General features: G+C 45.5%; 17 protein-coding genes and 1 non-coding gene across 19 annotated transcripts; 12 read left to right on the top strand and 6 right to left on the bottom strand.

Moving 5' to 3' along the window:
- Positions 1 to 596: 596 nt before the first annotated feature.
- Positions 597 to 2,458, top strand: LOC131282305 (venom acid phosphatase Acph-1). The gene is made up of 5 exons (XM_058311722.1): positions 597 to 838; positions 1,140 to 1,238; positions 1,307 to 1,552; positions 1,622 to 1,807; positions 1,874 to 2,458. The coding sequence occupies exons 1-5, from the start codon at positions 647 to 649 to the stop codon at positions 2,390 to 2,392; spliced, it is 1,242 nt and encodes a 413-aa protein (XP_058167705.1). The 5' UTR covers positions 597 to 646; the 3' UTR covers positions 2,393 to 2,458.
- Positions 2,459 to 2,470: 12 nt separating this feature from the next.
- Positions 2,471 to 5,076, bottom strand: LOC131282303 (poly(A)-specific ribonuclease PARN-like). The gene is made up of 6 exons (XM_058311718.1): positions 4,802 to 5,076; positions 3,747 to 4,713; positions 3,400 to 3,684; positions 3,277 to 3,332; positions 2,972 to 3,207; positions 2,471 to 2,870 (listed from the first exon to the last, which is right to left on the bottom strand). The coding sequence occupies exons 1-6, from the start codon at positions 4,818 to 4,820 to the stop codon at positions 2,622 to 2,624; spliced, it is 1,812 nt and encodes a 603-aa protein (XP_058167701.1). The 5' UTR covers positions 4,821 to 5,076; the 3' UTR covers positions 2,471 to 2,621.
- Positions 5,077 to 5,201: 125 nt separating this feature from the next.
- On the top strand, positions 5,202 to 6,036 carry LOC131281339 (mitochondrial inner membrane protease subunit 2). The gene is made up of 2 exons (XM_058310665.1): positions 5,202 to 5,680; positions 5,739 to 6,036. The coding sequence occupies exons 1-2, from the start codon at positions 5,335 to 5,337 to the stop codon at positions 6,005 to 6,007; spliced, it is 615 nt and encodes a 204-aa protein (XP_058166648.1). The 5' UTR covers positions 5,202 to 5,334; the 3' UTR covers positions 6,008 to 6,036.
- Positions 6,037 to 6,245: 209 nt separating this feature from the next.
- Positions 6,246 to 6,748, top strand: LOC131288063 (DNA-directed RNA polymerase III subunit RPC10). Its single transcript, XM_058317166.1, has 2 exons — positions 6,246 to 6,440; positions 6,527 to 6,748. Exons 1-2 carry the CDS (start codon positions 6,300 to 6,302, stop codon positions 6,710 to 6,712), a joined length of 327 nt encoding a protein of 108 aa, XP_058173149.1. The 5' UTR covers positions 6,246 to 6,299; the 3' UTR covers positions 6,713 to 6,748.
- On the top strand, positions 6,748 to 7,552 carry LOC131288051 (threonylcarbamoyl-AMP synthase). The gene has a single exon (XM_058317155.1). It carries the CDS (start codon positions 6,750 to 6,752, stop codon positions 7,512 to 7,514), a length of 765 nt encoding a protein of 254 aa, XP_058173138.1. The 5' UTR covers positions 6,748 to 6,749; the 3' UTR covers positions 7,515 to 7,552.
- A 584-nt stretch (positions 7,553 to 8,136) lies between these two features.
- On the top strand, positions 8,137 to 10,700 carry LOC131282368 (protein disulfide-isomerase A3). Its single transcript, XM_058311806.1, has 3 exons — positions 8,137 to 8,239; positions 8,354 to 8,518; positions 8,780 to 10,700. Exons 2-3 carry the CDS (start codon positions 8,373 to 8,375, stop codon positions 10,095 to 10,097), a joined length of 1,464 nt encoding a protein of 487 aa, XP_058167789.1. The 5' UTR covers positions 8,137 to 8,239; positions 8,354 to 8,372; the 3' UTR covers positions 10,098 to 10,700.
- A 321-nt stretch (positions 10,701 to 11,021) lies between these two features.
- Positions 11,022 to 12,737, bottom strand: LOC131290207 (protein Aatf). The gene is made up of 2 exons (XM_058319483.1): positions 11,267 to 12,737; positions 11,022 to 11,201 (listed from the first exon to the last, which is right to left on the bottom strand). The coding sequence occupies exons 1-2, from the start codon at positions 12,667 to 12,669 to the stop codon at positions 11,072 to 11,074; spliced, it is 1,533 nt and encodes a 510-aa protein (XP_058175466.1). The 5' UTR covers positions 12,670 to 12,737; the 3' UTR covers positions 11,022 to 11,071.
- Positions 12,738 to 13,136: 399 nt separating this feature from the next.
- LOC131294741 (DIS3-like exonuclease 2) lies at positions 13,137 to 16,792 on the top strand. Its single transcript, XM_058322785.1, has 2 exons — positions 13,137 to 16,436; positions 16,517 to 16,792. Exons 1-2 carry the CDS (start codon positions 13,137 to 13,139, stop codon positions 16,790 to 16,792), a joined length of 3,576 nt encoding a protein of 1,191 aa, XP_058178768.1.
- A 6,746-nt stretch (positions 16,793 to 23,538) lies between these two features.
- LOC131292011 (DIS3-like exonuclease 2) lies at positions 23,539 to 25,828 on the top strand. Its single transcript, XM_058320766.1, has 2 exons — positions 23,539 to 25,322; positions 25,399 to 25,828. Exons 1-2 carry the CDS (start codon positions 23,637 to 23,639, stop codon positions 25,801 to 25,803), a joined length of 2,091 nt encoding a protein of 696 aa, XP_058176749.1. The 5' UTR covers positions 23,539 to 23,636; the 3' UTR covers positions 25,804 to 25,828.
- A 1,936-nt stretch (positions 25,829 to 27,764) lies between these two features.
- On the top strand, positions 27,765 to 41,291 carry LOC131282179 (epsin-1). 2 transcript variants are annotated; one of them, XM_058311584.1, is made up of 12 exons: positions 27,765 to 27,873; positions 34,752 to 34,916; positions 35,454 to 35,707; positions 35,785 to 36,075; positions 36,149 to 36,381; positions 36,453 to 36,636; positions 36,910 to 37,215; positions 37,286 to 37,474; positions 37,543 to 37,699; positions 37,788 to 38,074; positions 38,161 to 38,253; positions 40,329 to 41,291. In XM_058311584.1, coding segments are annotated over exons 2-12 (2,064 nt in total). In that variant the 5' UTR covers positions 27,765 to 27,873; positions 34,752 to 34,915; the 3' UTR covers positions 40,398 to 41,291. The 2 variants fall into 2 exon arrangements, with proteins under 2 accessions (XP_058167567.1, XP_058167568.1); XM_058311585.1 differs by lacking the exon at positions 40,329 to 41,291 and adding an exon at positions 39,450 to 39,558.
- Positions 41,292 to 42,759: 1,468 nt separating this feature from the next.
- On the top strand, positions 42,760 to 43,866 carry LOC131282315 (peptidyl-prolyl cis-trans isomerase H). Its single transcript, XM_058311734.1, has 3 exons — positions 42,760 to 43,029; positions 43,101 to 43,277; positions 43,348 to 43,866. Exons 1-3 carry the CDS (start codon positions 42,946 to 42,948, stop codon positions 43,639 to 43,641), a joined length of 555 nt encoding a protein of 184 aa, XP_058167717.1. The 5' UTR covers positions 42,760 to 42,945; the 3' UTR covers positions 43,642 to 43,866.
- A 1,949-nt stretch (positions 43,867 to 45,815) lies between these two features.
- Positions 45,816 to 47,086, bottom strand: LOC131294897 (coenzyme Q-binding protein COQ10, mitochondrial). Its single transcript, XM_058322949.1, has 3 exons — positions 46,857 to 47,086; positions 46,683 to 46,763; positions 45,816 to 46,519 (listed from the first exon to the last, which is right to left on the bottom strand). The coding sequence occupies exons 1-3, from the start codon at positions 46,934 to 46,936 to the stop codon at positions 46,066 to 46,068; spliced, it is 615 nt and encodes a 204-aa protein (XP_058178932.1). The 5' UTR covers positions 46,937 to 47,086; the 3' UTR covers positions 45,816 to 46,065.
- A 292-nt stretch (positions 47,087 to 47,378) lies between these two features.
- Positions 47,379 to 50,372, top strand: LOC131293946 (peptide-N(4)-(N-acetyl-beta-glucosaminyl)asparagine amidase). The gene is made up of 4 exons (XM_058321998.1): positions 47,379 to 49,265; positions 49,346 to 49,474; positions 49,533 to 49,670; positions 49,742 to 50,372. The coding sequence occupies exons 1-4, from the start codon at positions 47,714 to 47,716 to the stop codon at positions 49,900 to 49,902; spliced, it is 1,980 nt and encodes a 659-aa protein (XP_058177981.1). The 5' UTR covers positions 47,379 to 47,713; the 3' UTR covers positions 49,903 to 50,372.
- Positions 50,373 to 50,797: 425 nt separating this feature from the next.
- LOC131281524 (zinc finger protein ZFP2-like) lies at positions 50,798 to 53,504 on the bottom strand. The gene has a single exon (XM_058310858.1). The coding sequence runs from the start codon at positions 53,467 to 53,469 to the stop codon at positions 51,199 to 51,201; it is 2,271 nt and encodes a 756-aa protein (XP_058166841.1). The 5' UTR covers positions 53,470 to 53,504; the 3' UTR covers positions 50,798 to 51,198.
- Positions 53,495 to 55,177, bottom strand: LOC131294740 (uncharacterized). The gene is made up of 3 exons (XM_058322784.1): positions 54,988 to 55,177; positions 53,585 to 54,158; positions 53,495 to 53,540 (listed from the first exon to the last, which is right to left on the bottom strand). Exons 2-3 carry the CDS (start codon positions 54,151 to 54,153, stop codon positions 53,495 to 53,497), a joined length of 615 nt encoding a protein of 204 aa, XP_058178767.1. The 5' UTR covers positions 54,154 to 54,158; positions 54,988 to 55,177.
- An 825-nt stretch (positions 55,178 to 56,002) lies between these two features.
- On the top strand, positions 56,003 to 74,227 carry LOC131281892 (midasin). The gene is made up of 7 exons (XM_058311256.1): positions 56,003 to 56,095; positions 56,188 to 56,444; positions 56,508 to 58,935; positions 59,015 to 63,422; positions 63,490 to 72,982; positions 73,059 to 73,854; positions 73,918 to 74,227. The coding sequence occupies exons 1-7, from the start codon at positions 56,003 to 56,005 to the stop codon at positions 74,098 to 74,100; spliced, it is 17,658 nt and encodes a 5,885-aa protein (XP_058167239.1). The 3' UTR covers positions 74,101 to 74,227.
- Positions 74,228 to 80,033: 5,806 nt separating this feature from the next.
- LOC131281893 (DNA methyltransferase 1-associated protein 1) lies at positions 80,034 to 81,511 on the top strand. Its single transcript, XM_058311257.1, has 2 exons — positions 80,034 to 80,163; positions 80,233 to 81,511. Exons 1-2 carry the CDS (start codon positions 80,066 to 80,068, stop codon positions 81,476 to 81,478), a joined length of 1,344 nt encoding a protein of 447 aa, XP_058167240.1. The 5' UTR covers positions 80,034 to 80,065; the 3' UTR covers positions 81,479 to 81,511.
- Positions 81,512 to 96,660: 15,149 nt separating this feature from the next.
- Positions 96,661 to 96,742, bottom strand: Trnal-aag (transfer RNA leucine (anticodon AAG)). Its single transcript has one exon. It is a non-coding gene; the product is annotated as a tRNA-Leu (tRNA).
- Positions 96,743 to 101,252: the final 4,510 nt, after the last annotated feature.

Raw genomic sequence — 101,252 nt, 5'->3', positions numbered from 1 at the left:
TTGGAGCTTACTTTTAATTCTTGTTTCAGGAACCCAGCCTCCCGTACTACCCTACTGTCTGCCGTTACCCGATCGGTTCTCCCGCAGATGCGACTGTTTCGAGTTCAGCAGACAGACAACAACACCAGCGTGTCCCCTGCTGCTTTGTCTTCCACTGTAAACGTTGGCACAAGTCCTTCTAATACGGTCCGAAATTACTAACCCAACCATCGCCGCCCGTACCGTACCGGCCTTCTATGTACGAGTCTGCTGTTATCTCCGGTATGCATCTTTTTAAACCGGTATTCGTTATTTTTGCGCATCCCTGTCCTTCGCCTTACACGTTCATGTAAACTTAACCTGAAGCTGTGTCTATAGTATTGTCGAACTGTAGCCGGCTTATGAAAAAATAAACCCGTTGTTTTGGACAACATAACATGTGTCGGTAGTCGGTGTTGGTTTGGTTCTTTACATTATATTCTCTTCTTTTTGCACGTCCTCTCTCTTTTAAAACCTTACAGAACAAACATAAGCATAGTCGTCTAAATACAGTTCCCAGTTTTGCTTCCACTCTCCCCCTCTACCCGCGCTGAATCCTGTTGAGGGGTCTGTAATCCACCTAGCCATCCGATCGGGTATATAAGAGGACCTCAAACGCTGCTACGCCATGTACTATCTGAGCAGACGCGTGCTTATCATGTTAACGTGCAGTGTGCTGATCACGACGATTTTGTTCTTCACCGCCTACGGAGTTTACGGGGCTCCGTCGTCGGAAGAGGATCTGTCTACGGAAGACGATGGAGACTTCCTTAACCCTTCGTCCCGTCGGGTCAACTTCGAGCTGAAGCAGGTCCACGTGGTAAGTACCGATCAAACCCTATCGTGGGGAAGTTTTAAATAAAAATAGGAAGCGGAAACATATCAATCGATCGATTTGCAGAAATTACCGTTTGAATAATATAACGCGTAGATTCCTAGAAAAGCAAACAAGGTTGAGATTGTTATTGTATTATTAATCGATTAGATCATGTACAATATACACATTCAATATTATTTCATTGAATGATCGCTGGGGTCTAGGACAGACCACCATTTCCTTACCATTAAGCCTATCGTCGTTTAAACTTTAAGCAACATATTTTAATTTCTTTTGATTACAGTTCTTCCGCCATGGACAACGGACACCGGCCGATACCTACCCCAATGATCCTTATGTCAACAACACATTTGAACCATATGACTGGGGCCAGCTAACAAACGTTAGTAATGTCTGGACTGTTTCAGGCAGAATAACGTATTTAATACAAAAAACTTTCCCTCGTAACAGAAAGGCAAATTGACGATCTATGAACACATTGGTCAATGGCTGCGCAATCGCTATGGGCGCTTCGTTGGAGAAACATACCGCGCAGCAAACGTTCATGTCCAGACAACCGGAGTATCGCGGACGCAGATGTCGATGCAACTCGTACTGGCTGGACTGTTCCCACCGGAGAATACACCGCTGCAATGGAACCGGCGGCTCAACTGGCAACCGATTCCATACTTTAGTGAACCGCTAAGTCAGGACACGGTAAAATGACCAAGAAAAGCTTTTAATGTGAGCGTTTGTTTTATATTAGTTTCGGTTTTATATTCCCAGTTACTTCTAGTGCGAGTGTCTTGTCCCCGTTATACGGAAACCGTGAATGAAGTTTTTAAAACGCCCGAAATCGTTGCCCTGCTAGATGCTAACAAGCAATTGTTCACGAATCTCACCAACATCACTGGACTGAAAATTGCTACACCCGACGATGTGCAATCGCTCTTCAGCACACTTAAGGCGGAGGTAAGTCGGCGCACACACGCGGAAAGAATTGAGCGTGGTATTAATTTCGGCATTTAATTTAAACAGTCGGAGTATGGACTTCCGCTTCCTGCCTGGACGAGAAAATACTACCCCGAAAATCTGCTCCCATTGACGAAAAAAAGCTACGCCCTGAATGTCTACACGGACGAGATGAAACGTCTAAAGGGTGGTCCCTTCCTGGCCAAGACTCTCGCCGAATGGGAAGCTCTGATAGCTAAGCCAACGGGTGCCAACAAGAAGATCTTCCTTTATGCCGGGCATGATTCGACGGTTGTGAATATTCTGTCGGCATTTAAAGTGTGGAACGAAAACGAGCTGCCCGACTACGGCGTGATGGGTGTCTTGGAGCTCTACCGGGATGCCAATACTGGCAAGCACGGTGTCGTCGTAGGTGTTAAACAGCTCGGTCAGCCATTAAAACGTCGCACTATACCGGGATGCACAGAGTTCTGCCCCATCGACCAGCTGAAAACAGTTCTGCAGAGTATCATACCGACCAACTGGAAGGCAGATTGTGTGGCTAAACATCCCGATACCGTTGAACCGCCACCATCGGGTCCTTAGAATGTTATCGTGTAGTAAGAGAAAGTGTTGTTTTTAATGTACCCATCATATGATATACGAAGAAAAGACCGTAGAACCTTTGTTTTAATTAAATTTTATTCCATTTAAAATTTCAATCTTCTCAACAATCGCTTCAAAGTATCGACATCGAATTATTCCACGGCAAAGACCAGTGCGTAAAATCCTTAGTGGCGTTGGGAGCAGTCGGCAGTATGCATGTCGTCAGTCCTTACCATTCGTCGTTATCCTTGAAGGTTGTTCGGGATCTCTTTACCGTTTGCCAGCCACCGCCGGCTGGATCGTCGTCCGGTTTCTTATCGTCGGCCGTACGCTTCGCTCCGTTATCGGCTACTTTTTGCTTTTTAGCTTCTTCTTTTTCTTTTTTTTGTCCGTTTGCATCACTCTTTCCTCCAGGCTCACTTGATCCTGTTGCAACTGCACCAGTCGAACTGTTTCGTCCTCGTTTAACTCCAGTGTGCTAAAACAGGGAGCATTGCATAAAGATCAGTTGGTTTTATTCGCCGAAAACAGCGCGTTTGAATGGTTAGATAGAGAAAGAAGTAAAAAAAGTGTATATACTTGCAATTTCATCTGCGAGAACTGAGCGAAACTGTAGATCGAAAATCCGGTATGGTAGCCGATGGTTTTTAATACCAAGCTCGAGGCAGTGCGATTGTGCAACGTGACAAACGCTGACGTGTTATCCATCCAGGTTAAGTGTACAGATCCGAAGGGTTTGAACTTGGCAACCAGGTCGTTCGACCGCCAGGTCTCTGGGAAGGTTACGTAAAACACGTGATCCCGGGAGTGTGTAGCTAAAAGGGGTAGTTCACATCAGGTTAATTTCAAACGTTTAGTATTACTTCACACGTCATATTACTTACGTTCGCTCCCATTAAGATATATGTAATTAATGTCTGCAAGCCGTAAGATGAAAATTCTAAAATGAATTTTCATATTGGTTTATGATAAAATGATATAAAGAGAGATCACATGCGATTATATACCTGTTCAAATATTTTCTCAACACGGGATCTTTCGTGGGATTCTGCAGATCGACTTCGAATCGGCTTACAAGTCCCAGGAAGCACATTCCAGTCAGATACGCATCATAGCCAGCTTCATGCTGCTTACCGTTTTCCACGTTATACTCGTGGGCCGGCAGTGCAGGTTTTACATCCGGAATGGAAAACGGCGGTTGTCTAACCGCATCGTACACGTGCGCTAGCACGGACGAATTTACGTTGACTTTAATCTCTGCATTTGTGCACAGGTACTTAGTGTCCAGTATTCTAAAACAAAACATCAAATCAACCATCAGAAAATGCACTGAGAACGCTTGTAATGAACTTACATAGGGAATATTTCTTTTGTCAGCTTCTTGAACTCTTTGTAGTCAGTTGGCAGTGGTTTGAAAAACTGTCTCAGAATGTACAGCAAATCCAGCAGCATGTTATGACCAACAATGAGCTTGCGTGCCTTCGAAAGCTCCTGCAGTACCAAGGAAAGGCCAACCTTCGAATCCAACTCCTCATTCTCCTTAGCTATTCGCTCTTGTTCGAAGGCTTGTTCTGCCTCAGCAGTACGTTTCCGTTCCACCTTGATGGCTTTCTGGTTGTCCTCGAGCGTTACAGTCGAAGTGGACACTTTTCCCGTGTAACGCTGTTCAATCATCTGATATATGAGTTTTCGCTGGAATGCATTGCCATTTCCTACAATGAGTTCCTTTTCCTCCGACTGTAAAAATGCGCTGATGCGTGCATCAGTATCGTCCACTTGCTGCTGATTTTCCTCCGGCACCGGAATCATACTGATGTCCGACTCTGTTGGCTTCGAATCTGTTTCGGTAGAGTTCTCATCGGCAGCCGCCTGTAGCACGGCCGCTCGTGCTGCTTGACGCTCTTTCACTTCCGCACGGAAACGCTGCTCGTCGGCTTCGGAAGCATACGATAGGCCTTCGCGAAACAGTTTGTTGAAATCGAAACCATTGTCCGCCAAAAATCGCATACTTTCCCCCTGGCAGCTGAATACATGCGTGCGCCCTTTCGGGTAGCAGTAGAAATTGTAGCATTTGTAGGTCACTCGAGGTGGTGCCTTACTCTCATCCCCCTCTGCCGGCGGTTCGACGCGGAACGCGCACAAACCAAATTGGACTATTATGTACTGAGGGCTAGCTTCGATTGTCTTCAGATACACCTCCTCCGGAGTATCGAACGGAAAGATTAAACGATCGGATGCTAAGCCGGTAAACTCGCAGTCCATCGCAAAGAATGACGCTTCCTGGATGGCCTCCCGAATGGACGGTAATTCATCGTTGAAATCTTTGCAGGAATGAATGAAACGAATAGAAATTACAACACATTTTTCTAGTTCCGGTACACACAAAGCTAAAACAGTCGATGTTCTTACTTTTCTTGGTGATTTCCATTGGTGAATATCTTGTTGATACGACGAATAAGCTAAAATCCCGCGTTGAAAATGCTTGTTTGGTTGAATGTAAACACTTGGCTAGAGGAGGGAGGGAAGTGTTGACAGTTAAATTAATGTGCCAAAATATAACAGCGGATTTTCTTGGTTCTAGACGAACTTGAATGACAAAGAGAATTATAAAATTTCAACAAACATTTGAGCCAAATCAAATCAATGAATCAAGTTGTTTAATTTAGAAATTTTTGTAGCGATTGCAATCGTTTTTCAACGGGTGTTTAGTATGCCAAGGCCTTCGTATCGCATCACAGTTGGCCTGTCGGTATTAGTTATACAACATAAACATTCACTGCATTAAACGTCAGTCAGTTTTGAGAACGGTATCAAAACACCGAATCGCGAAAATCCTGTTTGGTTTGCAACAAAATCCACTTGAAAGTATCTTAAATTGGTTTGTGGAGGAAAATGTTCTTCACTCTAGTGCTCGTCTAAGTATCTCCGGTAAAGAATTCGCCATGCGATTTCCAACGTTCCTCAAATCGATGCTGCTTGGAGTCCCCGTTGGAGTTACGCTGCTCGACTGCATCGGCTATGTGGCCCGTGTCGAAGGTGTTTCCATGCAACCTGCGCTCAATCCGGATGCTGCTGTAACAGACTACGTATTCCTTTCGCGCTGGGCAGTGCGAAATATGGATGTGCAAAGAGGAGATATTATTTCGCTGATTTCTCCAAAGGATCCGAGTCAAAAAATCATCAAGCGTATTGTTGCTCTCCAGGGGGATGTAATCTCCACTCTAGGATATAAGGTTCAGTACGTGAAGGTGCCAGAAGGACATTGTTGGATTGAAGGCGATCACACAGGTAGTACGAAATGCCCAGAAATGTTTAAGCTGAATGCTAACACATTAATATTTTGTAGGCAACTCCTTAGATAGCAACACTTTCGGTCCAGTTTCGTTGGGGCTAATCACGGCGCGAGCGACCCAAATCGTGTGGCCACCATCACGCTGGCAGCAACTACCCTCTACTGTACCAAAAACAAGAACTCCAATCTCTTTCGGAAAGCGCGCGGCGACTGGAAGTAATGGATCACATGGAGTCAGCAATCACACGGCAACTAGCAGCCCTGGCAGCATTACAACCCCCGTAGTTAATTCCGTCGAGGAAATGCACGAACTCAATCACTAGAGAATTCAATAAAACAAATTACTTTTAGTAATAGCTATATAGTCTCGACTAAGGAATCAAAGGTAGAAAGGAGAAATATTACATACTTATGCCGAATGTTTTATTGTCAACGGTTTATTTGAATCCATCGCAGGTTTCGGTATTTCATGTTTCGCCATTCACCGACTCGTATGTCACATCAGGTGTTTTGTTTATTGTTTTGATTCGTGAAACACATGTTGTCTCGCGCGGTCTGCTATCTAGTAAACGTGTGCATTTTTGCTGCGATTTTTCAATGAAGTTATAAGAGAAAATGTTAATGTTCTGTCCTACCTGTGGCAATTTGTTGCTTGTGGAGGAAAGTACAGATTCTCTACGGTTCTCATGCAACACGTGCCCTTACATTTGCAAGATTAAGCGTAAGATTTCAAGTCGCATCTATCCAAAGTTAAAGGTAGGTTAATCAGTCCTGCATATCCGGCTTCGATAAGATAGGAACTCTTACTCATACGATAAGATTGGTGTTGTTGATTTTTACAGGAGGTGGACCATGTTATGGGAGGATCGGCCGCTTGGGAAAACGTAGATTCGACCGACGCAGTGTGTCCCGCTTGTGCTCATCATCGCGCGTATTTCATGCAAATGCAAACACGGTCTGCGGACGAACCAATGACTACTTTTTATAAATGCTGTAATCAAACGTGTGGACACAACTGGCGTGACTAAAAGGCATCATGCAAGGATAATTATTCAACGTTAAATTATGAATAAGCCTGTGGATTGCGTCAGATCGATCATCAGTTACACAGGAGTGAGGCAGTGGACCGTAAAGCGGTCTAAGAGAGACTTTACAATGAACCGCTTATCAAGGCTTCATCATGAAAAAGTAATATCAGTTCATGATGGTAATGCAGTGCGACACGCTGCTGCATTGTTAAAATCCGGCAACGTTATAGCCCTTCCGACGGATACCGTTTATGGATTAGCATGTAGTGCAAACAACCCAGAAGCAATACAAAAGCTTTACGACATCAAAGGGCGGCATGAGCTAAAACCCGTCGCTATATGTGTACCAGAAGTCGATGATTTACGTCGCTGGGGTGAGGCAAATCATCTCTGTAGTGAACTGTTACAAGAACTTTTGCCGGGCGCGGTTACCATCGTGGTAAGAAGGTCCAACAATTTAAATAATCCATACCTTAATCCAGGCACTTCTAAGATTGGGATTAGAATACCGGATTTTAAGTTCATCCGTGATGTTTCGCGGCACTTCCCCCTCCCGATAGCGTTAACAAGTGCCAACAAGAGCGCCAGCCAGAGTACTCTGAATGTGAATGAGTTTAAATGCCTCTGGCCTAGCCTTGCCGCGGTGTTTGATGGGGGCCAACTTGGACTTTCAGAACAGCAAAGAGCGGCATCTACCGTTATCGATCTATCAGACGAAGGATCGTACAGTATCATAAGATCCGGCGTGGCAGTAAAGCACACTACAAGTACTGTTGAAAAATATGGGTTCTTTCCCAAATAGTTGCAGAAGCAATAAAGTAAATAAAAAGATAGATTGTAAGCACGAAATGTCCACCGTTTAACTGTTCAGTTCAGGGTTGCAGTTATGTGATGCAATCGAATCGTAGATAATAATGAGAACAATGTGTATTTATTCATGCCAATGACTATCGTGAACGACGAGAGTAACAAAAGCAGATCGCTTCAGTTTATGTATACACCACTTTAATAAGCTTCATGAATCAGTTAAACTTTTAATAACATTAGCGGTTCAACGAATTAAAGAAAGGACATTTTAAATTTATTCCAAACTTTTGTATTTAGAAACTAATTTCAAGATAGTAGCAAGCTATCATTCTAGCTGTCATTTGCTGACACGTCAGTGTTTGGATTGCGCGGACCAATCAGCGATCGACAACGAAAAAGAGGATAATTTTTCAAATGCATCTTTCTTTGCCGGTTAAGAAACTAAAATAAATACTTTTCTAAACAGTTTCTAGTACTGCCTATAATGCAAAATGATTGTTTATGATCAAATCAGACCAGAGAAACAATGCCAGAATATAGCGATAAGCTTTATTTATAATGGTTTAATTTCTTCCTCGAAGTGGCAGTGTCGCCATCTGCTGAGCAAGATTGGAAAGAAAAGTCTAGTGCCAGTCACCATCTTTCCATCATTCATTGCTCTGAGTTGCAAGAAATCGGAAGTGTTCTGCCGTTCCGAAGAAAGGAGTTTCATTCTGTGCTGTAAGTGGCCACGTTATTTGAGATTATGATACACAGTAGATTCTAGTTCTGGGGGAAGAAATAAAAACTGGTGGTTTCATTGACTATTTGTCCATTTCGTGTTGCCTTTCCCAGAGAGCTCAGGGACGCAAAAATGAATAGCCGGTTGCTGATAGGTTTGTGTGCCATGATGGCAGTGGCACTTGCCGGCGAAGCCGACGTTCTGGAATTAACTGATAGTGATTTCTCGACGCGTGTTGCTGAAACGGAAACTACGCTGGTCATGTTTTACGCTCCATGGTATGTACTGGTTGAAATTTTCATTCGATATCCGTAGCAACGTAGTCAAACACGCAATGGTGGTTAAAAGGAAAATTCAGGTGACTCCTTATTTTTTTCCTAGCCTGTTTGGCACGTCCGATAGGCAAGTTTGACAAACGAAGTCAATAACCTTTCGGCTTGAGCACCGTCAGCAGTGTTCCGTTAGATTGAAAAAAGCTAAATCAGGGAATATTACAACAAAAATTGTGTTTTTTTTCTCCCCTCTTTTACTTCTCAAAGGTGTGGACACTGCAAAAAATTGAAACCCGAGTACGCAAAAGCCGCCGAGCTGCTACGTGGCGATGATCCGCCGATTGCCCTGGCCAAGGTCGACTGTACCGAGGGTGGCAAGGACACTTGTAACAAGTTCAGCGTCAGTGGCTACCCCACGCTGAAGGTGTTCAAGAACGGCGAAGTGTCGCAGGAGTATAACGGTCCTCGAGAGGCGAATGGCATCGCTAAGTACATGAAATCGATCGTCGGTCCAGCATCGAAGGATCTGCTGACGCTGGATGCATTCGAGGCATTCCTGAAGGTTCAGGAAACTTCCGTCGTCGGTTTCTTCGAGAAGGAGTCGGATCTGAAGGGAGTGTTCCTGAAGTACGCCGACAGTCAACGCGAACGCCTTCGTTTCGGTCACAGCAGTGCCGCACCAGTGCTGGAGAAGCAAGGTGAAACCGATGCGGTGTACCTATTCCGGGCCCGCCAGCTGGCGAACAAATTCGAGCCGGAATTTGTTAAGTTCGAGGGAACCACCAAGCAGGAGCTGGCTGACTTTGTAAAGGCAAACTTCCACGGATTGGCTGGAGTGCGTTCGCGCGACACCACTAGCGACTTCAAGAATCCTCTCGTGGTTGTATACTACGCCGTGGATTACGTGAAGAACCCGAAGGGCACAAACTACTGGCGCAACCGGGTATTGAAGGTGGCCAAGGAATTTGTGGGACGCGTCAATTTTGCCGTAAGTGCCAAGGACGATTTCCAACACGAGCTGAATGAGTACGGATACGACTACACCGGTGACAAGCCCTTGGTTCTGGCCCGCGACGCCAAGAACCAGAAGTTTATCATGAAGGATGAATTTTCCGTCGAGAACCTGCAGGCATTCGCGACCGAGCTGGAGGAAGGATCTCTGGAGCCGTACGTCAAGTCGGAGCCGGTGCCGGAGAGCAACGACGGTCCGGTAAAGGTGGCCGTGGCGAAGAACTTTGAAGACGTTGTCACGAACAACGGCGTAGATACGCTGGTCGAATTCTATGCTCCGTGGTGCGGACACTGTAAGAAGCTTACCCCGACGCTGGAAGAGCTTGGCACTAAGCTGAAGGATGAGGCCGTTTCGATTGTCAAGATGGACGCTACGGCAAACGATGTACCTCCACAATTCGAGGTGCGTGGCTTCCCGACCCTGTACTGGCTGGCGAAGGATGCCAAGAGCACCCCCGAACGCTACGAGGGTGGTCGCGAAGTGGACGACTTCGTTAAGTACATCGCCAAGCATGCGTCGAGCGAGCTGAAGGGCTTCGATCGATCGGGCAATGCTAAGAAGACCGAACTGTAATCTCTTCCTTCTTTGACTAGCTTCGTTCACGATCAACTTTAACCATCAGTTGCTTAAGGTATTCCACACATTTTCCATTCCTTTTCCTTGAAGCATTGAAATGTTATGGTTCGCACCGTGACTTACTTCGTGGCTGCAATTTTCATTCAGATCTGTCCAACAAAATATTCATATTTTCGGATGTTTTATAAAAAATCAAGCAGAAAGTGATTTCATCCGTCCGAGAAGTTTGTTCACGCGAGACAAGAACCAGCAAAGCCTTCTCATTCAAATACTTGCACCATCGAATACTAAAGCTAAGGATATGTAAGAACGCAGTACTACGAACCGAACAAACGATAATGAATGCTTGTATGCGAATGCAGGAAGGCCGGCTGCATCATTCATCGAGCAGCAGAATCTAATGTGGTTTAATACATTTTCGTATATTGCTACCGTGTGGCAAATTTCCTGCTTCGCGTGACACAAGCTTTTCGGAAACGAGCGATAGTTTCTGTGAGACGCTTTAAGACTAGAACAAAAAGGAATACCTAATCGATAGTTTTTTTGTCGACGTTATTTTTTGTAATTCCATTCTATTTTTCAAAACAATGTGGATTGTGAGAGCATTTTTTAAAATAAATGAATAAAAATGATCTAATATAATTAACTTAAATGCGTATTATTCCTTACGATGGCTAACGTATATCCGAAAGAACATCGAGTTAATTGCTTACATCTGTAAGCAAGTGTATATTAAATGTGATAAACTTTAAAAGAAAAGTTTCAAATGTCTCAACAGCGACAGTTTGCTTACATTCCAAATCATGCGACTGGACAACAAACCTATAACCAAATAACTACTTTAGTTATTCTGCCATTATTTCAATTTCTTATTTCTTTTCATTTAAAGGTGAATAATAAAACAATGGATAATACTTCAGAGTATCCGCTTTATGTATATTTTTTCTGAGAAAGAAACTCGTTCCTGCCAATTATTGATGTTCAGAGGCCAAAGGCATACGGCCAAAGAGAGATCCAAAGAGCTCATCCTTTGCGCCATCCGTCCAATCGTAATCCTGAACTGGTGCCATAAAATTAACCAGCTTATTATGTACAACATAGCTGAAATTATTCAACGAGTGTATGTTAGTCTTAGTTGCTGAAACAAACAAGGAGTGAAAACTTACCGAATCTTACGACCCTTCGACGCACGGGTATCCACCGATTTCTTCATTTTGTTACGCATCTTTTGCAGCTCGGCCAACTTGTTGGCCATCTCCTGAGGACTATCGGTAGTGTTGGTCTTATACTCGATCAGTTCCCGAAGCAGCTGATGGTAGAAGTCCGAATCATCATAGATTTCCGCATCGTAGATTGCTTGCGGGCCCTGGTCCGGAGTGTCACGAGGTTCCTCTTCAGGATGTGAAATTTTCGCTTGCGATTCATCAGCTCGGCCAAACAACGTGTATCCACCACGATATAGTTGCGTTTTTCGAACCAGTTCGTCGCGGTTTATTAGACTCTCTTCGATTTTTTTCAACACCGATAGCGTTTGTTTCTGGTTTCGTACGCTAGAAGCAACTTTTGTGCGATCGTGCCATTTCATGAGCACACTATTTCGGTAATCCACCATGTCATTGGTCCTTCCGCTCAACGACTGCTCGTACTCGTCCAGGGCAATCCGTTTTGATTTTGACGCCCTTTTCTCGGATCCTTTCCTTTTCGACCCACTCTTAAGAAGCTGTTTTGTTTCCGAAAAGCGATCGAGCAGAGTTTCCTGCAGCTCGAGGAACCGATCCATCGCTTGGGCAACGGTTTCGGTGACTTGCTCAACCTTGTCCCGAAACTCTTCGCTTTCGGCGCGTAGCTTTTCACACACATCCGCCGGTGGCAGACTGTTGGCCGTTATCAAGCAGGGCTGCAACTTGATGCGCATTTCCAACATTCGTTCCCACAGCTTCAGCTGATTCTGTACGGCCAGACCTTTGCTTACCGTTTCCTCACGATTTTCTTCCCTAATTAACGTAATCTGATCGCTTTTGGATTGGTTTTTACTTTTTTCTAAGTATTCGGTAAATGATCCATCCTGATCGTCTTCCGATTCATCATCATCCCCCAAGGATTCAACTGCACTCTCGTCCTCTGATGCTTCGCTATCTGCATCATTGTGATGCGATGGTTTCAAAAATAAGATAGATTTGGTTCTAGGAGCATCGCTTAAACTTTCATCACCGTCATCATCCTCTTCGCCACCATCATCTTCTGCATCATCGTCGAATTGCTCTGCATCATTCTCACTTTCATCGTGATCAATAGTATCCGCATCAGTTTCGCTTTCCTCGCCATCAAGCACTTCTTTTCTGGAGGAAACTGTTCCTTTGTATTTCCGATCGAAATCTTCGAGGAACTTTATGTTACGCTTCCGGAATTCACTCAATGCTGCATTTCTGAACGTCTCGTCTGGTACTTCATCGAACTCACTGAATTTCGGTGCCGTATCGTCCCCGGATTCTTCCGACTGATCCTTCGTCTTGTCCGGTTCGAAGAGCTTGTTTATCTTGTCTGATAATGTAGCCGGCTTTTTCTTCATCGTGTTTGAATTAGTGCCTAAAAATATAGTTTATTATTTGTACGATGTAGGCAGAAACGTGCACTTTGTTGTTTTTTGAGGTTTTTGACAGAACAGGCTAACGAATGTCCAGGACTACATTTAGCAACCTTGGGCCAAACTGCTAAATTTGGTAAGCGTGATAAAATAATGTTCTCGGTTAAATAATGGAGATAGTCTTTTTATTAAGCCAGCCAGCCAGTCAGGAACATTTTGTTTTTCATTTCTGTAATAAATTTGCAGAAAAAGTAGTTGGCATAGAAATACCACAGTAGACCAGCGCAAAGCTGAGTACCGATAAACCTTGTTTATGTTTACTTTTATTTTTGACCAGGTTTTTGTTTAATTTTGACACATTCCGAAAACAAAGAAAACAAGTGTGGACCGAAACGAAGCTGCTAACATTAGTTCATATTGTGTAAAGATTGCAAGCAAATTGCTGAGATATCATGTCTGACGCGGATTTCCTACGTGAATTAAGAGACGACATCGCTGACTCCACTCGCAAGATGATGGAAGAAGCACCCGCAGCAGGTGGTAAAGCAAAGGTGAAAAAGGTGGAAAAGGAACCCGCTAAAGGTACTGACCAGGGCAAAAGCTCCACATCAGCCCCACAGAGTAAGGCAGAAGGAGATGATACCGTGGCGAAAGTGGCAATGGAATTGGTCCAGCTGAGTATCGAAACCAAACTGGAGCAGAAGCTCGACATGGATGTTGCCCAGCTGGATGTTCGTAAGATGAATTCGGACGAGCCTCCGCCCGGCATACCGGAGGTAATGGTCGGACCAGAAGTAAAGAAAAGCAAGAAGGAAGCAAAACAGAAGAGTAAGAAGATTAAAGACGTTAAGCAGAAGGAGCTGAAGAAAAAAGAAAAGAAAATGAAAGAAATGCACAAGAAAGCGATGGAGAAAAAGGAGAAACGAGAGACCGGCAGCTCTGATGAAAATTCGGAAGATTCGTTCGATGAAAAGGTGGGAGTTCAGCTTAACATGAATCAACAACAATTGGTAAAACTAAAGATCCAGATCCAGAAAATCGAAGAACAGATCCATGTCATCAAAGAAGATTACCATCATCGAGAGGCAAAGCCGGTAGTGAATCGCAAGGAAGTGCCCACTGCCTCCATGGACACGTCGAAAAAGGTAGACAAATCTACGATCAAGGAGAAGAAACCGAAGAAGATTCGATCAGAATCGGAATCTAGCAGACAAGATACGAAAAGTAAACCGAAGAAGCACGAAAAGGTTGCCAAAGGTGCTCCTAAACGCAACGAACAACAAGATACCGATGGGGAAGCGTCTTCAGAGGAAAAGCTTTTGCTATTGTTATTTACGCTCAGCTCTTCCCAGCGTAGAAAGTACATTGAGAAGCGCGGAATTGAGCTCGGACTGCTTAACCCGCACCCGTTCAAACGACATGTGGTTTTGGTAAATGATGGTTTTCAACATCTATCGCAAAGTCTCTTCTCGAAGGCCAAAAACTACATTGCTCCCACGAAAACCATCGAAGAACCACCTGCCAGCAAACCAGTCGAGCAAAAAGCGAAATTCAAGCTCCAATACAAACCATTCGAGGAGCAGGTGAACTATCTGCTGAACAATGGCAAACAGGGTGCTGCTGAAAGCGACACTCCGGAGTTGACACTATCGGATGTCCGGGATGAAGCGCAGATGATCGTGCAAGATCGATTGGATGCTTTCGTCCGTCAGTTGGCGGAGAAAAACGTGGGCTACCTGATGGAAGGGTTGATCCGCATAAATGTACGTAACAATACGCAGTCTTTTGTCGATGACACATCCCGCGAGGGAAATGTTTACATCAATTCCATCATACTTCGCCGATGCGCGATGGAGGGTGATCTAGTGAGAGTTTTTGTCATGAACCAACCAGCAAGCCCGGAGAGCCCACAGGCGGCCAATCTGTCCGAGACCGACACAGATTGTCTGGACAGTACCATAGATTCAACAGCAGATGATACAATTGTTGAACAGAAGGAAACATTTTCACAGAACAACGTAGGGTTCGTGGTGAAGATACTCGAGAAACGCAACAAGCGTCAGTGCGTTGGAAAATTTTCACCCTATGGACCGGGGAAAAAGCAATACCGTACGTTTAATCCTCGGGATATGCGCATTCCTCCTGTGCGCATTTTCAAGCAAGATTGGCCCAACGCTCTTATTGAAGCGCAGCCAACATCCGCAATGGAAGGTGGCGATGGAGATGGTAAAAAGGTGCCAGCGTCGACGGATGTGACGGAGGTTCTGTATCAGGCAGAAATCATCGAATGGCACAACGACATACCGATCGGAACGATCCTCAAGTCGATAGGAAAATGTGGTGTACTGGAGGTAGAAAACGAATCCATCCTCGTTGAGTACAATCTCGATGTCACACCGTATGGAGATGATATTTTGGCACAACTGCCTTCTGTACCGTACAGTATTCCGCAGGAGGAAATCGCACGACGCGAGGATCTCCGTGGTGAATGTATTTTCACGATTGATCCTGCCACGGCTCGCGACTTGGATGATGCACTAAGCTGTAAAGTTCTGCCCAACGGCAACTTCCAGGTGGGAGTCCATATATCCGACGTTACGTACTTTTTGCGCGAACAGTCTGAGCTGGATGAGCTTGTAAAACAGCGTGCCACATCGATTTATATGGTCGATGCGGTGTATCATATGCTTCCAAAGCAGCTGTGTAACACTTGCTCACTTTTGCCAGGGCAGGATAAGCTGGCATTTTCCGTTTTCTGGGAAATGCAACCTGATGGAACGGTGCTCAGTACGCGCTTTACCCGTAGTGTTATCAATTCCTGTGCGCAGCTGTCCTATGAACATGCGCAAATGATGCTTGATAACCCGAAAGGAGATGGCTTGGTGGAAGATCTATTTCCGGAAATTATGCATGGTCACACCGTACAATCGTTGGGCATTATCGTGAACCAGCTGCAATCGATCGCAGTCAAGCTACGCCAGCGTCGATTGGACGACGGATGTTTGAAGATCAACCAGCCGAAGCTCACATTCCGCCTCGACCCCGCAACAGGGCGTCCGATCGATTACGGCGTGTATAAACTTCGGGCGAGTAATGAAATGATCGAGGATTTTATGCTTCTCGCCAACACTTCCGTTGCTCAAGCTATTCATGCTGCGTTCCCCTCGATATCACTGCTCCGCAACCACAAACCACCGGCGGAGAATATGATGAAAAATTTGGTACGAACACTGGCGAGCTTTGGGTACACGTTTTCCTACGCCACCTCAAAGGCGATCCGCGAATCGATGGATGCGATCGTTAACGGTGCCGAACACCCGGATGCGGCATGCAGCGTGCTTAATGTGTTACTCTCGAAACCGATGACGAGGGCGTTGTATTACTGCTCGGCGTTTGGCAGTGGGCCGGACCAGTTCAAACATTATGCACTAGCCATTCCGATGTACACGCACTTTACCAGCCCCATCCGACGGTACGCCGACTGCTTGGTGCATCGTGTTCTTGCGGCCTCGCTGGGCATCGATGACGAACCGAAGCGGACACCGGACGAGTTGCAGAAACTGGCTACAATTTGCAACGAAAAGAAATACAATGCGAAATTGGCCGGTGATGCTAGTTCCATGCTGTACTATCGCCACTGGTTGGAATCGGTCAAACAACACGAAACGATTGCAGCCGTGTTGGGATACGGTGCTCATCATATAGAACTAGTTCTGATCCACTCGGGCATAGTTTTGAAGGCATCGCTGAAGGTAATGTATATCTTTGAATAATTTGTTTGACACCGTTTTCTTCATTCACCAATGTTGGTTTATTGTGTTTCTACTTACAGAAAATATCTGCAGTGGCATCCGTGGTTTTCAAGCCAATTGATCCTGTTGGCAGTCTTCAGTTGATTCCAAACGATAGTTCCATTGAACCAGTTAAACTGACAATCTTCTCTAAGGTCCGCGTCACCATAAAGCTGGTTCACGGTGCCATTGCTATATGTTCGATGCTTCCCATGGCTGCCGAAGTACATCCGACGGACAAGGAAGAATCAAATCCGCCTGCCAGTCAGAAAGATTTCGACAAAAACGTCGAAATGAAGTCAGCCCGTGTATATTAATTACATCAACTATTTTCTTAAATGTGCAAGTGTGACATCACAGCGTAACACAAGCGCATATCATGTTAGAAAAGTTGTTCAAAGTTTTATTTTCTTGGTAACTCGACTTGAAAATTGTCCTGCCCAATTGAAAATGTTTATGGCACACGAGGAGCAGCTAGAGGAATTGTATAAATGCTCGTGCACGTTCGTTGAAAGTAAATTGTTTATGTAATAAAACTGGGTTGCGAAATGCTTTAGGACAAATGTTAACATGCGCTGATACACGAGGTAGACGGTTAGCGGGAAAAGACTCAGCTCAAATTTACGTATTCCTTCCAGTTAGCACCATACATCTCTTTGCTTGGAATTCTTGCCCCAGATTGAATTTTTGCTTACAATAAATGAACATTGGACAATGATAAAGAAATTATATTTTTTTTAAGTATTGTCTTTAATAAAAAAAAGCGATGAAAACAAATCAATTTTTACTATTGAATCCAATCTTTTTTAAACACAAACCGTTTAAGCCATATGGCATACATATGTTTACCACAGATGACAGCGCGCCTTTCATACGTCAAACATTCATTGTCAATCGTTACGACCTCCAAAGGAGGTTTTGTTTATTGTCTGACTCATTCTGAGCAGGCAACAGCGTATTTAATCTTATCGTCGGTATTATTCAAAAGGATTAAAGCCAGTTTCTGACCACAGTTTTGTCCAAAGCATATTTAATATTGAAAGCAAGTGACGTGCACCTCAATTTACCAGCGCAGTTCACCGAAGGTATTCGTTTTAAATCGTTAAAGTTTGTTTTGTCCATTGTGTATGTAAATGCTTGTGATGCAGTAATGGAGAAGAAGACAGTAAACAAAAAACAAACCAAAGGAAATGAAGCCTGCCAGAGCAAAAGTAAGAAGCGTAAAATTACACAAACGAATTCGTATTCCAAGCTGGGAGCAACAAGTGCGAACGGGGCGAGATCTAATGGACAAGTGCATATCGATACCGGACTAGACGATTTCGTGATGCTGAACATGATGTTGGATACGTTACAGAGGTTGAACTCCACAAGTCGAGACAAAGCGAACAAAGTCCAGATTACCCAAAAGAATGCTACAAAAAACAAGCCACAGAAGCAGCAAAAACCCACTTCTGGTTCAAGTGTGGTTAAACAGAAAGGACCGATGAAACCGTCAACATATCCGATAACTGATGTCACAGCGATCAGCATGGTTTCCACGAGTAAAAACGCAAAGATTGAAGAAACGACAATTCAGTTAGCTACAGTTAACACAGCAGTAACCACGCAAAAACAGCAGAATGAACCAAGACCGTGCTCGAGTGTAGCAGCTAAATCAAAAGCACCGTCGAAATCGGCAGCATATCCGAGTAGGGTGTACACGAACAAAAATGAAAACGGTCGTCGGAAGACTCCCACCAATAATGGAGATCAGTCAAAGATCCCAAATGAAACGAAGAACTGCAACCCATCAGGTAACAGCATAAAAACAAAGCGTAAAAAGCAGAATGAACCCGACCCTGGTAAAAGTGTTGGTAAAACAATAGGACCAATGAAACCACCCAAAGATGATATTTCGATACCGAAATCCACAAACAAACATGAAAATAGTCATCGAACGACACCTGCTAATCCAATTCCTTCGACATCGCATTTAGAATCAATTGAACATAATAAATGCAATAGTAAGCAAAAGGTGCCGCATTCCAAGCTAACAAGAGTTAGCGCCTACAAACAAAAGCAAAACATGCTGAATAAACCTGGTACAGGTTTAAAAAAAATAAAGGGGCGAAAGGAAACGGTGGCTCATCCCAAGCATGATGCTATGAAGCTGAGTAAGACGCCTACGAATAAAAATGAAAACAATCATAATAAGACACCTACCAATGCAGATCAGTCAAAAATGCATTTAGAATCGATTGAAAAAATAGAGGGCAAGGCTAATCAAATGTTACCGCTTCCCAAGCTAGTAACAGTAAACGCTACAAAAAAGTTGAATGAGTTCGAGGCTGATACAAGTTTATATAAACCCAAACCGCAACTGGAATCGGCAGCGAGTGCGATGGGCGACGTAATGATGTTGGTCGAAAAAACGGATTTCGAACCATTTGATACGTCGAACAAGGTAGAGCAGATCGAAATAGCACAGCCGAGCAAAAGTTTTATGTTGGAAGAGAACAGCCCCATCTACTCAAAAGCCTTAGAACCCATACAAGATAAGCAAGAAAACACTCCTATTGGCAATGGTTTTGAGCAACAGGTGACCTATCTGCTAAATACTGGCAAAAGACCTACAAGATACCTGCGAAAAAAGAAACAATACATCCCAGAGTTGACGTTAACGGGAATCAGGGATGAAAGACAGGCTATCATGCAAGATCGATTGGAGTCTTTTGTGGATCAGCTCGTGCAGAAAAATGTTGGGTTTTTGGCAGAAGGACGTTTAATAATAAATGTACACCACAATATGCATTCCTTCGTCTATTTCGTTCGAAGAAAAAAACGCGTCTGTTTGTGTAATATTACTTTGCGCCAGTGTGCTTTGCACGGCGATCTGGTAAAGGTATTTGTAATGAATAAACCAGAAGTTAACCCTGCAGACACTAATGCCGTTGAAAACTATTTTGGATTCGTTGTGGCGATCATCGAAAAACGTCACGATCGTACGTGCATTGGACCTTTGCTTAATCAGGAGAATCAATCCTATTACACGCTGGTTCCTCAAGATTTAACTATTCCATCGGTGCGTATTTACAAGCCATTATTAACGAAGCAACTGATTGATAACGCCAGGTCGGAAGAAAACGGAAATGGAGAACATTCAAAGGAAGTAAGCTCAATGAACACAACAGTTCTTTATCAGACAAAAATAATTGAGTGGGACGGCGAGATACCGATCGGGTCAAACCTGGACTTGGTTGATAACACAATCAACCAAAAGAAGTATATTAACGATAATAAAATTGCAACATTTGAGCAACAGGTGAATTATCTGTTGAACACTGGAAAACGGCCTTGTAAAAATGTCGCACGAAAAAGCACTAAGAAATATGATCCAGAGTTGACGCTGCCTTGTATCAGAGATGAATCACAGAATATCGTGCAATCTAAGCTAGAGTCCTTTGTGGATCAGATGGTGGAGAAAAAGGTTGGTTCTTTGGTGGAACGCTCATTAAGAGTAAATGTGTATAACAACAAGGAATCCTTCGTCGATGGCTCCAGAAGGAAGAAAGAAGGGGTGTGTATAGGCTCTATTCCCTTGCGCCAATACGCGTTGCATGGTGACCTGGTAAAAGTATTTGTAATGAATACACCAAAACTCGATGATCCCAAAGATTCAGTAAGACGAAAAACTAGAACCGAGAGGCGTGAAAGGAGAGAGCCTCCTAAAGGATTTGTGGTGGCGATTCTCGAAAAACGCCACAAAAGACAGTGCGTTGGAATGCTTCTTCCACAGCAAGATTCAAACTATCGTATATTAGATCCACTGGATGCGAAAATTCCAAGAGTACGTATTTACAAACAAAATTTACCAACAGATCTAAATAAAATGGGAACAACGGGCGTCGCAACAAAGTTCTGTCTGGCGGAAATCATCGAATGGCAGGGCGATATACCAATTGGAGCAAATCTCAAATTTCTTGATCAAACTAGCTTACTTAAAAATCAAAATGAATACATTTTGATCGAACATCATCTTGATGCATCTCCATACGCAGATCACATTCTGGCGCAACTACCTTCAGCTCTGTACAGCATTCCTCAGGAAGAAATCGATTTAAGGGAAGATCTACGAAGAGAATGTACATTTACAATAGATTCTGCTAGTGCTCGTCACTTGGATGATGCCTTGAGCTGTAAAATGTTGGAAAATGGCAATTGGGAAATTGGTGTTCATATCTCCGACGTTACCTACTTCCTGCGCGAACAATCAGAGCTGGATGAAGTGGCTAAGCTTAGAGCAACGTCAATTTATATGGTTGATACTGTATACCGCATGCTTCCGGAGCAGTTATGTGATGTATGTTCACTTCTCCCTGGCCAAGAGAAGTTGACATTTTCTGTGTTCTTCGAAATACTCCGGGATGGGACGGTAGTCAATACGCGCTTTGCTCGAAGTGTGATCAACTCATGTGCAAAGCTCTCCTACGAAAACGCACAAAAAATGATCAACAGCACAAAGGGAGAGGGTTCCAGTGAGGATGTAGTTCAGCAAATTTTCCATGGATATACGATTCAATCGTTGAGTTTGATCCTATGCCAACTGCATTCAATCGCTGTAAAACTCCGCCAACGACGCATCGAAGAAGGTTTTCTAGAGCTTGATCAATCGAGGCTTGCATTCTGGTTCGACACTGCCACTGGGTGTCCAATCGAGTATGACCAGCACAAAGATACAACGTTCGATGTATTAATGGTCCTTGCCAATACTTCAGCTGCTCAGGCAATTGAAGGTGCTTTATCGTCGAGTGCGCTAATCCGTTGTCCTCAACCACCGTCTGAGAAGATGATTGAAGATTTTGTGAAAACAATGGCAGATCATGGGTATACGATTTCATTCGCCAGCTCGCGAACGGTTCGCGAATCTATGGCTTCGATCATCGCTGCAGCAGAACATCCGGATGTCGCGAAGATTGTGCTGAATAAACTGCTTGGACGGTTTAAAAATCATCGGGCGCCAACCTTGGTCTACACAAACTTTACCAGTCCCATTCGTCGGTATACCGATTGTATGGTGCATCGCGTTCTTGCTGCTAAGATGGGTTTCGGCGAGAAGTCAAAACGAACACTGGAAGAGTTGGAGGAATTAGCTAAAACCTGCAATATGAAAAGGAACAAAGCCAAGGTAGCGGGTGATGCTAGCTTGATGCTTTGCTATCGTCAATGGTTGAAAACTGTTCAGAAGCATGAAACGATCGCCGGAGTAGTTGGATACGATGCTGAACATATCGAGTTGATTCTACTTGGTACAGGAATAACGCTCAACATAGTGACAAAGGTATGTAAGAGAGGATTTTATTTTATTGCCATTATTGTAAGCATTATATTAACATTATTTATGTTTTTCAAGAAAATTTCGTCTATTGCAAAGGTGGTTTTCAATTCATCCAAACCGATAGACGGTATTCAGTGGATTCCAGCGAATTCTTCCATGCCACCAGTAACTTTGAAAATCTTTTCCAAGGTTCGTGTTATCATCACATTGGTTGGCGATCATATAAGCGTATGTTCCATACTACCCATTGCTACCGAAAATACCTCTACAAGGGAATCATACAAAGATTTTCATAAGCATAAGAAAACAAATTTTATAAATCATAAAATATTGCTTTCTATAGTAGCTGCGATTACTGTTATAAGCTCTCTGGCTGTTGTGAAAAAGCTGTTTAAATTGAAATAATCTGCGGCGTAATTTGAAAACTTGAAACAGTGCCTGCATTAAAAAAAATGTTATAGCGTACGGGAATGGTATTATGTTATGTGCAATGTTAGTGAATAAATTTGCTGAAAATTAAAAAAAAAAGTGAATAAAAATGTTTATTACAGTTGGCTAGTCAAGGGTTTGCTCGCCTACTTATGTCAAAGTTGACAAACGGTCTCATTTTGTTTTATGTTCGGTTAGAGGTGCAAGTTTCAGCAGCGTGCAGTAGTGTTTCGTATCTAGTCTGTGTTTTAATGGAAAACTACCAAAAAGACTACATATCTCAAGTTAGCAATAGTTAACCAACAAAACAGGCAAACATCATAATGAATCCAATACCCAACGAACAAGGAAAATCCCCTATTAACAACAGTTTTGTGCAAGACGTGAACCAACTGTTGTATGCCACTAGATGGCCAGGAAAAAAGCAACGATGTTATCCAACGCTAAAATTAGCTGGAATTAAAGATAAAGCACCTTCTCTTGTCCGAGATCATTTGGAGTCTTTCGTGAAGCAACTCGTGGAGAAAAACGTTGGGTTTGTGGTAGAAGGAGTGTTAAGAATAAATATGCACTCTAATAAGCAATCTTTCCTGTGTTTCCGCGAGCCACGAGTAAAACGCGTTACTATCAAAAATTTTGCTTTACGCCAGTATGCTTTGCAGGGCGATCTAGTAAAAGTATTTGTTATTAATAAACCAGAAGTCAATGCTCCAGATGCTACTGCTATTAAAAATTACCAGGGATTCGTGTTGGCCATTCTCGAAAAACGTCACGATCGTACGTGCATTGGACCTTTGCTTCCTCAGGAGGATCCATCCTATTGCACGCTGGTTCCTCAAGATTTAACTATTCCATCGGTGCGTATTTACAAGCCATTTTTATCGATGCAACTGATTGATAACGACAGCTCAAAACAAAACGGAAATGAACATTCAAAGGAACTAAGCTCAATGAACACACCAGTTCTATATCAAACAAAAATTATCGAGTGGGACGGCGCGATACCGATCGGGTCAAACCTGAAGCCGGTTGGTACGGAAGTCAACCCAAAGAAGTATATTACCAATAATAAAATTGCAACATTTGAGCAACAGGTAAATTATGTGCTGAACACTGGCAAACTGGCCAGAATAATATTTGCACGAAATATCACCAGGACATTTAATCCAGAGTTGACGCTGCCTTGTATCAGAGATGAATCACACAATATCGTGCAATCTAAGCTAGAGTCCTTTGTGGGTCAGATAGTGGAGAAGAAGGTCGGTTATCTGGTGGAACAACCACTGAGAATAAATGCAGATAACAATATGATGGCCTACGTCGATGGTTTGAGCACTAATGAAGAATGCGTGTGTATAAGCTCTATTGTCCTGCGCCAATACGCGTTGCACAGTGACCTGGTGAAAGTGTTTGTAATGAATAAACAAGTTAGCTACACGCCAAAAGCTACATATTCGGCTAAACAAAACGATGGAATCAAAGGATGCTCTCAAGGATTCGTGGTGACGATTCTCGAGAAACGCCATAATCGCCAGTGCATTGGAAAATTTCTTCCACATCAGGAGTCAAACTATCGGGTATTAGTTCCTGTAGATAGGCGAATTCCTCCACTGCATGTTTTCAAGCATAATTTACCAGCAGAACTAAATAAAAAGGGATCAACGAGCGTCGCAACGAATTTCTATCTGGCGGAAATCGTCGAATGGCAGAACGATATACCAATTGGAGCGAATCTGATATCAATTGATAAGTATGATATAGTTAAAAATCAAAACGAACCCATTTCGATCAACAAGAATCAGGATGCAACTCGATACGCAGATCACATTCTGGCGCAACTTCCTACACAACCGTACAGTATTCCTCAGGAAGAAATCGATTTAAGGGAAGATCTACGAAGAGAATGTACATTTACAATAGATTCTGCTAGTGCTCGTCACTTGGATGATGCCTTGAGCTGTAAAATGTTGGAAAATGGCAATTGGGAAATTGGTGTTCATATCTCCGACGTTACCTACTTCCTGCGCGAACAATCAGAGCTGGATGAGTTGGCCAAGCTTAGAGCGACTACAAGTTATATGGCTGATAATGTATATCGAATGATTCCGGAGCAGTTGCGTGATGTATGTTCACTTCTCCCTGGCCAAGAGAAGTTGACATTTTCTGTGTTCTTCGAAATACTCCGGGATGGGACGGTAGTCAATACGCGCTTTGCTCGAAGTGTGATCAACTCATGTGCAAAGCTCTCCTACGAAAATGCACAAATCGTGATCAACAGCGCAAAGGGAGAAGGTTCCAGTGAGGATGTAGTACAGCAAATTTTCCATGGATATACGGTTCAATCGTTGAGTTTGATCCTGTGCCAACTGCATTCCATAGCTGTAAAACTCCGCCAACGACGCATCGAAGAAGGTTTTCTAGAGCTTGATCAATCGAGGCTTACATTCTGGATCGACACTGCCACTGGGTGTCCAATCGAGTATGACCAGCATAAACTTAAAAAGGCATTAGACGTTTTTGTGGCCCTGGCCAATACTTCAGCTGCTCAGGCAATTCAAGGTGCATTATCAGCGAAAACGCTAATACGTTATCCTCAACCGCCGTTTGAGAAGATTGAAGAATTTGTGAAAACAATGGCGGGGCATGGGTATACGATTTCATTCGCTAGCTCGCGAACGGTTCGTGAATCGATGGATGCGATCATCGCTGCAGCAGAACACCCGGATGCCGCGAAGGCTGTGCTGAATAAATTGCTCTTGCAATTCCAAAACTGCTGGATGCCAAACTTGCCATATACAAGCTTTACTCGTCCCTTTCGTCACTATACTGATTGTATGGTGCATCGCGTTCTTGCTGCCGAGTTAGGTTTCGGGGAGGAGTCAAAAAGGACATTGGAAGAATTGCAGGAGATTGGTAAAACGTGTAGCGTAAAAAGATACGGAGCCAAGGTAGCAGGAGATACCAGCTTTATGTTTTGCTATCGTCAATGGTTGAAAACTGTTCAGACGCATGAAACGATGGCCGGAGTGGTTGGATACGATGCTGAACATATCGAGTTGATTCTACTTGGTACTGGAATAACGCTCAACATAGTGACACAGGTATGTAAATGAAGATTTTATTTGTTTTTCATGGCATTATTGTAAGTTTAAATTTGTATTATTTATATTTTCCTAGACAACGTCGTCTATTGCGAAGATAGTTTTCAATTCATACAAACCGATAGACGGTATTCAGTGGATTCCAGCGGATTCTTCCATGCCAGCAGTGACATTGAAAATCTTTTCCAAGATTCATGTAACCATCACTTCGGTTGGAGATCATATAAGCGTATGTTCCATTCTGCCCATTGCTACCGAAACTACCTCCAGTGAAACGTGTGAAGAGAATATTCAAGAAATCACCTGGCGTTCCATACTTCCTATAGCAGTTGAAACTGCTGCATCGCGAAAATCGTACGAAGATTATCAAAAAAAGAAAAAATATTCATTCATGGACCATAAGATGTTCCTTCCTGCAGTATCTTTTATAGGCACTGCTATGGCTATAGGATCTTTAATTTTTTTGAAAAAGAAAATGTAAATTTAAATCATGAGCGCCGTAATTGAATATTCAATAACATATGTTACTGTAACGGCTCCTGCATTTTTTTAAACATGATGTAGCTAACGAGGAGAATGTTTTATTATGTAAGTTGCCAGAGAATAAACTTTTTTCCTTTTCCTTAAAATAATTATTTAAACTATTGACACAAATGAAAGAAATAGAATCATTCAACATGTAAGTAGTTGTGTAGATAGAGAAAGTTTTGAAAAAATGCAACAAAGGTTAACGAATTTTTTAAATCACCTCTGCTTCGATCGATAAGCCAAGACAAACTGACAACAATAAATGGCGAACCCAACCAGTCACTAAAAACGGGTTTGACTTTCCATCAGCCACGCAATACCAATACCAATACCAATCCATTTGATGCGGGATCAGTAGTAAAAAAGTTACAGCAGCGTAAAACGGTGCAACAGCGGGCGACGAAAAGGTACACATTTGGGCGAAGTTCACTCATGAGTTTTTGCTCTCAAACAGTAAAAATTTTCCCGATCTACGCAAAACGTAACCGTACAGCAAAGTTTTTAGTGCATCAGCAAGAAACGAGCTTAAAGAAAAGTGTCGCCCATATTTACATTGTTCCGTAGATGCGTGTGCGTATATGATTCGTCACGATATAGGGCGACGCGTTGTGAAAGTCCCGTGGGGAAGGGAAACGGAAAGAAAGTTAGAAACAGTTAGTCTCATCCGCTGTTGGATGGTCGCTGGCAAATTCGGCATAAAAGTGAGCATTGTACTCTTCGAACGATCTGCCAGTGTTCCAAGCGATCGCGTCTTTCGTGGTCGCCGTGCAGTTAATAGAATGATTGCATCCGAAATATGGGCACGATCCAGCAAGTTAGCAGTTTCATAAATCACTGCTACATCATCAGATGACGATAGTTCGTAGTGGGATTGTAGTAGACGTGATGGATGTAGTGGCGCTAAGGATTTATTACCCAATTCCATGGTTACTGGATTTGTACCGTTGAAAAGAAGCAGCGAACGGAATCTTCGCATTCAAGATGATGGAGTAATTCATGAGAGTGCAGTGGTCTTTTTCATAACGAAAAAAATCCAGCAGTGTACGGCATAGAGAAATTGGCAAAATATGCACGAATTGTTCATACGTACCCGTGCCTGCGTGTGCGTGGAAAGTAAGTTTCGTGTGGTTTTGTGTGTGGATAGCGATCCTTGTGAATGATCGGCTGCAAGTCATCGCAGCGAAGGGGGTGGAGAAAATGACGAGAAGGGTGTTGTGAAAACATTTGGTAATTTCCATTGAACGAGTAATTCATCAGGGAAGCCAACATTGCAATGCCATTGATAAAGAAAAACATATTGCAAGCAACAGGGATTGAAGTGGAATTATTTGGATAAATAAAATAAGAGATTTAAAAAAAAAAAATGGAAACAGGTAACACTGTACACTGTGAAGTTGTAAAAAAGTATTCAACATAAGAAATTGTTGCTTTCAAAGCAGAGTGCAAGTTGTTGGAAAGAGTTTGGTTTAGTGATGAAGATAAACCACTTTACACGTCATGGTCAGCGCGGCGGAAAGTAAACAGAATGTGTCGGATCAAGAAAAAGGTAGTGAAAATCGTTTGCCGCGAAAATGCAGTCTGGTATGCTGCCTAGAGCAGTAGTTTTTTTTTCAAACGACCCAATTGGTTAACAGCCAACGCTGATTTGGAATTTATGGAAAAGTGGTATTAGGTGCAAGACATCGCAAGATGAGTTAGGAGAAAAGAAAAGAAAACAATGAATCAAAACGGAAGGCATAGCGGACCGGTTGTAGATTGTTGTTCGGCGCTTTCTTCCTTTCAGACACGCGTCTGAACATTGGGAGAAAAGGGAGCGAAACACGGTTAAAAAACATGCATAAAAAGATAGCTTCCCTGCAAGATCTTGTGGTAATGAAAATTATGCCTTGCTCCATTTTTAGATACTGTGTGTAATGCGTGCGTGAATTTGTGTAAGCTCTTCGAATATCAATAAGGTTTTGTGAGTAATACTGATTTAAAGGGCATAGTGGCCATTTTTCGACCACATAACAACATTTGCGAGGTAAGTTACAACTTCAACCCTACACTGCTTGAGGAATACTAAATGGAAGGAGTCGGTTATAGGTTGATTATTGGTCAAAGCAACCAGAAGAAAATAACTTCCTGTTTGGAGCATATATTGTTTACTATCCCTTGGGCCGAGAACAACGCTATGCCCTACAAGCTAGTGAATCATTCTTTTCACCTGACACGCCTGGATGACATCATCGGAGAAGAATCTAGTAGGCACTTTTGGAATGATGCTCCAAATTCAATTACACCAAACAGTGGTATCTTAAGCCAATGGGAAGAATTATACGCACTTCTGTAAAATAGTTATTTTGAATGGACTACTCTATAAGGTCATCGAACAAATCGAACCACAACTGCACAACCACATTGTCATGACCATGCTATTGTTGCGTAGTAGAATCTTAAGTGGGTCTTGACCAGCTACCGTCCCTTTGCACTTGATACATAAACTACCAGAAGAAGATTGTTCCCACCGGTGTTTATCGTCTCCAGCTTGCAATCTGTGATGGATAGTTAATCAATACTTCACTCAAGCTTCAAGATTTGTTCGAACGTAAGAGGCGAGCAGACCTGCTATGGTTATAAAAACTGGCTTACCTTCTGCCGGACGCGTTCGGGAAGTGTTTTGAACCCAGCGCTGCACGCATACGAATGTACGTGGCGACGGTGTTCCTTGGTGGCGCCACACGGTTCGATCATGGCTTGCAACCAATTACTTCCGGTTCCTACTTCCCTATAGCGGTAGTATCGTGAATGGGTAAACAATTTTATTACGCTTTAAAGTCTCATCAAACTTTTTGATGCCACTTAATACAGCTTTCAAGTTAAATGGTGAAACCCTATGAATAGAAAAACGGAGTTTCTACAATACTCAAATTAGTTCATTCAATTTATTTTGCTGTGTAACTGTTACGAAACGTAACCTTAGTCATACAAGCGTCTACGATAACACTGGCAGTTCTTGAGACTTGAGACACTGGCAAACGCCGTCTCAATGGATTACGTTCAGAAAATTACAACTTCCGGACCAAATGTTTATGGGATCCCAACATTCCTGTGTGACTCATCAGAAACCGATTAGCTCGTCTGAGAAAGGGTTTTCTGGATTGCCTTTAAAATGCTTTCAATATCCATCTTCTACCTTTTTACCAGCAGACTTTCAATTTTACCCTCGTTTGTGTAAGGTCGTAACCGGGGAACGGAAAGATATTGAGCAACAAGTGGTCCGATAAAGACGTTCCTACCGAGCGCATTTATAAAAGAGCTCGAACCATCGCACTCTAGCGTCATCGCAAGTATAGGAAGCCTTCTTCCGTGCCTTTCGTCGAGTGTCACCATGGTGAGATGATAACCAACACTTCCGAACGCGTCCGCCATTGCGGCTATCATAACCATGTACAGGTGAAGTACAGTGTAGTATTTTGATAAAAGATAACGTAAAAAAGCTGTTGCTTAGGCTAAAGGTGGCGGTAGTTTGCACATACTGTTTTTCGATCTTTGAATGTCAATAGGAAAAGTAACAGCAAGGTCAAGATACGGAAATCTTCAAGCTTGGTTTTAAAGATTTTCACTTGTTATTTTTACCATCTCATTCTTACACAAGAACGTTTTACCGCTCCAGTGTGGTTACGGACGGAAGATTTTTTGTGCAAAAAATTCCCCATTACGTGGTTGCACTGCGGAAGGAGCCACCTTGCCAATGATAATCTAATTAAAACTTCATTCGTGGTAGTAGGTTTCTGAGGTGTTCATATATTGAACCAACGAAGTTCCCCAATATAGAATCGAATGTAAACATGTATTACCAACTTACTGCGCGGTAATGAAGCTCCAGAGCTCCATGCTGAGCAAAGTAATCGATAGACCGAACCTGAACCACGGCATGTTGGCTTGACCATTCGCTGGTCCTTTAGGACAAGGTAGTTACAACACCACCAGCGGTGGGAAGTATGGTGAGAGGTGGAAGATTGCGTGACGTTGATGCCGGCTCGTACCTTTTGCAACGTGACTGACACCTAAAACGTAAACTGTTTAACGAAAGCAACCAGAAGCGGCTAGGAGATCGATGCAGAGCCAAAGCATAAAAACAAACCTGAACGTCCCTCTCTCCAACATTCGACGAAGGTCGTTGGCTGAATAAGTTTTACACACTACGGTTGCTTATGTTTATCCGATGCCAATGTGTTTTTCACAGTTCACGAATCGATACGTGTACTGATACGGATATACTTGTTTGCATCAACTATTTATACATCAACACTTTATAGTAAACTAAAGAAGTGGCCTTTCTTGGATATTCAGAGAACATGCTCATCTCCATGTATCAAATTCGGCAACGGTCCGTATTGTAGTAGGCTACTTAGATCTTTATCTTTATCTAAACTATTCGCAATAATATGCTATATTACTCACAATAATGATGCCCTTGACTTGCATTGCTTAAAGTTCGCCGATGGTTAACGCTTGTAGGAAAACGGATCCGAATGGCGTTGAAAAACGAGACAGTATTCCGATAGCGAACCGTGACGCCCACTATTACTCCAACCGACTCTAGATTGATGGCTTTAAATAGTTGGCGAATCCTTTTGAAACAGATACACCGTTCGAGGGTTCGTTCCACACCATTCTTCCCGAAAGTGTAATTGTGGGAATGCTTGGAAGACCAACCAAACTTCGCCACAAACCACAAGCCAATTTGTGTTTGAAGGGAAGGAAGGATGGATAGACCCTATGTGCGTCCATCCTGTGTTTGATGACGCACAGTTTTGGCCCCGCTTAGTCGAATAATCCTTGGTCGGATCGGTAATTAGATAGTATTACGGTGGTGGTCAGACTTATGCAGTTTGGGGAGGCAATGCCCCCTCCATGATATACCCAGTCGTCACCAAACACCCCCTTTCGCGGCGTTGGTTTTGGGTGACCGGCGAGGGTATTTCTCACGCAATCAATATATATCGGGGAAACTTGGATTATTGAGCGTGTCAACGTGCAACCGTGGTCACATGTAGCGGATTTAGTAGCCGGGTTTAGCATTTAATCGGGGCGTTAAAAGTGGACGTCTGCTGAAAGCGCCAGCTGATATGATAGTGGTTGAGCAGAAAAGTACTCGAGATCTGTTCGGGTTTATTCTACAGCACAAACTACACTGCAAATTATTTCCACCAATACCCCTTTTTATTTGGGGCATCAAAAAATAAGGTCAGTTTGTATATAAAAACCAGACAAAACGGGTACGCCACGTCGTGCATTTATTTACGCAGACGCCCGAGTTTGGCGATGGGGGATGATCTGATAAAAATCATCGTTTCTCTTCGCCTCCCTGTGCGTTCCTTGAAAGATGATTGCATTCTCCAAGTGAAGAGTAGCTTTTTTTTAGCTGGTGTCCCTACTTTTTTTTTTGAAGACGCCCACGCGTGTGCAACGTGTACTCCTCCAGCGGGGACAAATTGAATTATCCTTTGTCGCGTAACGAAAAATCAATCCCCACACCACATCGGGTGCTGCTGCGGGGACCTGCCACTTTTCTGGCACTGACTGCATTTTAGTCTTCGTGTGACAACCGTCCGGAAAGGAGGAGACACACATTGCAGTGCTTTCCTTCACAGAAACACGGCCAAGGATACGGGGTGTTTTTTGTTGTTGTTGTTCCGTGTCCGTGGAGTGAGTGAATTCGGGTAGATGCACAGATCGTTTCTGCTCGTTATTGTGTATTTCACCACCAGATTGCGATGCAGATGGATGTTAAGCGATGGGGAGATAAAGATGAAACACTGTATGGAAAATAATCGTGCAGTGTTAATTGTTGTGTCCGCTAAATGTGGAACAACCACTAAAGAGGAAAAATAATCTCCGATACCGAACAAGCTTACCGGTGGTAGAGACGAGCTTCCCGAGTGATAACAAAGATAACAGTGTCATGAAAACGCGATAATTCTTCTTTTGCAATCACCCACCCCATCGGTGTCGGGCAAGCTTTGACGCAAACAAGCAACGACAGCAGGCTACCCGGTATCACGGAGTGTTCAAGACCGTATGATCTCATGTTCATTGGGTTGGTGCATTCCTGCGACCCAGTGCACTTTACAGTTTTGTCGCAGCAGCTGAGAAAAACTCCATCCCAGACTGGCTCTGGGTATCGTTGCGGACGTGTTTAAGAGGGAAAACAAAGCGCCCGCTACTGTGTCGCGCGTTCCCTTGGCGAAAAAAAAAAGCAAACCTGTTCGTGTTGGTGGCGCATCTATTGGCGGTCGGCGGGTGTGATCTACTGATCCACATTCAGTGTGCGACGACGACAAGTGCGGGTTTACTCTCGGTTCGCGGTCTGCGTCCTTGTCGTTCATCTTTCTGCTACGCCTGCTTCATCGGTTCCGCTGACATTGACAACTAGTCAAACGGGTTTGTTGTTCTCGCTCACAAGCAGCAGATACCTTCCCTTTCCGCGAGGATGCTTTTCAAGTGATTGGAAGTGGAAGAAATTGCATTATGTGGCGAATTCCGTGAGACTACGCTGTGAATCGCAGAAAAAATCGATCGTTAAAAACTGCAAGTGGTTCATTTTCGATGAGCCTTAATTCTGAACGAAAGCGAACACTCTCCATGAATGCTATCCAAACCGATTTCACTCTCGTTGACTTAATGGAGAATCTTTGCATTAAAAAGAACATCATGGTTACCTTTGATCCATGAAAAATTTGACCTACATTTCGTATTCGAATCCGTTCCCAAGATTACTTGCACGAAATTCTTTTTCAGTAATTTACTAATCCATGAAGTCATGAAGTGAACCAATGGGACAACATGTTTGTTGTTACAGAATTGAAATTGAAAGAAGTCACTGGTTTACCCAGATAAGTTCTTTAATCGTTCCATTGGAATGTTGTCAAGTGAAGAAAAGCTGCGTTAACTGTGTTATGAATGCTGCTTGAAATATTTTTCACCAGCAATCACTCAATAGACACCTACTTTCCAAAGCAATACCTTTTCCATCACTAGAGTAATTCGAAGGCAATAGTGAAAAGAAAAGAAGGAGCTGGTAAAAAATGCAAACACGCTGTAGTTGGCATTGCTCAGCGAACCGCGGACGAAATGTATATTGTATGCCACACTCCTCTTCTCCCGCTTCGTGTGCGGCTCATACCACATCCCCACGCATCACCTGCATAGCGGCTTTTCTCCAAGGTTTTTCCACCCAGACCCGCGTCTGAGGGCTTTGACACCGAAACCTGAACTAGCATCTATCGCACGCCAACCGGGGGTCGTTCGCTGCTCCACCGCTGTTCACGTTTGACACGGCTGACCGAATCGTTCACAAAATGGATAAAGTTGGCATTCGAACCGACGTCGGTAACAGCGATCATTTTAATTCTGCGAATGAATTTCCTCTTCCAGGGAATGGGAACTGCTGTTCGTTGAACTGTTTCTATTTATGCTATGGCCGTTTAAATGGACATTTAAACGCCAACGCAGTTTGAAACCAATGCACAATTCGTTCTCTTGGATTAAGTTTTCCGATCGTGCAAATCAATATGCATTACCCCCCTATTTATAAACATTCTGTTGGTGTGTGAATCGCCCGCATACTAGATGTGCTCTCAATTAGTGATTTTTTCTAACTACTATTTCTTGTTGCATGTTGTTAGCATATTGTATTTTCCCTCATTTTTCTACTAGTTGCCTGATCGATCAGACATCACGATCCGAGATCTACAAAGTCGTTTTTTTTAAACTAACATGAGTTCTTGAGTCGAGCTGCAATATAAGTAACCACAAACGTACAAGTGTCCGCATGTAAATTCTGGCCCTGCACTTTGATTACTTACCGCCATTTTATCTACTGTGTACAAATTTGCTTCAATGCAGGGTCGCTGGCCCTATTTTGGCCCTATGGAAAGGAGCTTAACTTTTTAACTTTTTTGTATAGTATCGATTTTTTCTAGTTAAAAACTAAGTTTGTAAGCGAATATAAGTAAACACTGCCTAAACAATCTTAAGTCATGTTTTTTAAAAAGAATTATCAAAATGTAACTTGAATTTTTTAGGGCTCGAAACATTTTTTTCTCGATGAAATGAATGAAATTAATGAAAATTCTCGATGGGCAAAAATGAATTGAATTAAGCAGCCAATCTCGTTTATTTAACTATTTTAAATTTATTTAGCAATTATTTAAATCATAACAAAACATAAGATAAGCATTTTTCATTGTGGCTAAAACAGGTACGGCCAAAATAGCGACAAAAAGTGTGCTCGGAAATTGATAATTTTTCAGTGAAAACAGCTAATAAACTCAACAATATGAATTTTATTGCATGGTTAGAAAGCTACTCTATATTACCATACCAAGTTTATCGTTATATGATCGGTACAATGAGTGCAATGATTTCTTTTGTGGTTACCCTCTAGTAAGTGGTGCAAAAGTGGCTTTTCAAACCTACCAAGGAACCGCGACAGTTGAGGTGCAAAACGAATGAAAAGTTCCATAATTAACCGGCTGGCCACATAAGACTAAAAGTGATATTCAATTTTGTTACAGCTGTAATTATTTATTTTGTTTCTATTTTGACAGATCGTCAAACAGAGCTGCTGCAAAAGACTCACATTCCGTAGTGTTTTACATAACATAATATTTCCTTCTTTTCGCGTCTGTTAAGTGTCTATGTTCTTAACCTATGAACGGCATATTATAAAAAGAGAAAAAGCATTTTCATTGCGTTTGTGTTTGAAAGGGAGTGTTTTTTAGTCCTGATTTCACTGCGCAAGTTAAACAGCGTAAGTGTTTATAAACCCTTTAACCATTAACACTAAAACGGTTTGTGCGTGCGTTGGTGTTTAAGTGTTTGTTTGCGTGTATTTTTTTTTTATTATTTTAGCTTGAAAGTTATCAAGTGTAAGTGTGCTGCTGCAGTTGTGCATATGTGCTTGTATCAAGAGATCGTGATTTAGTGCCACTTGGAACGTGCTAAAAGTCACCTGATAACGTGCAAAGCGGAAGTTTTTCAATCAGTCGCAGAAAGAAAAATAAAAATTTACCAAAAGTAAGTCCAAAGAACCAAATATCTCTGTAATGATAAAATATCTCTATAAAAATGATCAAGCAAATATTGTAAACAATTCTCAGGCGTTTAATTATTTCAATAGTATAAGGGGCACGTCAGGGCAATCAGTTTTACATAATTTTCCAATATTACATACGCATAACTTGTTGTTTTAGCACTTTCATTGAACTTTTACTAATTTAATTACTTGAAATCGTTGTTTGGGGCAGAACAAATAGAAAAAGGGATGACCTGTTCAAGCCGTCCACCATTTCCGGTGCGAATGGAAGTATCTGTAACTCATACTCTATCTGACCAGTTAGTGGGCTTCATTGGAATATTTATATGAGAAGGTTAAATGCTAGGGTTCAACTTCAATTCTGTACGCGTACCTTAACGAGTTGATCGATTCATAACTTTGTGTTAGACCACGTGTATACATACCGGTACATAGGTTTGGGATTGTTTTTCAGAAATTCGGTATAGTTTAACGATCGTATTACTAATTCTTTTACTTGTGCTTATACAAAAAAACAGTGAAGAAAACCGACACACAGATGAACGTAGCTGGCATACGTCGTAACATAAAGAACATCGCCCACAACTACTCCGATGCCCAGGTGAAGGTGCGGGAGGCCACCTCCAACGATCCATGGGGACCGTCGTCAACGATCATGGCGGAGATCGCCGACCTCACGTACAACGTGGTGGCATTCTCCGAAATCATGCAAATGATCTGGAAGCGCATGAACGACCACGGTAAAAACTGGCGGCATGTCTATAAGGCATTGGTAAGTTCAGCACCGCAGGGCGCTTACTGTAACTCGCTGACTGGGTAACTGAATGTTTTTACTTTCTTTTTCCGTAGCTACTGCTAGAATACCTCATCAAGACCGGCACGGAGAAGGTGGCGCAGCAGTGTAAGGAAAATATCTACGCCATCCAGACACTGAAGGAGTTCCAGTACATGGAGGAGGGCAAGGATCAGGGCATGCACGTGCGCGAGAAGGCGAAACAGCTTGTGTCGCTGCTGAAGGACGACGAGCGGCTGAAGAATGAGCGTGCCCGTGCGCTGAAGGCGAAGGAACGCTTTGCTCGCACGGCCAGCGGTTTCGGTAGCGACGGTTCCATCGACGGCCCGACGCAGCGCGATCCGAGGGTGTGTAGCAGTATGTGTACCAAAGAAACCCACTTGGGGAACTATAGTTTTGCGTTTTACTTGCGTTTTGCAGCCACCGAACTGGGGTGAAGGAGAACCGATCGCGGGTGCAGCAACAAGCGGCGTCGCCGGGAAACCAGTGTCGGAGATCGAGTTTGTGCGACCACAGACGGTCGGTGAAGAGGAATTGCAGCTGCAGCTGGCGATGGCCATGTCGCGGGAGGAGGCCGAACAAGAGGAACAGAAACGGCGCAGCGACGACGTACGGCTACAGCTGGCGCTTAGTCAGAGTGAACAAGACTTCAAGTGAGAGGAAAAAAAACCCACCAACCTATCTCGATCGATCAACATTTAATTACTATTGTTTGTGCTCACAGAAAGGATGGCGATCCAAAGGCAGGACCGCAGGAGGGCAGCAGTGCTTTGGTCGATCTGTTGGACATTTCATTCGGAGCCGCTTCGATAAGTAGTCCGGCTCAGCATCAACCATTGGCTGGTCCATCTGGTAGCGCTCCGATCGATCCGTGGGGTATGCCCGTCGCCGGAGGATCACGACCAACGGTAAGTTACCGTACACTTTTTGATACAGTCAATTCAAGCGACACGATAAAACATATTTTCTGTTAGACTTTAGCCATCAAAGCACCACCAGAAGAACGTGCAAATACGGTGGGTTCAGTTGGGGTAAGGAAGAAATTTTAACCCCCTGACTAGAGGCTACTGTTTAGGCTCCTTTACGGACACGCTCGTTCCTTTAAACATTAAGTCAAATCGTAATGATTGTTCCTTGATATGTTTTGTAAAATGATTTCTACTTTCTTTAACACTTTGTAGACTTCGGATCCATGGTCTAGGACATCATCGCCACCGGTAGTGGACCCGTGGCTCAACACCGCCTCCGCATTGCCACCACCGGGCCCGTCCACCTCCAAACCACCCCTCCTGGGCGCCGGCGTTGGGCTGGAGGCGTGGCAACCCCGCACACAGTCTCCCTCGGTTGCATCCGGATCATCGGTCGAGGGATGGCTACATAATGGAGGGGGTGCCGCTTCCGGGATGTCCAACGGTACCGGAGCGACGAACGGAAATGTGGATCCTTGGTTAAGTAAAACAACTCTGGCCGGTGTTGGAGCTACTGCAGTACGTTTAACCATATAAATCGAGCATCGTGATGTTCTCATTTCTAATTTTTATTTCTTTTTTTTCACAGCCAGCCACGATTCCTGCTGCAGATCCGTGGCAAGCGAATAAACGGACCACACCAGTGCCTGTCGTTGCTGCTACCGCCGACCCATGGCAGCCCAGTTCGTCCGCAACCAAGCTGGACCCGTGGGCTCCGGTGAGCAACAACTCGGCAAGCGGAAGTATCGGTGACCTGGGGGCGGCATTTGGTGGAGCTGTAAGTGATGAACCACGGGGCGGTCGCGCTAAGGAAAATTTTAATGTAATCATATGGTTCGCACTTAGATTCCACCCAACCGACCATCACCAGTTGGAGCAATCACATCTCCCGTATCCGATCTGGATGAGTTCGATATCATTACGAAGCGAGCGGCCAGCACCACCAGCAGTAGCAACAATAATAACAACCACGCCGCAAGCAATAACCTGAACAACAACAGCTGTAAGTGTGGCGGACACAGTGTGGTTAGCGAACGGTTTGGTAAGAGTTTCATATTGACGGTTGCCTCCCTTCCCTATTCGGTGATTAGCATTGCTACTGGGTGATCTCGATCCACTTTCGTCATCCGGAACAACGTCGAGCTCGCCAAGCATGGGTGCGACGACGGCGGTCAAGAAGACGCCGCAATCTTTCCTCGGCGAAAACTCGTCCCTCGTCAATCTGGACAATCTAATCAAACCGATGCCGAGCGGTACTGGTACCAGTGGTGCGACGGCATCCTTGACTGCTTCGGCGGCGGCCTACAATCCATTCGGTGACACCGGCAGTGCCGGGGCACCGGTGCAGAAAAATCTATTCCATCAAAATCAACCTCAGGTGCGTAGTAATGGAGAATGGAGTATTGTTTTGGATTTTAACTTACAAAAGCAACTGCTGTGGCTTTTGTTGTCGTATTGTTTTAGGTTCCGTCCATCAATCAATTGAAGCAGTCACCGTTTCCGGTAACGCTTAATCAGGATCCTTGGGCACCGGTTGCAAATATGACCGCAGCACAAGTGAGTATGAAACGGGGAGAGATGGCATAGCATCCGCATGGGAACTGGCTAGAAATGCTATAATCTAGTCCAGGGGTGTACGCAGGGTGATGGTATGCTTTTGTTAGTATGATTACTACAACCCACCAGCAACGGATAATATGATGCTTAGCGTCTTCCATGAAGAATTATATTTAAACTGATTTCGCCGAACAGTAAGATGCTTCCATCTTTTGTCCCTAACTGAATGCAATTAACATGCAATGTGACACCACATTTGTTGCCGTTTATTTCTGTCCTTAATGTTTGTGCCTGGCGGGAAACTAACGTGCAATTTGAATCACGATGCAGCCTCACGTGGACGACATCGAATACTTTCCCTACGACTCCACCCTTGACGCTAATGCCATAAACAATAACGACACGGTCGATACTATTGATCGCAACACTTCCGACTGGAGGATCTCCTCACACTCCAGCATGGCTCAGGCGAGACCCCTAGGGACGCTCGAGCACATCGACTGTAATCTCAACGAGGAGAATATTCGCGGTGACGAACCGCGTGAGGAGGAAGACGACATTTTCAACACCAGCTATGTGCTTTCTTCTTCCACGGGCGCCGGAGACACAGGTTTTGCCGGAGGGCGACATTTGTCGACGGCACACCTGGACACGGCCCGTCCATTGCGTCAATTGTACGATTTTCACTTTGCTATCGATGACGACGCACTCGACATTAACCGATCCACCTCGCTAGCAACGGGTGATGGTCAGAATATTCCGACACGGAACACAATAATGGGCTCCGGTGGACCGACCGTACCAGACGCATGCCACGCGAACATTAACAACAATTTTGAAGTGAGTGTGTTTTTGCAACACTCTAAATGTGTACTGTAAGGTTGTTAGTAGTGGAAAAACGTGCTCGATGATCGTTAAAACTCGAAAAAATAAGTTTGTTCGTTGATAATGCAGTAGTATGATAACATCCGCTACATATGTGAAACATATTTTGTTCGAAATGTATCTTTCCTACCAACTTAACATTACAATTCGTATTGCTTGTATTAAAACATTCTAAAGTCATGCTATGTGTGTATTTTCTCTTTTTTTTCTTTTCCCATCCAAACATGTCCTCTTTTTCCTGTAACTTTATCTCGCCATTCATCTTTGTATCGAATTCCACGTGGGGAATCGCTAATGCTTCTTGATTTCAGCACACATCGCCCGGAAACAATGGAGCATGGACGCTAAATTAAACACAAGAACACGTCCAACGACTATGCCCCTCCTCTATTGATAGTGATTTGATAAATGGTTTAAAAAACATACGAGATGAAGGCAATTTACTGTTGTCCCTCCTCCCCCGAAGTGTGGTCCTTAGTCCCGTAGTTCCAGTAGGTAGTGAAATGATCTTCATCTCGTGGTTTCTGTTTGTGATGGTTCGTACACTTTTCGATCATCAAGAAGGATGTGGCAAGGACATTTTCCCCCCCGGTTCGGGGTGGAAAGAATCGCCATCTTTGTAATCGCTACGCTAAGCCATCGACAACCATGCCGCTGCCTCCTGCGCCTGTGTTTGTATGTGTGTGTGGTACGTGTGCTGGTCCATCAATATGCTATCACGCTATGCTTCAGAAGGTTGCCAGAATCCAACGTAGCGACTGGACGGTGGACGACGGCCTCCCAACGCACGCACCAAACGCTCGGTGCGAATTGATTACAATGTACTTGCTTCCGGTAATGTTGAATTTGTTTACGTGTGCTTATTCATCATCATTGCGTTGCAGTTCAGATTTTCTTCATTTTTGTGTGTATAATTTCATTGACTTCTCCTTTTCACAAATAACCCCACTTGGTTTTCCGTGTTTTAACACTTGTGTTCTACTAATAACGCCAGAAAATCTCCCACCAAACAGTATACCTTTGCTCAACTTTTAACACATTTGGGTTATCAATTATTTCCACCTGCTTTTCCTTTTACCCGTCTAGGAATTACTTAATAAGTAGTTGCTGTATTTCTGCCTTTTTAAGTTTTCTCCAATCGTTTAGTACCAATACTAATGTGTTACAATTTCGCGGGAATCGTTTTGCAGAGCAACCTAAACAATAACAATAGTGCACCCTGGATGAATCCTCAATCGTCGAATCCATTCCTGTCGTAAGCAGCCAGTGGTCAACGACGGCACCGCACGCTAGCAGAAGCAACCAACAAGAAGCAAACTTTTATAATACCGGGACCTTTCCTAACGCAATCTTCTTCCGGCTGAAGTCAGGAATCGGGGTTTACTCTTAAAACAAACGGGATCGATTAGTTGAGGACGTAGGACCGACTGTTGATGTAACTAACCAAACTTGTGCGAAAGCGAAAGGCAATACATTGAACAAACTAACCAAACCACACTCAAATCAGAAACAGGAACAGAATACATCGAGCTAGATTTTTTTATTCTCTGGGTATTTCGGGGATCCGCCAGACAGCATCACACATGGATTTGGTGACTCGTGTTCGGTCTGAGGGGCCTAAGGGAGCATGAGAGAGGAGACATTTATGGTTTCGATTAATTTAAACGTATACCAGCGCGTGTTTAAAGCGGTCGGCTGGCTGATAAAACTAAAAGTTATCGACCGCCATTTATTTATCTTCTGTTAAACTAAACATGGATCCGGTTGGACAATATCAACCAAATTCGATCGCGCATCGTTTAGACAACCATAATTTAAGGGCAAAGGTAACAACCGTGGTGCGGGGATGGTGAACGAGTTTCGAACATTGGAAAAGTCTTACGGAGCACGGAAACAGGCATCCACTTGGTCATGTTGTTGACGGTGGAATGAATTTAAGCGAAAGAAAAATTAAAATGCCTTATTATAGTGGGAAATGATAGAAGAAAAAAAAACTAAAAAACTAAGCTAAAACAGATACTACTAGTAACGATAAAGAAACAAGATACTACTACACTCTAGGGATGGGCTTCATCATAACGCAGCAGATGCTAGTACATCGCATCCTAAATAAACGCGCTGGAAGTGGGGAATCAAATCAAGAAACCAGAAAAGAAAACACACGACAGACACCCACTTATGCTTTGGCGGGTAGCAACTGAAGCAGCTAAAATTGGTCATCAATCTTTAAGTCGCAATGTTTCAGGGAAATCCACTTTGATTTTCCTGATCCTTTGTGGTACCATCCGTTCTGGAAAAATAGCAATTGTTTCGCGTTGAAGTGTCATTGTATGTGTTTATATGGCCTTCTGCTAAATGGGTTTTTAGCTAGGCTTAGAAAAAAGACTAGCAATTCTCTGTTTTCTTCTCCGCAACCTTAAGATTTTATTTTCCACATTTTGTCTTTGCGATACTACAGAGTTTATCGACGACCGTTTGTTTGTTTCATTCCTTGGAAGTATGCTTGTATACAGTTTTATTTATTTGAACTGCTTCCTCGGATTAACTGACGCAACCAAAAGAGTATGATCTTTCGGTTATCTTAATTCACTTCTTTTTTATTACCCTCCCATTCAGCTTATTGTTACTTTTCGTGCTCTTGTTTCTGTTCTTCATCGACGTTTTATTACCTTTAAACGTATTATTTAAAGTAAGATCAAGCGAAGATCATTCACGATCGGTTATTTCTGCATCTTATTGGTGGTGTTAAGAATGTGTTAAACAGTGCAGTAGGATTCCAATTACTTCGAATTTTTCGGCAATGTATCGTACGCGAAAACTGATCGAAAAGGAACATTTTACAAAATTGAGTGAAATGTTTTAACGGCGACAAATATTACGAGTGGAATGCGCTGGGAACCAATCCGGGCAGTGGACGATGGGGAAAAAGTAGTAAACTTCATCCTTCTAAAGACGACAAAATAACGTTTGTATAGGAAAACGACAGGAAATTTAAAGTAAAAATCAACAAAAAAAATGATATACACATTGAGAAAGTGGAATTATATATATATATATTTTTAAACTCTGAATAAACCAATAATTGATTTCCAAAATGTTGCGAATCATGTAATTTTTATTAAATCTATCGTATGGTTAATTATCTGAAACATTACATTTAATATACAACTAGAACATACCCATTATGCAAAGCCGATTAAAAATGAAATCATTTGGTTTGAATGGTAAGAAATCTGAGGTGCATTTAAAATAAGTCATTTTTTTCCTTCTTTATTGCATAGTTCATAGTATTCCACATGGAACAGTTTTAGATAAATATGTTTTTCATAATTCAATTATATTTCAAATAAGTTTGGTTCAAGTGAATGATAACAATATCGCACAAAATGTTTTGGAAAGACTGTAAAATTTATTTGATCTAAATAAGTACTGGTTTATGTTCTATTCTAGTGTAACCATTTTATTTATATTTTAAACGGAAAATTTACCGTTCGTTTTTGAATTCGGTTTCGGTACTCACAGAAAGTGACTCAGTTCCTCAGCCCGTCCATTAGTCCGGAACCAGGGGTATTTGGTGTGAAAATGTCAAAAACAACTTTAAGCGGCATTTGTAAACATATCGTCGCGCAGGAAGGACCGCATTTCGTTGCCGTTTGCTCTTTACAAGCTCGACTAACCCGGTCCGTGGACACAGCATCCCGTCAAGATTGGGTTTACGTCCCACCTTTTTTAGTGCATAGTGTGGTTTGTTGTGATATTTTAAGCTTTCCGTGTATCCTTCGCCGGTTCGTTTCCCTCTCAACGAAAATGCCTACTTGGACACAAATGCAGTCACAACTACGCAACCCCAATAATCCAGTTGTTTTCATGGATATTACTGTTGGAACAGCGGTAAGTTTCCCATCATCCAGTTGGTCAAACAATCAATAACATTATTAACATTGTGTTATAAAATTTGACAGGAAATTGGACGGATGGTATTTGAACTGTACGCCGATGCTGTGCCTAAAACGTGCGAAAACTTCCGCCAATTCTGTACGGGCGAGTTCAAAAAGGACGGTGTACCGATCGGTTACAAAGGTTCCAGTTTTCATCGTGTCATTAAAGATTTCATGATACAGGGAGGAGATTTTGTGAATGTAAGTAGCAACTCCGATCGCAAGCAGTTGTGCACACGTGCTAAGTTATCAATTATTCCTGTTCGGATAGGGCGATGGCACCGGTGTTATGAGCATATTCGGCACTCCAACCTTTCCCGACGAACACTTCCTGCTGAAACACGATGCACCCGGCCTGCTGTCGATGGCCAACAGTGGGAAGGATACGAACGGTTGTCAGTTTTTCATCACTTGCTCCAAGTGCAACTTTCTCGACTACAAACACGTTGTGTTCGGCCGCGTCCTAGACGGGCTATTGATTATGCGGAAGATTGAAAACGTCCCTACCGGGCCGAACAATAAGCCTAAACTGCCAGTAGTCATATCGCAATGTGGTCAGCTGTAGCATTCCTAGGTGTGTATGAAAAAAAATCATATTACTAATTGAAAAGAGGTATAAGAAAATCTAAAACAAGCAGATGCATACACCAGTTTCATGCGGGTGGTGCGGCTAAAATGATTTACCACCCATCGATCGAAGTTGCCCTTGAAACAGTGAATTGTATTTATTAAAAGGTCTGCAGCATTTACAAAGAATAAATAGTGTCCGCAACTCACTTTGTGCGTTGGTATCCACAAAGTCTCCATTTCTTATTCGAAGGAGGAGCCCAAAAACAACGCGGCAGGAAAAAAACCCCCGTCTATAACAAGAAATACTCGACACCACTAACGAACGTAACGCATAAATGAGTAAACATTTCGGGTGCGACAGTCACGTTGGTGTGGGTAAGTATTTATCCTTGCTTCCTTGTAGCTAATCAGGTGTCCTTTTTGCCCACCCACTAGCGCCTGAACATATTTTTAGCTTTTTTTTTTCTACGATTCTAATGTACACTTAACACGCAATCTAGGCTCGCCAGGTAGCCGACGCACGTGTTTGCTGACCAAACGCCTAATTGCCGGAATGGCTCTAAACTACGCTTTGTTAGATAAATGCCATCTATTATTCTATTAAAATGTGGTAACAATGTCTCGTACGCAGTCGTACCCATCGCATGATAAGCGAAGAAAGCAAATTAGCGTGGCAAGGTCCTAATTAGCCAGTCGTCACCAAAGCTCTGCTTTGTAATAACTTTTCAAATACTTCATTGCCCTATGATATGCCTAATAAAATTACAGGAGGAAGGATAACAAAACAGGAAATTACGCAAGTGCTCCATCCTGATTGCTCCTTTTTAACATGGAATTTACCACATAGTTTCAAATCCTCTTCAAAACAGCCTGAACGCCGTAGACTGTAATTGGCTTCGTTTATGGCCCAAATATTTACATACGATACATTTCGCATGCAAATGCATGCTGGCAACCTTGAGCCTTGAACCACCGATAGGAACTTTGGCCTTTCACCACCTACTATTAGAGTTCAGACGGTATGACTTTACTTTTCATGAATCTTCAAACATTACTAAGTTCATGTTCAATACCAACCAGCATTGTCAAGTCAACCAAACCTACATTTGGACCTCGATAAATGCTATGGGTGGTATTAATAGCATAGAACCTTGCGCTACGGACCAACTGATCGGACCTCAGGGTCAACCACATTTTATGGTTATTGATTAAAAAGCACCTAGGGAGAGTGAGGAAAGTGCGATGTGTTAATTACACGAAACATAAACAAAGCGCAAGAAGCGTCAGACCTTCAGACATTCGTTAACCAACGGTGGATTGATGAAATCAATTTCTGAAACTTCCGGCGTGTCGGTGGCAATGGAAAGGGACCCCAATGTCCCATGAAAAACGATCCTTGAAACGTGAAAGGTCACTGGGCTACGTAATAAACTAAAGGCATTTTTATATTCCATTGATATGTTTAACCTAGGCCAATAATTTACTCTAGAATGGAGGGACCCGGTTAACAATTTGTGATGATATTAGAGTTCCCACCGGATTCGTATTAAATTTACCATAAACCCTAGACGACAGCTGTATCCCTCAATAGAAACTAATGCAAATATCTGTAATTTTTCTCTCCCTATCACCGCCCTTTTAGCATTCCTAATAATAATTCTTCGGTATAATTCGTCAATTAAATATGAAATGTATTCGGGGTGTTGTCTTCAAACAGCCTCCAATCCATACTGGTGATTTGGCGCTGTTAAAACATTTTTGTCCAATGCGGTACTACATTATATATTCTTTTTACTGCCCATTGCGTCAGCCCATAACCATGCCACAAGTATTTAATTACTTCTACTTTCAACCAGCTATAACTCAGTCTCGTGACAATTGTTCGGTTAAGCTGTTTCCACAAACATCCCAAGCAAATGATGAACTGGATAAATTTCGGACGAAGAACACTAAAAATGAGACTGAAAATTAGCGTTCAATTGGTTTTGTTTATCACTTTTTCCTTAAATATACTTTACACATTGACTGTACATTTCACGTTTTGGTTGACGTCAGTTTGGATTGAATTTAAGAAATATGTATATGCATGTTTGAACATTGAAAATCCCACAGAAGGTATATCATTCTAATATCTGTTCGTAGGTTATGCGAAGATTATGCAGCATATCAAAAATGCTGTGGATTGAGTATAAATTATTGACAAATTTCATAGTGGGTTATACCAAAGGATGTATACCCCATATCATATTGTAATTCTCTAGCAAAAACGAAACATAAATTATGCTGCACTTTGTCTGTTCCTAGGTAAGGTAAATACTGCGTGAAATTTGTCTACTATGTACACGTATGCAAAATAAAAATAAGCTAACTACGATTTGGGTTCCTTTTCATCCCGTCTTTGGGGATCAACAGGTTGTGGTCAGGATTTGTTCGATACAAGCACGTGGCTCTTGATAGCCGGAGGACCGTAACGGGCTTCGGCCTCCTCAATGAAGGCGTACTCCATCTGTTTCACGAGCTGGTCGAAGAAAAGGTTCGACAGTTGCGAGTGAAGCAATGACTTGAATTCGAAAGAGACCATAAAGTCAATAACGCACGATTGGGAAATATCTTTCAGCCCGGGACTAAACTGCCAAGCCGTTAAAAGATAATTGAATAGGCGACCATCAACACATTCCGCTCTGACGAGTGTTGGCTTGATAAGGGTTACGTTCGAGGTGTAGCTTTCGTTAAGCGGTGGGAAACCTATTATAAGATCAGCTTTTAGCGATCCCGGTTTGCGATCGTACACAAAGGATTTTTTGCAAAATGGCACGAACGTGTTATACTTTTCTACATCAGCTACCACGGAGTAGAGTTGATGCATTGAATATCTGAAATTAAATGTAAAATAATATAGATTAACGCACATCGTCAACAAGACAATTGCATTCTTCAACACGTTCGGGCAAGAATCAGTTCAAGTTGAAGAATACCAAATGAAGGTCAAGGATCCCGTCAACTTTCAATGTCAACAGGCTTTGCAAGTTCACTTACCCTACCAGTTTCTTTTGGGTGAAATCACGTCGCGTTTTCGTTATAGGCGTAAAATCAAAAATCCCACGGTATGTTGAGTACCTAAAAGTGCCAGAAAGTCACATCAGATAACACACTTTCAATTCAAGTTGCATTATTTTATCAGCAGGATACACGAAGGTGATGCGTACTTACAGCAGTGGATTACGCTGATATTGAGCTAGATTTCTCGAAAGGAACACATGCTTCGCATTTGCTACGGCTTTCACCGACATTCTAGGATGTTGCACAGGAATTCGATAACAAACACTTTATGTACAGCCTAGAGCCCGTCAGCACAGAGCTCGGCAGGCACAATTTGTGCAAAATTTCAAACAATTTGCGTAATGTTGAGTATTTTATGTGCCAAGTTCGTGTGAAAAATAACAAAATATTCCTAGATCTGACATCACTTCGTGACGTTTAGCCTACGCTGTCAAATTCTTCAGCCAACAAGTCGACATCCAGGGTTGCTTTGGGGTTGCAATTGAAGCAATAACTTTAATTTTTAAATTTGTCTTTTGATTGGAAATTTTAAAACAAAAATTAACTTATTTATAATCATTTTATTTTTATCTGCCTAGCGGAAATCGATTCTTGTTTCAAATTTGCCAGTTTCTGTTGCAATTACAAGCCAGTCGATCCAGTAGAATGCCAGCTGTCAGAAAGTTGTTTTTTTTAGGAACCAATTGATAGTGATTCGTTGTTTTGCCAATTCATTGCCGACAGTTTTGCTTGGGAGGCACGGTGCAGGTCATTATCTTACTTTTTAAAGATATTTCAGCACCGAATGTAAAGTCAAGATCCTCCGGGAAACGGTGATACTTGTGTGAGAGCTACGGAAGTGCAACTCAATTATCATTCACTCCTACAGTTCGATAGCATCGGGCGACACAGAAGACGGCAGGACTCGCGATAGCGAAATTCCCGAGTGCCCTCGTTATCTCAGGAATCAATTGTAGTAATTACCAAAGATCGTAAGTCCAGACACGCGGACGCAACATATATCAATAATGGCAGCAATTAATCAGGCACTTGTGCTGGCCCTCGAAAGCAACCCGAAGGAATCGTACGTCGTGGCCACGGAAACACTGCTCCGGCTGCTAGATAACATTATTCGCGAGCCGCAAAACGCCAAGTACCGGACGGTGCGGCTCGAGAACCAATCGATTAAGGAGAAACTGCTCTCGGCAGTGGGCATGAAGCAGTTGATGTTGGCGATCGGTTTCATCGAAGCGAACGGCACGCTCACCGTACCCTCGAATGTGTTGCTTGCAAACCTGAGGAAATATCGCGAGTTTATACACGAACGAAAAGAGCTGATTAAAAATCCACCAAAAACCGCACCGACTGCAAGTATCACAACGAACACAAACGGTGGCACGGTGGCAAACACAACTCTACCAAGTGGGTCTAATATGATGTTCCTACCGGCCGGAAGTAGCACCGGTGCAAAGCAGGAGGAAAGAAAAGAACTAATCGATATCAAGGCTAGCAGACCGTTTCATGCACGAATCGAATTCCCTCGAGTACTGCAAACTAGTAACACTCTATTACTTCAGCTGGAGCTCCTTTCCGATCAGGTGATGCAATATGAAGACGAATTGTTGCTAGTGAGCGGAAGGAACGTTATACCGATCGATGCGCTGACCGCACGGGCAAAAGATAAATTGATCCAGTGGAAGCGATTACTTGACGGTAGCGCTAACGGTGAACAAGAACCAAGTCACGAGGATTTGCTACTGGAGGAGTTGACTGCTTGGTTTAAGGCTGACTTTTTCACTTGGGTAAACGCACTGCCGTGTTTGGTCTGCGGCAACGAAAAGACACAGCTCGTGCAGAGCATCGTGATAGACGGTGTGCGGGTAGAGGTGTACAAATGCTGCGGTCAATTGCGTCACTTCTACCGGTACAACGATGTGGAGAAGCTTTTGCAGACCCGAAAAGGACGCTGTGGCGAGTGGGCCAACTGTTTTACATTCCTATGCCGCTGTCTTGGGTATGACGCACGGTACGTTTTTTCCACAAGCGACCACGTCTGGACGGAGGTATGGTCAGACCGACGGCAACGTTGGATTCACGTGGATCCGTGTGAAAATGTTCTGGACGCTCCACTGATGTACGAGCACGGTTGGAAGAAAGAGATCACATACGTGTTCGGGTTCGCTTGTGATGATGTGCAGGATGTTAGCTGGCGGTACTCAAGTGATCACGAAGCGATGATGCAAAGACGAAATGCCTGCTCCGAAAAACTCCTCCTGGAAGCTATCCGGAAGCTGCGTGTCAAGCGGAGAGCTGGTGCAAATTGTACGCAAGAAAGGTTGGCCCTTTTAAGACGACGCACATTCGATGAGGGTATACAAATGCTAGCTAATGCAGGTAGGACGGCAACGCTGGCGGAGCGGGAAGGGCGCAGTTCCGGTAGTCTCGAGTGGCGCTTGCAGCGAGGCGAGCAACAGGTAAACACGCGCTACATGTTCATTCCAACCGAGGAGGAAGTGCAGGCAAAGCAATTCAACATTCGATATTCCTGCGTGTTGGATTGCTACGAGCGCTTTTTGAAAGGTAAAACAACCGAACTTAAGGACTTATCATCTTATCTGGTTGGTGAACTAAATGGAAATTTTCAAATCTCCGTTGCGTAGGTGCTAGCAATCGGGTGAACGAAAAAATCACCGAAAAATCGAAGGGCTGGGAAAGCAGACAGTTTTTGAGTAAAAACATTTTTCGCAAGGAGGAACACGATTGGAAGATGGTGTACCTTGCTAGAACGGGTAAGTGTTAATTAATTCGGGATTAATTCGTCATTTAAAAATGTTGTTTTGTTTATAGAAGGAACCGATGAGGCTACGATCGAATGGAACTTTGACTTCTCCGTGCAGGGGTTGCGTGTGAAACAGGTGGAGCTGCAATTCGGGCAGGAAACCTACGAAGGAGCGAAAGTGGAACTGTACTACATAAAGAGCGATGGTATGATGCAACTGTGCAACTGTCCTGAATCTCCACCCATCTACCTCTATCTCTACCTCTACCTCTTCCAGGATCGCAGTCGCAGTCCCTGTCGTCACTGTGCGAGTGTGGTAAGTTCACGCTGCAGGCCCGCCTTTCCGGCGGTACATCCTGGCAGCATGCCCAACTATTCCGACAATCAAAATCTGATATTGACGAGTATCCTTTCGAGATGAATATTGTTTTAATGTAAACCCAAATGTGGCTAAATAACATCACTCAAATCATGCAAAAACTAAAAAAAATCATGGGATTGCTCGAATCTTGCACCCTTTCCGGTTGGTTGCATGACGTAAGCTTACTATTAAGCAAGGACCGTGGCTATATCCGCTTTTTGCAAGCTGTATAGCCTGTGGGGAATAAGAAGAAGAAAGACAAAATAATTCCATTTTTTACATGATATCTACATGAGTAAACAAGCAATATTATTACCATACACGTTTTAGATGTAGATTAATGCACCGATTGATCGTAGAGCCATCGCGATTTTCTACGCTAGTCCCACTTCATGAGCGCATCGTCGCGAAGAGAGATTGCGGCGCTGTTGTTCAGTGGAATAAATATTGGAACTAATTTTAAGGATACAAACACCAAAAGCAGGCTATCATTCAAATCAGTTATCTTCTTTGATTTTTGTTTTCCTAAGAAAGAAAACCAAATAAAAAAACAACACGCTTATCGTTTACAATACATTATTTCTATATTGTGTACAGTTTATTGATTTTCATCCTCGTATATCTTTAGTGTATCCACTTTCGTTTTTCTTGGTTGCAAAATCGATGTATTTTCTGGTGATTTCATAATAGCGTTTTTTTAACTTCAACAAATAAAGGTCCGACTCGATGACGATCAACATAAGGTGCTAACTAGTTGCTCAAGATGCGCAGAGTCGGTTTACATGTACAAGTAGCAGGAACTTATTACTTTTATCAGCCTCTAGACATGAACGATAAATCTTTAAAACTATGACGGAAGTACCAGAGTCCACCAGTTGAATGATTTTGAGCATTGCATTTACTATGGGATTATTTTTGTGTTCGATGGCTTGGAACAGTCTCATATTGCTTTAAAAATCTATTGACCATATTTAAAGAATGATAGAAGTAGTTTGGTTCAATAAGAAGCTATAAAACCGTTGTATGATGTATGGTTTTGGAAAACGAATCCAAGCAACCCATAGATGGACGATTTGTATCTTCCATAGAAAAACTTACTAAAGCAATCTTACAAGCAGCACAATTTTGAGGAGCTTTAACTGAGGATGTCAAAATAACGTTGTTCTTGGTCGACGTATTATGGCACTATTGCGATTGTAGTCTGAAAGACAAATATCTTACTGTAATCAGGAAGAAAGCAACCACTCTTGCATAATGACTGATAGTTTGGAACTTTCGAAGTTCCGATATCGGGGATCATGATGGCAATGACAGCCAGTTATGCCAGAAAAAGTGTCGTGTTAACTAAATGCCGTATTGATTGCGCCCAAGGGTCAACTTGCGTGCTGTGGCTGCTGCTGCTGCGTGTCCTTTTCTTGACCATGCGTTTTGATGTGCTTGTTCAAATTGTTCGACTGGTTAAACCGCTTATCGCAGATGGTGCACTCGAAGGGCTTTTCGCCGGTATGGATGCGCATGTGTGTATTGAGATTGTTTTTCTGGTTGAAGTGCTTTGCGCAGATTGTACAACGGTACGGCTTTTCGCCCGTATGCGTCCGGACGTGCGTCTTCAGGTTGTTGGACTGAATGAACCGCTTCCCGCAGTACGTACACTCGTACGGTTTGTCGGCCGTGTGGACCAGCATGTGCTGCGAGTAGTCGTCCTCCTTCTGGAAGGAGCGCGAACACATCTGACATTTGAACGGATCCTGAAAGATGTGCGTTTTGATGTGCGTCTTCAGGTTATTCGATTGGGTGAACGTTTTGTCGCAGATGTGGCACCGGTACGGCTTAACCTGGTTGTGGGTCTTCTTCATGTGCTCGGTAAGCTCGTCCAGGTTGAGGTACACCTTGTTGCAAACCGAGCAGATGTACGGCTTTTCGTCATTGTGAAACTTCATGTGATTGGCCAGGTCGGACGGATGCATGAACTGCACGCCGCACACCATGCACACCAGCTGGTGCGTGCGCATGTGCGTGGTCAAATTGTTCTTCTGGTTGAACCGCTTCCCGCAGATGGTACACGCGTAAGGCTTTTCGCCGGTGTGCGTCCGGATGTGCGTTTTCAGGTTGTTCGATTGCGAAAAGTTTTTCCCGCAAATCGTGCACGCGTACGGCTTTTCGCCGGTGTGCGTTTTCATATGCGTCGCCAGGTTGTTCGACTGGATGAAACCCTTCCCGCAGACGCTACATTTGAACGGTTTCTCGCCCGAGTGCACCCGTATGTGAATGGCTAAATTTCCCGAGCTCGAGAACTTTTTGTGGCAGAGTAGGCACTCGTGCTTTCGAACATCGGCACCTTCTCCCGTCTGGCCTTCGCTGTCGTCTCCTTCGAGCGATGATTGCGTATCTTCATTCATCGGATGGTACGACAACCCTTCCGGCGCAGGCGATGTCACATCCGGCGTGGGTGGTGTCGTTCCACTTCGACTACTTGCAGCCCCTTCACCTAACATTAGCTGCCCTTCGTGTTGTTTGATGTGTTCGATGATGTTGCTGGACATTTTGTGACAAATGGGACATCGATATCCTTTCATGGCATCAAACTGTGGTGCAGTCGTTTGTTGTTGTGCGAGGATCGGCTGTGATTGAGTGGACGAATAGAAAGAATCTGTCGTCGTTGGCGTACTCTGGACAACTACACTTCCTTCTACACCGGGACCGATGGTATTGGAGCTACCGGAGTGATAGAGCGCACGATTCCTAAACTCGTTTTCGTGAATCTTCATGTGCGCCGTAAATTGCTCGACCGTGCTGAATGTTTTATGGCAAATCTGGCACGCACCATCCGTCCCAATCGTTGTCGCTGCCACCATCGAAATGTGCTGCTGCGGGTTGTTGTGATAATTGTTGTGGTGCTGCTGATGGTGGTGATGATAATCGTTAGACGATGTCCCTGCACTTGTAGCGCCAAGGGTCGGGGCATGGGTGTAGACGTGGGTTGCAGCTGTTTGTTTCAACTCTTCGTGAATTTTCATATGCAGGTTAAGGTTCATCATCGTCATAAACGATTTGTGGCAGATGTGACAGTCAAACTGTTTCGTAATACCATACGCGGGAGCGAATTGGTTCCCACCTGGCACGGGCACGGTAGAAGAAGATGATGCACCACTTCGTACAATGTACTCACTTTTTATGCTCTGCTGTGCAAGCAGTGGGGGACTAGTTTTACTGCTCGATGCCACTGCCGTTGCTAGCGAGGGTGCCGACGTTAACGATTGCTGCTGACTATAGCTGCCACCGGGACCGGATTCTTCCCGCGCCAGGTAGTCATTATCGTGTGTTTTAATATGCTGCGCCAGTGCAGTGCCGGAAATGAAGTACTTTTGACAAATTTGACATTGCAACGCTTGCTGCGATGTACCACTCGATGTCGACGGCACGGCGCCTAGTGCTATTGTCGTCACAACCGAACCATTTACGGAGTGCTGCAGTTGTGGAGTACTTCCCGCGCTGGTATGGTGCGACATAATGTTGAGCGGCTTTTGCGCCTGTGACGTTACGGTTCCGCTGCTACCACCGGACGGATTCGCAAGAGAAGACACCACAGCCGGTTTGAACTCTTCGTGGATTTTCATATGCAGGTTAAGGTTCATCATCGTCATGAACGATTTGTGGCAGATGTGACAGTCAAACTGTTTCGTAATACCGTATGCTGTAGGAAATTGGTTCCCACCTGGCAAGGGCACAGACGAAGACGACGTACTACGTACAATATACTCACTCTTGATGCTTTGCTGTGCAAGCAATGGTGAACTAGTTTTGCTACTCGAAGCCACCGTCGTTACAAGCGATGGAGCGGACGTTATCGACTGCTGTTGACTGTAACCGCCGCTGGGACCGGATTCTTCCCGCGCAAGGTAATCATTTTCGTGTGTTTTAATATGCTGCGCGAGCGCCGCCCCGGAAATAAAGTACTTTTGGCAAAGTTGACATTGCAACTGTACCAACGATTGCTGCGATGAACCGCTTGACGCCGTCGATGCAGAACCTACCGGCACTGTTGACACTACGGAACTATTTCCGGTGTGATGCGGTTGCAGATTGCTTCCAGCGCTAACTGACAGAATGTTGAGCATCTTTTGCGATGGCGATAGCATTGAGCCGGCTCCAACAGCGTCGCTACCACCGGCACCGTTGCTTCCGGAGGAATTCATTAGAGGGTTGTGGTAAAATTCGGCCATCAGATTCATACCCATCATGTTCTGATGGTACAGCACACGGTTGCGGAGCCCATTTTCCAGGTTTATCATCGAGCTGGAACTCGCGTCAGCATATTTACCGAGCATCGAATCTGTATTATGGGGGAGGGAAGTGGAAAGAAAACTCATTACTCTATGATGGTCAGAGAAGGGAATCATTCGCGGTCGACTAACGACGTAGGTCACACCTGACCACGGGCTTAATGCCCGCTTATAAACAGGTGGGTTTCTCTGTACACGAGTTTTCGGTTCTCTAGCACATGACACACTGTGCTTCAATCTTTACCCTCCTCTTTTGGTTGCTTATTTTCAAACATCTTCACCGACACACCCGCCGAACTGTTAATACAGTTTTCTGGAACTTGTGCGCTCCCAACCTGCGGACCCTTGCACGCAACATAATTCTCTTTTTATTTGCAATTTTGCTGTGAACGCGCATAAAAGTGAATATGAAAATACATTAAACTTTACTATTATTACTATTGCTTTCTCTCTCGCCTGCCTTCGCCACATACACGTAGCGCACGCCCGCTGGTGCGCACAAGTACACGCACATTTCTCATCAAATCTGCCGCGCGCAAAAAGCAGTATCAATAACCATAACCATTTACTACGCCGCTTTCGTCCTTCCGCTGAAACCCACGGGCACGTTCTACCGTGCAGGACACCAAGTCCGTGGCGAGTCGGGCTCCTTGGCTCATCAAAAGGCGACAGGCGCACAGACTACAATATCGCTGCAACCAACACTCACAACATCGAACTGGCCACCTTGGCCATAAGGAAAAACAACAATTCCCATTAACAACGTTTCGCTCTCTAAGCGGGCAGTTAATCTGCCTAGCGGATCTATACGATAAGGATTACGATAGCAAACACATCGAAAGAGTTTTTGCACTTCCGAGATTTGAAAAACTGCTTCACCTGCGATTCGTCCTGCCTACTCGTTTCTGTTTTCCACGAGCTGGTTATTTTTTGTGTACTGTTCTATTTGGTAAACATTGCGTCTACCTTGTATGAACGTTTTAGAACCACGGAAACACAAACGGCGAATGGTTTGGAAAGCACATAGTCACGAGGATGCAATCGGAAGATGTTTCGGTAACCTGCTTACACCTCAACACTATCGATGTCTGATGATTCTACCACTTTGCAGCTTCGCGAGCTGCAGCTAGGAAAAATATTTTTCCGTTTTCTTCGCCTACAGTCGCCAACCAAGGGGTTGGTGCTATGAGGTAGCGGTAAAGTGTTTGACGTTGCGGCAATGCTGAATGTAGTTTGACAATCGCATAGTGGGGTTGTTTACTAATCCTAAATCAAGTGCATTTTGTGGTGTTTGTTGTTTTTGTCACTATTTCCTAGTAATATCCTTTGCTCACAGAAGCTTTGGTAAGCGAACATACCAAACACAGCTGTTCATATTTTTAGAGAAAAATAGCACAACGCTCTAAAAGAGCCTACCTAGTAGTGGAACTCCTTTGCATCAATTATGTTGCTGAATTGCAGGGTTGTGCTAGATGTTTTGAAACACGACTCACATTCTACGAGAGAAAAATTGATTCTGGGTAAAATATTTCGTTTAAAATAATAGTTTAACCATATTCGCACATATTTCGACCTCGTTAATTGGCGGTTCGAGGGGCCCCGATGTCGGAAAAGTTTGTAGAGCGGTTGACTTTTTACTGGCGGTTTGTTGATAAACATGTAACGTTAAGCAGTACGAGCCAACCTGTTCTCATGGAACTGCATAATAACAAAAACATCGTGACGACCGCGTGGTGTATTTACAAACGTGCGGCTGTCATTTGCGCACATGTTCCACGTGCGGTGCGGATCGGCTAAAGTTGTGGCTAGTGTTTCGTGCAATTAAATATCGTTTTCCTAAAGTTCACAGTATTTGTTGAGTTTCAGTTGCTATTGTTTAAGACGTTCTCACACCATGGAAGTAGAGTGTGATAAAGTTTTGCACCATGTGCGGCATTTGCACGAGAAAATGCAATGCAAAGAGTTGGAACCATTTTGTAGGTTAAGGGTAAGTTTCCGCGTGCTATGTCTCGTGGGTCTTTGGAGCCATGTTTGATCAGCTAAAACGTAATTTCTCGAATATGTTTTCAACATTACCAGAATCTAGCTTCATCTCAAATGGATGAAATCTGTGCGATTTTGGGGGAGCTGTTGGAAGATAGTCGCCTTACAGTTGAGATTGGCCGTCGTTTCAAACACCTTCTATTAATAATTGTGACGAATGTTTTCGAGAGCGAGAAAAAATCAGTCACATTAAAAACGCCAATGTTATCGGGCGGTGGGAAAGGCTGGAAGGAGTATCAACGAAAATGTATAGCTCTTTCCAAGTTAATAGCATTTTGTCCGGATGTCTTGAGGTGAATAATTTATTGTTTTTTATGTATAATGCTCTAGTTTAACTTGGTTCAATTTTGTTGTAGATATTCGATGCATTTTTTTCGTCACAACCCGGCACCATTTGCGCGAGAAATAGAAGAAAGCGACTACACACCACACCAAAAGCAACGTAAAGAACACCAACGGGATGATGTTAGTGAGGATGCCGATTTGCAATTAATTCGAGCGTGCTACAGATTTCTAATGGCCGATCCAGTTTACTTCCGTGGCACCTGGAATTGGTCAGTATGTTTTGAACAGTATGAAGGCAAAAGTTGTCCACGCGAGCGCTATTACCTGAATAGAATGTTGGCGACGGTGACTGGCATGACGCAAACGGAGCTCAATTCACTCGACGATGGCATACCGGTTGACATTATGCTGGAGGAAGACACATTGATGCGTGATGGAACTGTTGAGGGTGCGTCGGATGAGCCGAATTATGTGTCCGATGGTACTAAAATCCAATGGGAGTATAAGAGTAACGTCATAACGAACATCAGCGATGTTTGGTTACCAATTTTCGACAAGGAAAATGTAACATTCTACCGAAGCAAGGAGAAGCAAGCCGAACTGACCAACTCTGAATCGGAGCTGGTGGTCAGTGTTAATTCTACGAAACTAAACCTTCGTAGTCTCGCTCTCGGCGTATCATCCGGCAAAGCGATCTGTCTGTCGGGTCCGGTTGGCAGTGGAAAGACATCACTGGTAGAGTATCTCGCCAAAGCAACAGGTCGTGTACCACCAAAAGGAGACGATCGACAGAAACGGCTAGCAGTGCGTCAAGAGGAGCGAACGAAAAAGCGGAAGGCATCCACAAACGGCAGTTCAGAGAATGGTGTGGGCAAAACTGAAATCTTCGATTACGATCTGGACAAGCTGCGAAAGGGCGCACCGAAAAATGGTTTCCTGCGCATACAACTTGGGGATCAAACGGATAGCAAAACGCTGCTTGGCCAGTATCGTTGCACGGACACTCCCGGGGAGTTTGTGTGGCAACCGGGCGTACTGACGCAGGCCGTCATGTACGGGTACTGGCTACTGTTGGAGGATCTGGATTCCGCCACGCAGGATGTGTGCACCGTGCTGACGAACTTGCTCGAGAACGGATACCTCAGTGTGCCAGGTTTTCGCGATTGCCTACGAGTGGCACCGGGATTTCAGCTGTTTGTCACGCTGCGTACCGGGGCCAAATCGAGTGCATCGCAGACCCACAATAACACCTACAGTTTGCTGGAGAAGTATCTATACACGGTCAATATAGAGCCGTTGTCGCGTGATGAGCTGTGCGACATCATCTGCATCCGCTATCCAAAGCTTCGCACGGTAGCCACACGAATTGTAGATATTTACCTCACTTTTTCCAGCGGGTGCCATTCGGGTAAGAATGAACAGAACTTCACAATCGAGCAGCTGGCCATATTGGAAGCACAACCGCAGGAGGAAACCAAAACATCCGCGACCGATGACGTATTGCCTCGGTTCCAGCACGAAGGTAACGAAAAGCTCGACTCGCTCCCAACTTCCGGCTCCAATAGACGGTTGGTTTCGACACGCGATCTTATTAAACTGTGTCGCCGATCGGATCCATCGTTCTCGGTGACCAGCACCGAGTGTGCCTACTTTGTGTTCCAGAACGCCGTCGATCTGTTCTGCTCCCACATCCCGCAAGGGCCCATCAAAACACGACTAGTGGCAGGCATCGGCGCAAAGATCGGCATCTTACCGAGTCGTTGCGAACATTTGTGCGAAGAATACAAACCCGCCGTGGAGGTGGCAGTCGCGAGCGAAATTCGGGTTGGACGCGTCGTTTTGAAACGTTCCCTGCCACAAGAGGAGAACGATGAAAACGCAACCGATCAACTGGAGCACGAGCTGCTCAACAAACGGCAGAAACTCGATCGCAACGCCTCTTCCCGGGTGAAGACGGCACAACATCGTGCCGGATACTCCGAACCAGCACCAACCTTTTCCTTCACCCGTCCGGCGGCTTGCTTGCTGGAACGGATCGCTGTGGCTGTGTCGCAAAATGAACCAATATTGCTGGTCGGAGAAACGGGCGTGGGAAAAACAAGCTCGGTGCAGTATCTTGCCTACCAGACGCACCACAAGCTGGTGGTGGTCAACATGAACAACCAGTCGGATGTATCGGATCTGATCGGGGGCTACAAACCGGTCGACCTGGCGTTCGTCATTACCCCGCTACGGTACGAGTTCGAGCGTTTGTTTAGAAGAACTTTCAACGCGCAAAAGAACGAAAAGTTTCTGGGCAATGTTGCCAGTTGCTATGGTAGCGGAGAATACGACCTACTGGTGAAGTTGATGTTGAAAATTTCGGAAAAAGTGTCACTGAAAAACCCGGTTGCTGACGATCAACAACAAGGAGATGATAAAGACGAAGCTCTCGTAAGAGAAAAATGGATTGCACTGCAACATAAGTTGCGCAAATTGGACGCCCAGTTGAAAAATTCCGTGAGTATTGAACTGAATTGAATTATTCTCTGCATAACAAGTCTGTGATGAACTGTTAATGTTTTAAAATGTTTTTTAGATCAACGTATCGTTTGCGTTCATACCCGGATCGCTGGTGAATTGCATTCGCAATGGCGATTGGGTGCTGCTGGACGAGATCAATCTCGCTTCGACGGAAACGCTTGAGTGTCTATCAACCATCCTCGAACCCGATGGTTCGATCGTCCTGCTGGAGCGTGGTGATTTTGTGCCAATCAAACGGCATCCCAATTTTCGCATCTTTGCCTGTATGAATCCCAGCACGGACGTGGGTAAGAAGGACTTGCCCGTCGGTATACGGAACCGGTTCACGGAGTACTTCGTCGATGAGCTGTTGGCCGAGAACGACTTGCTTATTCTGGTGAACGACTATCTGTCGTCGACGGGCATCCAGAAGGCACGCATTATGAACACGGTAAAACTGTATCGCCGACTGCGTGCCATGGCGAACCTCGACCTGAACGATGGGCTTGGAAATCGACCGGTGTTCTCGCTGCGAACACTCTGTAGAGCGTTGTCCATCTGTGGGAAGAATCTGTGCGGTTCGATTGAGCGCAATCTGTACGAAGCGTTCTGCATAAGCTTTCTGACGCAGTTGGATCTGAAATCGCACGCCAAGGTGTTGACGTTAATCCAGAACTCGCTACTGTCAAAGGATGGCAGTGGGGCGGTGGTGAAGAATCTAGCACCGATTCCGAAACCGATAACAAACGCGGACAGGCAGCTCAATTTCGAAGGATATTGGATCGAGCAGGGTCAACGGGAGGTACAGGAGTGTGAGAGTTACATCCTAACGGAGAGTGTGCGTAACAATTTGCGTGATCTGGCCCGGATTGCGTCGATCGGTCGGTTGCCAGTGCTCCTGCAGGGCCCAACATCGGCCGGTAAGACTAGTTTGATCGAGTACATTGCGAAAAGGAGCGGAAATGTGTGTCTACGAATCAACAACCACGAGCACACCGACCTGCAAGAGTACATCGGTACGTACGTGGCCGATGTGACCGGTAAGCTCACATTCAAGGAGGGTGTCCTGGTGGAAGCGATGCGAAACGGTCACTGGATCATTCTGGATGAGCTGAATCTGGCGCCGAGCGACATTCTCGAGGCTCTTAACCGGGTGTTGGACGACAATCGTGAACTGTTCATTCCGGAGACACAAGTGGTCGTGAAGGCGCACCGGAATTTCATGCTGTTCGCTACACAAAATCCACCCGGAGTGTACGGTGGGCGGAAGATGCTTTCGCGTGCGTTCAAAAATCGCTTTATCGAGCTACACTTTTCCGACATTCCTCGGACGGAGCTCGAGGTGATTCTGGAGCGTCGTTGCCAAATTCCCCGTTCGTACGCCGTCAAGATGGTGAAGGTGATGAGCGAATTGCAGTTGAATCGGCGAAGCACCGCAACCAAGCAGAATTTTACTCTGCGTGATCTGTTCCGCTGGGGAAACCGATACACATACGCCGACCCAACGCTACTGGAGGACACGAGCTGCGACTGGAATCAACATCTGATCGACGAGGGCTACCTGGTGCTGTCGTCGAAAGTGCGCAACGCGTACGAAACGGAAATCATAAGGGACGCGCTATTTACCCACTTCCGTAAGCGAGTCGAAGAGGAGTGTCTATTCAGTCTGACCGAGAGCACCTCGAAGGTGACCCGTTCGATCTTGGAGCGCGTAATGGCGGTGAAGATAGGCGGTATGGACGACACGGAACAGCGTCGACGGGGCGCGGAAGGTATCGTGTGGACGTTCGATATGCGACGGATGGCTGTACTGACGGCGAAGGCACTCCAATTCAACGAACCCGTGCTGCTGGTCGGACCGACCGGCTGTGGAAAGACGACCGTCTGTCAGCTTTTGGCTGCGCTCGAAGGCAAAAGCTTGCGGATCCTTAACTGCCACATGCACACCGAAGGGGCCGACTTTCTCGGTGGTCTCCGGCCATTCCGTTCGCCATCGTCTTCGGATGACGTTGTAAATGGCGAGCGTAAAAATCAACTATTTGAGTGGTCCGACGGACCGCTGGTACTTTCGATGCAAGAAGGAGGATTTTTCCTGGCGGACGAAATTTCCCTTGCCGAAGATTCCGTGCTGGAACGACTGAATTGCGTGCTGGAACCGGAACGAACGCTTCTGTTGGCCGAGAAGGGGGGCCTCAGTGCAAGCAGTGGAACGGACGGCAACACGCTAATCGACGAGGGCTTCGTAATAACTGCTACCGAAGGGTTCCAGTTCCTTGCCACCATGAACCCAGGTGGTGACTTCGGCAAGAAGGAACTTTCACCCGCTCTGCGCAACCGGCTGACGGAGGTTTGGTGTCGTGCAACGGACTCGGAAGAGGATCTGGTGCGCATCGCCGAAAACACACTGCGGAGAAACGTATCCGAGACGGGATTGGACCTTCCCCTTGCAACCGATCTGTCGATGGTCGAGGTGGCGCGAGTGATTGTGAAAGAGGTGCAGCTGTTGAAACGCTCGATAGAGAAGCTAAACTTCAGTATTCGCGATGTGCTGGCGTGGGTTGGGTTTGTGGCTACGAACGCCCCAAAGGTAGGCCTTCCCGAAGCTCTTATCTACGGGTTGGAGACAGTTTTCTTGGACGCGCTGGAGATGCTCCCATACGAAACGTACGAAGAAGTCGTCGCTATACGGCGACATATGAGACGGGGCTTGATGGAACTCATGAAGCAGCGGCTGCAATGGAACGGAGAAATAAGCAACGTCGACTATGATCAGCAGCAACAGCAGCAAGGTGCTACAATCGAGATGGCGGAAGATCGTTTCGGAATCTTTCCATTTTACATTCAGTTGGATCCCGCCGTTGAAAGTAACGGTCGGCAAGAAACGGGCTTTATGTTCTCGGCACCCACGACGCAGAGGAATCTGTTCCGTCTCCTATCGGCGCTGAGTCTCGAAAAAGCAATCCTTCTCGAGGGTCCTCCGGGTGTCGGAAAGACATCGCTGGTGGAAAGTCTGGCCCGCGCCATCGGATATGATATCGTGCGGATAAATCTTTGCGAGCACACGGATCTGGCCGATCTCTTCGGTACGGATCTTCCCGCGGACGATCGGTCTTTGGAGCTTTCGAGCGGTGACGACTATTGTGAACAGGAGGAGGATGGTCGGAAACAAACTGGACGGACCCAGCCGACGTTGGGATCATTCGTGTGGCGCGATGGTCCACTGCTCGCGGCCCTTAAAGCGCAGCGTAATACGTGGATCCTGCTCGACGAACTGAACCTCGCACCGCAGAGTGTCCTCGAGGGCTTGAACGCTATCCTTGATCATCGTGGCGAGGTGTACATTGCCGAGTTGAACAAAACCTTCCGCTTGGGGCGTAAGACACGAATCTTTGCCGCCCAGAATCCGCTACGGCAGGGTGGAGGTCGCAAGGGGTTGCCCCAGTCGTTCCTGAATCGATTCACGAAGGTTTACTTGAGGAAGTTGGAACGACGCGATTTGCTGCATGTTGTGGAAGGGAAGTATAAGCCACAGTTCGATGCTCTCGGAGAGCAGCTGACGAATGGAGCCGGCGAGGAGGGGACCGAAAGGAGCTATTTCGAGGCGGAGACACTTAACGGAACAAATGTTCGATTGGATCTGGCAGAAAAGATGGTTCTGTTCTCGGAACGGCTTGAAGCGGGACTTTCCAATCTGGAGTTCGGCTACAAGGGTGGCCCATTCGAAGCGAACCTGCGAGACATCCTTCGGTGGTGTGAGTTGTTCTTTAGTGAACGGTGTGGTTTCATCGTACGACGCGGCACGACCGTTGCCGAAGAAGAAAAGACCCGTCTATTGGAGGTGCTGTTCGAGAAGATGAAGCTTGTCTACTATCAACGGATGCGGGCCGACCTGGATAAACGGTACATTGTGAACGTATTCTCCGAAGTGTTCCACTGCGATGGGTACGAGCTGGATCAGCTCTCCCAGGATATCGGACTCTACTGGACGGATGAGAAGCTTTACCTCGGCGATGTCGTCCTTCAAAAGGGAGCCGATAGTAGCTCGCTTGACGACGACAACAATTTCGCTTCGATTCCGATCAAGCAAAGCCACCAGTCGGGAAGGGCTGGTGGTGGTGAACCAACACTAGTGCTTGCGAGTCAGTTGGAACTGCTTAAAAATGTCACCGAGTGCGTGCAGCTGGAGAAACCCATCATTCTTTGCGGTCCGAGCGATTGCGGTAAAACGAAGGTGATCAACCTGCACGCCACGCTGGCCGATACGTTCTGCCAGGCGGAAACAATCGATGATTCGGTGACCGGGAGCTTCCAGCAGTTTGATTTCAATCGTCACTTGGAGGAGATGAGTTGCTTGGTCGAAACCGTCTTACGCCAGACACTGAAGCGTTCGATTTTGCGCCATCAAGGAGTACCGAAGGGTGGAAAGGCGCTGGCGCTGCTGGAGTGTTGGGAGAAGTACGAGAATTTGAGTCAAGGATCAGCCGGTAAGCAATGTTTGTTCGATCCCCAGGCGATCGTGTTTAAAACATATTTTTTGTTTGTTAATTTTAGCTTTTACGACCAATACCTACAACAATTTGCAGTCGGATGAGATGGCGTTGTTCCGGAAGCGGCTTGGTGCTCTCCAGAATGTGATAAATGTTCTTCGGCAACGAACGCACCAGCGGGCCAATGAAAAGCCTCCGATCTGTGACGATAGAAAACAACTAACCAGTATGTTCCGTGTTCTCGACAAACTGGACTATCTATCCAGGCAGGTGCAAACGTTGAACACCGGTGGTCACTTTGAGTGGGTTGATTCGAAGGTGGTCAAGTGTCTCCGCACCGGGCAGCACATTTGTCTCGAGCATGTAAACCTTTGCTCGTCGGCCGTGCTCGATCGTTTGAATCCCGTGTTCGAACCGAACGGAACGCTGCTGATTTCGGAAAAGGGAGCCGTGGGGGAAGGTACGGATGGTGTAGACGATGGTGGACCAGAATCGGAGGTGGTACGACGGCATCGGAACTTCCAAGCCTTCTTGACGCTCGATCCGAAGCACGGTGAGATTTCACGTGCAATGCGGAACCGCTGTGTGGAGCTTGCCTTTGCAGGTCGCGATGGGTACGAGGACGATGACTTGAGGCGACTGGTGTTCGCCGGTGGCATCCAAGAACCTTACCTAATCGACGCGTGCCTTACCGTGCACAAGGAATTGCGGCGTGGAGCTAGCGAGTCGCAGTACGATCAGTTCAGCCCGTTCGGGGTGGCACACTTGGTTCGCTTTGCGCAGCTGGTCGCCCAAAACAGGCAGAAGCAAGGGGCTCGGCGTGATGTCGATTGCCTGAAGCTGAGTGCGATCGATGTGTACGTTCGCTCTTCGAATGTCGATTTGCTTGGGTACGGTCTCGAGTACTACCGGAACACATTGAAGGAAACGATCGACAGAGTGCTCGCGGCGGTTGTTGTTCGGAAAAGTACAGTGCGGTTTGAAAATATGACCCTGCATGCGACGGAGCTGACAAAGCTGACCCGTATCAAGCTTCAGGCCGAGCCGTTCCTTGCGCTATTGCGTGGCTTTAAGGAAGGACTCGATAGCGAGCAGGTTCTGGCGGATATCTCAAACGATTTTCTAACCAACGGTGTTACCGTCACCAAGCGATCATTGAAGCATTTGCTGTACTTCCTTTATGAAATCAGCACGGAGGAGGATGCAGCCATGCGTGTGGCGTACCTTCGCAAAGCCATCGGTGAAGCAGCTGGTATGAAGTCTGAGGCACAACCGAAGGAACCGACTGAAATTAATGGAAAGGCGATTGTTGTAGATGTCGATGGAACTGATGGATATGCAGGTGGCCGTCCATGGGAACGGGTCACCCCAAAGAAGATGAAAATGAACAAGGACGAAACGGAAAAAGCTGTTGAAGTGTTCAAACTCGAGTCCGCCGAGGTGTGTTCAGAAGAGATCAATATTGACGATGTACTGAATGACGTATCGGAGCTAAATGAGAGTCTTTGCGACATCATTTATCAAATGAACTCCGCTGAGCTGGGTGATCTTCCCTGGAACCGATTGTTATTCCCCAAAATCCGAGATTACCTCAACGACGAGCCGGTCGTCGATTGCCGTACAGTGAGCAGTCGACTTCTGTTCAACACCATTCTCCTTCCCGTGCGCGTCGATTCGGTTACGAAGCTCAGCCAGATTGATCTACTTTCCTACTCGAAGGCAGTGAAAGAGAAGCTGATAAACGACGGGCTCGAAAATGGCCTCCTCCTTATGTTGCACCAGTTTCTTACCGGTTACCGTACGATGGTGGAAAAGGCGCTCGAGGGTTTAGCAATGACGGACGAGCTTTACGTACGCCTAATCCTGTCCAACTTGTGGCTGAATCGGTTGACTCAACTTTCCCACCGTAAACTGTACGTCAACAAGGAGGTACAGTTCGGTCTGTTGGACAACCTGACGCTCCACTTCCAGTGGGTCGAAAAGCATTGCCTAAGCTTGCTGAATAACGGAGGAAACGTACGTGAGGCACTGCGGCAACACATCACCGAGCTAACGCATCCTCTCATGGCGCTCCGGAAGGGCTACGGAAAGGCTTTCCTAGAATACTTGCCACTGTACAGCGCCCGACAGGTGGAAGAGTTTGTGAAGCTAGGCAAGCTTGACGACCAGCTTCGATTGATGCCAAAGCTGAGTAAGCGTCACTCTTACGAAGAGTTTCTACTGCGGGTTGCACTTTTACATAATGCCCAGACAATCGACCTCAAGCGTGCGCTGCTCGTGAACTTGGCGAAACGATGGGAGCTTCGTTCGAACGCGGAAGAGACGGAAATCGATGGGGATGAAGAACAAAATGGTGCGAAAACGAATCGACTTCGGGCATTCAATCGATTTGTATCGTCTCAAACCGTATCCGTCGAAAAAGGTGCGAATGACGAGGAGATGATCAACACAATCGAAGCAATCGGAACTTTCGATAGTATGCTCAAAGCCATCTTGGATAGTGCTATCCAAGAGGAGTCCCTTTCTACTGGCAATAAGTTCGATTTGGAATGTTACCCGGTATTGGAATACTATCTTCACAAGATGCTACTTGCGGCCAGAGCTAGAAAGTCTGCGGATCAAATAAATATGGATTTTGTGCAAAACATCCGTACACTCGGAATCGGTTGTTTGAGCGTCATCAAAATGAACACCACGGAAAGGCATAGCGTGGCGGAGGAAGCTCTCACCGCATTGCATGCCATGATGGAGCAGGCGGAATCGTTAGATGAATTGCTTCCCACATTGCCCCCGCAGCTGTATCGAGCGTTAACAACCTACTGGCATCAGTACTGTAGTGCTCTGGAGCGGTACGAGCTGGAATCGTTGGCTGTGCAGAGACACGTTTGTCACGGAGTGGAAACGGCCTCACTGTACGCGACCCACCACAACAATGACGATCCCAATGCGGAAGGGTACGTTAGCACCAGCTACCGTGGTGCGCTTCTCACAGCGAACTGCTTGGCAGTGTTGGTTGGACGGACGCCGGATGCGTGTGGGTTCCGTGTCACGGGACTAGGAGAGCTACCGGAATGGCGTCGCACGCTACGGAAAATCGGTACGCTTCTTTGGAGTAACTCGCGTGCCCTATCGGAGGAGTATCAGGCGGAACGGACGAGCCTTCAGGTGGCCACTGATGCTGCTTCCAAGCTGCTTAGGGAAATCGAATGCATCAGGAATGTTACGGCAAAGGTGCAGGATGACATGGGCACAACACATCCCTTCGTCAATGACTTCCTCGTGCTCGTAAATATGCTTCGCCAGTGTAGGGAGGAAAGCGTAGCTATGGAAGATCGCGATCACGTATGGAGGATGGCTTCCACCATGCGTGCTCTTACCGGAATTTTGGAGTTGAATTTGACCGTTTTTCTGCCCCTGCTCGATCCGGTCGAAAAGAATCGCCTAAAGAAAGGTTACCTCGAGGAGGACATTGGTCTGCTGGAGACGTTGCTCTGCACGTACGACTGCATGGCGGTAACGATGCACTATCGTCAGCTCGGTGAACATAATCGACGCCTGTTCCACGCGGAGATCGATCGGTTGAAGGCAAAGCGGCAACAGCTTACCCGCAAGGTTGCACTCCGCCCGGCGGATGGTAATCTTTACTCGGAACTAACTCGGGATGTCAACAATTTTCTCGTTTCCTGCTGCCATCCGGCAACGATCGGCACGCTGCTGAAATCGATCGCCCAATGTTTGGACTACAAGATAGATATGCGCAGTGTGGCAAACAATCGGAGTCATACGCAATCGTTCCTGCAGAAGGTGTCCGAGCTGGTGTCACAAATCGATCTGTGGATGGACATTGCGCAGCAGTTTGAGCACCACACGCTGAAGCGATACGACGCGTACTTCCGGGACTTCTTGGCACCGTTGTGCAACTCGATCGTCACGCTGCGATACGGGCTGAACGGACTGCGTCATTGTTTGCGAGCGCGAAAAGCCACGATCGAGCAGAAAACCGATGGAGGACTATTCGTTGATCTGAATGAAAATCATGCGCTGAGAAAGATCGCCGCCAAGTTCGTGCAATTCCCGTGCGTGAAACCTTTGGAGCTGTTCGATGATGGTCAACGGCACAGGGTGAACATTTACTCGGTGATGGAACGGTTGCCCCAACCGGAGCAGAGCTACTTCCGTCTGTTGAAGGCTCGCCTGCAGGAGGTGGTCAACAAAATCACCGTGGAGCGTACGCTTCGGCCGCATTCGTTCGCCGAGCTGGATCGCATCGTGAACGTGTGCAATCAGGTATGGCAAAAGCAGGAGCACTCGCGTCGCAAACGGCAAGCGGAGCAGGACAGTCTCTACCTAACGAAATCGCACTGCGAGGAGGAGGATGAGGATGTGGTAGCGGAGCGGGAAGTCAGCGAAATGTTCCCGAACTATGTGGACGAAGATTTTGCCGAGTTCATTCAGAACGACACGCTGGAGCAGGTAATCAAGGCTCCGAAAAAGAATGAAAAGTCCCCGACCGCGCCGGATACCATCGGCGATGAGGATTATAAGCTGATTTGCGAGCGCTTTATCGAGCTGATGGCCAGACATTCCCGGTCTTATTATTATCATCCGGAGGTGAACTTCAACGCCGCCAGCAGTGGTGATGCCGTTCGTACACCGATGGACTTTGTTGGGCCGTTTGAAACGAAGCTATCGATTTTTGGTCAAATCGTTCACAAGTACGAAGTCGCCATGGGAAGCGAAATCGACGAGGTAGGCTATGGTGCCTTAAGTTTGGCGATAGGGTTACTACGTGAACGGTACGCCGGTGATCAGACGACGGACGGTCGAATTGAGCAGAGAGCGAAAGGAGCAGGCCATGCAGCATCGGGGGCAAGCTATGACTTTTACAACGACCCGAACATTCCGGAAGTTTTGCAGTGTGTCGAGGTGCTGAAGAAAATCGAAGTGCGCATTCGCGGATTGCTGGAGGAATGGCCCGACCATGCCGTACTGAAAGACATTATGTTGATCATAGAGCGCATCCATGCGCTGCCCTCGACGGCACCGATCGTGCGGTTCAGTACCGGTTTGCAGCTTCTCCGCCAGAAGCTGGACGCATGGAACGCCCTTGCCCATCGGGGTAACAATCTACGTGAGCTGGAACGTGACGTTGTTGAGTATGTGCACCGTTGGATGCGCATGGAGCTGCAGTACTGGCGGGAGTGTATGTCCCGCACGTTGGAACGCGTGCGTTCGAAAGCGTACCGCTATTGGTTCTTTTTGTATAACCTTGTGCACGAGTACTTGCAGCATGGTGCGACACGCAACGGGCGGTTGAGTACGCTGCTCGACTACAACAAGGTGGAGAAGTGTTACGGCGAGCAGGAAATTCTCGATGAAGAAGAGCCCGATGGTAGCGAAGAACCCGCGGTAACGATTGACGACATCGTAAAGGTGTTGAAGCAGTTCATGGAGTCCTCCAACTACGCAGAATACGGCACACGGCTGCGGGTGATGAAGTCGTTTGAACAGTACCTGTCCCAGCTACCCCCGGGAGAGCAAGACGACACCAAACGCAACACACTAATTGCTGCCCTGTACAACCTTCACATGTATTTCGATCAGTTCGCGGTGGAAATTGACGAGCACATCCGCACGAAGCGCGTACCGGTCGAGAAGAAGCTGAAGGATCTGGTAAAGATTGAATCCTTCAACAAGGACCTCTCATACTTTAGCATGCGCAACAATATTGCCCGCGTGCACCGCCAGTTGCACAAGTTCCTGAAGGAGTTCGAGACGGAAATTGTGGCCCGCGTATCGCCGGTATTTTCACCCAAGGATGCGTCCCGCGAGATCAACGATGCGGACGAGCAGAAGGTGAAGGTGCTCCGATCGGAGGCGAAGGTCACGTACTACATGGTGGAGGTGAAAAATTTCATGGCCCAGAGGAAGCTGAAGGACCGATTTTCTCTCGCTCCGATCTCGAACGATGCGCGTTGTGAGACCGGTGCCGCCACGGCCTCCGTACAGCTTTTCCAGAAGATTGAACGTTTCTTCATGACGGCCCGGAACGTGTGCAGGGAAGCGATCCTGCACGCACCCTTCCCGGGGTTGGTGTACAGTCTGGACAGCCTGATGCACGAGCAGATCGAGTCGATCGAGTATCTGCGTGCGTTGGAGGTGGATCGTTCCCAGGCACGGCCGAAACAAAAGTCACAAGCGAAGCACATCCTAAACCAAAAGCGGAAGGCTTTGGCCGACTTTTACAAGACGTTGACGATGCTCGGACTAAGCTATCGGGGCGGGTTGATCGAGTCGAAAATAGGTGGAGCCGACCCGGTCGATGTCACTATCAAACCGTTCAGCTTGGAGCTGCTAACGCACGCTTCCAAGTATCGTAAGGTCGATCAGCATATTGTGTTTTTGAACGATAAACTCAACCAGTACTACGCCAAGTGTGTGTTCAAGATCAAGCTGCTCGGGAAGGTGATGCTCCAACCGAATGAGGATATTGCCGGCGTGATTAACGTGGATCGAATCAAGGGATTCTCCACAGACATGTTTCTGTTGGTGCAGAACCAACGGATGGCACTCGCTGACATGGTAGTGAACGTGTCGCAGCTGCGCGAGTTGATTGCAAACCTTCACCAATTGAACGGCTGTCTCGAGGAGCAAAAAACCGAGGCGGAAGATCTGCGGCTGCAGGAGCACCGTCGGCGGATGGAAGTGGTAATCCGCAGCGCCCTGGACGCTCGTTTGGTGTTGGAACAGTTCCATCTACTGATAGCTTGTGCACCGCATCAGTCCAACGAGGAGTTGCACATGTTTGAGGGTGGTTCCGGTGCGGGTCGGGGTTGTTACTCTCGCAATTCGGTGGAATTTGACCGAATCTCCAAACTTACCCAAGTGGCTTTGCGTCAAACGCAAGATCTAAACGATGAGCTTGGAAAGTATATCGATGATGCATATTATTCCCACGATCGTGTGGCTGCATTCGAGGGAAAACTCGTCGGTCTCAAATCGCAACTTGTATCACTGAAGGATGAGTTCCAGCTAGAATTTGGCGAGAAAACAACGGAGGAACGTGTGTCTGTTTACGCACAGTCGATCGTGGAACTCTTGAATCGTTTCGAGCGATACGGTGGTGAAGAAATCGAACAACCTGATGAGCAATCCCCGGTGGAAGCCAGTTACGACGAGGAAAGTGTGAATAATGAGATAGAAAACATTATCCACTCGCTGCTGATCGCAATGCAGACGATCTACAAAAAGTACTCTGAAAAGGAACCGCCTGTCAAGGCGGAGGACGATAAGAAAGACCAACAAAGCGATGCGAATGATGAGGACGAGGAAGCGAACGAATCGAGCGTGGATCTTCAGGAGCATCATTTGAAGGAGAAAATCAATGAAAGTCTGCAGCACGATCTAAACACACTGAACATACCGAAGGTGGTAAGCAAACTGAATGGGATGATGGCTCAGCTGAACGAAACAACACCCGCCACGGAGAAGGGACTGCGGGTGCGCGTGCTGATAGGAAAGCTTACCCGACTCGTACCAATGCTGGAACAGTACAATCTGCTCGTGGAGTACTATCTCATCCAGCTGCTGGGAGCGCACAAAATCTGCACCAAAATGCTTTCGGTGATGCTGACGGTGTTTATCGAACTGGCGACCAAGGGATTCTGTGTGCCAAAGGATTTGCTGGGCGAAGAGTCGAAGGATCAGGATGAGGGGCAGGAAGACAACCAGGGCACGGGTGAAAAGTTTGGCTTCGAGGATGGTGAAGGTGATAAGGACATGTCCAATAAAATCGAGAGCGAAGATCAGCTGGAAGATGCTCGGAAACCGGGCGAAAAGGACAATGATAAGCAGGACGAGGAGAAGGACAACAAGGAGGAGAAGGGTATCGATATGAGCGAGGATTTTGAGTCGAAGCTGCAGGATTTGGAAAAACCGGAAGGGTCCGATTCGGAGGAAGAGGAGGACAAGGAAGAGGAAGAAATCGACAAGCAGATGGGCGAAACGGAGGAAGGTGCGGAAAAGCTGGATGAACAAATCTGGGGCGACGACGAAGAGCAACCGGAGGAGGAGGAGAATGATAACAGCATGGAAGAGGAGGACGGTACGGGTTCGAACGATAAAGACGAACGGCATAACGATCTGAATTCGTCCGAAAAGAACAAGCAGCAGTCGGGCGAGGAAAACCCGGAGGAGGCCGGAATGGATGCAATCGATCAGACGACAGACGAGAAGAAGAAGGAAAAACCGAAGGATATCAATGACATGGAGAACAATAATGGCGAGGAAGAGGAGGAACAGGAAAACCCGCATCACAACGAGCTGGAGGAACCACCGAAGCCGGAGGATTGGGAGATGGATGAAGCTTTCAATCTGGATGGTGATAACAATGATAAGCAGCAGGATGACGAGCGGGAGGAACAGAATCCGTTCGATATCGATACCATGAAGGAAAAAGGGGAAGGTGAAGATGATCAGCAGGAAGGGGAAGAGGAAAAGGAAGATGAGGATAAGGAAGAGGAGGGCAAGAATGAGGGAGCTGAAAATGGTTCCGATTCCAGCGACGAGGAGGAAGATCCATCCAATCCGGATGGTACGGAGGAGAAGCTTGCCGATGAACCGGAGCCGGAGGAAGATCCAAACAAGGACAATGAGCCACAGCAGCAGATCCCCGGCGAGGAGCAGAAAAAGGAAGAGGACGAGCAGCAGAAAGAGGACGAGCAACAGCGGAAGGACGGCGAAAAGGACGATCATCGGGAGGCGAAGGATAAGCGCACGGAGGAAGATCGCGTCGAAGCGATGCCGGATGCGGAGAACAAAGGTACTAGTGATCAGGTGGCAAACGATAAGCCGGAAGCAAAACAGGAGAATGAAATGGACGAGCAAGATACCGGCGAGGACAAGGACGGTACGGGGCAGGCTGAAAACGAACAATCTGAGGCCGGTCATCGGGGTATTGCCGAATCGAAGGAAACTCGAACGCGCAAGGACGAACACCAGGAGCGCCAGCAGCAGCAGAAACAGCAGCGCCGGAAGCAGGGCAATACCGATGAGGATCGTTCGCTGGGTAACCCGGATCAGGCCGAAAAGAAGCGCCTCAAAACGGTCGATAAGTTGAACCGTGATGAACGCAAGGACGAGGACGAAAAACACACGGAGGACAAAGAAGAGGAGGAGCGCGTGGATGAAGAGTACCAGCATGTGAAGGATGCAAAGGACGCCGATAAGACGACGATGGACAATGCGACCGAGGAACAGTCGAAGCAGGTGCAGCATCAGGAGAAGCAGAAGGATGACGCCGGCGAGGACAAAGATGCACCGGAGGATGAAGAGTGTGCAGATAAGCTAATGGAAGAAGAAGACACGCCCCAGGAGAATGTGGAAGAACGGGAACTGTTGGAAAGTGAGAAAAACGAAAGTAAAAAGGACAAACCGGCAAAGCAAGATGAGAGTGCCATCAAGGAGAGGATGGAAACGGTGGAAAATGCGGAAGTGGAGGGTGACATAATTCCCACGGCGACGGTAGCACGGGGTGATGAAACCGTGGCACATACAATGTAAGTATTGCAGATTCTGGTTCGTCTCAAAAGGCGAAAAAGTATTAAATTTCCCTTCCATTCATTTCATTTACAGCTTCGAAATCCTTCACGATGTAACTATGCCGGACGAACCGACGGCCACGGATGAGTTGGACATGCGCAAGATGGTAGAATCGGAAATGCAACAGTCGATCGTGGCAGCTGGCAGTGGATCAGCGGACCACGAAGCGTTCGAGCAGTGGCAGGAAATTTCGCACAAAATGCTCCCGAGTGCCCGTGATCTTTGCGAGCAGCTTCGATTGATTCTCGAACCGACCAAGTGCACCCGACTGAAAGGCGACTACCGCACCGGGCGGCGGATAAATATGAAGAAGATTATCCCATACATTGCCTCGCAGTTCCGCAAGGATAAGATCTGGCTGCGTCGCACGAAGGCCGCACAGCGCGATTACAGAATATCGATTGCAATCGACGATTCCAAGTCGATGGATCATAATAATTCGAAGAATCTTACGCTGCAGGCGATATCGCTCGTTTCACAGGCGCTGACATTGCTCGAGAGCGGCCGCTTGAATATAATGTCCTTTGGGGAAAAGCCAAAGATTCTGCTCAAACACTCCGACCAGTTCGACGGACCGAAGCTAATCAGTACGCTTAACTTCGCACAGAACCAGAGCCGTATTGCGGAGCTGTTGAATTTCGTGCGTACGTTCAGCACGGAGGATGCCTCTTCGGCGGATAATGGAATCTTCGAGCATCTGCTGCTAGTGTTGAGCGACGGGCGCAACATCCACAGCGAGGGTGAACGGAATGTAAAGAATGCCGTCAAACTGGCCCGATTGCAGCGCATATTCATCGTGTACATCATAATCGACAATCCTGACAACAAGGTAGGTTTCTGGAGAATCATCCGGTTGTGGCTTTCAGTAATTATTTATTACCCTCTTTTCTAGCACTCGATTATGGATGTTCGCATACCGCTCTTCACGTCCGATCGCAGTCAGGTAGTGATGCAGTCATACCTTGATGTGTTCCCCTTCCCTTACTATGTGATCGTAAGGGATTTAGCCCAACTGCCCTTGGTATTGAGTGATGCCATGAGGCAATGGTTCGAGTTGGTGAACAGCGAACAGTAACTAGAAACATGATAAAACTAATAGGTGAAAGGTACAAACATGAATTTAAAGGGGAACATGAATGTTGAGGGTAGAACAGAGAAAAATATCTAATTTAGCATTAAGTTATGCTATGTATAAATGCCAGAAATATATACTAAATGTGTTAACAACTAAAAATGGGTTAAATTGAGTTTGGTGGGAGAGGGAACCTAAATGCAAGCAAATTTATTTCAACAGTGAGGTTAACGGTCAATTTGAATGTTACAAATGTGTCATCCACGCGGCTATAGTATCGATTCTGACAATTTTTTGTATCACCCTGTTGAACACAGATGTCAAAATACAGACGCTGCTCAAACATAAACAGAGACTGTGTGCTGTAGTTTTGCATTTGTTTTTCCAAAAGTGTAACTACATTCGACAGTTGGTTTCTGACGGATTCACACGTGTTTTTTGATTTGTCAGTTGGTGACTTTTTGCCTGGACGTTGAAAAGAGTGATAAGTTTTATAGTTCAGTGACTTTCTCAATCCCTTTTACCTTTTTTGAAGCAAGAAGGAAAAAAAAGGAAGTTTTAAAGTAGTGCAAGCTAGCGAGGATGGGGGTCAATGACCCTGGAGGGGGGATACCCCTCAGCAATTATTTTGGAGCATTGAGCGACACGATTGAACCGAAACGAAAAAAAAACAGAAATGCAGCGCCAAAAGTAGCAACCAGCATCACGGCTGAAGAAAAATTTTTGGTCATGGAATCGATTACCGACGGACGTGATTTAAGCCGGGTAAATCCCTTTCTACTGAACAAGGTCCTCGAGAATGCAATGGGAGGCAAACCGGAGCATGTCACTAGGCTCAGGGATGGCAAGCTTTTAATAAGAACAAAAAACGAGAAGCTAGCACAGAAAGCTAAGACAATCAAGAAGATCCCCGAGCCATGTGGCATAGCCGTAAAGGTGATTGACCACCCCACTTTGAACACGTGCAAGGGAGTTATACGATGCCCGGACATAGAATTCATGTCGGAGGGAGAAATCCTCGCCGGCTTGAAGGAACAAAAAGTGTCCGAGGTTGTCATTATGAAAAGAAAAGCAGGTGATGAGATCGTTAACACTAGAACGGCGATTATTACCTTCCAGACAACGGTAATCCCCCGGTCCGTCGATTTCGGCTTGTACCCCGTCCTCGTGGACGTCTATATCCCCAAACCCATGCGGTGCTCCATTTGTTTAAAAATTGGGCACACCAAGAAATGGTGTAGAGGCGACCGCGTGTGCGCAAACTGTAGTATGCCGGAACACGAAGGTGAGTGTCCCTTTATTAAATGCGTGTCATGCTCAGGCAACCACCACACTCTCAACAAAGAGTGTCCAACATACCTCGACGAGGTAGAGATACAAAAGATTAAAACCTTGGACCGCGTTACTTACGCTGAAGCAAGAAAAATTCGCAGGATGCAGTGCCCCACTGTCCCAAGGATTTTCACTACTACAGACCAAAGCTTCGCCCAAGCGACAAAGGGCACAACACGAAACGAAACAAACACGAAAAGGATTACTAAAAACTATAAAGAAGAAATGGTCAGCCTGCCTGAGCAGGTGACCCAACCAAAAAAAATCGACATTCAGACAGACAAAATTCAAATAAACACCGATACTACCGAACGCTGCGATGAGGGGGAATCCTCATCAACTAACGAAAAGACAAACACAAAGGGCATGGACGTGTCGGAAGACACACCAACGCAAATAGAGGAACTTATCATACAAAACAAGGACGGAGTAAAAATGGCTCTGAGATCATTATCCGCTGCCGAGCGGGTAAAATTTTTCGAGTGACTATGAAATTTAAAGTATAAAAAATAATTAATTATGGAAACCAAGCTTTTCGGTTCGCTCTGCACCATTCCCATGCAAGTGATGGATGGTAAAGAGAGGAAAATAAAAATCCTACAATGTAACGTGCAGAGTCTGCGAAACAACGTAGGCGAGCTGGAAAGAATTGCAACAGACGAGAACATTGACATATTTTGCATTCAAGAAACGTGGTTAAAGAAAGACGCCAATGTTAGATTAAACTGCTTCCAATTATTTCGGGATGATAGGGAGGACGGTTACGGCGGTACTGCCATTGCGGTACACAAAAGCCTCGAGGCAAGCAGAATCACCAGCCATGCGATGTCGTGTTATGTGCAGACCACAGCCGTGTGCTTACCAAAGTTAAATCTGGTGATCTCCTCATCCTATGTCACTCCCAAAACTCCGCTAGCAGTTTTTAAAGCTGTGATGGAAGAGCTGTGCTCCAATCTGAGCCAGCACCGAAAGATCATCATTACAGGTGATTTTAACGCACATCATAGCTATTGGGGCGACCAGCCTACAGATAGTAGAGGAAGGCAACTACTCGAGTGTATGGACGAACATGACCTTGCCATAGTGACCAACAAGGAGGCCACATACATCCCTACCAACACCAGCCAACGGAATACGGCAATCGACGTGATGGCGTGTTCGTGCGACATCCTGCCCTATACCACCAGAAGGGTGGAGGATTTACACATCGGCACGAGCGATCACAGGGCAATTACGATTGAAACCCAGCTGGCTGTGCATAGGAAAAAGTGGGTCACCTATAAAAAGAGCAAAATCCTGAGCGAGGTGGGTCAACTGTCTTACAACCAGGACGCTGCCATCAGCCTTATCTGCAAGGATGTCACGGGAATAATAAAAGGAAATCGTCGTACCTCCAAGTACGTGGCCAAAGCCTGGTGGAACGATGAGACTAACCGGGCTTGGGAGGAAAAAAATGAAGCCCGACGAAAATACAACAGACATAAGACCTTGCTTAACCACATAAACCTAAAAAAACAAACTGCTAGATTTAGATTTTTGAAAAAGAAGGGCAAAGATGACAGCCTAGGGAAAGCAGTGGATGACGTCACCCCGCAAACCAAACCCCATGCCTTATGGAAAATTGTCAACAGGGTGAAGGGACGCCCCGGTCACCACCAGGAGAATCCCATAATGAGCGATGAAGCGATGGCTAAGGAATTTCTAAAAATAAACTTCCCCACCGGCAGGAAAACGTCCGATGTGAGCTTACAAGCCCATGACTCTACGGGAGCGGGAGATTTCCTGAACCTGAAGAAATGGCGCCTCATTGTCACAAAAAAAAAGAACACCGCGCCAGGCTACGATAAAATAAGCTATGAGATTCTGAGGCAATTAAACGACGACACCACCCTGATGCTCATAAAGGACCTCAACAGAATGTGGGCACAGGGCAGGATTCCAAAGGTATTGAGGACAATTAAGATCGTGGCCATCCCCAAACCTGGAAAAGACCCCAACGACGTCCGAAACCTAAGACCAATTTCGCTACTCCCCACCATAATTAAGGCGGCAAACACGGAAGTGCATAAAATCATATTGGACACAATGGAGAAATACCGTTTTTTCCCGGACACTTCCGTGGGATTCAGGAGAAACTGCGCGACTACTTTGGCCACCAACATCCTAGTGAACCAAGTTTGCTTAAATAACGCCAAAAGAAAGATCACTGGTATCATTTTTATTGACCTTAAAAATGCATACAACAGTGTCGCAATATGCAAGCTACTCCGAATCCTCCAAGCCTACTTGATCCCTCCAGAGGCAGTGCGATGGATTAGAGCCTTTCTTCAGAACCGGACAATCGAAATGTGCGTCAATGGGAAAACCCTGAGAAGAACTGTGTCCGTCGGTCTTCCACAGGGAGACATCATGTCCCCAACGCTTTTTAACATTTACACAAGCCAATGCCACTCTCCGAATGGAGAGGTAATCCAATTCGCTGACGATTTTGCCATTATCCACTCAGGCCAATCGATACAAGCGGTAACAGCGAAACTGCAGGCATCGGTCAACAGGCTCAAGGACCACCTAGACGAGCTAAACCTTGTGGTCAACATAGACAAATGCTGTGCGATGGTTTTCCCAAATTACGATCCTGGCTTGAGAATTAGAATAAACAACTCAGCGGTGCAAATTAACACCCAGCACAAGTTTCTGGGTGTGGTGTTCGACCAAAAATTAAAATTCCATGAACACATTGAAGCTCTCAAGGAAAAAGCAAGTAAGCGACTGAACATCGTTAAGTGCTTATGCAATAAAAGTCATTCGGTCCATCCGGAAAGGGCCTTGCAACTTCATAGAGCACTTATCAGAGGCACTCTAGAATATGGCATCGCCTGCACCAGTAGAGCAAACAAAAATAAAATTGCATCTGTCAACACTGTAATTAACCAATCCCTAAGAAAGGTCACTGGTTGCTCCAAAACCACACCGATCAATACTTTGATGGCAATTGCTTCCGAGATTCCTTTTGAAATTAGACGCGAGTACTTAGTAGCAAAGGAGCTCGCGAAGACCTTGGCCCATGCGAAAATAAGTAGATCAACACTCGCCAGCTTCCAAATCCTCAGTATATCCAACAAATCGTCGCCACAACACAGGGCATACGTTGATAACAATGAGAGTCTGGATATAGTAACAAAATACAGCTACAACGATGCCACGAACGGTGTTAGAAAGGAGGGAATCAGCCTATCAATCCCAGGGTTGGAGGGTAGCAAGAACAGTACGAACCCAGAAACCCTAAGACAGATATGCAGGACCATGATGCAAACGCTGGAGGATAGTCCATCAATCTTCACTGATGGAAGCATCACTGAGCATGGCTGTGGTATTGGGATTGTAATTAAGGACCGAGCGACGGGACAAGAGGAGTTCAGCTTCAAAGTGAAGAACGCTACATCGATATGCACAGTGGAACTGCTAGCCATTGACAAGGCACTACACCTCGCCAAGATGAGAAGCCTTAAGGGGCCTATCATTTATACTGATAGTATGTCTTCTTGTCATATACTCCTGAAAGCTAGTGAAGATCTCTTCATGGATGAACTCATAAGCAACATCACTCACACCTGCTTGGAATTAGACGCGAAAATTCAATGGATCCCAAGTCATATCGGTATTCCTGGCAATGAACAGGCCGATCACCTAGCCAAACTAGGCACTACAAGCCAGAATACCATATGCAACAAAATAAGACTCAAGGATGTGATCCAAAGGCTAGAATCCAGAATGCGCTCGGAAGCGAATCAGTGGTACCGCGAAGCATGTGCTACAAAAGGAAAGAAATTTCAGCGCTTCCAAAATTGTATTGATAGGAAAATGTGGCACTATAGAATGTCCCTTTCCACCAGGGCAATTAAAACACTGAACAGACTAATAGCAGGACATGATTATGGTAACTTCTGGCTACACAAGATGAAACGTGCTCCTAACGGAAATTGTGAACTTTGTGATACCCCAGACACCGCGTCCCATAAGGTTTTCTTCTGTCGTAAATATGCAATTAATCGTGAGCAGAATCGGGACATTAAGTTGGATAAATTCATCAAATTCTGGAAGAACAAGAAGCAATGTAAAATGAAAGCAGTTTACGACTTTATCGTAGCTAATAGAATCTCGTTTTAAAGGAAAAGAATCCAAAAGCATCCATCAACCACCGAGTGAGCCCGGTATAAGGCTACGATCATAGGACGTGCTTCCAGCAGGAAATGGCTGGCAAGCCTGTCGACCAACGACGGTCGTGTGAATTCTCAACCCGTGATTATAAACAACAGTCCATATGACAGAACGAGCGTGTCTTATTTAACGAGCGGTCAAAACAAAATCAATTGCTGCTCATCAAGTTAGATTCACCATAAAGGGCTTCCTGCCTTACGTAGGTCGGAGCATTTTCAGAAAATCGGGGCATATGGCCTTAGTTGCCGGTCCTTAATCCACAGAGGTCTACATCACCAGAGTAGCTGGCGAAGGCCCAGGAAGCTGGATTCAACAGCCGTACTGGTGTAAATCCTCGCAGACGAAGAAGAAGAAGAAGAAGAAAAGTGTAACTATTGTTCACCTATTTTAATTAAGTGTAAAAAGTTTCTGCCTCGAAATGGCCGATGTACGAGATATTCTTGAGCTGGAGCGTCCGGTGACGCCGGAGCTGACCAAGGAGGCGTTGCTAAGCTCAAAAAAACGCACAGTCGAAAGGCAAGTCAAATCGAACGCATTGGCTAAGATTTGCTTTATTTGCTCATGTTTCTCTTTTTGCATTTATAGAAAAATAGTTGCAAAACGTCCGGAGGGAATGCATCGCGAAGTATTTGCTCTTCTGTACAACGACAACAAAGATGCTCCACCACTGCTTCCAACGGACACCGTGTCTGGTTACAAGAAAACGAAGGCTCGTCTGGGTATGAAAAAGGTACGCCGGTGGGAGTGGGCACCATTTGTGAACCCGGCACGTACGGATGGAGCCGTTTTCCATCACTGGAAGCGTGCCTCGGACGAGCAGAAGGAGTATCCGTTTGCAAAGTTCAACAAGCAGCTTGACATACCCACGTACACGCTGAACGAGTACAACGCGCACCTGAAAACGACTAAGTGGACTAAACAGCAGACCGATCATCTGTTCGATCTCGCCAAACGGTTTGACGTGCGATTCATTATCATGTGCGACCGCTGGGAGCGGGCAAACTATGGTATAAAGTCGGTTGAGGACCTTAAGGAGCGATACTACGAGGTGGTTGGTATTCTGAACAAAGTGCGCAACAATGGAATGGAGAAGAAAATCTACGTGTTTGACGCTGAGCACGAGCGGCGCCGGAAAGAGCAGCTAAAGAAACTGTTTGACCGCACGCCCAAGCAGGTCGAGGAGGAGCAACAACTGCTGAACGAGTTGAAAAAGATTGAGGCACGAAAGAAGGAGCGCGAACGAAAGACGCAGGATCTTCAAAAGTTGATCTCACAAGCTGACCAGCAGCAAACCGAACACCACCAGAAGGAACAGCAGCAGCATCAGCACCAGAACCAACATCCGACTACAACCCAAAAGAAGCAAGATAAGAAGCTGAACAAGAAAAAGATTCAGCAGCAACCACGCACCTCGAAGGTGGACTCGGTGGTCAGTGCGGTCGAGAGTGCCGGCATTAAGTTTACCGATTTACGTGGCACGGGCGTTTCATTGCGTTCGCAGAAAATGAAGCTTCCCGCTAACGTGGGTCAGAAGAAAGCGAAAGCACTTGAGCAGGCACTGCAGGAGTTTAAAGTGGATCCAAATCCTCCACCGATCGAGGAAATATGCGTGGCATTTAATGAGCTTCGCTCGGACATGGTACTGCTCTGCGAGCTGAGAACGGCCCTTGCAACGTGTAACTTTGAGCTGGAAAGTCTGAAGCACCAGTACGAGGCACTCTGTCCGGGGAAAACGCTCAATATCCCTGCCGCTTTGGTCAATCCACCGGAGGACGATTCGACCGGTGAAGGTGACGGATCTTCAGCGATGGACTGTGGAATGGCAGTTTGATGTAAACTTCAGGCCATATCGGTAGGGAAGAATTTAAACAGGTTAAACTAAACAAACTGTAACAGGAATGCGAAGTAAACTTTCAATGTATTGAAAAATAGACGACAAGATAATTGTGTAAAACATATGCTTAATAATAATTTACCGGAAAAGTTTTCGTGTTTTGTTACTATGGCAATTTTACACTTCAACGACCCGTTCCGGTGAGTGTACAATTGAGAAATGCGGGGCCCAAAATATCCGAATATTCCATCTATTCCCCGGGCCATTGCGTTAGCTTTCGTTCGTAAACTGCTCCGAATGTTGTGAACCTTCATAATGCAACGTAACCCGGAATAGCATTTCCGGTTTCCCACAGGACTCAGTGAACCGTAACTCTTTCATCTAGTTTTTTTTTTTTGGAACGGTGGAAATGCATTGTTATCGTTTTTGGGAAATTTTCATTACGTATGCATTTTACACGTGTGGGCCTCAACGGTTTAGCTTGTGCGGTTAGAAAGGACGGAAGGACCCAAAAAAAAGTCTGGTAGGACGAACGGAAAAGGGAATAGGAAATAACAAGAACGGTGAGGAGAATACGATGGATCATCTGAGTCAACAAACCACATGTAGAATTCCGGGCCCACGGCTTATGAACGGAAATTTGTTCTGCGGAAACGTGATGGATTACGAAACGGCGCGCTCAAAAGCGACCACCTCCAAGGAGATGGCGAGCGATCGTTTGCTGAACTGCTTGCAGGGGGAGCTAGACGGAAACAGGGGTTTGAATGAAATGGCATACAAAACAAAGCCTTGCGCGAGCGTTTTCTCTCCAACCAGTTGCGTCTGATCAGTCAGTCGGAGCTACGCCGTTGCCGTGGAATGATCGTGATCGGTCCGTCATTAGTTAACTCTTTTCAATGAAAGTAAACAAATAACCGCGTGTGCGTGTGTGGTGCGTATTGTTTGTCTCCAACAAATAACCGCCATGCGTTCCCTACCTTCCCAATTGATAACTTGTTACAATTGGTCCGAGAGTTTGCAGATCGCATCCATATTTCCAATTTGTTCACGAGTTGCGTTTTTTCGTTTCGAGTGAAAAAGATCATCAGTGTTGTTCCTATTGAAATGTGTTAAAAGGCAACAGGACTTTTTGCGTATTATAGGCAGGGTAAATAATGACACCAGTAGTGCGTGATCGCGTCGCGTAAATATCAAGTTTACATAACCTTACTTTTCGTGGAAGATATCGATTTGAAAACGAATTATACTATTTCAAAATTGATAACGATATCTTTTGCAAAGCATACAGTGGTAGGAATAGTTTTGGTTGTTCAAAACGTGATGGTGGAATTGGTTTCCTACTTGACTAAACGTCGTTGTGAATGGTCTCTCCAGCTACTGGAATGTGATCGAGTGTGATGAAATAATATTGTTCACACAAAACCGGCAATGTGTGCACAAAAGGTGTCAGATTGGTGCCCGGCGTTAGCAAGCGATTGGGTTGAACGAAAAATACGTGCCGTGTGCTAGGCAGTTGCAGTGCAAGTTTCTGGAATTCAACCCAACGTGTTTTTAGTTGCACGCTCAGTAGGCCATAATTTTTCGTTCGCGTTAAGTGTTTTCTGTTGTGTGTGGCGATTGCGGTGCGTTTAGTCGTTCTACCGGTTTTTTGTTGCCGTTTGTCGCGTTCGCTAGTTTCACATTCAAACGGTCCAATTATTTCCACCGAAAAGAAAAGGGAACGAAACTCCTGTGCTTTCGGTAACGGTGGCTTATCTTCTCCGGTGGCGTCCGTTACGCTCGCCACAACGCAACGCCACAAAATATCCGTAGGCGTCTCGAACGCGGGGCGCGGTTTACTGGGTAGTCCCACACAAACACACTCGGCGTGACAACCGCGAGAGGCTTCGGCCGGAGCCAAGTTTTTGTGTAGGCTTGCGGGCCCCCACACTTTCGAATCCGCAGACGATCGTTGGCGACATTTCGAAAGGTCCTTTCCCGCGCACCGAAACCTCGGCCAGCAAGGAATGTTTGCCCAGCGTACTGAGGATAGCACCCGCCAAACTTCGAAGTAAACGACACCGATCGTAACACGATGGCACATCAATCGAGGTAAGTGGATGGAGCGAAAAATTGCAGCTGAGATAACCAGGATGTCGGTTCTATTTGTAGGTAAAATATTTTGAATTTTGGCAAGCCGTATCCCTCCCGAATCTTATGGTGAGGATCATGCCCGGAAGGTCAGATAGGAGGGTGTCTCTACAGTATGTCCCATAAAAAAATGCGAAAATCGGTACCTCAGATTCAAATTTTTTTTTTCAAACAAAATAATGAAACAAATTGTCATTTTAGTTAAGGAATCGTTTCTTAAGTCTTTAATGATTACATTAATAATTAGGTATACCATTTTTCTTGATCGCCTCCTCCATACAGGGACAAAATCGAGAGCATACCTTCTGAATGTATAAATCAGTTTTCGAGATCCACGCCTTGGCAATTGAAGCTGTCAGGAATCCAACGATGGTGCTAGAGCGTTCACAGGCCCTAACCTGAGCATGTGCCCCTGTTATTTAATCTAAAGGATTCAAGTCCGGGCTGGTGGGAGGTCAAATATAATTGCCAAAAAATCCATGTTTTTCTTCAGCCACGGTTGAGTTCTTTTTGAGGTACGTCACGGGACTCCATCCTATTGGTAAATGACGTGTTTTTGTGCTGCAAAGTTGGCTTTTATCCATGGCAGAACGTGGTCCTTCAAAATGTTCATATTAACCTCGGTATTAAATTTTAATTCAGCTTTGATAAATGCTGAAGGCATTTTAAAGCTATTGGGCGAAATGGTCTCAAAATCTATGATTCCAGCCGAATGTTTGGTTGTAAACTTGATTTTTAGGTTCTCTGGAACATCCTCAATCTTCTTAGGCGTTATAAATCTGTCTGTACGTGTGTTAGACACGGGATCGACGATGGACATTTTTTCATCAGAGAATACGATGACGATATTCTTTTGTTTTGATGCTGACACCAAACGTGTCGAGAACTCCAGCCGTAGTTGTTTGATTCGGTCTGTTACAAGGTGATGCTTTACTCTGACTCTGGATGAACATTTCAAGTCATGTTTGATCATCCTATGCATGGTAGTTTTTGAAATATCGGCTTCCTTAGCCAATTTCCGGATCGATCTGCTACGATTTTGTCTCACTCAACCTCACATTGATCTGATGACTTTCGGCGTGCGAGTGGACCGTGGATGGCCACTTCCTGGCTTCGTGGGATGTGGTCCACCAAAGAGTGATCGTAGGATACAGCAAACAGTGGCCAGGTGGCATCCTGCGATCGATACAATTTGTTTTACGGGCTTTTGGGCGAGCAGTAAACTAGTCACAATCTCCTTTACGAACATTTTTCACATCTTTATTACTCGAGAATCACTCTTTTGATTACATCGTCTCATAGTATACTACCAGATGATTACACACACACATGACCTTGGTAAAAATAACGTTTAAAGTTACCCAAAAATGAGCATTGAAAATTTTCGCATTTTTTTATGGGACATACTGTAGATGTCCATTAAAATGATCGATATGTATACTTCAGCCACGCGTGGGTGATCACGTCCTCGCAAAGTTTCTGTTCCGTTTGATGCCACAACATACAAGTCCCAGCCAGCTAAAGGCGGCCATCGTCCTACGCACGGTTGTATCATTTCGCAACAAAGTGAGTCAATACGGGACAAGATCGTCGTCGCGAGACACGTAGGTGGGCCACCAGACCTTCCATCCCATACAAGATGTTTATACGGTTTCAATTTTCCTTTTTCCAGTAATTTGAAGGATGATTAATTTATGGAAGTGCATATTTAAAATCATTGATATAGGCGTTTGTATAACTTTCAAACGGGCAGAAACAGTTGGTGGAGATATTGATCGAAAAAAGTTGTACAAGCAAACTATGCGTTTGTGTATCCGGTATTATATTTTGAATAGTCAATTTGTTTCTTGGCTACAGCTGTTATTTGGTTCTAGTATCTCAATCGGTCCGGTTGTTTATGAAAGGGATGTTTTATCAGATGTTTCCTGGACGCGGATGAATATTAGTTGCAGGATGTTACCGTTATCAGCTTAAATGAGTTGTCTTGGAACCGAAGCCCCTGTCTTCGTTCACTAATATCTGTCGCAGGATGTTCAATCTATGCGACCACTCGGCACTTTTCCTGAAACAATTAATCATACTAAAACTTGGTCGCTTCGAGCGTACACTTATCTCGTTTTTCGTGCTCGAATGGACTCGTTTTCGTTGGACAAGTCCTATGCTTACATCCACTAGAGCTTCTGTGGAGGATATCGTTCCGTAATCGTAACCGAAATTAATCTTTTCTTTTCGGTTTGCTCGTTTCCTCTCCGGATCAATTGAGGGCTTTTGGGGAAAAACGATACGTTTTGGATAAAACCGCAGCTAAAAGACAAATCATGCCGTTCCGGAAACGCAAACATAGATATCATTTTGGACGGCAATTTTTGGCGGTTAGCAGAAAATCGTTGGACTTCCTGATCCGACCCGGTGTACATCTGATATGAGTTTTTGTGTTTGTTTCTAGCCGTCTTACTCTACCTGTTTCCCCCGGCCACACTGACACCGTGCTGGCGCGTTGATTGATTATGACTCCGGTCGACTCCGGTCCAACGTGATCATCAGTCATAAGTAACCTGTTTACAAGACGCTGCCCTCACCCCAAGACCGTTCAGGAATGAAATCGATCGAGTTGTGAGATAATCCCGGTTGCTCAACTTACTTCATTCGTCTCCGGTTGGATGTGGAGACCTGTACCTGGATTTGTCAGCTTAAGAGATCGAGCGTTTCCGATACTCTGCGATTTTCGTGGCTTTTTCGTGTGAAGTCTCTTCCAGACTACCGGTCGGTGATTTCGAAAGGTTATTCTAGGTGTTCTCTAAAGGATTAAAGTGGCATGGTTACAAGCATCTCCTGGTGATTCTGGCGGCAACAGAAGAGAAAATAATTATGAATTTTTGATTGCGAAGGGCTTCAAAGAAAAAGCAGAGAAAAAGAAAGTCCACTTCTGTAAATTTTCCGCTAACACATTTTACTACCACCCAGCCCGTCATGGCAAATGCATTCGCGTCGCTAGTAACTGCAGCTGGTGGTCTTTTAAACTCTCCAAGTTCCAAGAACGGCGTTTCTTCACGCTGCAGCGTCATCGCATCAACTCCGCTGCACAGTTGCAGCTTAGTTTCAATTTTCCTCTTTTTAAAAACCTTTTCTTCCAGTCATTGGATCGCCGACAGGCAGCGGGCGATGACGATCGGGTTTTTGGTGTGTGCGTGTGTTTCGTCGACGCCGCCCTTTCAACATCTGTTCCACGGCTGCTGTTGTTATCGCGGGGTGTCAATTTATTGCTTTCATTAGTTTCGGATCTGTCCCGTCCCGGGAGCACCCTCACAATGCGCGCCTCTTTTTTGGGGTCCACCACTGTACATTCTCCGGCCGAGTTTCTTCCGCGGAGTCAGGAGAAAGAGAAGAAACATAAAGTAGTCACATTTTTCTAAGGCATAATCCACACGCTGTCCGCCGTCGGTCTCTGTTTCCAATTGCAGTTTATTCATATTTGATTCGAAATGTTCGGCCAGGTCCGTCCAGGCTCCGTGTTTTGTGGACGATTTTTAACGCCTTCCTAATTTCCTCTCTAAGAATGTTGAACGCCGATAGATAGAGTGTTGTAGGGGGAAAATTTAAATTCCATACCGACGACTATCGGTGAAATCGTACCGACCTGTGGTGCGTCATAATGTAGGGCACAAATTGAATTTGGGGTTCGGGAAAGATGTGGAATTTTCAAATTTTTCCGGAACTAATCCGTTTTAGTATTCACCCAAAGTTAAAAGTTTGAAATGATAGTGTCGTAAAAATAAATGAGTTGTACGAAATAAGTTTTACCTGTTTTAAACAGTCTTGGGGAAGAGTGCGTTTCGACGGAAAATTGATATTCAAATCGGTTCACCAACCAGTCACTGACCTGAATTAAAAACGACGGCCCTTGTATAAGCATATATGAACGAGCATAGATTTCAAATAGGAAGCTCCAGTTGCTCACATGCTCTAAATCACGAGCACTTTGGTTAGCAACCCCAGGTCCGATTGTTGTTAATTGCAATCGCTCCCGATACGTTTTTGGGTGTGTTTAGACCCCGTTTGACTGCGTGTCAGTAAATAAACCTAACGAGAATTGGATGCGTTTCATACTGCAGCAAGTCACGAATACTCGGCGTGGTGGTTTTACATTTTGCAAGCAGAGCATCCCACATCCGGGCGCTTGGTTTCAGGTGGCCCTCTTCCGATTTCGGTGCATCATGTTTCTAGAACACCACGCCCGTTCGTGGAATGGAGAAGCTAGAGGAGCAGCCAGCTTTTTACAGCAAACAACGACTTCATTGACAGAGCCGTCGCCGTTCTCGTTCCGCTCGACGATTTTATTGTTATTCAAATAAGTTGTTATACTTTTCCGAGCGAGTGGGCCGCCATTTGCGGCTGGTTTGGTTTTTTTTTTTCGCTCCCGGTCGTTTAACCCAACGCGTTCTTTTGCGTGTTCTCCGACTAGAACCGCTTGCACCGCTGCACTAGGCCAACACAGTTGTTGGCTCTTAAAACGATGATGCCCTGCAAGATTGGTTATAAATTGCCAGCCATTGATTTTCCTTTCGAATTTGTCACCAGCCTCTTCGGTCCTAGAGCTTGTGGCTTGCCTTCCGCCATTGTATTTAAATTTTCCGAATATGAATCCCAGACGGAAGGCGAGGCGGCTGATCGTTTGCGGAAGAACGTACGCTGACACATCGGGGTGTGACTTCTCAACCGAACCAAAGCTTAAAAAGCCCGAGCCAGTGCTGAGGGAATTGGATCGCTGTTACTTCCTTATGGCTCGGGGGAGCCTCGGAATCCTCTTTCATTCATCCCGTGTAATCCAAGCAATTGTAACCCCCTGCGACGACGATCGCTGTGTGATGTGTGATGCTCATGTTTCCTTCTCGAGTGAGAGCTTTGTGTCGAAGTTCTTGCTAGTTCTTGCGCTGAAGGGAGCCGCGCTCGATGGATAAACGCCGACGAAGCCCTATTCAATTCCATTACAGCGTGACAAATGCCATCCGAGTGTTTTGTTTGGTGCCACGGCCAGGCTCGGTCGAGAGTGATCGGGTAGGTGTGCTGTTATGCTGGATCGAGCCAACGATCATGTGTGCGAGATCAACAGATCAGACCCGCGGAGAAGCGCTCCGGCTGTGGAGGAGAATTAAAAATAAAACAACATTGTTGTGCCGGATAAAAACCGGGGGATGAAATGGGAAGAGAGGCAGGGACGACGCTGTATGTGACAATCAAAATGCAAAAAAATAAATATCCTTCTTAAGACGCCACACCCTGCTGTCTTCGTCTGGGAAGGCAAGAGAGCTCCTATAGCGTCGAATCGAATCGCTCCAAGTCGACCGCAAAAGGGTTTTGGGAACGACAGTGTAGGAAGATACATAAATTATTCAAAAATGTTTTGCACACACTGTGTCGTTGTGAAGTCCCACTACGCACGTACGATGCTGGAGGCATCACAGTTGTGCCTACCTTCGAAGATAAGCTTTTGCGGTTGGCGTTCCTCCAGCAGTCCACCGCTTACCGGATTGCCTTTTGGGGCGCTCCCATTTAGCTTTTTTTTCCCCCCTGTGCTCCTGGTGAAGTCACAACTGTTTGCCAATTACACACTCCACCCCAACGCTCTGGACTAAAAAAATATGCCTTCATGCTTTCTTCTTATGGCGAAAGGCGGCCGCAGCAGGTTCCTTCCCCGAGATCGGGTCGGAGGTTATTTGCGCGCGAGTCTCGGTTCCCTGTTTCCGAAACGAGGCAGTCAAGCATATTCCGCTACTGAACCTCCGTTTATCTTTGCTGTCCCCGTGGGTCATTGTTTGTAAATGAGGTTTCTCGTTCCTGACGAGTCCCAATATGGGAGAGGCTCTGGAATATCGTGGATGATGTTCGAATGGAATAAATCCACCCTCCCGTGAGGATCGTTCTTCGTCCCAGATGTACTATTAACCTCCTTCCCGTTAGCCCCCAGTGTTGCTCGTACATCTTAACTAAAGGTAAGAAAATTTGAAGAACCTTACCCTTTGGTTTTAAAAATGTGGGTCAAAGTAAACGACAAAGTAATCCCATATGCTTCAGTAACAATTCTTTATGTACCTTTCACGGAACTCTGCTTAGAACATTCCCCATGTCCAAGTTCTTCCCCGTCCATCCACACTGAAGGATTTATTTTCCTTTGCTTTGAGAGATTCAATTAGCCTATAAATTGAGCCGATGGGTTTTCAACGATAAAACTGACCAACATAAAATAAACACAACATTGAGGGAACCTCCTCCCGTCCAGTGACCGAGTGGATGGTGCAATGTCTCTTCGGAGGAAGCGCGCTGAAGTGCATCCATCTTCTTCCGCCCGCCATCGATTTCGAAAGGGTGCGGTTTGAAGAATCGATCGTAAAATATCGATCCACTCCCCTATCATCCGATCCGATTGCGGCCGCACATGGGTGCAGTAAAATAGTACAAAGTTATGAGACTTCCTTATGCAGCCCGGCCGTGAGCAGCGTGTCGTGTTGCATGCGTGCAGCGGAATGTGTGCTCGTGTGTGAGTTCCTCTGCTTGGGAAAAGTATTTTCCCTATCGCGGTCTGTTTTCTTCCACCAGATGTGGCCGTGCGGCGGCGAAGCATATGGTCCCCGGTGGAGGGGCCTGCAAGTCGTAAGTTAGTCGTCGACTGTTTTGTCTAGACGTCGAGAAAAAAGCCGTGCGCAGTTTGTGATGACTTTGGCGCTGACGCATCGGCGCAGTTTCACCCGGTCGGCATCTTAGACGGTAAATAAATCGAGACGTGATCGTAAAATAACTAAGATGCAGTGATAGCGTCGCTGTTCGGGTAGCAAAAGTGCGGCCAAAGGCAAATGCAAATGTTGGGAAGCGCTTTATTACTGGGGGATTAGTTTTCAAAATTTATATTTTAGTCTATCAGTTTGGTTTTTTTTCTATAAAAATAGGTCTTATCAAGTCAAAATTGGAAACTGGATAAGAATAATCTTTAACCTCTAAATCGGAGGCCCAAAATCGAAAGTATCATTCGTTGGACCTAACCTAACTCTGCATTTGCGGCAAAAGTTTTGATGTCTCTGTAATGGCTGGCAAGAGTCCGCCGGCAATGATGATGATGATGATGATGATGAGGCAACCGTGTCGCGCGCACGCCCGACGAATGACGAACAAATTTATGGCCCCTGGCCGTCGGTTGGAGGCGCGCGCGTGGGCGACTCGTGCGACGCCAATTGAAAACTCGAGATCATAAGTTTCTCCCGAGTTGAGCTGTGAGCGCCAGTGGTGTGGCTTTTGGGGCCGAAAAGCCGAGGTTCAAAAGCCGGATCCAGGCCGGTTGCTAGCCGATGGTGGAATTCAAGTTTTCGGTATATCATTATTGCTGCCGACTGCCGACTAATAACTCCGCTCGCCTGGGTCCGAGCTGGGTCCGCAGCAACTACCAACCGGTTTGATTTTGCGGGGGCTTTTGAGTTGCGAGTGTCTAAATCTGGACAGGCTTCGGCAAGGCCTTAGCCTAACGTTGGGACGTAAAGATTTAACTGTGGACTGTCTCTCCTGCCCGTAATCCAGCTGTAGCTGGTCTTCCATCTTCCAGTCCTTGTGTCGAACCACCGAATCACCGGGTGTGTTTGCATTGAAATGGAAGTTTTAATTCGGCACCGCAGAGAACTGATTTCCCAACATAGCAAAGAACAACCAGCGCTCCCTGGCCAAATATGTACCCTCACACACTTCGATCCCTCCGGGGGGGTTCCAACCTTGGATCTTCCTGTGTGCCTGAACTGTGTGGCCTGTGTACCCTCATAGCCACCAGACCGAACATCGTTTCTGCATTCCCGGATGCGATCGATGTAAATTTTTCCAAACAATAGATCAAGCTGTGCGTGTGTCGTGTTTTAGAAGTCTGAGCGTCTGAGGCGCGAATTGTGTGTCCCGCAGTTTTGTCGCACATCGCGCCCGCCGGATGGCTTCCAGCATCGCGCTACGACGTTTTTGTTTGCCCACCCCCTGCTGCTCCGCTGAAGACGGAAGAGATCGACAAACAAACCTATGGGGACCTAGATTTTAAAACAAGCCGGGGATCATCCGGAGTTTGTGGAGTTCTTTGTGGAACCCCGTTTGATGATCGTGAGGTTGATAAGATCTAACACACGTCGCGAACGCACCTTTCGGCGTCGCGTACTCGACGGCTCTCGTTCTCATTGTGGAATTGGTCTTCAGAAGTATCCACGAAAACGTGGTAAAGTGCATCGAGTTTGAATGGCATAGGAAAGTGCGCTTTACCACGTTTTTCCCTGAAATCGTCTTCACTTTGGTTGACATAGATTGATCTGCATCTGCGGCTTGAATGAAAAGCCGTTGATGAAAATGTTCACGGCTGTAAAGTATTTTTCCTCGGAATCTCGCCTCGCTTACTTTGATGAAGTAAGGTAGATAAAAGTCAAATAGACGATTGCTCCGAAGACGCCCACGGATGTGATTTGTCGGTTTTTGAACGGTGGTTGGTTCAGGTTTTTCTCATCTCTTCTCACTCTGTCTCGGAAGGCGCACGGTTGAAAATGGAAGAAGGGTAGTCTTTTGCAGCTGGGCAACGAACGAGATACTTAAGACTGCAGCGAGCGTATGCGTGCGTGAGAGTCTGTACGCATCAGCGCACGGTTAGGTTACGTCGTTGACCAATTGTTTACCAAGTATGGCGTACCGGTCCCGTCGTACACTTTACGTACACGTTTACGCGGTGATGACAACCTAGACGACGATAGGGTTACCTACCAGCGCTTCGGGGGGCTTGTTTGTCGAGGTAAAATATTTGACCAAAAGATGTGTGTCGATGGACACACTAAAAATCGTTTTACTTTTTTTTTTCTTTCGATTTTAGAAGCAACACAGAAGTGGAGAGTTGATCAGTTAGATTGATTTTTGTTTGGATTGTCATAACGGTTCGAATCCGCTTTATTTTAGAATTCATCCTGTTGAATCGTTAATAAATTTTAAGATAAATTTAAAGATTATCTCTATGTATTGCCGTAAACGGTGATTCTTACCTAAACATCGGACGTACAATAATTCAGGATCTCCGATATTGTCTTCATAGGATTTGAACTAGTTATTTTTTATGATAGTTTCTAAATCGCCAATCGTTCGAAATGGTAATTGTGTATTTATTCTTCAGCATTTCGTTCTTCACCTGAGAGCGCTCTCTCGAAGATGTGTCATGTAGCGGACCTAATTTGAATAGATTTCAAATAACTGAGGGATTGCCATTTTGCGAGCATGTTCTTCGAACGATGGACGGTTTTCCACACTTTCCACCAGAGCGCGAGAAGAGGTGTTCCTATCCAAATATCCGCCCCAAACAAATAAGGTGATAACCATTAATTCTTGTGACACTAAACTGATCCGAACAACCCCCTCGGGAACGCCGACGGTGGTGGTGTGTGGCTGACCTCTCCTCCTAGCGGTGTGGAGGATTTATGAGCGACAGTTTGGTGGGAATACATTTGAATAAACTTCCAAATTGGAATGATTTTTCCGGCGCGACGTTCGAACCCCCGACGCTCCCTGATGCTGATAAACGTAGATCCGAACGTAATCAGATCAATATAGCCGCCATGCGCCGCTTGGAACGCGGGATCGTAGGGCACTTGTTTGTATCCTCGATGGCACACTCCCCGTCCCTCCCCCCGGGGGTAGTGCTAGCTTTCACTCCTTGTTTGGGGCTTATTTAAACACTATGATTTATTTTGGAAGCTGTGCTATTTTGCCACTCTTTCTCAAAGCACTTTTTCACTCGAGGCCGAAATTTATTGACTACTTTCCTAATTCGGCTCTGTTGGTAATATTTGAATGTATATGGAAAGTGGATAATATTGTCGCTGTCCTGGATTCGCTGTGAGGTCTGTGTCTATTGATCGTGCCACACGGGAAGAGTTGGTTCATCTTTGTTTTTCACATGATCTAACTTTTATCTACAAAACTGACAATTTTTCGATCTATATGATTTTCAGTAAAAAAATTACCACACTCCGTCTTTCAACTGGGCAAGATTTATCACATCAAATGTGTAGACATATCTTTTTGTTTCTCAAGTTGTGTTTGTATTCTTTTTGTTTAATTCTCATCCCAACCCAATGATGCAAAGTTATTTGTTTTAAGGTTGTTGTATTTAGAACAGGAGATTTTTTGCTTCAACCAATTTACGCAACTTACGTAATTTTCCTATCAGCGAGGAAGTTCCCTGTGGTGTTCAGGTTTGAGGTGTGACTGGTATATTAATATATTAAACAGCTTTTCGAGCCCCGAGATGACGCGGGTGGTTCGTCCGAAGGTTTCGAATTGCGCCTTTTCACCTTCGCTTCGTTTTTGGTCGAATTGAACTGGTTGCGGTGGATTTTTACGATGGTTTATGAACAGGTTTATGTTTTTACTACCGCCACGCCGCGCGGTTCCTTGAAATGGAAGAAATCTCCTTTCAATCTCACGATTGGATTATTTCTTTTTCCCGTTTCGTTCGATTCGCTGTGCAATTCCGTTTGGACGTTGTTTAAGAGAAACAAGTTATCGATGTTGGGGGAATAAACTTGCTCCTAATCCTTTGCTAATAGAAACTGCCAGTATTAAAAACAGTCGCATAGTTTGACACTTATTGGTTAACGAACTTTTGCGTTCACATTTTAGTGGGTGAAGGTCGGAACAGGTTTATCTACAACGGACGGGTCCATATGTAGAGCTCCTTCGTAATTACTTACATAACGCGTTAATGACTTCACCCGACAAGTAGTTAATCGTTTCAGTGCAGTTGATTAGACTGGCGCGTTCGCGTTTCGAAAGCGGAATGTACGGTTACTATGTTGGCCACAAGATGGACAAGGTATGAAGATTGGTATGTTATTTCCTACAGCTAAGCGGTGGGTACCTCCAGGCCAATAGAGTGCACTTAATTGTGTGCTAAAATTTCATCAACAAATTAATTAACACCGAACTTGATCGGGACAGGATAATCCACCGAAATTTTGACACGATGTTGCTAATGTGCCAAAAGGTGGGTTTTATGCGGATCTCATCTTTGGCGAATAATTTTAAAAATAAACAGTGAATAATCCCAAGCCCAAGAACGGGATAGGTTGCACGCAAAATCGTTTGTATGACAAAGTGGAAAATAAAACACATCATCCATTGTCGTTTGGGAGTGGAGTGGAGTGGCTTTGAAGGATTGATGATCGTGCCAAACTCTGGTCCATGGAGAATCGATCGCCCACAGCCGGTCCAGCGCAGCAACCCTGGGAAGTTTTAATCCAACCCGTGCGTTGGCGGATGTCGGTAACACATTATTCTTACATTTTAATTTGCCCACCATGTGCGCGACAATCTAATCGTAAGAATCGACGCAGCCCCGAGCCGCCACCAACGCATCGCACAATTGAGGGCGGTTGGAGGAATAAAAAAAAAGTGGCTCCAGTTCACCTAGACGCAAAAATGTGCCTCCCCCCACACACGGAAGATTGGCTTGCACGGCGTTGGCAGAAGAAAGAGAGAGACCCTTGAGGAGTCGCGCAAGACGCTCGTTTGTCGATCCACGCGACATGCGAACGTTGCAAGTTAACGTCCGTGTGTTTCTGCCATTCGCTTCTATTAGGTTCATTTTTTATTATTGATGCAGATTGAGCGATCGTGTGTGCAGCTGCTGCAGCTCTGCAAATTCCATCAAATTGTCATATGACCACATGGGTCGAAAGTTGTTCTTAGTAGGCGTTGAAATGATGCAAGCCAACAAGAAGTTCGCGTCTTTGTTTGGTAAAACAAGACTATTTTATACATTTGAGTTTGAGTGAATTTTAATAATCTAAGTACTTTTAGGAAAAGTTACAAAGGAGTCCCAAGAATATGCTGTGCTTTATACGAACTGTTTCCATCGAAAACATTCCACAAGGAGTGCGGAGGAACATCAATCGGGGTCACCTTCGTACGATGCGCCGGAGTTTCAAAGGCAAGCTGTCCACGGTCGAACGTGCCGACAAAACAAAGAGCATCCCTTGGCGGCCTTTGCACGATCTTCAGCCATCGTTAGCCAGCTGCGGACACCCGCCGCTGTTCCCTGTCCGTCTGCGGGAGAGAGCCCTTTCAAATTGCAACGGCATCGCAAGACACTGCTGCTGCTGAATTAATCAGCGCCCGATGATCGTCATCGTCTTCGTCGTCGGCGGTGACTCGTCGTCGTCGTCGTCGTCTCGTCAATGTTGTGTGCGCCATTGTTTGCTCGTTTGTGTGTCGCGAATGTGTCCAGAACGATCGAATTAATTTCCAACTACTGGAGACGGGTCGGAGGAAAGACACATAAATTGACCTATAGCTCCTTGCCTTGCCTTACGTGGCGGCACACGTCTGATAAAAGTTCTTCTTGCCCCAAGCCGTGGCCTGACATTGAAGCGAGAGTGCCGTTCCGGTTTGATGTGGTTTGCATTTCAACTTCGTGAAAGTTTCGAACATGGTTTATTATTCTTTATTTAAATTCGCTCAAAGAATCCACTATACGATTCTTTCACTTTTGACCGACGACTTTCTACGCCGAAGTTCAATTCTGTTCCATTTTTTTTATTTGACATATTTGTCAAAACGTTGCAGTTTAAACTGCAATTGTTCGTACAATTTTCTACTTGGCATTAACACGTCAGCAACGAGTTGACATTTTGGGCCCCAAGGCATTCATTCATTCATTTATTTACGTAGCTGCTAGAGTTCACCAGCGGCATCTGTTTGTTATGAGTCGACTAGAAGGACGTTTTTTTTATGCGCGTCTGCGTAGTAGGCTTTCGATCGCTAATGATGTAGAAGCGTGGCGTAGGTGTAAAGCTGACAAACATGAACGGATGTGTGTATAAATAAATATAAATGAGCCTGGTCGAGATGACCGGTTCCATTTTTGGGAGGTTTTAAAAGGCGACAGGTATGATTTAATATTCCCATTTTCGTGATGCACTACGACCTTTACTAGTGTAAAGTAAAAATGGAATAGGGTTTAAAATACCGATTAGGGCAATATAAAAATAATTTTATCGTGGCAGCGGTGGGATTCGAACCCACGCCACCGAAGTGACTGGTGCCTTAAACCAGCGCCTTAGACCGCTCGGCCACGCTACCTGTGTTAGGATACCGTGGTTAATTGGCAGTTTTGCATCGTTTATCAAGTGTACAGTCCTGCTAAAACATTTAATCATTCGAATGTAAAGAGTGCACAGTGACTTGTTACAACAGATTTGACCCTCAGCATGCCTTTTTTCCTCTTCCATCGCCTTTTCTGTGTTTTTCTTGTGTCTTCATCGCATCGAAGGCGCTTCTACAAGCTTTTTAGGGGAAAGTGTTAGAAATGCTGTAAAAGTTAATCACATCGCACAGCGGGGAAGCGCGCGGCCCACGGCGACCTCATCAAACGCTTGGTGGCGGCGACTCAATCGAACGTAAAAGCGAAGCGAAGACGACCCATTCGCAGATTGATCGTCGCTCGTCGTCTTGGTTTGGTGCTCGTGCTTTGACGGATTGATTTATTGCGCTGATGGCTCGCGCAACCCAACTGGTGGGACGAAGAACGGGGGGGATGCTGGACGGCGGCAGACAAACCGGCGACCGGCGGGACTGCAGCGAAAGGCTCGAATGACCATCGGGACGGAAAACCCTATCGACGATACTTTCGACAGATTCATTACCTCTCGCCGACGACGCTGCAGCTTGTCAGAAGGCGCTGTGTTTGGAATGGTTAAAAGGTGTTGGCCCGACCTACGCACCGTCGCCGGTTTTTAGTTACCTTTGAGGTTTGCGAGTTGAGGTAATCTGATATGTTACGTGAGAGCTTGCTGTTCCGAGAGGAAGGAAATAGGCATAAGCTATTTCGATACTCTTTTCTAGTGTTATGGTAAACGTTTTTTTGGCTTTGGTTACGAACGATGTTTATGTTAAAAGTAAGCTTTTATTTACTTTCTTCTCAAATAGATGCCCATCAGTTTTCTTTTTTATTTGTTAAGCAAATGTAAAGACACAGTTTTGTAGTATTCGGTATGCTAATTCTAAACGCGATCGTACTCTGTCAAGGGCAGATCGGTCGCATCGTCTGCGTCGGTTTTCGTTTCCAACAATGCCACGTCCGACATTTGTATCAAATGGCGAAACTAAATTTGATTAAATAAGGAAAAAACTTACATCCGGCCACCGGCAGCATTGGGTCTCAGAACCGGAAGCACGGTGTTTCTTTCGCGCTCTTGCTCGGGTTTTCCGCCTAACAATGCATAATAATAATTGTCCACGTTTTTTTTTTGCTGAAGGGTTGGCCATCCGATCTGTTTGTTACCATTCCGAACGATCTTCCGACCGATCTATCAATAAATGGTGGGCCGACAACATGCGTCGTACGTGTGTGTACGGGGTTGCTCTTTTTTTTTTTTCTTGTTCGGGCGTTCCTATTTTGCAACTCTTTATTTGGTGCTTTTTCCGCCTTTTTTTCGCGCCGTATGACGCATCACTTTCGATGATGATGACACGCCAAACAAAAAAGGGCAGCTCATGTTCCGTCAACCGGTTCGGATGGTGGGATCATTTTGAGGGAAGGCAGTTTTTTTTCCCCCACAGCCCGTTTTCCGTTCTCGATTCTCATCAGATCCGTGGGACAATTCGGTACTTTTTGTTAGAAGGCGCCCTTGCCCGAACCGACCGCAGGATGGTTTCCCGGAGTTTTTTTTCTTCCTGTGGTTGTTTTTCACGAAGGATGTTCTTCTGTCCGTTTTAAACGCTCATTATCGTTGGAATGATATTTGTTTTTTTGTGCGGTGAGAGAGGTTTTATTTCCGCCCGCAAGAAGGATGTGACTGAAGTTGATCCGGATTGATTGGCGTCGTGGTGTTGTTGTCACATTTCCTTTACAAGTTGTTACAAGCTGTTTTTTTCTACACCCTCTTGATCGTTCCCTTAAGCGGACATCTGCTTAAGATGATGATTAATATTAATCTGTTTGAGTCAAGATGTCTTATGGTTGGCAAAATAGTATCATTTTGTGCGATAAATTACCTTCGGAGGGAAGAAACCCCTTCGCAAGGTTTACAAACGTTCTCTCTCTCGTAAGTTCGACAGGTTCAACCACACCTGGGGTTCGGTATCGGTTTAGCTGGCAATTCGTATAAATTAACAATATCTTATGACCCGCCGTACACCGACACCATCTTCATTTATACTTGCCCCGTCAGAGGCAGCGTCTGCAAAGATCAATTGATCCATCGAGTCTTTGACATCGCGGTCCCGCGGACGGTTATTACGAAAAATTATGGCCTCAAACCAACCAATCGATACCGTCACTGGCTGGTTTTTTTTATTGGTGGAAACAGCTTTCTGCGTTTGGTTCAAGTCGCCAGGTTCCTCGTGCCCTCTCGTTTGCCTGCTAAATGGCACTGAAGGGTGCTTGTTGGTGCGCAATCCGTGGGAGGCAGCGTTTTACTGCGTATTAGAGCCGGTAATAAGCTTCAGCTGGCGGCGGAATGGCGGATGACTCCAAACCACAGCGTAGGCGTTCTTTTACAGTTCGATTGGGTACGTTCCTTTTTTTCTGCAAGCCTTACATACATTCTTACATATGCCGGCTTCAGGTGTGATGAACTGTCGGACAAACGATTGTTGATTGCGGATTTAATTTTATTCCGGTGCTGAGATGGTGGGGGCTGGTCCTTTGTGGTATCTTCCTTCCTCATTAATCGCCACCTACGGGAGAAACATTGGCTGGATCTTGGGAAAGCAACACCAAGTATATCTGTGTTCGGTGTCAGGCTGGTCGGCGTAAATGAGAAACTTTTCAATTTATATTTTAACCTGATCTTTTATTAAGTGATTTAGAATGGTACCGAAAGCGCCATAAGCACCAAATGAACCAAACGGTTTTCATTTTCTAAACGATCAGGTTTTTTTTTCTAATGACCCCCGCATTCAGCTTGGAAGCTCGCCGAGGAGGAGGTGTAAACGGTTCGAAAAGTTTCACACCAGGCTGTTAAAGCCGCTAGGTAAGCCGCTGGTAACGTATCTTCCAATTTTCAAACGCGCTTCGTGTGGAAGTGCCGAAAACCGGGGAGGAAAAGAATGAAATCGAGGAGCGTTTTATTTACCCACTTTTCCCACCGGTTGGTTTGCTCAGTATTTGAATGTTCGATTTACTTTTCCTCAACCGGGTAGTGTTTGCCCATCATGCACACAATTCACACATTTCGCCTCCGAAGTGCTGCAGATGCACAATGCAGTTTGACTGTTTGCGCTGATGATTGCCTCCCGAGACAGTGATACTCAGTTTGAGTACCTCTTCGGTTATTCTATCGTCTTCACGATCGTATTTTCTCGTTTCGCTTTTAGTAACCTACTTCCAAAAGACACAATTTTTTCATTTAAAAAAATAGTTCTGGATTAAGGGTGACCTCTAGGAGTGTGCCTCAAAAGGCTTTAGTAATTAGAAAATATTTTTAACACTTCCCTCACCTTGATTTAAACAAAAAGAACCAAGTTCGTTGTCTGTGACTGTCTCATCAGATGGTCCTTCACCAAGCACTTAGCACCGTAATGATATCGATATTGCAGTTGTAAGCTTCCTCCTCGCCGCCTTCAAGAACAACTCTCTTATGCTAATGAAATTAACACTCGTCTAGAGCAAGAAGCTGGGGGAAGCAGGCGAAGGGCCAACCCGTCTTCGTCGTCGCCATCGTCGTCATCATCATCATCGTCATTGTTCCTTGCCAGAAGTCATCCTACGTTGCTGAATCCAGCGAGACATCCGTGGGAGGTACATCGGACTCGGCTTCGTGTATGCGAGGTCTCATAACGAGCCTATATAACATCAATTGTGCTCAACTTCCCGGTGTGCCGAGTTTTTTTTTACTTTTCTCGTGTGTAAATGTAGTGTAAGGGTCGATCTTCTCCGGTGGTACGAAGAAAAAGGCGTTTTGTGTGGGTCTCAGACACAGTGCGGACTGTGGTGGCGGCGCCAAACTGTACCCCCACCGTTGTTGTAGTTAACTTCTCGTCGTAAGTGGGCTCTCGAGGTGGTGATCCGAAAGCTCTCGGCGTTACTTCGCCCCCAATTCGAGCCGGCTGGAAAAGCCACCACCCGTTGTGTCACGTACCAGAGTGTCGGAGAGTGCGTAGGAGTAGTCGTCAGACCCTTCGGAGGAAACTGCATCGACGACTTTGGGCGCGGTGAAGGTAAAACGAAAGCAGAGCAACTTCAAAACCTTGTGACTGTGAACCCAAACCTGGATAGACTGGATCGAAACTCTCCCCGTTCCCGGATGTAGAAAGTTTAGAGGGCCTGTAATCGCTGGAGGTTGGCAGAATTTCGCACCATGTTGCGTAGGAGTTCCCGCCGCGGTATGGAAGCATGCGACTCGAAAGACTGCAGGAGTAACGTTTGGGGTGAAGCTTATTAAACGAAAATAAATGATCAACCTACAACTTGATCGAGATCCCGGGAAGCGGAACCAAACTGTGCGATCTAGATTCCAGAACTAGCTTGCTCTTTGCCTGGTTATGCTCCATGGCACATCCCGGAAGTTCAAGCAAGGGACGAGTGCGTGACCAAGTTCCCTTTGTGAGACGTACGGAGACGATGATGAATGGATCGAGTGTGTCCATG

Source organism: Anopheles ziemanni, chromosome 2, assembly GCF_943734765.1.
Source record: "Anopheles ziemanni chromosome 2, idAnoZiCoDA_A2_x.2, whole genome shotgun sequence".
Classification (NCBI taxonomy): Eukaryota; Metazoa; Arthropoda; class Insecta; order Diptera; family Culicidae; genus Anopheles; species Anopheles ziemanni.
This window is presented reverse-complemented; position numbering and strand designations above follow the sequence as displayed.

Bases quoted from the DNA above. Each gene is read 5' to 3' on its own strand.
- LOC131282305 (XM_058311722.1), top strand. From the start codon at position 647: ATGTACTATCTGAGCAGACGCGTGCTTATCATGTTAACGTGCAGTGTG. The intron at 839-1,139 runs GTAAGTACCGAT...TTTTGATTACAG, and splicing joins AGCTGAAGCAGGTCCACGTG to TTCTTCCGCCATGGACAACG. The intron at 1,553-1,621 runs GTAAAATGACCA...TTATATTCCCAG, and splicing joins AACCGCTAAGTCAGGACACG to TTACTTCTAGTGCGAGTGTC.
- LOC131282303 (XM_058311718.1), bottom strand. The intron at 3,333-3,399 runs GTATATAATCGC...AATTCATTTTAG, and splicing joins TTGAGAAAATATTTGAACAG to AATTTTCATCTTACGGCTTG. The intron at 2,871-2,971 runs GTATATACACTT...TCCCTGTTTTAG, and splicing joins TCTCGCAGATGAAATTGCAA to CACACTGGAGTTAAACGAGG.
- LOC131281339 (XM_058310665.1), top strand. From the start codon at position 5,335: ATGCGATTTCCAACGTTCCTCAAATCGATGCTGCTTGGAGTCCCCGTT. The intron at 5,681-5,738 runs GTAGTACGAAAT...AATATTTTGTAG, and splicing joins GATTGAAGGCGATCACACAG to GCAACTCCTTAGATAGCAAC.
- LOC131288063 (XM_058317166.1), top strand. From the start codon at position 6,300: ATGTTAATGTTCTGTCCTACCTGTGGCAATTTGTTGCTTGTGGAGGAA. The intron at 6,441-6,526 runs GTAGGTTAATCA...TGATTTTTACAG, and splicing joins GCATCTATCCAAAGTTAAAG to GAGGTGGACCATGTTATGGG.
- LOC131288051 (XM_058317155.1), top strand. From the start codon at position 6,750: ATGAATAAGCCTGTGGATTGCGTCAGATCGATCATCAGTTACACAGGA.
- LOC131282368 (XM_058311806.1), top strand. From the start codon at position 8,373: ATGAATAGCCGGTTGCTGATAGGTTTGTGTGCCATGATGGCAGTGGCA. The intron at 8,519-8,779 runs GTATGTACTGGT...TACTTCTCAAAG, and splicing joins GTCATGTTTTACGCTCCATG to GTGTGGACACTGCAAAAAAT.
- LOC131290207 (XM_058319483.1), bottom strand. From the start codon at position 12,669: ATGAAGAAAAAGCCGGCTACATTATCAGACAAGATAAACAAGCTCTTC. The intron at 11,202-11,266 runs GTAAGTTTTCAC...GAATAATTTCAG, and splicing joins TCGAAGGGTCGTAAGATTCG to CTATGTTGTACATAATAAGC.
- LOC131294741 (XM_058322785.1), top strand. From the start codon at position 13,137: ATGTCTGACGCGGATTTCCTACGTGAATTAAGAGACGACATCGCTGAC. The intron at 16,437-16,516 runs GTAATGTATATC...TTCTACTTACAG, and splicing joins TTTTGAAGGCATCGCTGAAG to AAAATATCTGCAGTGGCATC.
- LOC131292011 (XM_058320766.1), top strand. From the start codon at position 23,637: ATGAATAAACAAGTTAGCTACACGCCAAAAGCTACATATTCGGCTAAA. The intron at 25,323-25,398 runs GTATGTAAATGA...ATATTTTCCTAG, and splicing joins CGCTCAACATAGTGACACAG to ACAACGTCGTCTATTGCGAA.
- LOC131282179 (XM_058311584.1), top strand. The intron at 35,708-35,784 runs GTAAGTTCAGCA...CTTTTTCCGTAG, and splicing joins GGCATGTCTATAAGGCATTG to CTACTGCTAGAATACCTCAT. The intron at 37,475-37,542 runs GTAAGTGATGAA...GTTCGCACTTAG, and splicing joins GGGCGGCATTTGGTGGAGCT to ATTCCACCCAACCGACCATC.
- LOC131282315 (XM_058311734.1), top strand. From the start codon at position 42,946: ATGCCTACTTGGACACAAATGCAGTCACAACTACGCAACCCCAATAAT. The intron at 43,030-43,100 runs GTAAGTTTCCCA...AAAATTTGACAG, and splicing joins ATATTACTGTTGGAACAGCG to GAAATTGGACGGATGGTATT. The intron at 43,278-43,347 runs GTAAGTAGCAAC...CTGTTCGGATAG, and splicing joins AGGGAGGAGATTTTGTGAAT to GGCGATGGCACCGGTGTTAT.
- LOC131294897 (XM_058322949.1), bottom strand. From the start codon at position 46,936: ATGTCGGTGAAAGCCGTAGCAAATGCGAAGCATGTGTTCCTTTCGAGA. The intron at 46,764-46,856 runs GTAAGTACGCAT...TGGCACTTTTAG, and splicing joins TATCAGCGTAATCCACTGCT to GTACTCAACATACCGTGGGA. The intron at 46,520-46,682 runs GTAAGTGAACTT...ATTTAATTTCAG, and splicing joins ACCCAAAAGAAACTGGTAGG to ATATTCAATGCATCAACTCT.
- LOC131293946 (XM_058321998.1), top strand. From the start codon at position 47,714: ATGGCAGCAATTAATCAGGCACTTGTGCTGGCCCTCGAAAGCAACCCG. The intron at 49,266-49,345 runs GTAAAACAACCG...TCCGTTGCGTAG, and splicing joins CTACGAGCGCTTTTTGAAAG to GTGCTAGCAATCGGGTGAAC. The intron at 49,475-49,532 runs GTAAGTGTTAAT...TTTTGTTTATAG, and splicing joins GGTGTACCTTGCTAGAACGG to AAGGAACCGATGAGGCTACG.
- LOC131281524 (XM_058310858.1), bottom strand. From the start codon at position 53,469: ATGACGATGATGAACCTTAACCTGCATATGAAAATCCACGAAGAGTTC.
- LOC131294740 (XM_058322784.1), bottom strand. From the start codon at position 54,153: ATGCTCGGTAAATATGCTGACGCGAGTTCCAGCTCGATGATAAACCTG. The intron at 53,541-53,584 runs GTATATTGTACG...TGCCCTTGCCAG, and splicing joins CAGCAAAGCATCAAGAGTGA to GTGGGAACCAATTTCCTACA.
- LOC131281892 (XM_058311256.1), top strand. From the start codon at position 56,003: ATGGAAGTAGAGTGTGATAAAGTTTTGCACCATGTGCGGCATTTGCAC. The intron at 56,445-56,507 runs GTGAATAATTTA...ATTTTGTTGTAG, and splicing joins TTTTGTCCGGATGTCTTGAG to ATATTCGATGCATTTTTTTC. The intron at 73,855-73,917 runs GTAGGTTTCTGG...CCTCTTTTCTAG, and splicing joins TCGACAATCCTGACAACAAG to CACTCGATTATGGATGTTCG.
- LOC131281893 (XM_058311257.1), top strand. From the start codon at position 80,066: ATGGCCGATGTACGAGATATTCTTGAGCTGGAGCGTCCGGTGACGCCG. The intron at 80,164-80,232 runs GCAAGTCAAATC...TTGCATTTATAG, and splicing joins AAAAAACGCACAGTCGAAAG to AAAAATAGTTGCAAAACGTC.